This window comes from Vicia villosa, linkage group LG7, assembly GCF_029867415.1.
Source record: "Vicia villosa cultivar HV-30 ecotype Madison, WI linkage group LG7, Vvil1.0, whole genome shotgun sequence".
Lineage (NCBI taxonomy): Eukaryota > Viridiplantae > Streptophyta > Magnoliopsida > Fabales > Fabaceae > Vicia > Vicia villosa.
This window is the reverse complement of record NC_081186.1, coordinates 85,292,938-85,437,116: the sequence shown is the minus strand read 5'-3', so window position 1 is coordinate 85,437,116 and position 144,179 is coordinate 85,292,938. Positions and strand designations below refer to the sequence as shown.

At 34.4% G+C, this 144,179-nt stretch overlaps 14 protein-coding genes and 1 pseudogene across 18 annotated transcripts in view; 7 read left to right on the top strand and 8 right to left on the bottom strand.

Annotated features, from left to right (window-relative positions):
* The window catches only part of LOC131617671 (uncharacterized), a 1,170-nt gene extending 1,091 nt beyond the window's left edge, over nucleotides 1-79 (bottom strand). Inside the window, exon 1 of the mRNA XM_058888931.1 lies at nucleotides 1-79. This exon is cut by the window's left edge and continues 71 nt beyond it. Within this exon, the coding sequence (XP_058744914.1) occupies nucleotides 1-26 (26 nt within the window). The 5' untranslated portion in view covers nucleotides 27-79.
* A 6,446-nt stretch (nucleotides 80-6,525) lies between these two features.
* On the top strand, nucleotides 6,526-8,953 carry LOC131619571 (protein FAR1-RELATED SEQUENCE 5-like). Its single transcript, XM_058890659.1, has 4 exons — nucleotides 6,526-7,374; nucleotides 7,436-8,398; nucleotides 8,485-8,565; nucleotides 8,660-8,953. The coding sequence occupies exons 1-4, from the start codon at nucleotides 6,526-6,528 to the stop codon at nucleotides 8,951-8,953; spliced, it is 2,187 nt and encodes a 728-aa protein (XP_058746642.1).
* A 15,045-nt stretch (nucleotides 8,954-23,998) lies between these two features.
* On the top strand, nucleotides 23,999-24,784 carry LOC131619570 (uncharacterized). The gene is made up of 3 exons (XM_058890657.1): nucleotides 23,999-24,039; nucleotides 24,137-24,335; nucleotides 24,435-24,784. The coding sequence occupies exons 1-3, from the start codon at nucleotides 23,999-24,001 to the stop codon at nucleotides 24,675-24,677; spliced, it is 483 nt and encodes a 160-aa protein (XP_058746640.1). The 3' UTR covers nucleotides 24,678-24,784.
* A 13,719-nt stretch (nucleotides 24,785-38,503) lies between these two features.
* LOC131617670 (glycine-rich protein 23-like) lies at nucleotides 38,504-39,388 on the bottom strand. Its single transcript, XM_058888930.1, has 2 exons — nucleotides 39,230-39,388; nucleotides 38,504-39,155 (listed from the first exon to the last, which is right to left on the bottom strand). Exons 1-2 carry the CDS (start codon nucleotides 39,324-39,326, stop codon nucleotides 38,698-38,700), a joined length of 555 nt encoding a protein of 184 aa, XP_058744913.1. The 5' UTR covers nucleotides 39,327-39,388; the 3' UTR covers nucleotides 38,504-38,697.
* Nucleotides 39,389-59,932: 20,544 nt separating this feature from the next.
* On the top strand, nucleotides 59,933-60,743 carry LOC131619569 (uncharacterized). Its single transcript, XM_058890656.1, has 3 exons — nucleotides 59,933-60,243; nucleotides 60,334-60,454; nucleotides 60,570-60,743. The coding sequence occupies exons 1-3, from the start codon at nucleotides 59,933-59,935 to the stop codon at nucleotides 60,741-60,743; spliced, it is 606 nt and encodes a 201-aa protein (XP_058746639.1).
* Nucleotides 60,744-60,753: 10 nt separating this feature from the next.
* LOC131617669 (uncharacterized) lies at nucleotides 60,754-61,851 on the top strand. The gene is made up of 3 exons (XM_058888929.1): nucleotides 60,754-60,860; nucleotides 60,938-61,039; nucleotides 61,256-61,851. The coding sequence occupies exons 1-3, from the start codon at nucleotides 60,786-60,788 to the stop codon at nucleotides 61,766-61,768; spliced, it is 690 nt and encodes a 229-aa protein (XP_058744912.1). The 5' UTR covers nucleotides 60,754-60,785; the 3' UTR covers nucleotides 61,769-61,851.
* Nucleotides 61,852-62,927: 1,076 nt separating this feature from the next.
* Nucleotides 62,928-63,686, bottom strand: LOC131617668 (uncharacterized). The gene is made up of 2 exons (XM_058888928.1): nucleotides 63,548-63,686; nucleotides 62,928-63,462 (listed from the first exon to the last, which is right to left on the bottom strand). Exons 1-2 carry the CDS (start codon nucleotides 63,627-63,629, stop codon nucleotides 63,185-63,187), a joined length of 360 nt encoding a protein of 119 aa, XP_058744911.1. The 5' UTR covers nucleotides 63,630-63,686; the 3' UTR covers nucleotides 62,928-63,184.
* Nucleotides 63,687-69,095: 5,409 nt separating this feature from the next.
* LOC131619568 (uncharacterized) lies at nucleotides 69,096-70,028 on the bottom strand. Its single transcript, XM_058890655.1, has one exon. The coding sequence runs from the start codon at nucleotides 70,026-70,028 to the stop codon at nucleotides 69,096-69,098; it is 933 nt and encodes a 310-aa protein (XP_058746638.1).
* A 991-nt stretch (nucleotides 70,029-71,019) lies between these two features.
* Nucleotides 71,020-71,961, bottom strand: LOC131619566 (uncharacterized). Its single transcript, XM_058890654.1, has one exon. The coding sequence runs from the start codon at nucleotides 71,959-71,961 to the stop codon at nucleotides 71,020-71,022; it is 942 nt and encodes a 313-aa protein (XP_058746637.1).
* Nucleotides 71,962-72,759: 798 nt separating this feature from the next.
* On the bottom strand, nucleotides 72,760-76,465 carry LOC131621054 (WEB family protein At2g40480-like). 3 transcript variants are annotated; one of them, XM_058892260.1, is made up of 2 exons: nucleotides 76,010-76,465; nucleotides 72,760-74,646 (listed from the first exon to the last, which is right to left on the bottom strand). In XM_058892260.1, the coding sequence occupies exons 1-2, from the start codon at nucleotides 76,211-76,213 to the stop codon at nucleotides 73,276-73,278; spliced, it is 1,575 nt and encodes a 524-aa protein (XP_058748243.1). In that variant the 5' UTR covers nucleotides 76,214-76,465; the 3' UTR covers nucleotides 72,760-73,275. The 3 variants fall into 3 exon arrangements, with proteins under 3 accessions (XP_058748243.1, XP_058748246.1, XP_058748245.1); XM_058892263.1 differs by having other exon boundaries at nucleotides 72,761-74,657; nucleotides 76,010-76,464; XM_058892262.1 differs by having other exon boundaries at nucleotides 72,762-74,643; nucleotides 76,010-76,464.
* A 6,591-nt stretch (nucleotides 76,466-83,056) lies between these two features.
* LOC131617667 (carbon catabolite repressor protein 4 homolog 2-like) lies at nucleotides 83,057-86,156 on the bottom strand. Of its 3 annotated transcripts, none has more exons than XM_058888926.1 (6): nucleotides 85,937-86,156; nucleotides 85,758-85,808; nucleotides 84,927-85,274; nucleotides 84,314-84,765; nucleotides 83,707-83,790; nucleotides 83,057-83,625 (listed from the first exon to the last, which is right to left on the bottom strand). In XM_058888926.1, the coding sequence occupies exons 4-6, from the start codon at nucleotides 84,623-84,625 to the stop codon at nucleotides 83,515-83,517; spliced, it is 507 nt and encodes a 168-aa protein (XP_058744909.1). In that variant the 5' UTR covers nucleotides 84,626-84,765; nucleotides 84,927-85,274; nucleotides 85,758-85,808; nucleotides 85,937-86,156; the 3' UTR covers nucleotides 83,057-83,514. The 3 variants fall into 3 exon arrangements, with proteins under 3 accessions (XP_058744909.1, XP_058744910.1, XP_058744908.1); XM_058888927.1 differs by having other exon boundaries at nucleotides 84,986-85,274; XM_058888925.1 differs by having other exon boundaries at nucleotides 84,314-85,274.
* Nucleotides 86,157-90,555: 4,399 nt separating this feature from the next.
* Nucleotides 90,556-91,704, bottom strand: LOC131619565 (uncharacterized). Its single transcript, XM_058890653.1, has one exon. It carries the CDS (start codon nucleotides 91,702-91,704, stop codon nucleotides 90,556-90,558), a length of 1,149 nt encoding a protein of 382 aa, XP_058746636.1.
* Nucleotides 91,705-106,836: 15,132 nt separating this feature from the next.
* On the top strand, nucleotides 106,837-107,388 carry LOC131619564 (uncharacterized). The gene has a single exon (XM_058890652.1). It carries the CDS (start codon nucleotides 106,837-106,839, stop codon nucleotides 107,386-107,388), a length of 552 nt encoding a protein of 183 aa, XP_058746635.1.
* A 12,920-nt stretch (nucleotides 107,389-120,308) lies between these two features.
* Nucleotides 120,309-121,440, top strand: LOC131617666 (LOB domain-containing protein 15-like). The gene is made up of 3 exons (XM_058888924.1): nucleotides 120,309-120,453; nucleotides 120,541-120,781; nucleotides 120,920-121,440. The coding sequence occupies exons 1-3, from the start codon at nucleotides 120,440-120,442 to the stop codon at nucleotides 121,259-121,261; spliced, it is 597 nt and encodes a 198-aa protein (XP_058744907.1). The 5' UTR covers nucleotides 120,309-120,439; the 3' UTR covers nucleotides 121,262-121,440.
* Nucleotides 121,441-136,503: 15,063 nt separating this feature from the next.
* LOC131621052 (probable leucine-rich repeat receptor-like serine/threonine-protein kinase At3g14840) lies at nucleotides 136,504-144,061 on the top strand (annotated as a pseudogene).
* Nucleotides 144,062-144,179: the final 118 nt, after the last annotated feature.

Below are 144,179 nucleotides of genomic sequence, written 5' to 3'. Positions count from 1 at the left end.
GCAAAAATAAAAGACTTTATCTTCATCTCTTTGATCTTTTACAAGTTTAGTTGATGTTGAATGTAAATGCAATTAACCACTATTTATAGATCATGAGACTTGTTAAGTTTAAGAAGCACAAAAAGACCATGATTACTTAATGTATTGTGTAGTAACAATTTGGCTCATCGAGAGAATAATGGACTATGAAGAACTATTGAGTGGTAAATTGAGACATGTTTGTTAAATCGGCTCATCGTAGTAAGCAAAAATTTTATATAACTTGCAAGGTGCTTGTAGTTTTTCACAAGTCACTTTGTTTTAAAGTATGTTTTTAAAAAATCAACACAAAATTTAATTTGAATATTATTAATTAAAATTTTAAAAAGACCGTACAATTTTAAAATAATATGCATGTTGGATTTAAATTAATTATGGTTTTTACAATAATTATAGTTGTGTTATCTCTTTCATTTAAATAAAAATTCAAATTAAAAAAAAATAAACAAATGTATTTAATTCCAAATATTATTAGTAAATAGATACAATGTTCTTTTAAACTTTTAAGATATTACTTCATCTATTAAATTTAACTCTTCATAGTTATGTTATCATTTCAAATGATGAGGTAAAAGAGGAAATTAGGCATCATTTTGCTGAGAGATTCAAGGAAGACAGGGCTGCTAGGCCAAATCTGGATAAGCTGGTTTTTCATCCTCTTTCTGCTGAGGATAGTTCTGGTTTGGAGGTGCTATTCACTCGTGAAGAAGTAAAAGAAGTTATTTTTGAGAGTGAGGGGGATAGAAGTCCTGGACCGGATGGATTCAACATAGCATTTATTAAGAAGTGTTGGAATATAGTTGGGGACGATATTGTTGATTTCATTTTGGAATTTCATTCCTGTGCAAAGCTTCCCAAGGCTGTATCTTCGTCTTTCATCGCATTGATACCAAAGGTGGATAACCCACAGGAAATTGTGGATTTTCGACCTATTTGTCTCATTGGGTGTTTGTACAAAATCATTTCGAAACTGTTGGCGGCAAGGCTGCGTAGGGTGATAGGCAAGATTATTTCTTGTAACCAAACGGCGTTTATACCGGGGAGGCAAATCCTAGACGGGGTATTGGTCACTAATGAATTACTAGACTATGCAAGGAGGGAAAAGAAGAAATGTTTCTTATTCAAAGTCGATTTTGCTCAAGCCTACGACTGCGTGGATTGGAAATACCTTAGAGGATTGCTTCGGAAAATTGGCTTTGGGCCTAAGTGGATGCGTTGGATGGATGCAAGTGTGTTTCAGAGTTACTCTTCAGTTTTGGTGAATGGTAGCCCGACGGCGGAGTTTGTTGTATCAAGGGGTTTGCGTCAAGGGGATCCGCTATCCCCATACTTATTTGCGATTGCAGCGGAAGGCTTAACCAGAATTATGAACCAAGCGGTGGAGAAATTGGTATTCAAAGAATTTTGTGTGGGGAATTCCGTGGGTTATAGCTTGTTACAGTTCGCGGATGACACGATCATTGTGGGCGAGGCATCATGGCAGAACCTATGGAGTTTGAAGGTGGTATTGCGTGGTTTTGAAATGGTATCTGGATTGAGAATTAATATGGCAAAAAGTAAAGTGTATGGAGTTGGCATTGATGAAGGTTTCTTGGTGACTGCTGCACAGTTCCTGAGTTGTAGTGTGGACAGTATTCCATTCAAATTTTTGGGACTGACTGTTGGTGGAAATCATAGGCGCCTGAGTTTTTGGAATCCGTTAATTGCGTCGCTTAAGGCTAGGCTGTCAGTGTGGAAAGGGCGATTATTGTCCATGGGGGGAGAATAGCTTTAATCAATGCTGTCATCTCTAATATTCCCATTTACCAACTTTCGTTTTTCAAGATTCCGTCAAAAATAGCATACTTAATCACTTGCATCCAAAGGGATTTTCTGTGGAATGGTTCGATAGAGAAACACGGTTTGTCGTTGTTGAGTTGGGAAACAATTTGTAGACCAAAGGAGGATGGGGGGCTCGGAATTAAGGATGTCACGCGGCTAAATAAAGCCCTTATGCTCAAGTGGATATGGAGGTGTTTTGTGGATGAGGAAGCGGTATGGCAGAATATTATAAATTTGAGATACGGGGACATCGTAACTCAGTTTGTGGCTGGGGAGGGAGGCAGAAGCAAAGCCAAACATTCACTGTGGTGGCGTGACTTGCGGAAGCTGAATGATGTTCTTTTTCCAGAAAATCATGTTTTTTCGGATTTGTTAAATTGGAGGTTGGGGAATGGAACAAGAATTCTGTTTTGGCATTCTAAATGGCTTGGAGCAGAGAAGCTGTGTGCTAGTTTTCCAGGATTATTTGAGGCGGCGGTGGTGAAGAATGTGACTGTTAGCATGTGTGGTGAATGGGACGCCATCGGTTGGAAGTGGTCGTTAGATCTCATTGCGGGGCAGATTAATACAGGGCTCTTGGCCGAAGCTGCTGAACTGGAAGAGGTACTGCGGGGATGTTCGCCAGTTGCTACGAATTCAGATCGCGTGGTTTGGCCGTTTGATCCCGGTAATCAATTTTCGGTCAAATCATGTTATGCAAAACTGGAACAGGGGCGGGGTGGCTCTGCTATTTCTATGCAACTAAAAGAGGCTCTAGGTTTTAATTGGAAAACTAAAGTTCCACATAAAGTGCAAGTCTTAGGGTGGAAATTATTTCATGAGCGAATGCCGACGCGGGATTTACTGCTAATGAGGGGTATTATTGTGGACTTGGCTAACTGCAGGTGTGCCTTTTGCAATGATGAAATTGAGTCATGCAATCATATTTTCATACATTGTGCATTTGCTAGAGCAGTATGGAAGGTCATTTTTTCCTGGCTAGACTTAAAGGTGAATGACATTGAGATTCAAGTAGGGGATGTGTGTTGTAGTTTCTTCATAAATTTCCATAATGTCCTACTACGTAAGGCTACTCGTCACCGAGAAGGTATGATTTGGTTGACAGCGGTATGGTGCCTTTGGAATTCCCGTAACGGGATTATTTTCAAAAATGAAGTGGGAGATGTAGATGAGGTGGTTTTCAAAATCAAGATGTATTCTTGGTGGTGGCTCCAAATAGATACCAATAGACTACATTGTAATTTCTATGAATGGTGTAAATACCCGTTGGATTTTTTGTAATATTGGCGGTATAGGCTGAGATGGTGAAGCGGTGATTTTTGTACATCGGGTTAGAGTACCCATAGTACTCTGAAATGAAATATATCAAAAAAAAAACAAGAAGTTATGTAAAGTGATAAGAAAAATAATTCATCACCGTCTCCGAAGTCACTCCTTTTAGACAAGTGTCACCAACACAAAAAAAACAATATAATTTTTTGTGATGGATAAAAAAGTTATCCCCTTTTCATAATCTTACTTTTAACGCATGGAAAAACTAATATTAGCTAGAATTGCCTTCCTAGAGTTAATGAGTTTGATTTTTGAAATGGAGAAAAGGTAAACTATTATTAATTACAATGCCTATAATGGCCCTCAGTTAAAGATTAAATTAAATGTGTTGATAACATGAGTATTAGGAACAGTTAAAATGTGATTTATTTTTAATTATAACTGAACCATCCCTATGATGACCCTCAAGTAAAGCATCCTCGGAAGTGGATTCCGATGTACTTTGTATATGACTATATTGATAGCATTGATTTGTTATTTCCTTGATTTCAATGGTATTTAGACCTTGAAAGATTTATAGGTATTGGTGAATTGGAGCATACTCGATCAAAGCCCAAATGCAGAATGATATGCTCCTCTACGTTGGAGCTGGATATGGTGAAGTAAAGAGGAAATGCGAGGAGGATCTCTTCCATTTTTGTGAGGACATGAAGAAGTTTATTTAAGATCATAGGTCGACCGAGACATATCTTCAAAAGAAGATCTAGTTTCAACATGAAGAAAAGAATCGGTTGCATGTTTTACTAGATATATGTGTTGACAAAAAGAAAATAGTAGACACAACTCTTTTAGACTTGGAGAAGAGTTCCTTTCTCTTCTTCTTGAGAAGGATATTTTAAAGAGGAATTCTGATCAACAAGATTTGAGGGGCCAAAAGAGAAATTTTCTTTGTTGGCCTTGGATAACATGGAATTGAGGAGAATCCATCTAGAAGCTTATCTACTGTTGGACAAGAGGCTCCAAGCACAAGAGAGGGTTGAATTGTGGTATTTAACATTTACGATTAATTTAATGGTTTATTACTTAGGATGAAAATGGTGTTAAAATCTCAAGATCGGAGATAAAAGTAGAGGAAAGTAAAATAGTGAATAATACAAGTTAAAGAGATATGAGTTAGAAATATGGCAACAAAGAATTATTCAGGTTCGGTTGAACGTGGGCCTAGTCATATCCACAAGAAATGTTTATGATTTCACTTAATATTGAGCTTTTACAAGTTACTTTCACAAACCTTTATTACAATGGAATGAAGAGATTTTAAGCTGGCTTATCCCCCAAATCAAAAGAGAGTTTATTTCCACAGGATTAATGCAAAAAATCAAAGTGATTTCAGAGACTGATCTCAATAATCATACAGACTTTTCCAGACTGAGTTTTATAGCTAAACAGAAATTTTACAAGTGGTTAACTTGGAGAACCAAAATTAAACTTTCAAGAGTATCACACAGTTAAAAATAAAACCAATGACACGACATCAGTACAACACTTTTTTCATATGCAATTTTCACTCCCAAAGTATAAAGTCAGCTTTGGTGAAGGAAAATATTTAGAGAAAGGGAATGTGAGTTATATTAAAAATAATTAGGAAAAATTTAAATTTGTGTGTGATATGGAGTGAGGAGAGATCTCCATTTTATATGGGAACAATTGTCTCACAACAGACACAATCCATGGACTGAATTAATGGCCTAATCAATTAGGCTAATCGATTAGGTGCATTTAATAATCGATTATTGATGCTCAAAATAAAAAATTTATATACAAAGCTATTATTAATCATTAAGAGACTACCATAATTGATTATGGACTTGATTAGACATTGTTTAATTTTGATTGATTAGAGTATGATCTAATCTTATTTGAATGTCATCTACACCTCTTCATAAATGAATGACATTCTCATTCTCAGTTTATTAAAATAATCTAACATATTGTAATTCACTAAAATATCTCTTCACATTTCTTTATCTTTAAACATTTTCTTAACGTTGAGGAGAAATATATTATTTTCTTTTATTCTTTCTACAATGTTAAAAATAGAACTTCGAAATCTTATTTTGACTAAAAATGAGTTTAAGGTAAAATGATTAAATTTAAACATGCTTGTTAAATTTAAGGGAAATTCTATGGTGCAGTCGCCAATTTGACTTCAGTGGTGAAGTCACTGCCTGACCAATCAGAATTAAGCCCTAAGCCCTAATAGTGCCACAGTGGACTGAAGCATTAAATGACCCTTATTAACACTTACTGTGGTAATTTTATAGTTTGTATATTGCAACTTAGTCCCTAACATATTAATATTGTTTTTAAAATGTAATGTTTATAGACAAAATCAATTAAATTAAAACAAATTAATCAACTCATCTCCATCTCCCTCACTTCATCATCGTGAACAGAAATTGAAAATAAAAATTCTTCATCCATCATCTCATCTTGGCATTTTTTCCCAACTACAAACTCAACGCAACAGTTATCGTCTCATCTTGGCATTTTTTCCAAACACTGCAAACTCAACACAACAGTAATCGTCTCATTCACAGGTTCGTCAAACGTAACAGGACCACAAATCTGTTTGTGTTCGTATTGAGCACGCTGCTGCAAAGGTAAATGAGAAAATGGTTGTTATATTTGTTTGAATAGTTAAGATTTATTGATTTCAAATTGGGAATTAGGGTTTAGGATTGGGAATTAGGGTTTATGATTGAATTTGTTTTATTTACATGCGATTTATATTTGATGATTACGAAATTTCAACTTTGGTGGCTACCTTTGAATCAGGTCGATTGATTTAATAACATAATAAGGAATTGTGATTGATGCTTGAAATTGTTTTCTGTACATGGGTTTCCTATTTGATGATTTGGAAATTTCAATTATGTTAAGTACCTTTGATTTGAATAGGAAATTAGGTACTGTGATTTATGTTGATTTTTGGTGTGTTAACAAATGTGTTAATTCAGGTTTACCATGGAAAACACCGACCATTATGATTCGTACGACTATCGATGCCGTGACAGTGGTACATCTGATTCTGAATCCGACAATGGTCGGGATGACAGTAATTCGGTGTCCAGTGCGTACCAAGGTTCAAGTGATGGTGATGGCGATGGCGATGGTGATAGTCACGATGAAAAATTTGTTGAATTTGATGCAGTTGTAGGTGATAGAACAGTGAAAATTAATGCCCTTACTGCTGATGAAATTCGTGCTATGGAATTCGGTACAGTTAAAGAAGCTAATGTGTTTTAGTTCAAGTATGCTAAATGTAAAGGGTTTGCCATTAGGAAAAGTGATGTTAGGACAAGATCGACTGAGGGTGGACAAACAATTATAATGAAGCAGTTTGTATGCAATAAACGCGGTCTAAGAGATACAAAACACTTAAGGAGGCTTGATAGAAAAAGAGAACACAGACCTACGACCCGCACTAATTGTCCTGCTAGGCTTCGTGTGCATTACAACCCCCAGAAGGATAGTTATGTAGTGTCATGTTTTGAAGAGGCTCACAACCATGAATTAACACCATCTAGGTTTGTCCACTTACACCCCATTTATCGTGAGATTACTGTAGCAGATAGAGCTCAGATTGACGGTCTACAGTCAAATGGAATTAGAACTTGTCATATAATGGGGTACATGGTTGCTCAGAAGGGTGGACACGATCGTGTTGGGTTTACAAAGAAGGATCTGTACAATTATTTTGATAGTAAAATGCGTGCTAATATTAAAGATGGTGACGTTGCCGCTGCTATAAATTATCTAACTGTGAAGTCATCTACTGATCCCATGTTATATGGTAAATATGCCGTAGGCATGGATGGACGAATGAAGTCTCTTTTTTGGGCTGATAGAAGCAGTAGATCTGACTATTTTTGTTTTGGCGATGTGATTGCGTTCGACACGACTTACAAGAAGAACAAATACAACTACCCATTGGTTATATTTTCAGGGTGTAACCACCACTCTCAGACAGTTATTTTTGGTGTTGCGTTGGTGTCAGATGAAACGACAGAGACGTATAAGTGGTTGTTGGAGTGTTTTTTAGAGTGCATGGAAAATAAATACCCAGAAGCAGTTGTAACAGACGGAGATGGGGCGATGAGGGAATCTATAAAACAGGTGTTTCCGGATGCGACACATCGTTTATGCGCTTGGCATTTGAACAAGAATGCGTCTGAGAATGTAAATAACTCGGAATTTTTGATAAGATTTTCAAAAAGCCATGTACTCTAATTTTACAAAGGATCAATTTGAAGAGTTTTGGTCAAAAACAATTAAAGAAAACGGACTTGAAGGAAATCCTTGGGTTGCAAAAACGTACGAGAACAGGTCACTATGGGCAACTGCATATCTACGTGAGAAGTTTTTTGGACGTATAAGAACTACGTCTCAATGTGAAGCCGTCAATGCAGTCATCAAGAGTTATGTCAGGAAGAAAGGCTGCATTTTTGAATTTATGCACAATTTTGATCAGGCTATGAGATCTTATAGAAACAATGAATTGATTGCCGATTATAAATCAAAGTTTTCAGAACCTGTGATGACTACTCAACTGCGTGCCCTTGAGAGCCATGCTGCGAAAGTTTATACTATGGAGATTTTCAAGGAAGTCAAAGATGAAATAGTGAAGGCTGGATCATTGATTGTTAAGGAAAAGTTAATTCGCAACGGATTTAAGACTTATCGATTTACAAAATATTGTTGTGATAACTATGACGTAGAGGTTGTGTATGATGGTGAAACACTTCAATGTGAGTGTAGGTTATGGGATTCTCATGGGATTCCATGTTCTCATATGTTTGGTGTCATGAAGGAAGAACATGTTAGTCTCATTCCCACCGGTTTGATTTTGTCGAGATGGACGAAGGATGCAAAAATTCAATACTTGAACATGAATTGTAATGGTTCTGATGATTCTAATATGATTGAGCTAGCTCGGTTTGGTGCATATTCTTCTGCATTTACTGCCTTTTGCAATGAAGCTTCAAAAAGGGAAGGTGTTTATGGGGAAATAATGGGTGACATTCTGAAGTTACACAAAAAGTATTGCAGTACGGACGATCCTATTTTGGCATCGAACTCAGCTGTAGGTGATCCAAATATTGTGAATAGCAAAGGTGCTCCAAAGAAAAAAAAGAATGACATAAAAGCTATTAGGCGATGTTCTAAATGCAACAGTAGAACTCATAATGCAAGGAGTTTTTCGGTAATTTCAAAAGCTATATTCTGTTCGTTTGAGTCAATCTGTTGCTCTTTTGATAAACATAGTAGTTTCTGTTGTATAATTTGCAGGTTGCGGAAAACGCGCCATCTGAACAAAATGTTGGTATGACGTCGCGGCCAGTAACTGATTCATTCAGCCAAGTTGTGAAGGTATTATGTTTTTTTTAATACAAGCTCTGATATGTTGTATTAATTATAACGTGTTATTATTTGTATCAAAAGAATAATTTGTTTGTTAAAACAGAACAAGAATGGAAAAAGAGGTCGCATTGGTGGAAGTAGTGTGCAAAATAAATGTACAGAACCACCGAACTCTCGTGGCGCGAATGTGACAGCGACTTCTCGCGCGGAAGTTGGAAGCACAAGCATACCCATGCCTGCAATGTATGGATTGCAACCCGTGTTGCCAGCGGTACAACCGATGTTGCATCCAATGCATTTACAACCGTTAATCCCACTATATCCAACGACAGTTGCGGAAAATTCGGGTTCGTGTTTCGGTAGGCCACAACGACTGATGAACAATGGTGGTACTTGAACGAGCAAAGAAGTAGCTGTAATTTGACCAGGCATGAATTTGGAGGTGATTTTTAGTGGTATGTGTTGCACCCCAAAATTTGCCCACATAATTTATTTCTAACTGGCCTAGGTCTTGCATTCATCTACATCATTCCACTATGTGGTCACCTAACACTTTGCATTCATTCTTCAAATAAACATCTGAAGCATGGGATCTAGCGTTTCACAATGTTCTGGGTTTTATATTGCATTGATAAACAAAGATTTTCAGTTATCATGGGTCAAGGTGTTCTGTATGCTAGGGATTGTCAGATAAATTTTAAAGGTTGGGCCTTATGATCATCAGAGATTTTTGTTAAGAAATTGGGTTTATTCATCATTTGAGTGGTGTTATTCATTGGGCTTCATGGATTAACTATCATTCATTATATGAGCTTGATTCATTTAGTCACTCGGGTATCCATTCATTCATTGTGGATTTTTATGCTAGAATTTGATATGAAACATAGTGGAATTTATGGATCATTTCGAGGTGAAGGACGTTTGTTACTATTAGTCAAAATCAACCATAAAAGAAGTACATAAAGAGGGAAAATGTTTGAAAACTCAAATGGTGGATCAAATATAGGATGGAAGGAAACGAAGTGTTATCTCATTCTACTTCCAAAAAGCCCTACACTTCATGGCCAAACCCAGTTACATGTTATCATCCTATCACGACATCAATACCACTAAACACCATGGAGATTACCATTCAATTCACCATCCAACCAATGTTCCGAAGCAGAACTGGAAATTCACATACACTTCATTATATTTCATAAATCATTCCATACAAAAACCAAAACTCATTCAAGATTACAAAATATTCAAGGGTCTCCATTCAATTACATCAAAACCATATCCGTTACAAAAAAAGCAAAACTACAAAAATTATACAAACCATTTCTTCACCCAAATAGTCCAGATTAAATGTTCATTACAAAACTTCAACAAAAAAAAGAGAACATAAACTAATCCCTAAACCTATTCCCGACTCTATTACTTCAAGCTTCCTTCACTTTGGAAAGTGATAAGCGCCGGCATTCTTCTGCTGCCCATGGTACTTACGAGCATGCATCCACCACTTGATTATATTGTTGCTTCTGATGGAGGAATGGCATCAATACTACCTGCTGCATATACTGCATCTAGACATAATTCCTCAGCAATACCAACAATATCCTGCATAATACATATACCACACGTCATTAGTTCACCATTCAGCCATAAGTAAACCTGCATTCAAACCTTCACAACAAAGAGGCCAAACAACACTGCACATTAAACTCAGCATTAACACATATTCTTTCTCAAAAAACTAACTCAATCTCAGCCCTCTATCCATATAACTGAATTTCAATCTAACAACCTATAACATTCAGTTGCAAACCTCTAACAGAATCATAACTGCCTCATAACTAACTTCCTATCAACCATCATAACAAACTCTAACAGAAAATTAACCACAAAACAAAATCAGTTACAACCTTCCTAACAGAATTCTAACTGAATCAAAACAGAAATATCAAAGTCAGAACTAACCTTTAGGTTCAAGCTTCTTCACTTCTATATAACAGCTTCATCATCACAGCTTCAAGGGGGATTCATTCACTCTTCAATCTTCAACACATACACTTCACACCATCTTCATCTCTCATCATCCTCATTCTCTGAATTCCCCTCTTCGACGAATCTTCTCCATTCTCTCTTCATTCTTCTCCCACCTTCAATCTTCTCTCAACTTCATTCTTCTCCCACCTTCAATCTTCTCTCAACTTCATCATCTTCATCACTCCTTCGATCCACAACCATTCAACAGAAAAAAAAACCAGAATCACCTTCATTCCTCTGCTTCATTCATCACCATCTTCACCTCTCACTCTGCAACATTCTTCATCATCGATATTCATCTTCCATTCTGCAGAGGAGCGACTCACAATCTTTAAGCATCTCAATCTTCCATCAATGCTTGATCCAATGCATACAACAACATTATCACATAGCAATATGCTTCGCATCCGCACCTCAAAAACTTCACTCTGAAAATCATCAGCATCGCCTCGCGAATCTACAACGGTCTTCAACAAACATCGCTACAATAAAAAATACAAAGAAGAAGAAGAAATCACAAGAAAATGAAGAGAGAAACGAATTCAAGATCGCCGGATGCATAATACCTGCCCGATTGAAATTCCTCTGGTTCTTGGCGCCATCGTCAAATTCGTCGGAGCGTATGTCCGGCAGGAAATTCGTGATCTCCTTCTGCTCGCCTAAATGCGGTTTATGAGCGCGTTTGTGTTTGATTAACGAATCCGAAAGGCGAGAGGGATTGAGGTGAGGAGAACTTGATCCGGAGAAGAGATTTGAGTCGAGTATCGAAACGGGAGTGAGAATAGATGACCAAACGAAGAGGGAGAGTGTGAGGCGGAGAACGGCCTTGAGTTCGCCGGAGAAGACGAGTTCTCCGTCCTCGCCGCCGTCTGAATTAAGGAAGGGAGCTCTGCTTGAGAAGCTGATGCGCCACACTTGGTAAACCTAAATCCCCTTCTATTTCTTTTTATTTATTTAATATTTTTTTTTACTGATAAAATTCTGAAAATAAAAACAAAGCTATGGGCCACGAAATTGCTGACTCCATCCCCCACTTGGCCCATTCCACACCTTTTTTTGGCATGAAGAAATTCTGAACAAAAAACGACCTTGGGCCCACCTTCTGGGCCCTGCGCCATTTATTCTGCTCACACACCTATATTCAGTTCACACTCCCCCTGATTCACATTTAATTGATAGTTTTTTAGGTTTTTACTTAGTTCATTTTACTACATTTTTTCAGATAATAAAAAGCATATAAAAATCATGGTTTTCTCATTAGATTTTTAGGTAATAACAACATTTAGAATCATAATTTTTGTTTGACTTTTAGGTAATAAAAAATGACATGGGAACAATAAATATTAGTTTTAGGATTAATAGATTTTTAGTTCAATTTTGACTTTTAATAGATTTCTCCTTCATGAAAAAACTCATAAAAATAGTAGTATTTTTTTAGTTTAATTTCGCACTAATTTTTGAATTGCTTTTATTTCTTTTGTGTCATTCCCATGTTATAATTGTTGTGTGATTTTGTTACTTGTTTTGGCCGTACTTTAGGCCTACTTTGTTAATACCATTTTAATGTTCCTTATAGAATTTAGTCATCATGTTATCATTAGGAATTAGACTTGTAGATAAGAATGACAATTAGATTAGAAAATAGGTTAGTTCCCTTTTGTTCATTCTTTTTTCTTTTTCAACATTAAAAAACTTAATAAATACTGATAAGGATCATACCGTTTTTCTTTTTGTAGTAGGAAAGAAATGATTGGGGCGTAGGCCCCGATGTATGTTCTTTCCTACTTAGCGGAAGAGAAATGATTGAGGCGTAGGCCTCGGTGTATTTCTTAACCGCTATTTAGAGAAACGATTGTGGCGTAGGCCTCGATGTGCATTCTCTAAATATTCAAAAACAAAACTCTTTTTTCTTGGTGTGATCTAAGTCGCAAAGTAAATCTCCCTTAAAAAAAATACTCAACCAGAAAACATTCAAAATGCTTAATAAAAGGCTTTGACTTAAAACAGAGTAAGGAAGCGATGCGAAGCCCTGTAGAGGGTCTTCGTCATCGTGGAATTACAATAAAAGACACAAACCAAACTCTTGCTTTTCTTTTGCCTTGTTAGGCACCTAAGAATATGTTGAATCCACTCCATAATTAGGCGTATAAGTCTCCAAAGGTCGAGCATCGTGGAGTGCGACTTTAACCCCTGTTCAACTAAAAAACACAAAACAAATGGAAACTATGGAGCCGAACTACGGTCGCTCTGATTCCTGGTAAGGGATACGTAGGCATTGGGTCGCGGGGCCTAAGCGAGCACACTTGTAAATAATTCCTTCTTTTCCCCGTATTTCTTTTGCATTCATTCGCATTTAGGTTTAGACATTAGACACCCTTTAGATAGAAACAAGCGTAGGTGGATACCATCGAGTACGATGGGCGTGAGGGGTGCTAGCACCTTCCCCTTGCGTAACCGACTCCCGTGCCCTGTTCTCTGGTCGAAAGACCTTGTTCTTGTTCTGAGTTAGGTTTCTGATATTCCTTTCCCGCGATGGGATGAATATATTAGTGGCGACTCTGATTCCATTTTTCGCGGTAGCGCCAGCTGGCGACTCTGCTGGGGACATAATAGACCTGTGCTGGTCCATTCTTAGCGAGTCGATCCTAGCCTTTGTTTGTTTCTTTTCTTTGGGTGCTTCTTTGTTTATTTCCTATGTGCTGTATCATTTGTATATATATGTTTGCATATCATGTTTATTTTCTGCTTGCATATCATATTTACTTTCTCGCATTCTGGACTATATTATGGGTCCCCGTGGAGGCCACATATTTTCTCTGTTTGCAGGTTGGGTGGGATGTTCTATGAGGTAAAAGGCCCAATACCCAGGCCAGAGTTGACACATAGGATACCTAGGATAGAGTGGATAGTCATGACGCCGATGAGATGTCAGGTCTTGTCTAGTGCGATCATGAGACCCACGCCCAGTCGAGGTCCAAATGGGGTATCATTGTTGGCATGTAGATGCAACAATGGTGGTACCTCAGGAGGACTGATAACGCTGGTTGCCATTTTGACCTACCCTGACCTAGATTCACCTGTGAGTGGGGAGGGATATACATGACAGGTACCGTTGGTGACTATTCAGTTCTGTTGGTGACTATTGGTTCTCCTGGTATTCAAAAAGGTGTTAGACCTTTGATCTCATGACATTTGACCTACATCAGTTATTCAGAGGATTGTACAGTGGTTACTAAGATTATATGGACCTTGATCTCATGTTTTTGCATTGCATAACATCATTGCTTTATCCACTTCATTTGTGGGGGATCCTAAAGTCTGTTTCCAAAAAAAAAAAGGAAAGGAAACCAGAAAAAGAATAAAGGAAAAAAAAGAAAAGATACTATATGCAACAACAACAAAAAAGAGAATAAAAAAGAAATAAAAGTGTGAAAAGGCTTTAGGATCCCTTAGAGATGAAACATGCATTCATACTATCATGCATTTCATATTTCTCTCAGAAGCTTATGGGGGCCCTTTCTACACAGATTTTGACTTCAGCAACAAATTGACTTCTCACCGCTACGTGCTCGAAATTTAATGATGGAACAAATTCGTGAGGACTTAACTCAGATGAGGACAGAAATGGGGATTAACCTGAATCATTGTATGGAGGCTATTCAAGCCCTTGCTTTTAGACACGAAGAGTTGAGACAGGTTCTTCAGAGGCCGGATGTAAATGTTAATCTCAACACAGGAGAAGGCCTTGTGAATCAGAATGTTAGAAATACTGTTGAGATTCCAATTCCTGTTAAGGAGACTTCGCATCATGAGAATAATTCAGAATTTGAAGCCTTCAGGTTCCCGATCAACGAATTTGACAAAAGGTTCCACCTCCTGGATGAAAGGTTGAAAGCCATGGAAGGTCGTGACTCTGTTGATTTAGACGCTGTTGGTTTGTGCCTAGTGCCTGGTATCAAGATCCCTGCTAAGTTCAAAGTCCCCAACTTCGAGAAGTACAAGGGTATCACGTGTCCGATAGCTCATGTCAAGGCATTTTGCAATAAAATGGCTCCTTATGCTGAGAATGACAAGTTATTAATGCATTTCTTTCAAGATAGCCTCAGTGGTACATCTCTTGAGTGGTACAATCAACTCGAAAGAACTGATGTCCGAACTTGGAAAGAACTAGCAGAAGCCTTTGTCAAGCGTTACAAGCACAATAGTAACATGGCTCCGACCAGAAGGCAACTCCAAGCTTTGACTCAGAAAACTGACGAGTCGTTCAGAGAATATGCCCGAGGATGGAGAGAATTAGCTGCTAGAGTTCAACCTCCACTCTTAGAGAAAGAGCTCATGGATATGTTCAAAGATGTGATGGAAAGTCCATACTATCAATGTTTGGCTGCATGTAAAGCCTCTGATTTTGCAGAATTGGTACTCGTTGGAGAACGAATGGAGCATGGTATTAAGAACGGTAATGTCCAAATTTTTGGTACTCCTTCTGAATTCCATAAGCAAGTGAATGAAGAGACCAATGAAGTTTCTGATTATGAAGAGGAATCTCCTGATTATTCTCCCGAAATGTTAGAAGTTACTCCTGTTCAGGATGACCCACAAGTTTGTGCTGCAACTTTCAGTCAACCTCCCGCTCGGTTTGTTCAACCAAAACTTATCCCGAAAGATCAATCAGGTCAGTATGTGCCACAAAGGCGGAATTATCAACACAATCGTCACCCACAAGGTAGACAGAGGCATAGAAGGCCAAAAAGAGTGTATGATCCCATTCCTATGACAAATGATAAGCTGCTTTCTCACTTGATCAATCTTTCCTTGGTAGAACCAAAGCAACCAAAGCAACCGAAGCCTGTTCGTTTCCCGTATCATGAGGGATTTGACCCTGATGTTAGTTGTGGCTACCATGCTGGGGCACCTGGGCATTCGATAGAAGACTGTCAGCCATTCAAAGACAAGGTTCAAGACCTGATTGATTCCAAGGCTATCGCTTTCACACCTGAGGGCCAAATTTGAAGTTCTCCTTTGACTCAGTGGATCTTCTGAAGCAATAAGTCCATACGGAATCAAGTCTCCTCAACAATGGCATTCATTTAGTTCTCTATTGCATTTTCATTTGTAATCTTTCTTTGTTTGTTTAAGCATTGCTAGTATGTAAAAACTTGTTAATTTTTGAATGAAAACCATAATACATTGTTCATGTTCGTCTTGAAGTAATCCATTCGTTTTCACTCAAAAAAAAAAAGTGTTTTGGCATTACGATACCAACTTTTCTAATCGCTTGCTTAGGCAACGAGCAGAGGGAGAATGATGAAAAAAATGCAAAATCCCTAATCATGTGTTTTTGAATAAAACCCTACTGAGGATGTACAGGCATTGTTTCCAATCCCCAAACACCGGAGATATAAGGGAGATAGACCCTCGTCAACCCCTTTGAGCCTTGAAGTAGGAGTTTCTTTTCTGTTCAGAAAAAACCCTTAATTTTAATCCTGGGGCAGGGTAGTGTTCATTTAACTTGATCAAGTGTTCAAAACTCGCAAATGATATGCATCTGAGGATACAGCAATGGTTATGCTTCAGAAGGTTGAGGAAACTCAAAACTACAATGTTATCCTTCACCTATCAAGAGGTCAAAAGATGACGGTACCACAATGGTAATCCTTCATCAATCATGGAATGAGGCAGTCGTAATCACTTCCAACGAAACAAAGACAATGTGAGGTCACACGACTTGTTCAAAAAAAAAGAGCAAAAAAAAAAAAAAAAAGGCGAAAAAAAATGAAAAGAAAAGAAAAAAGGATGAAAGAAAAATAGCAATAAAAAGAAAAATGATGATGAAATGAAGCGAGAACAAAGTCGTGTGATAATGAATCAAAAGAATAAAAGGTGAGCGACTGCCATGTCCGAAAAAACCTCATTGATTCCTCAACCATCTTAAAATTCCTTGTGAGGGATGAGCACTCATGTTGAGTTAATTGAACTTAGGAGTGGAGAACATCATGAAGGGGGTGGGCACCAAATAATTTTGAGCCTAAAAATCCTTTGTTTCTGAAAACCGTGAACCCGGCCAAGTTACAACCCTTAAAAGTCCTAATTGAAGTAGGGTTTATTTCGGAAACGCACTCCGATGAGATAGCATTTAGCTGACTCCCAATGAAGCGTAACACATATATGTTGGTATCGTATGCTCGCTTTATCTTTCATTCACAAGAGGTTGCAACCTCATTTCGTAAAAAGTTTGTTTAAACTTCAAGACTAGCATAGGCTTTGAATTAGGATTGACATTCTTATAATTAACATTCTTTTGCATAAAAACATTTGCTTAAACATCAAGGAAATTTCCATGATGAGAATCCATGAAGTGCTTGATCGTGTCAAAGTAAAAGAAACTTGAGAACTCCGTAGAGTAAAAAGCAATCATTTCAGAGACTGATATCAAGGGGCACGATGCCTGAAGACTCCATTGAGCATAACCAGTTGATACTTTCTTTGATTGGTTACCCTGAGGAGAGAAGTCTGAATACTCTATTGAGCATGAGCAGTGGATACTCTCTTTGATTGATTACCCTGAAGGTTTTGAAAACTCTATTGAGTGTGGTAAAGTTACTTCCACGATTTGTGGGATCTTAAGGGAAGTAAAACTCAAGGATTTCGATAAGATGTACATAATCAGAAGTAGTCACGACGAGGAATCTCTCTCGTGAGTTCAGCCCATCTGGGGCAAGCAAATCAAGGTTTGACATCTCAAATTCGACCAATCAGGGTTAATCAAGTCGAGGAATCTCTCTCTTGATTTCAATCAATCTGAAGTAGTGACGTCGAGGAATCTCTCAAGCTCACTCAATCTGGGGCAGTTACTTCGAGATTCGACAAACCTCTTCAAGGATCCGTGAATCAAGAGAAAGAATATTTCAAACGCTTGAATATGCTGGGGGCAGAATTTTCTCAAGTAATTGTGGTGTAAGGATCCTTTCGAGGCAAATGTCTTCGTTAAATCATATATCTCCACAAGTCAGGAAGCCCGGGGCATACTCTTTTGGTCTGTATTAAAGAACCGTCATCACAAAGTTAAGAAGTATCATGATGCTCTTCCCCAGCAAGTTACTCTCTCCCCAAGCATAGGAGTTTATTTCTCCTAGAAAAATCTCTCCCCGAGCATAGGAGTTTATGTCTCCTGAGAATTCATTCTCCCTCCGAGGATAGGAGTTTATTCCTCCTAGGAGTGTTCCAATCATCCCAGAAAGGGTTCCTTATCCGAATTTCTAATCCCCACCATTGTGAGTTGAGGGAATCTCCTCAAGCTAAAAATTCTTCGAGCTATGGCACATGGTGAGAAGTCAAAATTTTCTTCAAGTCAACAATCAGAAGTGTATCCCGCAAGTCAAAGTCCAATGTTTATTGGCACCCCCACAGAATTCTTAACACTAAGGGGATTCTCCCTGGTGTTTACCTCTCCCGAGGTCAAAGATGAAATTCAATGGAATACTCCCCGAAGGGACCCCGATGATTTTGCTTCTCTATCACACTATTGCCTTTATTTGGCGCCTTGCATATAGTAATCATTGCATTCACATTGCATCTACAAAAATGCGTAGCATTTCCATGAAAATGGAGCATTACGCTAAAGAAAAATTCAAACATGCATCAATGCATAAGCCAGTTTGTGTACGCTCCAAGGGCACAATATAATATATCCCCAGAAGAAGTCTCATTTTCTCTCTCCAGTGTGGATTGAATACAAAGTCTTTCTTCATAAAGATCATTGTTTCATTGGTTATTTCCCATTTGCAGAGATCAATCATTTGGATAAACCATACTTTGTGTGTGGCAATTCAAGTGATTGTCACTTTTGTAGAATTACACCCGCCTTTGGCCTGAGGGATCCATGTAATTCTTATGCTTCGCAAGCGTCAATGTTTCCTTGCAAATACAGTGTTTGATAACATCTCCAATAAGAGTCTGGTCATTACTAGTCTTCTTGCAGTCAAGTCCAATGATTATTGGCATCCCTTTCAAGTCCCGTGGTTATGGGCATCCTTCGGTCAGGTCTAATATTGTTTAGTCCTCCCCGTTCAAGTCCGGTGGTTATCGGCATACCCCTTCAGATCTAATGAGATTCCAACCATCGAGTTGTGAGTCCCTTGTTTTCCGACCTCGAGTCGTGAGTTTCCGACCTTTTGTCGTGAAGATTCCAACCATCGAGTTGCGAGTCCTTTGTTTTCCGACCTCGAGTCGTGAGTTTCTGACTTTTCGTCATGGAGATTCCAACCGTCGAGTTGTGAGTCCTTTGTTTTCCGACCTCGAGTCGTGAGTTCCCGACCTTCGAGTCATCAGTTTTCCAACCCTTGTGTTGTGAGTCCTTTGTTTTCCGACCTCGAGTCGTGAGTTTCCGACCTTTTGTCGTGAAGATTCCAACCGTTGAGTTTGTGAGTCCTTTGTTGTCCAACCGTCGAGTTGTGAGTCCTTTTTTTTTCAACCGTTGATTTGAGAGTTCTGAGATTCCAACCGTTGAGTTGTGAGTTTTAGGTTTCCGACCTCGAGTCGTGAGTCTTTCAATCTTTGAGTTGTGGGTTCTAAGTTTTCGACTTTTAGTCGCGAGTGTCCTAACCTTCGAGTTGTGGACGTTTGTCGTATACTCCCCAAAAAAAATGTTCTGGCAAACTAATCTTTTGCACTTGTCCATTGCAAATAGGCATTACAAGGCTTCTTCTTCCCTTCGAGAAAATCCTACGGGAATATCATATTGTTACTTGCTGAAGCTTATTAAGTGGAGGCAGCAAAAAAAAGTGTCATCCATCTGTTACCCTGAGCGCAAATTTTCTGGTACTTTAGTATTTAATCTTCTTTTACCTCGAAAGTTCGAAAGGCTAACGCCAATCTCACCTTCAGGTTTAAGACGATTAAATAGGGGCAGCTGTTGCACCCCAAAATTTGCCCACATAATTTATTTCTAACTGGCCTAGGTCTTGCATTCATCTACATCATTCCACTATGTGGTCACCTAACACTTTGCATTCATTCTTCAAATAAACATCTGAAGCATGGGATCTAGCGTTTCACAATGTTCTGGGTTTTATATTGCATTGATAAACAAAGATTTTCAGTTATCATGGGTCAAGGTGTTCTGTATGCTAGGGATTGTCAGATAAATCTTAAAGGTTGGGCCTTATGATCATCAGAGATTTTTGTTAAGAAATTGGGTTTATTCATCATTTGAGTGGTGTTATTCATTGGGCTTCATGGATTAACTATCATTCATTATATGAGCTTGATTCATTTAGTCACTCGGGTATCCATTCATTCATTGTGGATTTTTATGCTAGAATTTGATATGAAACATAGTGGAATTTATGGATCATTTCGAGGTGAAGGACGTTTGTTACTATTAGTCAAAATCAACCATAAAAGAAGTACATAAAGAGGGAAAATGTTTGAAAACTCAAATGGTGGATCAAATATAGGATGGAAGGAAACGAAGTGTTATCTCATTCTACTTCCAAAAAGCCCTACACTTCATGGCCAAACCCAGTTACATGTTATCATCCTATCACGACATCAATACCACTAAACACCATGGAGATTACCATTCAATTCACCATCCAACCAATGTTCCGAAGCAGAACTGGAAATTCACATACACTTCATTATATTTCATAAATCATTCCATACAAAAACCAAAACTCATTCAAGATTACAAAATATTCAAGGGTCTCCATTCAATTACATCAAAACCATATCCGTTACAAAAAAAGCAAAACTACAAAAATTATACAAACCATTTCTTCACCCAAATAGTCCAGATTAAATGTTCATTACAAAACTTCAACAAAAAAAAGAGAACATAAACTAATCCCTAAACCTATTCCCGACTCTATTACTTCAAGCTTCCTTCACTTTGGAAAGTGATAAGCGCCGGCATTCTTCTGCTGCCCATGGTACTTACGAGCATGCATCCACCACTTGATTATATTGTTGCTTCTGATGGAGGAATGGCATCAATACTACCTGCTGCATATACTGCATCTAGACATAATTCCTCAGCACTACCAACAATATCCTGCATAATACATATACCACACGTCATTAGTTCACCATTCAGCCATAAGTAAACCTGCATTCAAACCTTCACAACAAAGAGGCCAAACAACACTGCACATTAAACTCAGCATTAACACATATTCTTTCTCAAAAAACTAACTCAATCTCAGCCCTCTATCCATATAACTGAATTTCAATCTAACAACCTATAACATTCAGTTGCAAACCTCTAACAGAATCATAACTGCCTCATAACTAACTTCCTATCAACCATCATAACAAACTCTAACAGAAAATTAACCACAAAACAAAATCAGTTACAACCTTCCTAACAGAATTCTAACTGAATCAAAACAGAAATATCAAAGTCAGAACTAACCTTTAGGTTCAAGCTTCTTCACTTCTATATAACAGCTTCATCATCACAGCTTCAAGGGGGATTCATTCACTCTTCAATCTTCAACACATACACTTCACACCATCTTCATCTCTCATCATCCTCATTCTCTGAATTCCCCTCTTCGACGAATCTTCTCCATTCTCTCTTCATTCTTCTCCCACCTTCAATCTTCTCTCAACTTCATTCTTCTCCCACCTTCAATCTTCTCTCAACTTCATCATCTTCATCACTCCTTCGATCCACAACCATTCAACAGAAAAAAAAACCAGAATCACCTTCATTCCTCTGCTTCATTCATCACCATCTTCACCTCTCACTCTGCAACATTCTTCATCATCGATATTCATCTTCCATTCTGCAGAGGAGCGACTCACAATCTTTAAGCATCTCAATCTTCCATCAATGCTTGATCCAATGCATACAACAACATTATCACATAGCAATATGCTTCGCATCCGCACCTCAAAAACTTCACTCTGAAAATCATCAGCATCGCCTCGCGAATCTACAACGGTCTTCAACAAACATCGCTACAATAAAAAATACAAAGAAGAAGAAGAAATCACAAGAAAATGAAGAGAGAAACGAATTCAAGATCGCCGGATGCATAATACCTGCCCGATTGAAATTCCTCTGGTTCTTGGCGCCATCGTCAAATTCGTCGGAGCGTATGTCCGGCAGGAAATTCGTGATCTCCTTCTGCTCGCCTAAATGCGGTTTATGAGCGCGTTTGTGTTTGATTAACGAATCCGAAAGGCGAGAGGGATTGAGGTGAGGAGAACTTGATCCGGAGAAGAGATTTGAGTCGAGTATCGAAACGGGAGTGAGAATAGATGACCAAACGAAGAGGGAGAGTGTGAGGCGGAGAACGGCCTTGAGTTCGCCGGAGAAGACGAGTTCTCCGTCCTCGCCGCCGTCTGAATTAAGGAAGGGAGCTCTGCTTGAGAAGCTGATGCGCCACACTTGGTAAACCTAAATCCCCTTCTATTTCTTTTTATTTATTTAATATTTTTTTTTTACTGATAAAATTCTGAAAATAAAAACAAAGCTATGGGCCACGAAATTGCTGACTCCATCCCCCACTTGGCCCATTCCACACCTTTTTTTGGCATGAAGAAATTCTGAACAAAAAACGACCTTGGGCCCACCTTCTGGGCCCTGCGCCATTTATTCTGCTCACACACCTATATTCAGTTCACACTCCCCCTGATTCACATTTAATTGATAGTTTTTTAGGTTTTTACTTAGTTCATTTTACTACATTTTTTCAGATAATAAAAAGCATATAAAAATCATGGTTTTCTCATTAGATTTTTAGGTAATAACAACATTTAGAATCATAATTTTTGTTTGACTTTTAGGTAATAAAAAATGACATGGGAACAATAAATATTAGTTTTAGGATTAATAGATTTTTAGTTCAATTTTGACTTTTAATAGATTTCTCCTTCATGAAAAAACTCATAAAAATAGTAGTATTTTTTTAGTTTAATTTCGCACTAATTTTTGAATTGCTTTTATTTCTTTTGTGTCATTCCCATGTTATAATTGTTGTGTGATTTTGTTACTTGTTTTGGCCGTACTTTAGGCCTACTTTGTTAATACCATTTTAATGTTCCTTATAGAATTTAGTCATCATGTTATCATTAGGAATTAGACTTGTAGATAAGAATGACAATTAGATTAGAAAATAGGTTAGTTCCCTTTTGTTCATTCTTTTTTCTTTTTCAACATTAAAAAACTTAATAAATACTGATAAGGATCATACCGTTTTTCTTTTTGTAGTAGGAAAGAAATGATTGGGGCGTAGGCCCCGATGTATGTTCTTTCCTACTTAGCGGAAGAGAAATGATTGAGGCGTAGGCCTCGGTGTATTTCTTAACCGCTATTTAGAGAAACGATTGTGGCGTAGGCCTCGATGTGCATTCTCTAAATATTCAAAAACAAAACTCTTTTTTCTTGGTGTGATCTAAGTCGCAAAGTAAATCTCCCTTAAAAAAAATACTCAACCAGAAAACATTCAAAATGCTTAATAAAAGGCTTTGACTTAAAACAGAGTAAGGAAGCGATGCGAAGCCCTGTAGAGGGTCTTCGTCATCGTGGAATTACAATAAAAGACACAAACCAAACTCTTGCTTTTCTTTTGCCTTGTTAGGCACCTAAGAATATGTTGAATCCACTCCATAATTAGGCGTATAAGTCTCCAAAGGTCGAGCATCGTGGAGTGCGACTTTAACCCCTGTTCAACTAAAAAACACAAAACAAATGGAAACTATGGAGCCGAACTACGGTCGCTCTGATTCCTGGTAAGGGATACGTAGGCATTGGGTCGCGGGGCCTAAGCGAGCACACTTGTAAATAATTCCTTCTTTTCCCCGTATTTCTTTTGCATTCATTCGCATTTAGGTTTAGACATTAGACACCCTTTAGATAGAAACAAGCGTAGGTGGATACCATCGAGTACGATGGGCGTGAGGGGTGCTAGCACCTTCCCCTTGCGTAACCGACTCCCGTGCCCTGTTCTCTGGTCGAAAGACCTTGTTCTTGTTCTGAGTTAGGTTTCTGATATTCCTTTCCCGCGATGGGATGAATATATTAGTGGCGACTCTGATTCCATTTTTCGCGGTAGCGACAGTATGACAAGGTTTAGGTTAGAATACATGCATCTATATAGGTTGTTTGTGTCCTAGCATATAGTTTGTAAGTTCAGTGGAGTCAAATCAACACTGATACAGTTAAATAGTTCTACTGTCAGTCACCTAATTCTATGAGTGCAGTAGTGGTTATATTACCATCATGCATTAATATTTTTTTTCACTTAAAGTTAATGCCATTGAATGAGGTTTAGGTTAGGTGTAACTATACCTATATATTTTTTCCAATATATATAGTAGTAGTACCACCAAGAGAGGAAAAAATAACATAAGGAAAAAAATCTTGTTTTAAAAGTGAATTGTTAAGTGTTATTACTCTTGAGAAATGTCCAGTGGTGAATCCCACTCAGTGACTTCAAGTGATACGTAATTATGTTTATCATTTGCTTACATATTTGCGTTTACGTATAATTTCATTGTTTGCTTTGTAATTTTAATAGTTGCATGTTTATTTTTTTTGAAGGATGGATGAACAATGGGCTGAGTATTTAGGTAATTACGTTTACGATGAGGTTGAACAGAATGTCGATCTCAGTGACATTGAAAGTGATGAAGGTGAAGATGAGATGGATGAAAATTTCGGTGATCCCGTGGTCGAAGAAAATGGCATTTCATTCAATTATCGTGTCACTGCTGCTTGTGTAAGAGGAAAGAATGTTTTCGTAAGTAATCTGGACCGGTTATTTTAATCGACATGTTGGTATGTTAGATACGCATGAATTGATAATGATTTTGTGCTATGAAACATATTTAAAATGCAGCACTTTCCATCTAATGTTGCTGCCAATTGGTTATTGCCGTTGCAAACTGAGATAGACATTGTCGATGTTCATACCGATGCTGTTTACCCATGTGTGTTGAAGACTGGTAGGAGGCCAGGGGAGAGATATCTTTGCTTAGGTTGGTATGAGTATGTTAAAGCAACTCGTCTGAGGGCTGGTGATGTTCTTGAGTGCACTGTGGCAGATCCTCCTACAAGAATGTTTGTTCGTTTTATGATGTAATACGAATAATTTTAGGCGTATAATTAAACTTGGTTGAAGATGGAAAGTAATTTTCTTTGATGTTTTGTTAAGTAGTTGGTATGTAGTTTGTTTTGATGTTGTCTGTTTTGGTGTTGAAATGAATCAAATGTTGAGTTTCATAATGTACTTTTGCAGTGTAATGAAGTATTGTATCTCTTGTGTATAATATTAAATTAAATCTTAGCATTTTGCATCATTCAGTTAGCAGTTTACTCACTACAAATATTTCATATGAGAAGTTTCTTTTTTCTATAAATGAATAATTTGTTTTCTGATAAATCAAGGCATTAGTAACAAAAGCATAAACAACAACAACAACAACAACCATAAATTAGGTCATTAGTAACAGAAACGTGAACAACAACAACCATAAATTAGGTCATTAGTAACAGAAACCTTAATCCGGAAAATACTTTGCATATTGTATCATGACTGATTAATTTATCTAATGACAATAATCCAAAAAAAAATAAAAACAAAGTCTTAAAAATCTTGGAGATTTTCCTTTCATTTTGCAGTTTCATCTCTATCTGCTCTCCTTTACTGTATTGAAGTTCTTTAATAATGCCATGCAAATCCTTCAAAAGCTTTGAGCAGTCGCAACAGACTGTCCCACTGTGTGCTGTTGCAAAACAACTATGTTAACATACCAGTAATTCATGATTTTTCATTTTTGCACCCCTTGAATTTTGAGCATTGCATGGATCCTTACTCCGTACAAATACTTTTTGATATAAAAAGTATATAAATCATGCAGATAAACAACAGAATGTGCTATGATTAATACAACCACAAAAAGGGCCCAATCTTAATAAACTGGGGCCAACCATAAAATTTCCCAGCAATAACAATCACTTACATTAAAACTTAACAAACACATACAAAATACCCAATATACTTCACTTCACAACTAACATTGTATCTGGAACATTATAAATAAAACTTAATAAACTTCCATAACTGTTTACAATATAAAATTATAATATCATAAATAGTAACTTTCAAAAAAACCATTGCAACTATGATCCTCCTCGGTGCCCCTATGGGGTTGCAGCCCTACGCTCAACATATACCAATATTTCCTCCACCGGTGGGTATCGGATGACAAAATGGAGTTTGTCACCGACCTTCAAATCAGCTTTCCTTACGTAATCAAACCACGCCCCACACAGATATGTCTCCTTCTTCTCTTCCCTCTTCTTTATCTCACAGTAGTATGGTTCACCCTTATCACAGTCAAGTAAAACAATGTTTGAAATTTGGCGGAGAAGGCAACTATCAATCACGTTTGCTGGAAATTGCTGCAAAGGTTTTCACCGAATGTCAGATTCTTTAAAATAAACAACTGACTTCTGCTGTTATAGGAAATCAAATAAAAACAAGACATACCATCACATTCTTGCGCATCTTCTTTGCATCAAACACTTCTCTAACCCAATACTCTTCATCCTGATTCACAATGATCGTAGTGTACACCCTGTACCAAAGCCAAAACATCATATAAACTTTGTTTAGAAACTTCCAACTCAACATCGAAGCAACTTATTTCAATATAATATACGTTCAAAATAGATTTACCTATTGCTGTTGGATGATATACTTGTGAATTCATAGTCGACGCTTTGAGCATCGGGGGCTTCCGAAGAACCTACAGCCTTACCCTTTAGTCTCCCGTTACCTCTGGCATCAACTTCGCGATGACCTCCTCTCTTGCGTTTGCCTTCCATGCCCTCATCGATCACCACACCTTGGGTCGGACGAATTAACCTATCTTTGCTCTGCCAAAGTTTATTCTTTCCTTTCTCCACGGAGAGCCTGTCGTTGATCGTAGACCTGGTAACCTCTTGCACACAACGTTGTCTGGAAACCCCCTCGCCAGCTACACCCTTTCCCTTCGCTTTTCCCGACACCTTACTATGTTTATTACTCCTACACATGGTCCAATCAAGTAAAGAAACGTTAGTATCATACTTGCTCCCTAATCATACAGGTTTTTATGGTAAAATACGTGTTCATATTCATAAAACACACTTCAGAGTTACCTCCTAGATGCAGATGATTGGAGAGAGGCTCTGTAAACAGATGCATGGTAGCTTTTTCTTGAATCGACACCAGTATTGACTGGAGCACTTTGAATGAGCTCCTTGGCAGGTTCCTTTAGTGGATCAAGTCTGTATTTTGCTCGAAGATTACACACTTCCACTTCCACGGAGAGCCTGTCGTTGATCGTAGAACTGGTAACCTCTTGCACACAGCGTTGTCTGGAACCACCCTCGCCAGCTTCACTCTTTCCCTTCGCTATTCCCGACACCTTACTATGTTTATTACTCCTACAAATGGTCCAATGAAGTAAAGAAACGTTATTATCTTACTTGCTCTCTAATCATACAGGTTTTTATGGTAAAATACATGTTCATATTCATAAAACACACTTCAGAGTTACCTCCTGGATGCAGCATTTTGGAGAGAGGCTCTGTAAACAGATGCATGGTAACTTTTTCTTGCATCAACACCAGTATTGACTGGAGCACTTTGAATGAGCTCCTTGGCAGGTTCCTTTGGTGGATCAAGTCCGTATTTTGCTCGAAGATTACACACTTCTACCAACTGTTTACAAAATTCTTCGTAGCTATAAAATTTCCTGATCTTTTTTTTCTGGAGCAATCGTTTTTTCAAATACAACTTATGACATAGGTACATCTGTTGAAGTTTCTTTTCGTCAAAATGTTGAAGATTGAGTTTATCAGCTCTGCAACATTATAACATGCAACACACATTGTTTATAAAATCCTGAAGATTGTATCAAAAACCCTAAAGTATGTAAAATCTATGATATTTAAATCAACAAATTTGCGTGGTATTCAATGGCATAGACAAACACAAATTACATAAACCGTAAATGTGTACCAAAAACCCTAAATTTTGTAAAATCTATAACATTTAAATCAACAAAATTGCGCTACATTGTATGGCATAAACAAACACATGTTACATGAATCCTAAAACCCTGTCGATTTGGATATCAGAAAAGCAGAGATGAATTAAAAACGAAGAGAACAGATACTAACCTATCTGAAGAAGACATGATGTTGTCTGAAATCGAGTGTTGTTGTTGGAGTGGATGTTACGCAAAGAACAACAGCTAAACGGTGAGAGAGAATGCAAAAGAAAGAGAGATTAAAAACCGAACAGTTTGCATGCAATGTTACCTTTACCAACTAATGATATACCAAATCTTCGGTCAGATGAAAAGTTGCAATGTTACGTTTACCAAGTAATGATATATCGAATCCTTTGTCATAGGCGTGATATGTTTTTTCAATATATTAAATACTTAAAATTAATCAAGATTATCATTTTCTTATTAAAAACAAACACAGGTATTCATTTTCCATTATCAGTTTTCTTTTCTTAAAAAAATAATAAATAAGTTAGATCATTGGTAACTTAAACATAAACCTAGAAATTAAAAACCATAGATTAGGTTATTGTTCCAGAAATTACATTAGATAAATTAATCAGACATTTTAAAATATGCAATGACAATAATAATCCAAGAAAATAAAAACAAAGTCTTAAAAATCTTGGACATTTTCCCTTCATTTTGCAGTTTCATCTCCATCTGCTCTCCTCTCCTGTCTCGAAGTTCTTTAACAATGCAATCCAAATCCTTCAAAAGCTCTGAGCAGCTGCAACATATTGACCCACTGTGTGTTGTTGCGTCGTGCGAATCCAGAATTACATTTCTTTCATCCATGGTTATTTTCCGATCATATGGAGGTCGACCATCAAGTTCATCATCCCAAATGAACAGACTACAACATCGCCATGCCTAAAAAACATCATAATTATCCATATTCACTAATAAATTAACCAAGTCCATTTTATAATACAGATTATAAAAGACGAAATCGTATAACATATTTTCCAATCAAACTCACCTCCACATTTGCACATTTCCAATATCTCCTTTTAGGGTTATTTCTTGAGTTGGATATAAACAACTTCATTGGTTTATTGCAACCACATTCAGGGATTTGGGGGATTTGGGACACTTCGGAGTTTGCAACATATGAAGATGACATGGTTTAATGGAAAAGGGATTTGGGATGAGAGGGTTTCAAAACGTAACATTCTCGAACTCCATTTAAAGTGGCCAACATTAAAGTGGTATAATAGGGTCCAGCGATGGATGTTGAGGGAGTATATAATCAGCCGTTGATATCTATTAGTGACAAAATGATCACAACCGTGCATGAGATCTATATTTTACCCAAATTGATCAAAGCCATCCACTTTATATTGAGAGAATTAGACCACATAAATAAATACAGTCTATTGAGAAGTTTTTAAGTACTATGGATTTGATGCTTTAATTGTAACTTTGATCCCCCGATTTTGTATTTTTTTCAATTTTAGTCCCCCTGTTTTTAAAACCACGATTTTGGTCCCCCTTTTTAGTTTTCTATTGAAAAAAAGTCAGGAATAGGGACTAATTTTACAGATGAACAGATGATGGTCAACTATGTGTTCACCATGTCAGGGATTCAACATATTATGGTCAACTGTGTGTTAACCATGTTACGGATGAACAGGTGATGGTCAACTGGGTGTTAACCATGTCAGGGAATCAACTGATGATGGTCAACTGTGTGTTAACCATGTTACAGATGAACTGATGATGGTCAATTAGGTGTTAACCATGTTAGGGATTCAACAGATGATGGTCCACTGTGTGTTAACCATGTTACAGATGAACTGATGATGGTCAATTAGGTGTTAACCATGTCAGGGATTCAACAGATGATGGTCAACTGTGTGTTAACCATGTTACAGATGAACTGATGATGGTCAATTAGGTGTTAACCATGTCAGGGATTCAACAGATGATGGTCAACTGTGTGTTAACCATGTCAGGGATTCAACAGATGATGGTCAACTGTGTGTTAACCATGTTACAGATGAACTGATGATGGTCAACTGGGTGTTAACCATGTCGGGGATTCAACAGATGATGGTCGACTGGGTGTTAACCATGTCAGGGATTCAACAGATGATGGTCAACTGTGTGTTAACCATGTCAGGGATTCAACAAATGATGGTCAACTGTGTGTTAACCAGGTCAGGGATTCAACAGATGATGGTCAACTGTGTGTTAACAATGTTACAGATGAACTGATGATGGTCGACTGTGTGTTAACCATGTTACAGATGAACAGATGATGGTCGACTGGGTGTTAACCATGTCGGGGATTCAACAGATGATGGTCGACTGGGTGTTAACCATGTCAGGGATTCAACAGATGATGGTCAACTGTGTGTTAACCATGTTACAGATGAACAGATGATGGTCAACTGGGTGTTAACCATGTTACAGATGAACTGATGATGGTCAACTGTGCGTTAATCATGTTACAGATGAACAGATGATGGTCAACTGTGTGTTAACCATGTTACAGATGAATAGATGATGGTCAACTGTGTGTTAACCATGTCAGGGATTCAACAGATGATGGTCAACTGTATGTTAACCATGTTACAGATGAACAGATGATGGTCAACTGTGTGTTAACCATGTTACAGATGAACAGATGATGGTCAACTGTGTGTTAACCATGTTACAGATGAACAGATGATGGTAAACTGTGTGTTAACCATGTCAGGGATTCAACAGATGATGGTCAACTATGTGTTAACCATGTTACAGATGAACAGATGATGGTCAACTGTGTGTTAACCATGTCAGGGATTCAACAGATGATGGTCATCTGTGTGTTAACCATGTTACAGATGAACTGATGATGGTCAACTGGGTGTTAACCATGTCGGGGATTCAACAGATGATGGTCGAATGGGTGTTAACCATGTCCGGGATTCAACAGATGATGGTCAATTGTGTGTTAGCCATGTTACAGATGAACTGATGATGGTCAACTATGTGTTAACCATGTTACAGATGAACTGATGATGGTCAACTGTGTGTTAATCATGTTACAGATTAACAGATGATGGTCAACTGTGTGTTAACCATGTCAGGGATTCAACAGATGATGATCAACTGTGTGTTAACCATGTTACAGATGAACAGATGATGGTCAACTGTGTGTTAACCATGTCAGGGATTCAATAGATGATGGTCAACTGTGTGTTAACCATGTTACAGATGAACTGATGATGGTCAACTGGGTGTTAACCATGTCGGGGATTCAACAGATGATGGTCAACTGTGTGTTAACCATGTCGGGGATTCAACAGATGATGGTCAACTGTGTGTTAACCATGTCAGGGATTCAACAGATGATGGTCAACTGTGTGTTAACCATGTTACAGATGAACAGATGATGGTCAACTGTGTGTTAACCATGTTACAGATGAACAGATGATGGTCAACTGTGTGTTAACCATGTTACAGATGAACAGATGTTCGTTAACTGTGTATTAATCATGTTACAGATGAACAGATGATGGTCAACTGTGTGTTAACCATGTTACAGATGAACAGTTGATGGTCAACTGTGTGTTAACCATGTCAGGGATTCAACAGATGACGGTCAACTGTGTGTTAACCATGTTACAGATGAACAGATGATGGTCAACTGTGTGTTAACCATGTCGGGGATTCAACAGATGATGGTCAACTGTGTGTTAACCATGTTACAGATGAACTGATGATGGTCAACTGGGTGTTAACCATGTCGGGGATTCAACAGATGATGGTCGAATGGGTGTTAACCATGTCCGGGATTCAACAGATGATGGTCAATTGTGTGTTAGCCATGTTACAGATGAACTGATGATGGTCAACTATGTGTTAACCATGTTACAGATGAACTGATGATGGTCAACTGTGTGTTAATCATGTTACAGATTAACAGATGATGGTCAACTGTGTGTTAACCATGTCAGGGATTCAACAGATGATGATCAACTGTGTGTTAACCATGTTACAGATGAACAGATGATGGTCAACTGTGTGTTAACCATGTCAGGGATTCAATAGATGATGGTCAACTGTGTGTTAACCATGTTACAGATGAACTGATGATGGTCAACTGAGTGTTAACCATGTCGGGGATTCAACAGATGATGGTCAACTGTGTGTTAACCATGTCGGGGATTCAACAGATGATGGTCAACTGTGTGTTAACCATGTCAGGGATTCAACAGATGATGGTCAACTGTGTGTTAACCATGTTACAGATGAACAGATGATGGTCAATTGTGTGTTAACCATGTTACAGATGAACAGATGATGGTCAACTGTGTGTTAACCATGTTACAGATGAACAGATGTTCGTTAACTGTGTATTAATCATGTTACAGATGAACAGATGATGGTCAACTGTGTGTTAACCATGTTACAGATGAACAGATGATGGTCAACTGTGTGTTAACCATGTCAGGGATTCAACAGATGACGGTCAACTGTGTGTTAACCATGTTACAGATGAACTGATGATGGTCAACTGGGTGTTAACCATGTCGGGGATTCAACAGATGATGGTCAACTGTGTGTTAACCATGTTACAGATAAAGAGATGATGGTCAACTGTGTGTTAACCATGTCAGGGATTCAACAGATGATGGTCAACTGTGTGTTAACCATGTTACAGATGAACAGATGATGGTCAACTGTGTGTTAACCATGTCAGGGATTCAACAGATGATGGTCAACTGTGTGTTAACCAGGTCAGGGATTCAACAGATGATGGTCAACTGTGTGTTAACCATGTTACAGATGAACAGATGATAGTCAACTGTGTTATAACCATGTTACAGATGAACAGATGATGGTCAACTGTGTGTTAACCATGTTACAGATGAACAGATGATGGTCAACTATGTGTTAATCATGTTACAGATGAACAGATGATGGTCAACTGTGTGTTAACCATGTTACAGATGAACAGATGATGGTCAACTGTGTGTTAACCATGTCAGGGATTCAACAGATGATGGTCAACTGTGTGTTAACCATGTTACAGATGAACTGATGATGGTCAACTGGGTGTTAACCATGTCGGGGATTCAACAGATGATGGTCAACTGTGTGTTAACCATGTTACAGATGAATAGATGATGGTCAACTGTGTGTTAACCATGTCAGGGATTCAACAGATGATGGTCAACTGTGTGTTAACCATGTTACAGATGAACAGATGATGGTCAACTGTGTGTTAACCATGTCAGGGATTCAACAGATGATGGTCAACTGTGTGTTAACCATGGTACAGATGAACTGATGATGGTCAACTGGGTGTTAACCATGTCGGGGATTCAATAGATGATGGTCAACTGTGTATTAACCATGTCAGGGATTCAACAGATGAGCGTCAACTATGTGTTAACCATGTTACAGATGAACAGATGATGGTCAACTGTGTGTTAACCATGTTACAGGTGAACAGATGATGGTCAACTGTGTGTTAACCATGTTACAGATGAGTAGATGATGGTCAACTGTGTGTTAACCATGTCAGGGATTCAACAGATGATGGTTGATATATAGTTATTATTATTATTATTATTATTATTATTTAACAGATACATAAAAAATCAATAGATTCATTCACGTGTGTATTAGTTTGGAAAGAGTTTTTACAAAGAGGCAGTACCATTCAGATCACTTGGGAAAAGCAAGGTTTTCACTTTTTTCTTTAGTACGAAACGAACCTTTGGTCATATTAGTCGAAAATGTCAAGCCTCAACCGGAAAGTTGAAGATGACAGGTAAACACCGACGTTTTTGTTCATGTTCAGTTTTGTAGGTTCCTATTTTGTGTATGGGCATTATATTTCGTCTTGCATGTTATTATGTGGGTACCGATTTTTGGGTTTTATTGTCTGGTTTAGATGCATGCTTGTTTTTGTTTTTTGTAGGATAATGTTATAAATCGACAGTCATCTAAATGTTCTGAATACGTGTAGGTGCCGATCGAAGAATCCTGTCTTCCCGTTTGATGCAAAGATCAAAGAACTTTACTTTGAGTATCTTGAAGCTGCGGAGGAATATGAGGAAAGTACCGGCAAGAAGGTTAAGTTGTCATCATTTGAAGATTTTTGTCATGATGTTGATCCTTTGTGTTTGGAGAGTTTGAAGGATGGTGGGGATGATGAAGTGATTGTGAAGCAAGAAGTATCTGTTACTGTCCCTGAAATAGTTAGGGTTGATACATCTGTCATTCCTGATCAGTGTGAAGACTTGGTATCAGAATGTGTAAAAGGGTGAACATTTAATTTATTGTGTTTGAGTATAAAAGACATTGTTGTGTGACAGATGCTTAACAGAAATGGTATTTTAATATTGTTAGTTTTGTATTTTGGGATGTTTTTCTGATGTTATATATTGTTCTTGTGTTTGCAGTTGTTCAAAGTCTTTAGTTGGGGAGTCAAGTATTGCTGGTGTCGGGGTAGATGGTATTGATGGAACTGCAAATAAATTGGAAAATGCGTAAGTATGATTTTTAAATTCATGTAGTAATATGTTTTCTAAACACAGTATGTAATGTTGAATAGTACTTTGCAGTGATTATAGCTCAGATGAGTCTTATGATGGGCTGTTTGAAAGGCTGACCCGGGTTCAGATGAGTCTTTAGTTTACTGAATTAGTTTTAGAGTCGATTGTGTGTGTTATAGTTTTTGCATGTTATTTTTTATAGTTTGTAATATTTTGATCAAATCATGTATTGGTGATTAAAAGTGGTTTATGTTATCAGCAACTTATCGAAGATGGAGGTTGCACCAACATGTTATATGTTTGTGATTTGTTTTTTTTTAAAGTTTTTGTTTTATGTTCATTGAATCATTATTTGAGGCGAATGTGTGTGTAGTTTGTTTTTGTATGTTGCTTTTATAGTTTGTAGAATTTTGATAAAATGTGGTATTTTCCTGTAAAAGGGTTTTCTTTTGGCAGGAACACTTCTAAGATGGAGGTTGAATCAACATGGGATAGGTTGAATAGGGAGAAATTGGTCAACAACTTGTTAGACAACCGGGAGGTTAAGAATCTATGGCAGAAAAGTCATGCAGGGAAGAATGCTGGGCGGGAGGTCGTTGTCACTGGGGAAAGTAGTGGATGTCAGTCTGAAATGATGATCGGTGATGAAACTAAGAGGGATGGGAAAGGTAAAGCAGTGTTGAAGGAAGGTTATGTGAAGGGTGTGGTTCAAGTAGGGCGTAGAAGAAGTGATCGAATATGTAGTAAAACGAAGGGCAAAGATGCAGCGGGAGAAACAACGATTGATGGGGGAGTTGGTGTCAGTTTGGGTGCAAGAGCTGGGTTTGAAATGAGGCCGTCAGAACGTGCGAATAAAAAGAGAAAGAGTTGCAGGATTGTAGAACCCGTTCAAACGAAGGATGTTGATGGACACAGGTACTTTTCGTGGTGTAAGGTTATAGAATGTGCTAAGGTAGCTGGGAGAAATGTTCTTGTAAGTATATTAAGTTAATTAGTGAATGAACAATATAGGCGTTTTAATTATAAAAATATACGCATTGATTGTTGGATATTTTTGTTGTTTTTATTTTGACAGTTGTAATTATAGTTTGTGGCGTTTTATGTTTTATGTGCAGCAATTCCCGCAAAAAGTTATCCGCGGTTGCTAGGACAAGCATTATACGCGTGTTTTGTTCAGGGATTCAGATTTGAAAAAGGTCTTCAAATGTGAACTCCATTATGCTAAGAGGAAGTATTTTGTTGAGAGGTTCATTTACGATGGGTGGTCTGATTTTGTGAAGGAATGCCGCATTCAGGATGGTGATCGTCTTAGATTTGTAATGTGTGACAAACCAAGCCCGGCTATTACATCTGGAACACAATTGGTTGCTGTGTCAGTCGTCAATAGATCAAGAGTTTGATGATTGTGTTTTTATTTAAGTCAAAGACATGAATGTATATCAAAGTATCAGTTGTATTTGTGTGTGTGAACATGTTAAAAACAGTTTCTCTTGACAATGAGTGTTTTTGTTTTTATGTTATTTTGTGTAATATAAATGTTTTTATGTTATATGATGCTTTTGTTTTAAATTATGGTATTAAGTATGTCAGTGTTGTTATTTTGAGGTGTGATTCACAATAGTCATTGTAGTTGGGTGTTATGTTTTGAATATACAGTTATAAGTAAACATTTAAGGATTGGTTTAAAAATATAAAATAAATCAACATAATATTTTTCAAATAAAGTGTTTGTGGCTGAAATTATTTTCATTAATATCAGGCTACTTATATATTGTTGAAGATTTCCTTGTCAACTACATTTGTAGTTATTGATTTGAACTTTGCATGTTCATCATGAATTTTTTTTTATTGTAAAGGCTAAAGAAATATATTAATAATAACACAACATAAGACATGCCACGATCCTGTTACAAGTTTACATACTGGTACATATAAAAGCCAACAAAGGCTTAACACTCAACTTCTAGCTCCACCCAAACAAGAGTAATTTTACCACCAGAATAAAAATCAGATAGTTTAAATCACACCACCCAACTTTGTTATTATCAACCTTGTTCCATTACATAAGCCTTCATACTGGTTGATGTTTCTCATGACCATAATTGGTGTCCCAACCTTTAGTTTTATATGATGGTTAGGTAATCCTGATGTTTGCAGTGAACTGAGAAATTTTGGGGTGAGGATGTCAACCAATGTTACATCGTGGAATTCCGACTTATCAACAGAATTTGCGCTGAAATAATCACGCACGTCTCCTGTATTGGGAATTTAAATAGTTAGTTCAAATGAATATAAAAATTGAATCATGTATACCTGCCATTAAATCAAGAATATGATTTAGATATTTTGTCAACAACCTCCAATGTAGAAGCAAGAATTGCTCGTAAATTCCGGATATGTAGAATTAACTATTGCTACGATTGGGACCTTAAATTCTGTAATCAACAGGTCTGGTGGAATATCAATATATGTAACACCATTGTTTGTTTCGGATACTTTGCCTTCTCCAATGTTTTTTATCATTTTCTGTTTTATCATTTTCTAATTTCATGGCATACAGAGGATTTCAATTAGATGATTAGGATTATGAAAATAAATGTATTACTGAAACTTTAATTAAATGAGCTTACCACAGAAGGTTTCCTATTTAAGAGTCTTAGCATTGTAGGAGCAGGAGTACTTTTAGGGTCAGCCACTGTTATGTCATAAATGGCAGGAACGAATGAGCACATATGTCTTACAGTCGAAACAAACCCCTGAAAGCAAGAAAAGAGTTAATATTTCATAGCAAGTTTTAGGCAATTATATTTTTGGTTTTCGATATATGTTTTGAATGGTTAACTCATGCTGTAATAATGTTTATATTATGGATAATTTATTCTTCTTTACATTCAGATTGACAAATATGTCTTGTAAGGCAATAATTCGAGGCTTAACTATTTAACAGAAGCAAAGATCAATAAAGCCAACAAAGGGCATAATGCTTAACCACCATAGGGCAGAATCCACGTAATTCTTAACCATCTATGACAGAAGCAGCATGCTTAACCATCATAAACAGAAGCTCACCACAAAGCCAATAAGGCTAATAAAACCTGCATCAAACAGGGTAACAAATAACAAAAAAATCAACAGCCCAATGGAGGAGCATATCCATTTAAATGTGTCCTCAAACCATAAGATAAACATATGTATCAGATATGTGAAATCTTATTTAACTATCTCAAAATTCAATTCAAATGCAAATTCAGAATTCATGCATGCATATGATAAAATACAATCCCTAATCCACAACTACACAATTTCTGGATAATTCAATTCCATTTCAGAATTCATTAATTACATAAATACAAATCTAATCCACAATCACATAGAATTGGAAAATATACATATTGGATCGATATGAACCTGTCAAAGGAGGCTACAACATGGAATCATTGTGCTTTGTACCATAGACGATCTGCTGAAAAAATAACCAGATCTGAATTACACGCAAATTTACTCTGAAAGCTCAACATCAAACATGAACACGGTTAAAAAATAGGTGGGAGTGTCCCATTCTTCACCTTGAGCAGCTTCATCTTTCGTCCATATTTATCGATCTCATTGTCTTCACCAACCTTGAGAATATGATTTCGTTGGCGCCGAAGAGGTCGAAGTCATGTTCATCTGTTCGCAGAGAGAGTAAACAAAAATCGAAAGTGGAAGAAGATAGAAGAACATATGATTTGAAGAATTACGGAGTATGTCCAATTTGGGAGCAGGTTGCAGAAGAAGAACAGATGGATGGAATTTAGGGATTTAGGGTTTTGAAGGGAAGTTGGGAGAAGGGTGAAGGATGAAGAAGAAGAAGAACGATAATATGAGTTTAAAAAAAATTGTAATCTAATAAAAGTTAATTTTAATTTGTAAGATATTATTAAATGAATGGGGACTTATATGCAATAATCAAAAGTTTTTTTTAAAAATGGGTCCCACAGTAAAGTTATTTTACCATAGAGCTGATGTGGCTTAGTTTAACTTAGAATTAATTAGGGTTGATTAGGGCTTTAATTCTATTGGTCAATTGCAGTGACTTCACCACTGAAGTCAAATTGATGACTGCACCATAGAATCCCCCTAAATTTAATTTGAACAAGTATGACATTCATGTTTAAAATCTTCACAATAACTTTTTGCTCTAAAAAATTTAAATCCAAATATGGTGTATGAAGCATCTCAAATATGAATCAAGGAATCAACCATATCATGTGTATTGAGCAATTGATAGATTGAATTAAGTATCCTCTTTGAAGAGTATGAGTTGAGTGTATTGAACCTTCATTATAAAATCTAGTTTCACAAAATAATTAGAAATGAAACTATGGTACTTTGAATATATTAAAATGGGATAATAAAAGTGATACAATCTAAGGATGTTGGTGAAAGAAAATAAAACTTAAGGAAAAGATGTTCATCCTATTAAAGCCTAAGCATGAAGTAAGATAGAGTTCATGCTTTTGTTATACTTGCTTCTTGAAATACAATACACACATTCATGCATTTAGTTTTTATGGTCCCAAAGTCCTGCAAATCCTTCACTTTCTCCCTCTTCTTCTCCTCCAAATCCTCTATTTTCTCCTCCTCTCCAACTTACTTCATTTCTTCTTCCTCCTTGTCCTCCATATGCACTATTTTCTCCTCCTCTCCAACCTATTTCATTTCCTCTTTCTCTTTGTCCTCCAAACCCGAACGCGCTACTTTCTCCTCCTCCACTCCAAGCTACTTCATTTCCTAGTTCACTTTGTCCTCCAAGTCCATTGTTTTCACCTCCTCCTTGAGCTCCTCCGATATTTATCGAGCCTTTAAAATCTCCGCTTTCTATAGAACCTCCCCAACCACCTCCATTTATCCAAAATCCCAAACCATTATCATTATGCCCTTTTACCATATCTCCACTTCCTCCTATGCCTCGATCCTCATTTACTCCAAGTTTGGTTTTGGAATTTTCAAATGTACCAACTGCGAATAAAACAAACACGATTATTAAATAGTTAAAATTTTAAAAAATGTGCAAACAAATAATATTTATGTACTTTGTTTTCCGTCATCTTTTGATGGTTCAGTTGCTACAACAGATATGAAAATTAGTGCATAGAGAAAGAACACGAAAATGAAAGACTTGATATTCATCTTTGATCTACTGCAAATTTAATTGATATGAAATATAAATGTAGTTAACAACTATTTATAGATCATGAGATTTGTTAAATTTAAGAAGCACAAAAAAGATCATGAGTTCATAGTATATTGTGTAGTAAGAAATTTGGCTCATTGTGATAATAATGGGCCATCAACAACTATTGAGTGGTAAATTGGGACATGCTTATCAAATGAGGTAAGTAAAAAATATATATAATGTGTGTGTCTTGTAGTTTATCCATGAATGAAAGGATTGGCCAAATTTACAATTCCATTCACCAACACCCCAAGTCATTCACCGACATCTCATCTAGGTTTGATAAAGCCACTTCCACTCTACCCCACAACTGAAGAGGTCATGTTTCAAATTTTCGGTTAATATACATACACAATATAGTTTGTACCTTAATAACCTTTTCATATAACTATAGTGTGGCCGGTGCGATACATGAGTGAGTTATATGTAAAGAATAGTATACAAGTTACCTAACTCCAAATATTTCTATTGAATAGTTAAACATGACCCAATCCAGATCTAAAAGAACAGCCCCTAGCAATTTTTTAATTTTCAACACAACAAAAATTATTGAATAATAGATAACCAATTAAATTGAATTACATATAATTTGGTTTAGAATTTTAAATGATTAGTAAAATAATGAAGTAAAGTCTTGATGTGGTGGATTTGTGCTTCCGATGCAATGTAAAAAAGGTGACATCTAAGGTTAGTATTCGAACACCAAAGCCATTGAGAGAATAAGGATAAATTTAAGAGTAAAATTGAATTTGAATTGTTGAACAACGCGTTTTTCTCATTATATAAAGAGCAGTTAAAACCATCTGTGTAAAGGGAGACACATTGTGTAAGTAGCCATTAGATCTAATGAAATAGTGATCGACGCGTCTCAATTTTGAAATTTCCTGTTCTTTGAGGAATGGAGTCACTTGCTCCATGCTCTTTATCTCCTAATGGTTCCATTGCGCATGTCGCTTTGGATCTTGCGTGCAGCTCAAAAGAGTTTCCCCAAAGCCCTTATCTCTACTTTGTAGGACGAGAGTTTTCTGTGTATACCCCTAAGCTGCCTAAATGGCAGGAGAAGACGAAGAACCACTACTAGAAAAGACACCTAACGTATAACATGTTATTACATCGGTCATTAAGCCAACCGAAGTAAGGGCTCTTATTCGGGCGTCTGCAATTTTTTTTATTAAAAGACATTTCACTACGATCCATATTAGCAATTGTAGTGATATGTTTAGGCATACAGGCTTCGAATCCTAGCACCAACAATTTTTCTCTTTTTTAGTTTCAAAATGGGCGTGTCACTTATAATATAATATTTATATTAAAACCAAATTACCTTTCACCACGGTCCATATAAGCAACCGTTGTTAAATGTACATACATGTTATCACGGTCTTTTATATTAACCGTGATGAAAAGTATAACATATATTTAAGTTAAAGTTTCATCATTCAAGACAGAACGTAGTCGTCTCTCTTAAAATGAAACCCTAACTCTCTCGCATGCCTCATCCTAACTCCATGAACGGTTGCATATCACTTCTTCATAAAATTCCAATATATCTTAATCATGTCTTTTTTATCAAGACAATGTGTTACACGAAACTCATTTCTTTCACTTCCTCGTCACATTTCATGTACATGAGACGTTCCCACATTTTATGTTGTTGCTGATTTTGTTTTGGATGTATATGTTGTATGTTGTGTAAGGTATGTTGTTGTTGATTTTGTTTTTGTTTATATATGTTATATGTTGTTGATGATTTTTTTTTTGCTTTTATATGTTGTATGTTGTAGTTAATGTATGTTGTTATTGATAAAAGTTATATGTTGTTAATAATGAAAGTTGTATGTTGTATCTTGTTTAAGGTATATTATTGATGATTTCGTTTGTTGATATATGTTGTATGTTGTTTAAAACATATATCAAAAAAATGCAGGCGTTGGGAATCAAACCCAAGACCATAACCTTTTACTACAATTGTTTAAAACAATCGCATATGTTACGCGCTACAACCTTTTTATCACGGCTAGTTGTCCGTAGTTGTAAAGAGGACACATGCAACCACAAGCTACCTTGCCATTGATCACCATTCGTGGCTGAATCTTTCTACCAACTGTGATTATATATGTATTTCGTAGAAGTGAACCTTGATGGGACATCACTTTATTTGGAAACAGGTGCATTAAATATTTTTTTTAGTAATGGATAATGCTTTGTAGGAAATTTTTTACATGTGTTCCTATAATAGTCTGTAATGATATTTCTTTAAGCTTAGGACACTCAAGTTCCTCGAAAAACTCACCAGGAGATCCATATAATGGATCATATGATCCCCTGAGACTCAAAATCATATAAAGAGTTCCAGGAGTATTATTCTTTCCCCTTTTTTCCATTTGTGAACTAAGAAAGCTCTTCTTCTTTTGTATCATCAACTTCTCATTTACTTGCGAGCTCTTTTGCCTTGATTTTTTATTAGACTTTGTTTCGTTCTGGAACCAGAAACAAGAAGATGAACGACAATGATGATTATGGGTGTCTGCGATGCGGTTTGGGCGGTTTTGACGTAAAAAGTCGTCCGAACCGCAAGAGAAAAAAGTGTGCGGTTCGATTTGGTTCAGTTGGCTTTTAGAAATAAAATCAAACCAAACCAATGTGGTTTTAGTTGGTTCGGTTAATTCGGTTTTTATAAAAAAAAATATTTAGTCATACATATTCATATAGATGACAACATAGATTTGTATTTATTCATTTATGTGTTATCAGATAACAACAAAATTTATTATATTTTAATAACTTTTTCGTTTAATATACAAAAATAAAATTAGAGAAAAGTGAAATAAAAAGCGTAATATAGTAGCATAAAAAAATATCAAAAATATTATAATGAAATAGAATAACTGAGGAGATGAAAGATTAGAGAAGATGAAAAAGAAAGAGCATAAGAGGGGGTAGATCAGACAAGAAGAAGTGCATTAAAAATGTAATTGAAAGAGAGAACAATAGAATAAAAATAAGAAGATGAAAATGAAATAACATAAGAGATGAGAGACTAGAGAAGATGACGTGAGAGGTACATGGAAAGGAAGATGAGTAGAAGCCGTGATACCGTTAGAAGATATTTCTGAAGACTTAAAATAAAAAACTTAAGTGTGAGGAAGAAAAAATCATTTGTAATCCTAAGGCTACGGCATAATCGATTTGAGTTCAGGTTGGATGTGGGTTAAGTGAAGTTTGGGTTGTAACATAATGTGGATTAATTTGGCTTGGTTCGGTTTGTAAAATATAAACCATAAACCAAACCGAACCGTGCAGTTTTTAAAAAAATGGCCCAAACAAATCTGAACCAAATGCGGATTTTGTAGTTTCGGGTTGGTTTACGGTTTTCTATTAGGCCGGTTCGATTTTGAACACCCTTAGTGATTACGGATTTTGACTTTCGATGCGGTGGAGTGGAGGGGCCTGCAAGGTTAACACTCAAACGCTCAAGTCAATATATGAAGAAGAACAATGAAATGATATTTTTATTTGAAATTTGTTACCTCAATTTGGCGGCTACTCTATATATAAATAGGGGAAAATAACGAGTTAGTTATTTGCTTGTCGTCATTTGAGGATAATGTATTTGCAGTTGAGATCTCTTGGGATCATAAGGATGCGACCTTTAGATACTGAAAAGATTCTAGAAGAAGTGGGACTTTTCAATGGTGGTTGGCTCGGGTAGGTCTGGTCGGCCCAGAGAGATACATGGTTGATCTTATCGGTCCAGAACAAGTTTAACTCTGACATCTCGTACGGTGGTACATGTGACATATAAGCAATGAACTAATTAACTTTCTTTAAGGTAAGATCTATATATTTCTTAAAGTGGTTTTGTTCTCTTGACAACTCCTTCAATAAAATATTAAGAACTTGTTCAAGCAAGTGTCGTAGTTAATCTAAACTATGTCTCTTATGTTGCGTGTAAGGGGTTGGTAGATCAGTTTCTCATCTGTTTATGACATGTGATATGATGACATCTTTAATTTGTAGAATAATAACTTTAAGGGATTGGGTATGTTTTTTGTTATTTTTTAAAATCATGCGTCTTTTTACAAGTTGGTTTTTCTCGGTTAGTGGAATGTCTAAGATTAGAGGTAGGGTCACCATAATTTGACATTTGATGAGATTTATTTGGAAATTCAAAAATGATGTTGTTTTTACAAATATGTCTCCAAGTGAAGGATGTGGAAGAAAATAGTATTTTTATGAATTAAAAATTGTATTTTGGTAGGTCTGCGGTCAACTTATGTTCTTTCTTTATTTGACTAAAAATACTTTATATATTTCTGAGTCAATAGCGCTTTTAGAGTATCTGATCTTGTTCATGCGGCATAGTGTTCTTGATGTCTTCCTTTGAGAATTCTGTTTTTAATATTTGTTTCTTTAAGCTAAGAATTAACATGTTTTCTTTTGATTTGATGTATAGTGTTATTGGGAAGAGATCACGCCCCACATTAGATGAAGATAAAGTCTTAAAAGAGTTTATATAGAGTGACACTCCTCACATTACAAGTTAATTTTATAATTATAAGTTAGGTTAAACTTTAATATAGTATCATAGTCTATCGATTAGAGCTTGGATCGTCCATCATTTAAATTCATGTACCAAGTCCAAAAGAGTGTTAGGTGTGAGAGGGTGTACTAGAAAGATCTTAAATCACACATTAGTTTGAGATAGAGCTTTAAAAGAGTTTATGTAAAATTGACACTACTCATTTTATAAATCAATTTTGTAAAGATCAGTCAAGTTAAACTCTTATAGTACTACCGATCTGTGTTGTTTTTACCTATTATCATTTTTGGGTTTTACTTTTATATGTTTTGTTGTTGTTTTAAGCGGTTTTTGGTTGGAATATCTTGTATCGATTGGTTGTGTCAATCCTTTCTATTCAGTACTTTAGTTGCCCTTTCTTTTATATATATTTTTTACGTCAGCAAAAAAGCTATAAATTATTATTTAATATCAATATGTACTTTGAATGACTTGAAACGGTTTGATGATTGCATCCTATCAACTTAAAATGCGTATGTATTTTTTTTTAATTGGCATATACCTTTTGAATCCCTTGATTTATTGTTAACCGTAAACAAATACGTCATAAGTTAATGTCGTTTTGATGTTCCTCAACAAATACAAGATATAGAGATGTGAAATTGCAACTCACATTTCTCTTTCTTTTGATCTCTTCCCAATTTTAATTTCTACAACTATAATGATTTATTCTACTATTTAGTAAGAATGGTGTAAAAGTGGAATAATAAACTTGAGTGTAAAAATAGCATTTAGAGTGTATTTGAATTAAACGTTTTAATGAGAAAAAATAATTTTTTTTATAAAATTTTAAATAATTTGACTAAAATTTATTGTTTAGATAAAAAAAATATGGAGAATGGTTTAAATGATGTAAATTTATGAAGTATTTTATTTAAGTTAAATTCAAAGAATTTCAAATGACACCAAAAAATAAAGAATTTGAAATTGATCTTTCACTACTATATATATAATGTAAATGTTAAATTGTTTATTAATAATTTTTTAAATTTTGTAAGATGGTCCTCATATTTTATGAAAATTATAAATTTATCTTCAAAATTGCAAATAAATTCCTAATAATTTTTAAACTTTATAAATTGGTCCTTCAAATTTTCAAAAATTGCAAATTTGTCACTAGATTTCATATTTTAATTTTGGCCCAAAAATATAAATTTATGAAAATGACACCAAAAATCTAATAATGAATCAGTTTAATATTCCATCAAAATAAAAGAATTTAAAAAATGAGGGAATTTCAATTGAACCATTTAAATTGTTCAAAATTTTAAATTTTTTTAAAAATTTCAATTACCACACCCAAACACAATCCTATATTCTTTAAAATACAATATTTTTTTTTAAAAAAAAAAATTGGAATTTAAATATTCACTAAACGTGGTGCTTAGCGAGGAATCAAGTAATATATGTTCTTCAATTGATATATTACTCAGATTTTTTTGTATTTCTAATTATACTATACAGTTGAAGATATTCATTTTCATTTTCTAGTAATTTAATAGCTATTGAGTTATAATTTTTTTTAAGCAAGTTGTATTAATATAGAACGAAAGTTTTAGAAACTCGGTTACAAAGAGGTGATAAAAGCCAAAAAGAAAATTACACACTAAATGGAACCTATATTAAGTAAAACAAAAGGTTCTTGCTAAACTCATATAAGTTATAATTGGGATGTGTAATTTTCCCGATAAACGACCACATCCAAATAAGCACTTTACAACTCCAAACTTTTTTTTTCTTTTTTGATATAAGATATCACACTAGGGGTGCAACCTTTACAACAAAAACTCTATAAAGCGTTCAAGCAATTTAATGGTAACTTGTACCAATCATAGAAGCTAATTCTAAAAGTAAAAGTATGTACGACTACTTAACCATCTCTAAAAAAAGAACAAAATGTTGGAGATAACGGCATCAAAACTAAATCACGAGAGTTGCAAGGAGAGTTGTAAAAATAATTTTATTCCTACTCAACCTAAGGCTCCAAACAATGGTCATTCCTATTGAGTTATATGATAACATGACAAAACTAATAATTAAAATTAAAATTTCCAGCTGAACTGGAACATAATAATATAATATAAAACGGTATATTTATCACCCAAAATAGGATAATATAAGTGATACAATATAAAGATATCGGTAAAAAAAACATGCTAATAATCTAAGCTAAAGATGTTCAATGTATTATAGATTTAGCATATAAGTAAAATGAAATATGTGCTTTTTTTACACTACTTAGATATAGTACACAATTGCATGCATGCTTCTAATTTTCATGGTTCTTCGTTAGGATCTCCTTCGGACTCTCCGCCTTCTCCTTCATATCCTTCTCTATTTTCTTCACTAGGTTCTTCGTTTTCTCCTCCTTTTGAACCTCCTTCTTCTCCTTCTCCGCTTTCTTCTCGAGGTCCTCCCCAAGTTCCCGAACCTACCCAATCGACACCATCACCATGTTCTCTTCCATGGCCTTTGATTGCATCAGCTGTAAATTAAACAAACAAAAATGTTTATCGAATATAATAAAGAAGAAAGCATTGGTTTTTCCATTTATGTGTATATGTTTTTTCTCACATTTGGATGACCTTGTTGCCACAACTGAAATAAGAATTGTTGCTAAAAGAAAGAACATGAAGATAAAATATTTAGTTTTCATTCTTGATCTTTTGAGAATTTTATGGTTATCAAGTATAATTTTATTTAGTAGCTATTTATAGTGATATCATCGGACACGATAAGTATAGATACAATAAGCTTCTAACTTTGGAAGAAACCAAGAGCCAACAGAAAAAATATAATTTATTTTATATACAGAGTAATATTTATTATTTACACAAAGTAAATATATTAGACTAAAGTAAAATTTGGATGATACCCACGATCATTGACAAGGCACTTCTACCCACGATCATGTGGGATATGCATTTTTATACTTATGGTCTTTTTATTTTTTATCAATACACCTTTGTGAGAGACACATCACGTACTCACCCAAAACCTGTATGGATTCTCCCACTTATAAATGCTCGTCTCCACATTCCTAACCAATGTGGTACTTCCCCTCAATACTCACACTTGTAATTCTTTTCAACACATTCAATCCAAGAGCTGGGCTATCTTCATCAATATATCTTCATTATTTTTTCGTTCCAAAAGAGCATTATTCACTTAAGAAACTTAAAAGCATAATCTCCTTCCCAAATATGATAAGATAACATGAGAAAGTCTAAAAGCATGAATAACCAGTTACGAATGAAGTTAATATTGATGTTAGAAAATTTCTTTATCAACCCCCATGTCTTCTTGGTCACCTCTGGTGAAAAACCCAAACTACCCCTAACTTCGGAAATGCATTTCTGATGCAAGAAAAAGGTGTTTTCGGAGATGCATCTCCGAAAGCGCCTTTTTTTTTGAAAAAATTGTCTTATTTCGGAAGTTCATTTCCGAAATGCTGTTTTCGGAAATGAACTTCCGAAATAATGCGCGTTTTGCAGATTAAGCAAAACAGCCCCCCTCCCCCTAATCATTTACCCTAATCATCATCAAACACTTCCAAACTCAAACTCTCTTCAAAAAATCTGCAAAAACAAGTGTGAAGTAGCCGCCAAACTCTTCTTCCAAACTCAACCAAACTCATCATCAAACACTAATTGGTAAGTTCTACATTGTTTTTTCAAGTTTTAGATCTATTTGAATAAACTCTAATAGGGTGTTTAGAAACTGAAAAAATCACATTAAGATAGGTTAGTACTGATATTAGGATGTTTAGTAGGCATAAAAGTAGTTTTGGTTTAGGTTTTTTGGGTCTGCCATTGGAGGCTATATTGAAGGTCTGCGCAGGGGTGTTTCGGAAGTTCATTTTCGAAAACACCTCCATCCCAGTTTTTGGAAATGAACTTCCGAATTGTATCAGAAGTTCTTTTTTTTTGTTTTTTCATTTGTCTCGCATATTAATCGATTTCGATTGTTTACAGGAACATGTCAGGCAACCAACCAGCATGCATCAGACAGGGTAGGGAGACCCAGACTGCGTCAGCTAGACACGAGCGAGCGGCGGCGCAGCTGGCGTCGACACAGGGACGGGGGCGGGGCCGAGGACGACGTGTGCGAGTACCCGAGGACGTGGGAGAGGGTACATCAGCTTCAGGGTCTAGGAGTAGGCTGGCTCGGGTATCTTCGTCCCGCCAGCGAGAGGAGGAGGATGAGGAGGAGGAGGAGGAGATGCCAGTGCCATACCACGAGCCGGAGGGGGTACCGGATGTTGACCTTCCAGCCGGGGAGGAGGATGAGGAGGGGGACAGCTATCCGGGAGGGCCTTTTGACACTTCCGTGCTGATTCACTACCACGATCACGTCGCTCGGCGGATCTGGGAGGGAGAGGTATTTTTTTAATTTAACCGTTTATTTGTCACCATTTTTTATAATTTTACCGTTTATTTGTTGCTTATTTAATATATGTCGCTTATTTGTTTTTTTTTTGTAACAGGAGAGAGAGCCATTGAAATTGGTGAACCACGCCAGGAAGATTTTTAGTCTGTTTAAACCAGCAGCTCAGTGGTTTAACGACCATGTGCGAGGTTCAGGGCTTAGCGGGCTCTGCATGACCGGGTACACCACCATCAGCACCGGCATGCAGGGGGCATTTGTGGAGCGCTGGCACAAGGAGACGTCTTCTTTCCACTTGCCGGTGGGGGAGATGACGATCACCTTGCATGACGTGCACCACTCCCGAATCCAGAGGGTCGAGGCCAGTCAGTGGATGGCGCTCTATTTGGGCATGGAGCCCGAAGTTGCTGACTTCGAGTGCATCACGACTTCTGGGCCTCATATCCGATTCACCACACTGAGCCGCTATTTCGAGCACCACCTGGACGCGGCGGCCGATGCCGAGCAGGCGGGTGACGACCTATTCACACAGTACCACCGCGGCTGCGCTCTCCGGTGCTGGTACATGCATGTGGTAGGCGCTGCTTGCTTTGTGGACAAGAGTGCAAGGTACGTCGACGTGACCTACCTCCGCTATTTCATGGACCTGGATACCGTTCACCAGTGGAACTGGGGGTCAGCTACTCTGGCATATCTCTACCAGAAGCTGAATGAGGCCTCCAACTGGAGGATGAGGCAGTTGGTCGGGTCCTGCACACTGCTTACGGTACGTTTAATTTTAATACATTATCGTATTTATTTATTTATTTATGTTTCGTATTTATTTTTAATACGTTATTGTGTTTCTGTTTCAGAGCTGGATCATCTCCTACTTCTCCCGCATCCACGGCTTTCACATCGATCCTGCATACGTGGACGCCATGCCCAGGGCCGCCAGATACGCTCTCCAGAGGGGGAACGATGCGGTGGGACCATACCATTTGTACTTGGACCGCACGATGCACGACGACGTCACCTGGAGGCCGTTCAGCGACTACGCTCAGATTGTCCCCTTTGATGGCATTGCTCTATATTCTGGCTGGCTGGCATGCGGGACCGGCATCATGGTCCGGTATCTCCCTGAGCGGTGCATGCGTCAGTTCGGATTCGTGCAGCGGATACCCAGGTCACCGTTTGAGGCTGCTCCCGACACAGTGACCCGAGTGCAGCTCACTGCCATATGGAAGGACTGGCAGCATCATGTGGTACCGCAGGAGTATCGTCTCACTCGGGTCACACAGGACTGGCACAGTGAGGAGGGATATGTCACTTGGTTCTACCTGGTGTCACATCCTCTGCTGAGACCCGACGTTCCCGGTGCTCCTAGGCCAGCACACGAGGAGATCCTGGAGAACCAGCAGGCCGAGGATGACCACGCCATTGATCTCATGTCGATCTGCCAGCGGATAGAGATGCTTGGGCGGGACGCGTTGGATCGAGGTGTCGTTCAGCAGGGCGGTCCAGAGGCAGTCGCCGTGATGGAGATGATCGTCACTGATGCGGGCCGTGCGGCGGCATACAGGCGGCAGAGGAGGTCCCAGGGAGAGAGGGTTAGGCACACCCAGTAGTGGTCGGGTTTATTTATTTTTTGTTTTCGGATTGTATCTTCAGCACATTATTATTATTATTTGGATTTGGTTGAGCTTGTATATATTTCTTTTTTTTATCATATTAGTATTTTCACCTTTATATGTCGTTTATTTTATTTCCCGGTTTCCTTTAATTAAAAATACGAGACTGTTTCCAAAAACATAAAAAAAAAACCAGTTTCTGCATAATTCGGAATTGCATTTCCGAAACCCCTCAAAATCTGAACAAAGGTGTTTTCGGAAATGCATCTCCGAAGACACCCCCCATGAGGTGTTTTCGGAGATGCACTTCCGAATTGTGGAAAATTTTTTTAAAAAAAAAGCGCTTCGGAAGTTCATTTCCGAAGCAGGGGTATTTTGGGCTTTTCGCTAGGGGTGACCCCCATAGGGAGGTGGCTAAAGAAATTTTCTTGATGTTATCTCTTAAGGTCCCAATTATGTAACTAGCCAACCGTTAGTGATTTTTAAGAGTTTTCCTTCACTTCTAACCATTTAGCCATACCAGAAGAAGAATGTTTGATACATTATACTTTTTAGTTTTTTTTATACTCCATATCGTGGTAAACTTATTTACATCCTGCTAGTAGGACATCCCACCTTGATCTTTCTTCAACGTGAGATTATTGTTCACATATGGCCTCACCACACGCCCACACTTAAGAATAGAGACCCCGACATTCGATTTCCATATAGGTAAATCCATACATTATTGGAAAATAAAGCCACTTGACATTTTACTTTGAAACTTCTAAACTAGACATCATAAAGATTATATTCGAGTTTTTTTTCAAAATTTCTCTTAAGTTGATATCCGGTGAGCTTTTCAGGTAAGTATTTAACATAGAATGAGATAAGATCTTTGGACTCTCTTTTACCGACCACAATAGAAAGTAAAATAGAGAAAGCAGATAACCAACTTCAACACAAGAGAGGCAAGAATGCATGCATGAATAAAGGGAATAAAATAAATTAAGATGATATAGTTTAAAGATATGCGCTCCCTATATATTTGAAAAAGGAGAAAAACTTAGTATATGGTACTAGGGATTTCACACTTCAAAATAATGGACCAATATCCATTACATAGATTTATGAATAAAAATGAGACATGATCGTGATGAAAAGGAGACTGATGCAGAAATGAAAACCCTTTACTCATGGATTTTAATCACATGATGATGTAGGTGTTTGTTGAATGCATGGAGGCGTTTCACAAATGCATGAAGATGAAATTCAGTATGCTTAATGCATGTTAGAGAGGATGCAAATTAGATGCAAGTGATTGAGGAAGGTGTATTAATACAAGAAATTGTTGATTTTATGATGGATTTATGCCAAGGGTAAAACCCCTCATAAAATAAATGTCGTAGCCAGGGTTTAAACTCCTCAAAATGCAAGAAATTGAAAAAATAACTTTACGAGGGGTAACTCCTCGTAAAATTTAAGGCGATAAAGTTTTTAATTTCAATTGTGCTTTATGAGGGGTTACACCTAACTGAATTAATGGTGCATAGAATTTTTCTTAGAAAGGGAATGGTGAGACTAAGAAAGCGAATGGTTCAGAGTTGCAGTGGGATTCGACGTGACATGTTACCCTAGCAGAATTTGACCGTTGCATATTGTGAGGCGTTACCCTTGGTACAATATTAGCATTTATAGATTCCCACATTAAAATCCATTGTCTTTTCATATTTTCTTTTCCCATTTTCCCCTCTCTGCGTTTTCCTCTCCCATTTTATTCATTCATACTGTCATTCCAAATATCCATTTCAAATTTCTTCATAAACACTACTATGGAAAACACCTATAGTTATGGTTGTGAAATCCCTATAATCACGGTTGAGCGTCTATGGCAACTTAGTGTGTAGTTGTAAGTAGGCTATATACAACCACGGTCTATTGGCCATGGTAATAAATTGAAAAAATGCGCTACATATAACCATGGTTGTCATAAATACCCGTGGTAAAAGGTTAGTCAACATATTTCATTTTTGCCACATGTTTTCCCTGACTACATTGATAACTTTCATCATAATATATAATATTAAATAATTTTAGCACAACAACAACAAAAACAATAATAATAATAATAATAATAATAATAATAATAATAATAATAATAATAATAATAATAATAATAATAATAATAATAATAATAATAATAATAATAATAATAATAATAAGAAGAAGAAGAAGAAGAAGAAGAAGAAGAAGAAGAAGAAGAAGAAGAAGAAGAAGAAGAAGAAGAAGAAGAAGAAGAAGAAGAAGAAGAAGAAGAAGAAGAAGAAGAAGAAGAAGAAGAAGAAGAAGAAGAAGAAGAAGAAGAAGAAGAAGAACAACAACAACAACAACAACAACAACAACAACAACAACAACAACAACATCAACAAAAACAAAAACAAAAACAAAAATAGCAACAACACCAAAATAAATAAATAGATTCGTTAAACAAGAACATTTTAACGGACACAACAATAACAACAACAACAACAACAATTAATGTTGCAAAGTTGAATCCATGTTTTTCATGCCTCATTTAGCTTGGAGAAGAGATGATGGAGTCTGAAAATTCATTAATGGAAGAAATGTTTTTGAGTTTCGTTTATGGAAGAAATTATGTTTTCAACTTTGGTTTAGTGGAGGAATAATGTTTCGTAATTGGAAGAAGTTTGGAGGCAGAATATGAAGTTTGTCTAAGTACGTCTAGGGAAAAAGTGAAAGAACTAAGAGTGTTAAATATCTTTAAAATAAAATGAAGGTGTCACTTTTCACAACGGTTGGAATTCCAACCGTGATGAAAAGTGGCTTAAAAATAAGTAAAAAATAAAAAATGTTGGTACTAGAATTTGAACTCATGACCTGATGCCATTTATCACTATAGTTGAAATTCTAACTGTGGTTAAAAATGACGTCTTCCTATTTTTCATCATGGTTGTTATTAAGGACTGTAGTAAAAAGTCTTTTAATAAAAAAAATGCAGATGCCTAAATATCACATATTACTTCAGTTGATTGAATAGACGTGATAATAATATGTTACGAAAGGTATATTTTATAGTAGTGAAAACTAATCCTTCACTGCTTCATTTCAACACGATTTTAAAATTTGGCTCAACCAAAATCTTCATTTCAGAAGTTTCAACTCAACACTGATGTAATCAATAATAAGGTATGTTTTGAAATTTAATGTTATTTATATATTTTGAGTTGTGGTGCGTTGTGCACCAATACTTGCACCAGGATTATTTACAAAATTAAGATGTTCTCGTGGAGGTGGCTCCAAATACATTCAAACTGTTTAAACTATCATTTCTATAAGTGGTATAAACTTCCCTTAAATTATGAAAATTTCTTTGCCAACCTCCCAACCTTCTAGTTAACCTCTGGTGAAAAACCCAAACTACCCCTGACTTCGGACATGAACTTCCGAACTGCATAAAAAAGGTGTTTTCGGAAGTTCATCTCCGAAAGCGCCTTTTTTTTAAAAAAAATTGTCTCATTTCGGAAGTTCATTTCCGAAAACAGCATTTCGAAAATGAACTTCCGAAACAATGCGCGTTCTGCAGATTAAGCAGAACACTCCCCCTCCCCCATTCATTTATCCTAATCCAACATCAAACAACACCAAAGGCGAAATTTTGTTAAAAGACTTCCAAGGCAACATCAAAGGCTCCAACAAGCTTCCTATACTACATTAAAAAGCACTCCAACCTCTTCAATCGGTAAGCATTATGAGTTTTAGATCTATGCTTAAAATTGATATTAGGGTGTTTACAAATAGGAAAATATGTATTAGGTTAGGTTGGTACTAGTATTTAGGATGTTTAGAATGTGTAGACATAGGTTTAAAGTTTGATTTTGGGGTCTGCCATTGTAGGTTGCAGAAAAGCTCTGCGCAGGAGTGTTTCGGAAGTTCATTTCCGAAAACACCTCCATCCCAGTTTCGGAAATGAACTTCCGAACTGTATCAGAAGTGCATTTTTTTTTTGTTTTTTCATTTGTCTCGCATATTAATCGATTTCGATTGTTTACAGGAACATGTCAGGCAACCAACCAGCACGCATTAGACAGGGCAGGGAGTCCCAGACTGCGTCGGCTAGACGCGAGCGGGCGGCGGCGCAGCTGGCGTCGACACGCGGGCGGGGCCGGGGACGCCGTGTGCACGTTCCACAGGACTTGGTGGAGAGTTCATCTGCTTCAGGCTCTAGGAGTAGGCTGGCTCGGGTATCTTCTTCCCGCCAGCGAGAGGAGGAGAATGAGGATGAGGAGGAGGAGGAGGTCATACCGGATGTTGACCCTCCAATCGGGGAGGAGGAGGAGCAGGAGGAGCAGGAGGTGGATAGCTATCCGGGAGGGCCTTTTGACACTTCCCTGCTGATTCACTACCAGGATCACGTCGCTCGGCGGATCTGGGAGGGAGAGGTATTTTTTTTAACTTAGCCGTTTATTTGTCACCATTTTTTATAATTTTACCGTTTATTTCTCCCTTATTTGTTTTTTTTTGTAACAGGAGAGAGAGCCATTGAAAATGGTGAACCACTCCAGGAAGATTTTCTGTCTGTTTAAACCAGCAGCTTAGTGGTTTAACGACCATGTGCGAGGTTCAGGGCTTTGCGGGCTCTGCATGACCGGGTACACCACCATCAGCACCGGCATGCAGGGGGCATTTGTGGAGCGCTGGCACAAGGAGACGTCTTCTTTCCACTTGCCGGTGGGGGAGTTGACGATCACCTTGCATGACGTCCAGTGTCTTCTCCACCTGCCTATTAGGGGGCCGCTGTTGGACCACTCCAGGATCCAGAGGGTCGAGGCCATTGAGTGGATGATGCACTATTTGGGCCTGCCGCACGAGGTTGCTCACCTGGAGTGCGTCTCGACTTCTGGGCCTCATGTCCGGTTCAACACACTGAGCCTCTATTTTGAGTTCCACCTGGACGCGGCAATCGAGGCCGAGCAGGAGGGTAACGACCTATTCAGGGAGTACCACCGCGGCTGCGCTCTCCGGTGCTGGTACATGCATGTGGTAGGCGCTGCATGCTTTGTGGACAAGAGTGCCAGGTACGTCGACGTGGCCTACCTCCGCTATTTCATGGACCTGGATACCGTTCACCAGTGGAACTGGGGGTCAGCTACTCTGGCATATCTCTACCAGAAGCTGAATGAGGCCTCCAACTGGAGGACGAGGCAGTTGGTCGGATCCTGCACACTGCTTACGGTACGTTTTATTTTAATACATTATCATATTTATTTATTTATATATGTTTCGTATTTAATTTTAATACATTATCTTGTTTCTGTTTCAGAGCTGGATCATCTCCTACTTCTCCCGCATCCACGGCTTTCACATAGATCCTGCGTACGTGGACGCCATGCCCAGGGCCGCCAGATACGCTCTCCAGAAGGGGAACGATGCGGTGGGACCATATCGTCTGTACTTGGACCGCACGATGCACGACGACGTCACCTGGAGGCCGTTCGTCGACTACGCTCAAATTGTCCCCTTTGACGGCATTGCTCTATATTCAGGCTGGTTGGCATGCGGGACCGGCATCATGGGCCGGTATCTCCCAGAGCGGTGCATGCGTCAGTTCGGATTCGTGCAGCGGATACCCAGGTCACCGTTTCAGGCTGCTCCCGACACTGTGACCCGAGTGCAGCTCACTGCCATATGGGAGCATTGGGAGGATCATGTGGTACCGCTGGAGTACCGTCTCACTCGGGTCACCCAGGACTGGCACAGTGAGGAGGGATACGTCACATGGTTCTACCGGGTGTCACATCCTCTTCTGAGACCCGACATTCCCGGCGCTCCTAGGCCAGCACACGAGGAGATCCTGGAGAACCAGCAGGCCGAGGATGATCACGCCATTGATCTCATGCCGATCTGCCAGCGGATATCGATGCTTGGGCGGGACGCGTTGGATCGAGGTATCGTTGATCAGGGCGGTCCAGAGGCAGTCGCCGTGATGGAGATGATCGTCACTGATGCGGGCAGTGCGGCGGGGTACAGGAGGCAGAGGAGGGCCCAGGGTGAGAGGGTTAGGCATACCCAGTAGTGGTCGGGTTTATTTATTTTTTGATTTCGGATTGTATATTCCGCACAGTATTATTATTATTTTCGGATTGTATATATTATTTTCATCGGATTAGTATTTTTTTTTTTGTTTATTTATCATATTAGTATTTTCAGTTTATCTATTGCTTATTTTATTTGGCGTTTGCGTTTAATTAAAATGCGAGACTGTTATGAAAAAACATAAAAAAAAAAACACAGTTTCTGCCTAATTCGGAAGTTCATTTCCGAAGACACCCCCCATGAGGTGTTTTCGGAAGTTCATCTCCGAAGGCACCCCCCATGGGGTGTTTTCGGAGATGCACTTCCGAATTAAGGAAAATTTTTAAAATAAAAAAGCGCTTCGGAAGTTCATTTCCGAAGCAGGGGTATTTTGGGATTTTCGCTGGGGGTGACCCCCATAGGGAGGTGGCCAAAAAAAAACCTAAATTATCTTTAATTCTTTAATGTGTAGGTTTCTCTCTCATTAGTCTTGTGTTTTTACTTTCTTTTTTTTTTTATTTGAGTTTGAGTATCCCTAATACTCAGATTTTGAATACACTACAAAAAAACTCCTCCCCAGCGACATAGGTAGCGACGTGGTTAACACGTGGGTAGTTGCGACGTGTTTCCCACGTCACAACAAACTTTTATAATTAAAAAATCAATCCAACGTTATAATCAGACGTGTCAGAGGTTGCTTTTTTTAAAAAAATGTTGCGACATGTGAAACACGTCGCTAATAAAAAGTAAAAAATAAAAAAATACAAACTTTAACGTTGTAGTTGGTGGGAGATTTGAAATTTTTTGAATTTTAGTAGTGACGTTACTCCCACGTCGCAACGTATTACTTGGGAATATAACTCTGTCACTTTTACAGATGTGTCATTATTATTATGACCGTTTAAGTGTAGCGACGTGGGAACCACCTAGCAAAGTAGCGACGTGGTCATCACGTCGCTGATGTCCTTATATATTTTTTCACAAAACCAAAACCCTTGCGTTCCAGATTCAGAAACAGAAACAGAAAGCAAAAGCCTTCCTCCCCTTTCTTCTTCCTCCACTCCACGCATCTCCCCTTTCTTCCTCCCTCCATTGCTCCAACTCCCCCTCCCCTTTTCTTCCCCATTGTTGTCTTAACTCTCTCTCAAATATCAATCAAAGGTAACTAATTTTATTTTTTATTTGTATAATTTTATTTTTTTAGAACTTTTAAATTTCTGAATTTAATTTAGAGTTTTTTTTGAAGGATTGAAGTTTGAAGATTGAAGAATTGTGAAGAAGAGGTACTACAAGAGTGAAGGAGATTTGAAGAAGAGGTATTTTAGTAATTTTTTATATTTTATTTTTATTGTGATATACTGAAATAAATTTATTTTGTATATTTGTGAATTTATATGTGTGGAATAAATCTGTGAATAAATTTATATGTGTGGAATAAATTTATTTTGTATATTTGTGAATTTATACTGAAATAAATTTTATTTCACAATATCTAAGTTTAATATACATATATATATATATATATATATATATATATATATATATATATATATATATATATATATATATATATATATATATATATATATATATATATATATATATATATATATATATATATATATATATATATATATTCTGTTTTTTATAACTAAATAAATTTATTTGGTCTAAGTTTAATAAATTAAATTTGTATATATTCTGTTTTTTGTCTAAATATATTCTAAGTTTATATATTTTAAGTTTAATTTTTATATATACGAAAATGTATAAATATATAAATAAAAAACAGAATTATGAAAATTATGAAAATATTTTTAAAACAGAATTATTTTTGCATATATAGAAATTAAATTTTTTATGTTTATAATAAAAAGATAATATATTTATATTATGAATTATGAAAATAAAATATTAAAAAGAGAATATTTTTATACATATAAGTTATAAATGTTTTATGTTTATATAAAATAAGTTATTTTTTTGAAAAATAGAAATATAAACAAACTACAATTAAAAGTATATAGAAAATATTTTTAAAACAGAATTATTTTTGCATATATAGAAATTAAATTTTTTATGTTTATAATAAAAAGATAATATATTTATATTATAATGAAAATAAAATATTAAAAAGAGAATATTTTTATACATATAAGTTTTGAATTTTTTATGTTTATATAAAATAAGTTATTTTTTGAAAAATAGAAATATAAACAAACTACAATTAAAAGTACATCATTGTTGTATATATTTGATAAAAATAGTTTTATTAAAAAAAATCTAATAGACTATGTTTTATATGTAATATATATTATTGTTTTTTAAAATAGAAATTATTACTAAAAATAAGATACATATTAATCTTAATGAATGTATAGAAGTTATGTTTGAAAAATATTATTAATATTTAAAAATTAAAAAATAAAATATTATAAATTTACATTTTGTATATAATATTTATTATATATTTAATAAAAAAATTATATTTATTATCTTTATGAACTATGGTGTTACATGAGTAGTACTTTTTAATAGATAATATTTATTTATCTGGTACATGTTTAATAGTTGAATCAAAAATAATATTTTTAATAATAGTAAATATTTATTAGTAGTATTTTTATTAAATAATATTTTTAATATATGTAGTTAATAAAAAAGTAATTTTATGGTTAACATAGGTTCAATATAACATGTGTAGTTAAAAATATTAGTAGTATTGTTATTAAATAATATTTTTAAGAATAGTAAATATTAACTAGTATACGTCTAAGAATAATATTAACTTGATTAATATTACTAACTCAAAATGACAATGATTGTATAAATGTGCAGTATGGAATATTATCGGTATTATCGTAGTTGGATGTACGATAGAACATTTCCAGGAAGAATGGGACTTAAACCCAATTTTATAGTAGGAGTTGAAGGGTTTATCAGTTGGGCGTTTGCTCAGGAATTATGTCGAAGCGAAGGAGGAGTTAGGTGTCCCTGTCTTAAATGTGAATGTAGACCAATAATTAGTGACCCACAGGAAATAACAGCTCATTTGCATAGAAGGGGTTTCATAGCAAATTATTGGGTTTGGACGTTTAACGGTGAAGAAATGCCTAGTAACGTACCAGAGACTAGCAACTCTCATGCTTCAAGTAGTCGGCCGCCTGTGGAATATGAGGAAAACTTTAATTTGATTGGTGACATGGTTGAGGATGCTTTTGGTGTGAACGTGACTTATGATGAGCCTGAAGATTTTGGTGGGGAAGAGATGTCGAATGAGGAAGCGCAGAAATTTTATCAGTTGTTGAATGAGATGAATACGCCGTTGTTTGATGGATCGTCTGACTCAAAGTTATCAATGTGTGTGAGATTGTTGGCCGCCAAGGCAAATTGGAATGTTCCTGATAAGTGTTTGGAATTCTTCGTAAAGATGATGTTGGACTCAACTGCAATGAAAGACAACTTGCCTACAACATTTTATGAAGCAAAGAAGTTGGTGTCGAAGTTGGGCTTAAGAGTAAGAAAGATTGATTGTTGCATTAATGGCTGTATGTTGTTCTACGACAATGAGTTTGGTACTCAAGATGGGTTGTTGGAGGAATGTAAGTTTTGTATGAGTCCAAGATATAAAGTTCCAAGTAGAGCCGTTAACACTAATCAAGACCGTGTAGCAGTAAAGTCCATGTTTTATCTTCCGATAATACCAAGGTTAAAAAGAATGTTTGCTTCAATGCACAGTGCAAGTCAAATGACATGGCATCACACAAATAACACAAGTCCAGGCACTATGCGGCATCCATCTGATGGCGAGGCATGGAAGCACTTTGATCGGATGCATCCTGATTTTGCCGCAGAACCTAGAAATGTCAGGTTGGGATTATGCTCTGATGGATTTTCATATCCCATCCTGATGACTTCATCCTTCCAGCAGACGGGAGGGTCCAGCAGTACACGTCCGACACAGGCTGGACGATCTCCTAGTCCACGCCCCACACAGGCTGGACAATCTCCCCGTCCACGTCCCACACAGGCTGGACGATCTCCTAGTCCACGCCCCACACAGGTTGGAGGCTCACGCACCCCACATCCCACACATGTACCAGCACGTGAGGTTGATGAGGCAGTTGATGAGATAGATGGAGCTGATCTTCGTGGGAGGGATGATCCTGATGAGATTCATGTGATTGACGGCAGATTTTGGATTCAGCCCGAAGGAAGCAAGTAAGTTTCCTATTTAAAAACTTTTATAGTATGTATACTTTTTCATTTTTTTAATAAATTTATATCTAACATTTTCATTTTTTGTTTCAGTTTTACGCCGAGTCGGACAGCTGCTAGGGTTGTTAGCTATATAATTCAGCAGATGTATAAATCAGCTTTTAAGAGCTATGGGGACGTCAAAAATAAAGATGAATGGTTTAGAATGTTTAAGGTATTGTTATTTATATATGTTATGCATTTAATTTATTGTTTTAGTTATAGTTATTTAAATAAAATTCTCATTATAATTACTTAACATTTTATTTTAATGTCATACATTATTGCAGGAGAAATGTGTGTGGGACCCTTTGAGTGAAAAAAGTGTTCAGAAAGTTTTCAACACCAGATGCTCTAAAAGAATGTCTGATATGCTGCGGAGAGTAAGGGAGAATCATGAGCTTCATGGCATCCGTCCTAACTGGATAGGCGAGGAGGTTTTTCATGATCTTGTTACATATTAAAGGAGTCCAGAATTCCGGGCTAAATCAGAAACTTTTAAGAAGATGAGGGCATCTGAAAAGGGCGGTTGTGTCAACACAGTTGGAAGTATTAGCACCGCCGAGCATGCCCGACGATTGGTAAAAATTTTAAATTTTTTAAGTTACCTCTTTATTCATAATATATTTTACTAATTATTTTTAATTATATTATTTAGGCTAAGGAGTTGGGGAGAAAACCATTGATGCCTGAGCTGATTTCGAGGACCCGGACAAGGAGATCGGGAGGTTTTGTCGACGAGCGCACGAAGTTGTATCTTGTAAGTGAAATTTACGTTGTTTATTTTTTTTAAATTAATACAAAATTTGTGACGTGAATTTCATGTGGCAATTGATAAATTGCCACATTAAAATCATGTGGCAAATCATAAGTTGTGGCGTGAAAATCACGTGGCAACTTTTTAATATATTTTAATTGACTAATTAAATATGCATTTAAATATTTAACTTACATTTTTTATTGAATATCTGTGCAGGAAGATTATGATAGGCGACTTGCCATTTTTCTGGAAAATAATCCTCAATTCATGCCAGCAGAGGGGGAGCCGCTAAATGCGGATGTTGATCACTATATCTGGTGTGAGGTTATTAAAGAAAAAGGACCTAATGGTTGCTTTTTTGGTGCTGGAAATTTGGCGGCCAGCTATAGACGTGGTGACCGCAATCTGTTTCAAAGACTTCAGGATGGAGAGGGTGGATCGCGTCAACCAAATCTGACACAGGAACAAACTGAATTAGTAAGGCAATTGGCGAGACGCGAAAGTGAGGCCCAGATCGAGATGATGCGGAAGAAGCAGGCTGATATGGAGGAGCAGCATGCGCGACAGATGGAGGGCATTATGAAGAAGCAAGCTGAGATGGAGGAGCAGATGAGACGGTTTATGCAAGGAGGTGGAAATTACAGTAATGCTCCTCCTCAAGAGCCGGAGGATGACGGGGTGGCTGATGATTTTAATCCGGATAATTATTTTCCGGATGATGCGTCTTGAAAACATTTTGTATTTTATTTATTTTTAATTTATTTTTATGTAAAATATTCTACATTTTAATTCATTACAGTATTAGTTTTAAATTTTTAGTTTTAATTAATTGAATTTATTATATAATGTTTATTATATGAATTTATTTTATACAAATTTATTATATAAATTAGTTTTTATAGATTTTAATATATAAATTTTATTTTATAGGTTTTATTATATAAATTTTATTTTATAAATTTTATTATATAAATTTTATTATATAAATTTTATTATATATATTTTATTATATATATTTTATTATATATATTTTATTATATATTAATTAATTATAAAAAATATATAAAACAAAACAAATCTAGCGTGAATAAATTTTAAAAAAAAAAGCATTTAATGTAGCGATGTGGTAATCACGTCGCTACATTGGTCAGCAAACACACTGTCCCACACCTGCCACGCCTGTTGTGTGTGCAGATGGATGTTCCCCATGTTTCCTTGTTGCGACGTGGGAGTCACGTCGCTACTTTCTGACGTGGTCTCCACGTCGCTACAAGTTGCCACTTTGTCTCCTGCGACGTAGTGGCCCACGTCGCTACTTTTTTGTTGCCACGTGATATTTCATGTTGCGACGTGTTTCCCACGTCGCTGCAGAGCATATTTTTTGTAATGATACAAAGATTGCTTATAAAAAAAATCTTTAGCAAACAATATGTGACAGTGTTTTGCGATAGATTTTTTAGCATAGTGAAGGATTTAACTCCAGCAAACTTTTTTTTTCCCTTGTAATGCATGAAAAGAAAACCAGATAAAATGCATGGATAAAAAAAGCATGGAAGCAAGCCTAGAAAGAAGGGAGAGCTTCTCTCTCTACTTAGTGATTCCCATAGTATTCATTATACTCAGTTTTTATTTATTTCTTTATTTAACATTAAGAAAAGTGTTTGAACACATCCGTCATTATTTTTTGTGAATTCTTATCTACCAAATTCAAAAAGTTTGATAAAGTTATCTTCAATGTAAAATGTCTTGGAAACAACCAAAAAATATACTATTTAATAATTAATTAAATAAGATAAAATAAAATGGTGCAATGTGATTGGTGGAATGTACACTATCCAACTTTTTGAGGTGGGTAGAGAAGTTGTGCCCTTCTTTTTTTAGTAACTTAAATGCTAGAGTTATATAACATAAACAATGATGTTTTTTATCCATTTAAATGTGATAATACTACGTTCTGAAGTAATATATAGTCCATGATTTTATCATACTTCTTAGAATATAAATTCTCTGTTTCTTATTATATGAAAAAGTTTGTTTTTAAAAACATTCAACATCAATGTATTCAAAATTAAACTTTTTCTTACAATAAAGAACAAAGAGAGTAGAACACAAATGCATACATATGTCTAGTTTTCATGGATACTCTTAACGGTCTCCATTTTCAAAGCCTCCGCCATCTTCTTCAGGTCCTTCATTTCCTCCTCCCCAACTGGATCCTTCGTTTTCTTCTCCTCCTCCCCATCCAGGTCCTTCATTTTCTGCTCCTTCCCAACCAGAACCGTTGTTTTCTCTTTCTCCACCTTCTTCTTTGGGTCCTCCCCAACCTCCCCATGTTCCTGAACCAACCCAATCTATATCATCACTATGCGCTCTTCCCAAGCCTTTGTTCCTATCTATCCAAACGTTTGTTTTGGATTCTTCAGCTACAAATCAAACAAGCATGTTTATAAGTAAAATTAAGAAAGAAAATAAATGTGCCTAAAATTTAACAATATATGTTGTTCTCACATTTGAATGGCCTTATTGCCATAACAGAAATGAGAAATATTGCACATAGAAAGAACATGAAGATAAAAGGCTTGAATTTCATCCTTGGTCTTCTAAAAGTTTAATTGTAGTCAAGTATGAATTCAGTAACTATTTATAGTTATCATGGCTAAAGATATAAGTATAACAAGAACCAAAATAGTCCAATTAGAGAGTATATATATATATATAATTCCTTCAAATTTGTATTCAAGAGAAATTCAAGATATACTAATGAATTTTTTTTTAACTAATTGATTTGTGAAAGAGCATTTTTCAGATTAATATATAAGTAAAAAATGAATTTATTTTTTAAAAAATATATTATAATTGTTATATTAAAATCTTTTTAAATTTTTATCCAAAAAGTATTCAAAATAAATTTAGAATTTAATTATTGCATATCTGAACATAAAATATTAGATATTGTATAAGAAAACTATATGTATCCAAAATAAGTGATGATTTGATGAGAAGAGAGGGATAAATAAAATGAAAATAAAAAATGTATCAACTTAAAAATGTCATGCTTCTTTTTAAGTCAAAAATCTTTCTGTAAAATTTATTAAATATGTATTTCTTTTTTATCAAATAAACCCGTGAAAGGCCTTCTTTTAATTGATCAATAACAAAACATTAGGCTCTGTTTGGTAAAACTAGCTGATAGCTGGTAGCTGATGACTTTTAGCTGGTAGCTGGTAGCTGATGACTTTTAGCTGGTAACTGGTAGCTGATAGCTGGTAGCTGATAAGTTAATTTGAGTGTTTGGTAAATTAGCTGTTAGTTATACTAGCTGATAAATACAAAATGACATAAAAGGACATTCTTAATTGAGAAATTGATAGTCTTATTATATTATTGTATTATATAATTAAATTAATTTTTATAAAATAAAAATTCATATATTAACAAACACATGCAAAAAAAATTAATATATATTAAAATTAAAAATAACATCAAAATATATCGAACAATTATATATAAAATTTTAAATGAACTTATATAATAAAATTTATATATAAATTTAATGAAATATATAAAATATCATCATTACGATTTTAAATTCAATTATACTAATTTAAAATAATAATCTCTTAATGTTTCACAAATTTAATTTTAATGTTGTTAAAAAATATTAAATATAGCATTTTTTTTGTTAATCGACACGAATATAATTATACAACGCAAAAACTGTTTTAAATATATATATATATATATATATAGGGTAAAATTGTATTTTTGTTAAAATAATAGGGGTATAAATGAAATAAAAAGTCATAAGCTAAAAGCTAAAAGCTCAAAAGCTACTTTAAATAGCTTTTGAGAAAAAAGTTAAAAGCTAGTAAAAAAGCTACAAGCTAAAAGCTAAATGACAGTTACCAAACTGAGATTTTTTGTTAATATGAGCTGAAAAGCTAAAAGCTAAAAGCTAAAAGCTCTTTTTTTAGTGTTACCAAACAGACTCTTAGTCTCGTATATTTTTAAATCAAATCGATATATTGTATTTAAATTTGATCAATGATAAATACTTACCTTATATATAATTTATTAGTGAAAACTTTTATGGTACATCAAACAATTGAAAACAAACTTAAAAATACAAAATAATAATAATAATAATAATAATAATAAGGGTATTGAAAACAAACTTAAAAAAACAAAATAATAATAATAATAATAATAATAATAATAATAATAATAATAATAATAATAATAATAATAATAATAATAATAATAATAATAATAATAATAATGAAATTGAAAACAAACTTAAAAAAACAAAGTAATAATAAAAACATTGTTAATCTATTTTTTTAATAATTAATAAATATAAATGAATATTGTCGTCAAATATTAAAACTCTTGAACCACGAATTTAGAGTGGTTTAACTAACTAATACATATCTTATACAAGAAAACTTAATAAATTAAAAAGATATATATATTTTGAAATACATTTTAAAGACGTTACTTTAAAATTTGTTTTATGCCTCTAAACGGGTTGGGTCGGCCCTGTATAAAAGACATATCAATGAGAAAGATAAATGTAATTGCCACTATATATTTGGACAATCATATTCTATCACGGGTGAAAGTCTTTTATAAAAACGGTAGAGAAGAAAAATATTTGATTACATATAATAATAACTCAGAAAAAATAATTATGGTATTTAATAGACTCTTCATTTAATATTTTAAGGATCAAGTTTATGTTTTCTCATTTGTTGTATTTTTTTTTTTCAGAGTTTTAACTTATAAAAGATAAGTGGGAATTTTCATTTTCGAGGCCTTTAATTTATCAAAGAACGAAAGGAACAGCCAAATTTCCAATTTCATGTGTCAACGCTACTGTCATACTCCAATGTCTCATCTTGCTTTGATAAACCACTTCCAAACTATAGTCAAATGACCTTTGATGTGATCATCAGTTTTACCTTATCAAGGATGTCTCTAGCCCTATCTATTGTCTATTACCATTCTTAGTCGTTAGTTGGTGAAAGCCGTTGTTTAGTTAATATCATTAATGAAGGAAACTTCAATTTACTAAATAGTTATTTGGAGGTAACCCTCCATGCTTTGCTTTCTAGAAGAATTATTGCCCCTTAGGCCGTAGAGTTTGAGATAATAATGGGTTTGTAATGTTTTTAGATGTTTTTAGTCACACTTACACTACACTAATGTATTCAACGAGTATATAGTCTTGACCGATAAGTTTTGGTTGAAGGGAAGTCGGTATAAATACAAGAGATAAAATATATAAATAAATCCTTGCGAATAGTGCACACTATTTGAGTGTTCAAACGGATTGGTCACGAGGAAAGCATGAACGACAATGTCTCTAATTAATTCACATGAGTAGCATCTGCAATAACTAATTTCTCCGCCTATAACTATAGTGTTACTTGTGAATTAACATAAGTCTCAAAACAACACAAATTCAGAGTCCTAGTATCACTAAGATTTTCATCATTCATGAATAAGTAATTGTCACTTTAATATAAGGAATTATTTATAAACCTTCTTACATAGTAGATTTTGATACTTTGTGTTTCTCTAATTAGTGATAGTGCGTCATAAGAATATACTGGTGAATCATAGATAAATCTTATTTATTTATTTAATCTATCATGTATTTGTCTTTATGTGTGTGATTCTGATTGTTTATTTAATATTATAAACAGAGAGCGTTTTCTAGCACCACATTATTGTCAGGTGATGAGAATGTTATGTGATATGATATAACCTTTATGTGATAATAATAATTGTGTTTATAATTATCATTTCTCTTATATTTATATTGAACATAGTACATAATTTGTGTCACCCTTGTATAGTTCAGATTCAAATTCTTTGCTACTCAAGTATATTTAGGCTCAGTTTGGTAAGACAAGTTATTGAGTTTCTAGCTTATAACTTTTAGCTTATAAGCTCATATGAGAATTTAAATCTGTTTGGTAATGGTCATTTTATCACGAGCTTATAGCTTATTTTACTAACATATAGTTTATTTTCTAGATGTTATTTCAAATAGCGTTTTAACTTATATCTTATAGCTTATCATTTTTTCTTTCACTCTTACCCTTATTATTTTAACAAAAACTCATTTTTATCCTTTATAATTTATTTTAATCTAATGAAATAATTATGTATTAAATATTTTTTATGTCATTTTATATTTTTAAGTTAGTTTAACTGTTAATTTTACCAAACACTTCAATTAGATTATCAAGTCTCGGTCTCAATCATCGGCCATAGGTTATAAGCTATCTGTCATCAGCCATCAACAATAAGCTATAAGCTATCAGCTATCTTGTTAGTCAACCGTTATTTTTTACCAAACAGTCTTAGTAATAATAAATAAGTCTAATATCTCATTTTAACTTATTTCAGCATTGTCATGCATGTTTACAATCATACTCGATCTAGGGGTTTGCAGATATTGTTGGTCCAACGCAAAGAAAATATAGAATAATTGAATGAAGTATTGTATTGATCAAAAAAGCAATGTATCATACAAGTTTTAGGAGTCCCAAATTAGGCATAACAAAAACCAATAAATGATAACTACCTTAATTAACTCTTTAATTAATGTCAATTATCTTTTTACTAATTACCCCAAATATCTAAATTAAATTTAAGTGCCTTAATAAGGTAACTAGGGTTACAAGAATGGTAACTTGAATTACAAGAAAATTGAAATCATCCCTTAATCAAAGTTATTTAGAGAGCACATCAATCTCTTTTTTATGCCTTTAAAAAGTTTCAATCTTGACTATTTCAGTGAATAAATTTGCCAATTTATATTCAGTTGAGCTATGAACCACCTTCAACACTTTCTTTTTTACTTCTTCCCTAAAAAATAAACTTTGCTTCAATGTGCTTACCTTTTCCGTGCAACATATGGTTTTTTGCCAAATCTATTGCAGATTTGTGATCTAAGAACATGATCATAGGTTTTTTTACTTTTATTTCAAGTTTCATTTGTTGACTTCTCTCCAATATCATTAAAAAGAGCAACTTTTAGTTTAGGTTTGTCGAGATAAAGACTAGAAATTTCAAGAATATCAGCTCCATCAAATAGATCTCATTTATCTCCATAAATATCCCACATTTTTGTTGCTCCTTCAGTATAAACCTTACTCTTTCTTCGAGAGAAGATGCAGATTTGTATGAACAAAAACTAAATCCTTAGCCCTCTATGGATTGAGTCTATTTCTTTTCAATGAGTGAATAAATCCACATGTGCTCCAATTTCTCTCCACAGAAGATGAGGAACTTGAGTGTGAAAGAAGTTTCAATACAATAGATTGATTTTTCTTTCAATTTTTTATTTATAAATAGAATAAATAACCTAATATTTACCCAATAAAAAAAAACCCAAATTATATTATTGAAAAAAATTCAAAAAGTTGGATACATGGTACCAAATGTGTACAGGTTGGTGTACCAACTTAAAAATAAAATTAAAAAAATTGATACGGCTTCGGTGCGTACCGTACGCGTACCGGTACCCGGTGCATACCATACGTGTACCAGTACTTTACCTAAAATGGAGTACCGGTGTTTCACATGTTAGACCATCTACAATGGTTTCAACACTCAACACTCACTTTTTCAACTCCCAACACTCCACATCATTTTCTCTTTCTTCCACCTAATAACTCAACACCCATTCAACTTTTACCCTCTCCAATGGTTTTTCACTCAACACCCTACCCCACCACTTTTTATTTTCATATTCTTATTTAAATTTTATTTTTATTTTTATGATTACATAAAATTACAATTATCGATTAAAATTAAATTAAAATAATAAATACTTAATAATTTATTTTTTAATTTGTTGTAATAAAAACAAAATTTATTTAAATAATTGGATACGATACGAATCATCTTAAATTAATTTAAAATACACCACACAATTAACGTAATTAGTACGTTACAAATAATTTAAAATGCAATACAACACACAAGTAACGTAATTAGTACGATACAAATAATTTAAAATGCAATACAACACACAGATAATTCAATCACGGAACATTCCAAACTTTGTCCATATGTGCTTCACTAGATCGGCTTGCAATTCTTGATGAACATTTGGATCACGGAACTCTGATCTAGCACGCACATGATTTGCAAAAGCGGGTAACACCTCGGTCGAGTATGGTTGTGGTGCACTAGATCCACTTTCCCCGGATTGCTCAAAATCGGTCCAACGTTGAGAATATGAATCTCGTTCATCCTCAACAATCATATTATGTAATATGATGCATGTCCTCATGATGATACCCAAATCAGCTATGTCCCACAAGCGAGCTGGTTCACGGATGATTTTAAATCGAGCTTGGAGCACTCCAAATGCACGTTCGATGTCCTTCCAACATCCCTCCTGAAATTTTGCAAATAATTTATCGGGTTCACTTTGAGGAAGTCTAATCGATTTGACGAAAGTTGGATAAGAAGGATAGATACCATCAGCTAGATAGTATGCCATATTATATGGACGTTGATTCACAAAGAAATTCACACTTGGAGCATTACCCTGTTCCACGTCATCAAACACTGGTGACCGGTCTAGAACGTTTATATCGTTCAACGTTCCCGGACATCCAAAAAAGGCATGCCAGATCCATAGGTCATGAGATGCAACTGCTTTAAGAATAACTGTGGTGGTTCCCTTATCCCCTCTAGTAAATTGTCCTTCCCATGCTTTAGGACAATTTTTCCACTCCCAGTGCATGTAGTCAATACTCCCAATCATCCCTGGGAACCCCCGCATTTCACTAACATGCAGTATTCTTTGCAGGTCATCTTGGGTTGGTGCTCTCAGATACACTTGCTCGTACAAGCGTATGATTCCTTTACAGAATCTACGTAAGCACTTCAATGCTGTAGTACCTCCTATTTTGATGTACTCATCGACCGCATCTGCTGCCACACCATATGCTAACATTCGCATTGCTGTGGTACATTTTGCTAAGGGTGATATACCTTCTTTATTGGCTGCATCAACTCGCTGGGTGAAGTAGTTATCACTACTTGAAAGGTCCCCAACGATTCGAAGGAAAACATTTTTTTCATCCGGTACCGACGACGAAACATTGCATCGTCATATGTAGGCTCATTGGCAAAGTAGTTGTCAATTAGTCTTTGGTTTGCCGCTACATGATCTCTATCGAGATATTTTCTACTACAAGGTGCATTATCTTCCGATATTTTGTTTCTACGCTCTCTAAATCGATTGACTATATAATTTTCTTCAATTTCACGATTTTGATTGTAGGCTGCGATATCAAAATGATATTGTGATGGATCCATTTTTTTGTGATATTGGAGGTAGATTGGATGGGATTTGGGATATTGGTACATAAATGGATGTATGAGTCCCTATATATAAATGGATGTGGGTGGTGGACCACTGACGGATTCGAAATAATTTATTGTATAGAGTTAATTATCAGATAAGGAATAGATTCGAATTGGGTGGTGGACCACTGACGGATTCGAAATAATTTATTGTATAGAGTTAATTATCAGATAAGGAATAGATTTGAATTGGGTGGTGGACCACTGACGGATTCGAAATAATTTATTGTATAGAGTTAATTATCAGATAAGGAATAGATTCGAATTGGGTTGTGGACCACTGACAGATTCGAAATAATTTATTGTATAGAGTTAATTATCAGATAAGGGATAGATTCGACAATAATTAAAGCAAACACTACACTGACATATTGAAACAACAATAATTAAAGCAAACACTACACTGGCATATTGAAACAACAATAATTAAAGCAAACACTACACTGACATATTGAAACAACAATAATTAAAGCAAACACTACACTGGCATATTGAAACAACAATAATTAAAGCAAACACTACACTAGCATATTGAAACAACAATAATTAAAGCAAACACTACACTGACAAATACTTCATTGAAATTAATTATCAAACAGTTCTGCCTCCAACTTTTTCAACAGCTGGTTCTTCCGATCATCTAGATGCTCTTCGGAAGTTAGCTTTAGATACATCTTCATTTTCTTGGTTTTAGTCTTTTCCAAGGCTATATTGTTAGCCTGCTGTTGCATCAAGGCTATGTTGTCCAATCGTTCAAGCTCTTTCGTCTTGAATTCTTTGTATTCAGCCCATTCTTTGTCCACCACCTCCGAGGCATATTCCTTGCTTTTCTTTTTACCCTTTTTTTTAGCTGCCTCCCTTCCTATAGGACGAGCACTGGATTCTACAGTGTTTGAGCCACATGCATCACTCTCGCGAGATCTCTTAGATCCACTACTTCCTGAGCCAATATTTCCTCCTACTTGACTACCATAACGTGGTTGATCACGGAGAGCGTGCCATTCTTCCATTAAAGTGAATCTAACATTCTTCCCACATGCATATAATTCCTGCGCTTTTGCCAAAACATCATTCTCCGACCAACCACTTCCTTGCATACGCTTAGCGCCATCATAAGCGCCAATCCATTTACCCAACACTTTGTTCATATAATTAAAACGGTTTCGGCATGCAGGTCCATCACGCAGAGGATCGAATGAGCAATGCTCATTACAATACTCAGCAATTTTACCCCAATATGTTTCACCTTTCTGGTTTCTCCCGACAACACTGCTTGTTCCAAATTTAATCCACCCACTAATTAGCACCAAATTTTGTTCAATGTTCCATGCTGGTTGCTGAGTTTTCCTGCTCTTAGGAGTTGAATCCTCTGAATTTGGACCGACTTCATTAGAAACTATCATGCCACCAATAGTTAGTTGTGTTGAAAACTCGGGAAATTCAGGTACACCACCACTTGGAAAATTTGCATTCGCCATTGTCACATAACCATTAAACGGGGGTGTTTGAGATGGATTTCTCGGCATAGATCCATAATATGGTTGAAAGTTTGGAACAGAGGATGACTGGTTGAAATTTGGTGGAAAACCAAAATTAGGTATGTTTTGAGGATGTTGGTTGGAAAATTGATTTGGATTTTGATAATAGTTGGGATTTTGATAATTGTTGGGATTTTGAAAATTGTTGGGATTTTGGTTAAATGGAAAATTAGCAGAATTTTGAGTGTTAAAATGATTATTGGGATCCATTTCACTAAAAAAAGACACTTAACTTCAAAATAAACACTAATAGAAAGATAATAATAAGATTAAGATAGTGAAAAAGTTGGTTTTTTTTCTGTGTCCAAATCAAATGAACCAAGTCTCTATTTATAGAGAAAAAAATCATGAATTTTGGTAAAAAAATAATTTGCAACGAAATAATTGAGTCCAAAGTATTAAATGGATAAAAATCTGGTCAGCCAATCACAAACAGCCAAGTGGCATTAATTATCCCTTTTCTCTTTCTCTCTCCGCGTGGGATAAAGCCCGCTCTCACTGCCAGAGAGTGGCTCACACACGCCTGCTTTGGGCCAATCATGCGCTGCCAAGTCAGCCTCTGCGTCAGTTTACTTGGTGTTGAGTTTTCTCAACATCTCTCTCCTCCAACACACACTCAACACTACTTTACACACACCATTGCACATGATTTTCTCATGTTGACTTCAATTAAACCCACCATTGCACATGGTCTTACAATTCAACAACTATAACCCGTCAATCATCTAAAAGCTTTAACCAAACTTCATAAAATAGTAGCAAAGGAAAGTTCTACAAGAAGGAGAGGCTTTCTGTAATGCCATAGTTTATAATATATTAATTTTTCTTCTCTCTTCATAATATCAAAACTTTTTATTCAATTGCTTCACAATACAAGTGCAAATTCAATCACTAAGAATCCATATGTTAAAAAGTAAAGAACAGTTTAAAAAATCAAGTGAAACTCCTATGTTTCAAGCTAGCATACACAACAAGATGTTTATTGTTTCCACTCCAAAAACAGGAAAATCTGCACCAAAATAGTGCCTGTGTCTTTATAATTTCACCAAACTTTGAACAATGAATTTGTAGTCACATAATCTCTTCATTAAACTCATTCTTAAGTCTTAAACAGGCAAAAATCCAAACTTGCACTTGAATTCCCAATACATAGTACCTTGGTAGGATCAACAGAACTTAAGAAATCAAACACCGACACAAACCTATGCACATACCAACCATAAAATCTCACATAACATAAGAACCAATACAGAATCACAAAACATTGATGCACGAGCTGTTGCATAAGCATTAGGATTAAATTCATGTCTTCTTATTATTCCGCTTTCCCAAGGGGAATGATAGTCGCATGAATCCAAACTTCTTCCTATGTACTACGGACTGCTTTTGATCATCCTCACCATTCTCATGTTCAGTTGGAAGAGTTTGGTTTTCCCTCAACGCTTGAAGCATTTGACTCAATGCTACCTTTGTTTCCGCATGCTTTTCCATCTCCTTTGTTGTAGAATATTCGTCGGGAACTTGCTTCCTGTTCAGTAGATCTCTCATTGAAACCGAGGATCTTAAGGTTGGCTTCAAAGCTTGGCAATTTTCAACTCGATTGAACTTGTTTCGTTTAATCGAGCTATGCTTAGCCCCACCCTTTAGATCGTTTTCATGAATCCATCTCCTTAGAGCCTCTTCAGCAGCCTGTTGCTTTCTGCTTGCAGTGTCAATACCGTTTATAGCTTCTGCTAAAATTTCTCTGCTGTGTAGAACTTCTGCGGTTGCTTCCTCTAGTTTTTTCAGAATAGTTAGTTTAGAAGCTGTTGCTGCATCAATTTGGAATGTGGAGTGTGTTACTTTCTTCAAGATAGATTCTTCAGGTATATGAAATTTGTGATGCTCTCGAGTAGAAAACTGCGATGATATATTGTTAGCACAAGATAGAGCCTTGAATTCAGCAAGAGCAACAGCTTCGGCTGCCATTGCGGCTTCTTCCATCTTTTTAGCTGCAAACCATCTCATCTCAGCAAAATTGTTCTCTCCATACTCAAGCCCTTGCTTTGAAACTTCAACTGGTCTTGTTTCAACCGTTCCATTGTTCAGTTCAACATCAACTTTTAGATCCCTTGCTACATTTTGCGGAGTGTGAAAAGTAAAATCCGTTTCTACAGGATCTACCTGTGGCTTTGACCTTGCTTCTTTTTCGGCCACATTTTGAGCGGAGATAGCTGCAAACTTTGATTGTAGATTCTCCCGTGTCCTCTCGAGAAAAAGTCTCTCTTTCTTCATCTTCTTATTCAAAGTTTCGACAGACGATTGTATCACCCCGAGGTCGTTGATAGTTTTACCAAGGTTCATTTTAGCTTGTTTTAACTCGGTTAAGAGCATATCAGGCGGTGAAGTACGGCAGGGTCTTGGACTTTGCAATATCTGTTCTTGATGTTTGACAATACTTGCAGATTTTTTAACAAAAGCTTCAATACTTTCGCATGAACTTACATCTCGAGTAGCAGAACATTTGAGTGCTTCAGATTGTAGCTGCTGCTTTAATTTCTCCAGAATCGTTTTGGCAGATCCGAGTTCTTCAAGCACGTCAAGTGTTTCGAGTTCTTTCATTATCAAATCCTTTTCCAACTTTGCCGCTTGCTCCTCTATTTTCTTTATGTCGAAGTCTTCAATACTGTTCTGCTAATAACAATCTTCAAACATCAGAGAGTGAATTACAAAGGGGGGACTTCATTTCATAAGATTTCATTTCATAGTGAGTGATGATTTGACTCAGAAGCATGAACATGACTAACAATATATGATATAAGAGATAAACAAAACTGTTTATTATTTATATTTACTTGAGAATCAAGTAATAGAAAAGTGTAGGATCAGAGACAAAATTGGTGGTTTACTCTTTCCAGGCTCCAGCTCATATGCATTTCCTCTTCTTCTAGCTTAATGTTCAAGTTCAGTTCCCAAAATTGGTGATTTATGGGTTTGTAATAAATAACAGCATCAAATTAACTGCTATGCACACTAACTGTGTAAAGTTTTAATAACAACAACAACCAAACTTTATCCCACTAAATAGGGTCGGTTATATGGATCAATTTACGCCATAATGTTCTATCCTGAACTATACTTCTATCCAAATCGTTAAACTCAAGATCTTACTTAATAACTTCTCTTGCAGTTTTTCTAGGTTTTTCTCTACCTCTAACTGTTTAACTTATCTCCATCTGATCTACGCTTCTTACCACAAAATCTACGTGTTTTCTCTTTACCTGATTAAACCACCTAAGTATGTGTAACAACATTCAACACAACCATATAATCAAATCACACAATATTGACATTTTGTTATGGTAATTCATAAAATTTCTCTGCAAACATCTACATGACGAGATATGATCGGATACATGCAGTGTTTTCAAATTGCACGATAGTAGCTCTATAGCATAGCAGATCTGGATGAAAGAATTCGCAACTCTCTATACAAAATGAAAGAATGTGTACCCTATGAAAACTACAACACTATCCTAGTTTCTCTATTAGGGAAATTGCGGCCTCCATTCAAGTTTCTGCTAGCTGATGGAGCAATAACAGTGTAAAAAATATATAATTTTGGTTTAATTTAAAATGAAAACTCAAAATCAGCATGTGAACCAAATAAGACTTATTTTTAAAATAGAAAAACTCAACAGTACTCAGGGTTTTAAATTGCAGTCCACAACCACATTTGAACTGCAATTTGCAGCCATAATATTGCTGATGCGGTTTCCTCCGCAGCCGCATCGAATTGCAATTGCATTGTGATTAAAATTCATGCTGTGTATTTCAAACAGGTTCCGATCAAATTTTACACTGCAACAATTGTAATGAGCGTCGCAACAATTCCAATGACCGCAATTGAAAAAAAACTGAATAACAACAATTCCAATGACCGCAATTGAAAAAAAAACTGAATAACAACAATTTTCCACTCTATAATAGTCTACACTAATCTTAACAAACAACACTTACAGAAACTTCAAAAGTAAAAAGAGAAGTGAAAACTTACATAAGCTTCACCAAGCCTGTAAAGCGGCAACCAAGGCCCGCTTCCACCAAACCGTGTAACCGCTTCTTTAACAGACTCAAACGGCAATGAAGTATCCACTTCAGCTCTCGAACTTATCCTTCTTATTCCATTCCCCGACCCGGTTTCATCCACCTCTGATTCCAACGAATCTTCCATCATCATCATCTTCTCCACAACACTCATACAAACATCTACAACTAAAGTTGCACGAACATTTGATCATTACTGCTACCATTTATTTAAGTACAGAGTGTGTGTGAGAGTGTGATGATTGATTCGCGGGGCCGAGTTACGAACTCGGTTGGAAAAGGGGAGAGCGAGTTAGAGAGTCGGGTCCATGCAAAAGGGGAAAGGGGAAAAACGGAAGCGGAAAGCGGTTGCGAAGGGAAATGGATGTTTTGCTTTTTGTGGTTGTTGTTTGGTGGGTGGAAGGAAAAGTTGAAAAAATTGTTGGGATGTTATGGGATGAAGCCAATAGGAGTTGGACACGTCAGTGGGTTTAGAGGAAGTGAAGGTGAGGTTTCTTGTCGTGTCTGTGTGATTGGCTGGATAACTGAATTTGGAGCGCGATTTGCGGCTTAGGAAATTCTATTGTTCTTTTTACTTTTCGTGTGTGGAAACGATTACATTGAGATACCTAGTACATTTTTCTATTTGTATTTGATAAGATTTTTGTTTATGGATTTTTTATTAGTGAATAATCGGAGTGTTCAAATGTTTATGGTAGCAAACAAGACCGATGAAAGCTGAGCATGTTAGTTTTCTAACTAATTATCAACTAATCTGTATAACACTTGAATCGAATCGAGATGCTAAGCATGTCATTGCAATAGTTTTTATTGCACACTTTTGCTATTGTTACTTGGATTATGGTGTTTGGAGGTCTATAGTGAAGAACTCTTCTTAGCATTCGTTTGATTTGCTAAAGAAATAAAGGATTACACAACTCTAATCCTTTTAATATTTATTCTCTATTTATAAATGGTATTGTCGTAAATTTTACTTTATTTTATTAGTTTTGTCCATTGTTCATCAAACATCTTATAAAATAAAAAAAATATACAATATTTTCATAAGTTTGTATTGTACTGTTAAGTTCAATACTTATCTTTTTATAAATCAAATACACTCTAATAATTTGAGCTTATTAGAGTCTTTCGATCATTTTGCTTACATTACGATCATTTTGGTTACATGACAATCATTATTGTCTTCTTAATAATTTAAAAGAGTATTATGTGAAAAATAACAAGAATTTGAGCTTAACTTCATTCATAGTGATGAAAGTGTTAGGTAGGAATAGAAATGAAAAAGTGTTTAAAAGTGTTTTTGTTTAGAATTTAGTAATTTTGAAAGTGCTCAAGATTAAGTCAAGATTCGATGAATTTGACAGTTTTAAATGTTCTACTAGAATAAAAGAGACGTTCATATTTAGATATGTATTTGCTTTAGCATTTTGGCTTTAAGTGTTTAGTGTGTCTTGACTGTTTAACATCGTAAAAATTCTTGAAATAGTAAAAAATTCAACGGATTTTTTGTGTTTTATTATTGAAGACTGGACTAAGCGCAAAACGATGACGAACGAGCTAAACAAGTGTGAACCTGATGAATAATCACTCTCACACACTTTCTCTCACACACACTCTCACTTTCTCTTTCACTCTCTCTCTTTCTCACTCTCTCTATATATTCAACTATAAATTTGCATGATTTAGGTTCTATTACTTTCTAAAATCACATGTTAATAGGTTTTTTTTATCTACTTAGTGATTTATTATGGTAAATATGATATTTCTTCTTCTTTCAAAATAATAAAATTATTAAGAAACAAATATCACAGGAAAATGGATTTTCAAAAGAAATCATGTTTTACACAAACACTAAAGAACCAAAATTGATTTGGGTACTAAAAGATCAATCGTTTTTGGAAATTTCTTTACGGATCCTCCAGCTGTGAAAACCCCTGCTGAAAACCCAAAAATACCCTTCGGAGATGCATCTCCGAAAAAATTAGGATTTTAGTTAATTCGGAGATCTATCTCCGAAAACACAAAAAAAAATTGGAATTTTGATTAATTCGGATATGTATATCCGAAAACCCCTCATAAAATGGTCAGAGGTTTTTTCGGATATGCATATCCGAATTAATCAAAATTCAAAAAAATTAAAAATTTTGAGATATTGATTAATTTAGATATCATAAAATTGATATAATTTATAAGTTACGAATAATAATAATAATAATGATAATTATACAGTGGATATTTCTATTCTAATTTCAATTATAAATTAAAAAATAAATATAAAAAATATCACTCATAAATGTAAAAATAAATATAAAAAATTAAAAATCTTCATATTGATACATAAATATATAAGATATATATTTGTCCTTCATACATAAAAAAATTAAAGTATATTTAACTCAAATTAATAAAGAAACGCAATAAAAATTATCTTTTATTTGTATATATGAATAAAAAATATAAAATAAATATATCCCATAAACATATAAAAATAAACATAATATACTTGGAAGTTATAAACATTTGTAAATTGACGTTGATAAAAAAAACTATAGTTATATTGACTTTTACTCGTATTCAATTATATAAAATTATAGTATTTTGTTGAATTTAATTACTTATTGAATGTAAGTAGTTATTTTCATGACATTACCCATCATATATCATTTGTGGATACAATCACTAATATGATTTTTAAGTATCTCTTAGTGAATTCCTATACACTAAGAAAAATATTTCTAAATTTTATTTAGTGAATAAATTATATTATTTAATTTTATATAATTCAAAATTTACTTATGAAATATATTAAAAATATTTTTCATTTATATAAGTTAGTAAAATAGCTTTTAACTCTAAAATTGTTTTAAAAATTTTGTTTATAAAATGAATTTTTTTAACTATAAATTGTTTTTGAAAATTAGTTTATGAAATAATTTTTTATGTATCATAAAAAATAAAATAAATAGTAAATAAATATCTTTATTATTATAATTATTAATTTTATATATAAAAATAAAGTGTTGATTTAAATATTTATTAAACTAATATTATTATTATATCTTGATTATAATAATATATATTTAATAATATATTTTAATTAATACAAGTAATTAGACTATTAATTGTATTGATTATTTTAGTTTTTTAATTATTATTGAGTTTTTTCGGATATACATATTCGAAAAATTCCAAGATCAAAAATTAGAATATTTCGGATATGGATCTCCCAAAAAGGGGTGATTTCGGAAGTGTATGTCCGAAATCAACTTTTTTTCAAAAAAAAGGTGTTTTCGGAAGTGCATATCCGAAATCACCTTTTTTTTTCATAAACAGGTGACTTTGAATATGCATTTCCGAAATATAAGGGTATTCTGAGAAATTCGTCGCGGATGACCAAAAAGGATAGGAGATTTATAAAGAAATTTCCTAATTTTTATTGTCTTGAACTCATAATAAAATTTCAATAATGGTTGTTCAAAGCACATGACAGTAGGGGTGGCAAACGGACATGTCCGTCTCGTTTAGGCCCGCCCTGCAAAAGCCCGCGAAAAAATGGGGCGGGTGGACATATTTGATTGTGCGGGTCTAAAACCTTGCCCCGTCCGACAAAAAAGTGAGGGAGGGAAGGGGAAAGCCCGCGGGCATTGAACCTTTTAGGCCTAAAAATAGTAAAATTGTTTGAAAAAACTAATGTCCGCAAAAGCCCGCAAAAAAACGGGGCGGGGTGGACACATTAAAGAGAGTGGGGCTAAAACCTTATCCCGCCCCGCGTAAAAATGCTGGCAAAATAGGCTTTCCCCGTGGGCCGGACCCGTTTTGTCACCCTTACAGGACAAAAACAACAACTCTCATTTTACTCCTAAAAGTAGAAATTATGTATCTTTTGATGAGAATAACAAAAGTAAATCTGTATGTTCTAATACTATTATAAAGAATCATAATCCTACCTTTGAAGATGTTTTGTTTGTTAATGGTTTAAAACACAATTTACTATTTTTTTTTGACCGAAAAACACAATTTACTAATTTTAAGTGAATTGTGGGAGAAAGGTAATGAGTTAGTGTTTGATTCTTCTATATGCAATGACATAAAATATGAAAACAAACAAACCATTTTAACTTGTAAAAAATAGAAATACCTATATTGTCAATAAAAATAAATGACCTTAAAGTAATGTATGTTTACTTCTTAGTATATATATCTTGAATCTTGACTAGGGTATATGAGAATAGTTCATATTCACATGAATCATATAAATTGATTTGCATGAAATTAGTAATTGATTTATCAATATTGTGTTTTAAAAAAATATATATGTTTTGTGATGTATGTCAAAAGGTAAACAAGTAAAGGTCGTTTTTAAATCAATAAATATAATTTCTATTAAGAGTTTTTATAGTTTTTATGGACCCATCTAAAACCATGAGTTTTGATGGCAATTATTATGCACTAGTAATTGTTGGTGACTTTTCTCTCTTATATTTGAAATTTTTTTATTTCTCTAACTAATGAAATTTTGATTACCTTTCTAAAGTTATTCAAAAATAAAAAATCTTAACATTTCATTCATTTGAAATTTGAAGTGGTCATTGAGGTGAACTTGCAAATAAAGATTTAGAAGAAAAAAATTCAATGGTATCAAGCAATTTTTTTTTCACCACGAATTCTAAAATAAAATGGAGTAGTAGAAAGAAAAAATGTATTTCTTAAAGACCCAACAAGGACGATACTCAATGAAACAAATATTCTTAGATATTTTTACGCTTACGGAGTAAGCATTGGATGCTATGTTATGAACAAAGCTTTGATAAGACCTATTTTAAAACTTACGCCCTATAAAATTTATAAGAGGAAGAGGAAGAAGCTGAATATTTATCTTTTTATGTATTAAAATGTAAATATTTTGTCCTAAATAACGGGAAGGATAATCTCGATAAATTTGATGGTGTTTTTTTGCGGAACCAAAAATGGAGAGGATTGTGAAAACTATGGTGGAGTGAAGTTTCTTGAAAACTATAGCGATGATGCATTATGGATCGAAGGTTGCGATTCCGGTGCTTCCTGAACTAGAGATGTTGATCTTGATATAATGTCGTTAATTGATGTCGATCTTTAATCAACATTTGTTATCTCTAATATGGTAGATCTAAGAGATATCTGCATGGTTAGCACTATAATATTCAAATTAGTTTAGGGTTCAAAATAATAATAGTAAACATAAAAATTAGAGATTATGTCCTTAAAATTTTTTTACAAAAATATTTATACTTTAAACCTAACGAAATAAGTTGGATAATGGCCCTCATGTTATTAGGCTTTTGACTCATACGTAACGGTGGATCACTAAAGATTGAATATTTTCCATAAAATTTAACTTCTACATCTTTTTACTTAGATGGTGCACATAGAAAAAGTATAATACAATAGTTTAGGAGCCATGTACAGTAGAAACTCTTTAAATTAATAATGTCAGGACCTGAGAAATTTATTAATTTAGAGAGTTATTAATTTATCGATAAATTAATAATTATTAATTTAAAAAGTTTTTAAGTAATTATACTGTACATACCAAACAAAAAACCAAATTAGTTTATGCCTCTTAGAATTACGTTGCAGCGAACCTTAGAACTCAACGTAAATTAGTAACTACTGTGTTCATATGCATTGAAAATCACTAATGACTTTTGAAGTACAGTAAATATAAACAAGAGGAACAAATGTGTTCAATGTATTCTTAAAGGAAAACAGACAACTATTGAATCATAATTCAATAGAGTGTAATGTATTTTTTTTCAGTTTCTATGAATTATTAATTTATGATTTTTTTGGGACCGAAAATTATAAAGGGATCTTTCGAAAAATTATTATCTTATTATTTTATCGAGTTTTTTGATTATTTACATTGGCCCAAGTCGGGAGTCGGGACTAGACAAATTTATTATTTAGTTTATTAATTTATCGAATATTAATATAAAGAGTTTCTACTTTTACGTAGTAAACTAGTAACTAACCCGTGCGTGTGCACGGGTTCTGGTATGTGACGTGCATTTGTTTCAAATATATATTTTTTAATAGAAAAATGTCTGGTACCCGTTAAAAAATAATAATTGAATGTATAGAAATATGTCTGGTACCCGTGAAAAAATAATAATTGAATCTATAGAAAAGTGCCTGATACCCGTGAAAAAGTAATAATTGAATGTATAGAAAAGTGTTTGGTACCCGTGAACAAATAATAATTGAATGTATAGAAAAATGTCTGGTACCCGTGAAAAAAAATAATTGAATGTATAGAAAAATGTTGGTACCCGTGAAAAAATAATAATCGAATGTATAGAAAAATGTCTGGTATCCGTAAAAAAAATTAATTGAATGTATAGAAAAATGTCTGGTACCCGTAAAAACATTTAAATAATAAATTTTTTTATACAATATTTTGATCAATAATTTCATGTCCCGTTAATAATCAATATTTTGATCAATAACTTCATGTTCCTGTGTACAAAAATATTAGTAAAATATAATCTTATTTTTTAATCACATTTTATACACTAAAACTAACTTAAAAAATATTATTAATTTTATTTTAGAAGCATAAATTTTCTTATATATTATTTTCTTTTTAAAATTTAAAATTCTAAAAAATATTTATTAAAAATGGTCTCTTATAAAATCGTTTACTTAAATGAGATTGTTAGCTGAGTTTATTCTGTCACAAAAACTATTGGCCTTAAAATCAGTTACTACCAAACTCATTAAATGAATATTATAATAGTGAAAGATAATTTTTTTTTTAAAAACAATCAAATTGATCAAATTAATTGATATTTATTATCTTTTTTGGCTCATATAGAATTGTCCAATCACACTTAATATTTGTACAATCTTTCTATATATTATCTTTTTTCTTTAAAGCTTAGTTTTAAAAAAATTACCAAAATAAATTATTAATTTTAAAAAAAATACCTATGTTTAAAATAAGACCAAAATTATTTTACATCAATAATACATATTTTAATTTTTGTATCTTAAAATAAAAAATAATTTAAAAATTAAAAAATTAGAAACATTAATAATTTAAAAACAACTCATTTATTAAAAGATGTACACCTACCTACATTTACACATTGAAGAAGTATTTTTCTACTATCACTTAATCGAAACCATCTAAACTGTAGTAATATTTGAGAGGAGCGAGCCCTAATAAGTTTGGAAGCTCTATTGTCCTTTATAAGAGCACACAATTCCTTTCTATTATTACATTTTTCAAATGTCCTATAATTATGGTCAGCATCTTCATGGAAAGTGAACCCTTCCAATTAATATAGTATATATATCTTCCTGTGAACAAAAATAATTGTGTTCTACACTACTACTACCATAAATTTATAGACTCCAATTAATATATTATATATATCTTCCTGTGAACAAAAATAATTGTGTTCTACACTACTACTACCATAAATTTACAAAGTCTATAGCAAACAGAACACATATGTTCCAACAAAGATAACATAAAAACTCAAGTTCTTCATTAAAATTTCCTGTTTTTTTATTAAACTCAACCTGCAAGCGAACAAACAATAATTATATGTTGGTACATACTTAAAGGTACTAACTGTCGCACACATAAAAGCAAACTCCAACCTCGTATTTCTTCACATGTGAGAATCTGTCTCTACGGAAAAATGTTGCGCAACCATCAATTGTATTTATGTTGCCATTATACACCTGTGAGTGTGAATCCGCCATAAACACGTTTAAATAAAAAAGTTTGAAAATTTTAAATTTTTAAAACCATAAGAAATCAGGATAATGTAACAACCTCATTTGTTTTTTTCTTATAAGATGCAATCATACCATCATGAAGAACTGAGTTAGGTTAAAGAGTAAGAAACAGATTATGTCGCAAAATGGCTAAACCTAAGGTAAACTTCCCCATCCCACCGCCGCCCCAAAAGAAATACACCCTTTTAAACGCAAAGAAATGAAGCCAAGGTTTATATAAGTTCATTAACAACTGATGCAAATTTGATTTTGAAAGGAAAAATAAATAGGACAGGCTACAAAGTATCAGTGGCGACATTAATAGAGATTCTGCAATCCAGAAAATCTCCTGGGGAACAAAGAAGCGTCGGCATTTTTTATTCAATATCAATCCAAAAATATCTTAAAGATAAGTAGAATACCAGCATATTAATAAAATTAAGCTTCTATCAACAACCAAAACCAAGGTTAAAAAACAATTACATACCTCTTGGAGACAAATAATATTGGCACAGTAACCAACTATTTCTCGTAACAAATTTTGTCTGCGATACGGCCAGGAAAGAGCCCACGAAGGGCAGTAATTGTATAGATCATTTGAGGCATATGAATCAGACAATATGTTGTATGATAAAACAGTAAAAGTTCCCGATGAAGTTATACGCCCCTCCAAATTCCCCATCCCGTCAACAGGTATCCGCTGGCGCGGGATAGGTGAGGGAGCAGGAATGACCATTTTCATTTTCATTAACTGCACTTGCAGCACGGTCATGTAACGCTCGGTGGTGCTGCCATGCATCTGAGAAACACTTTGGAGAGCAATGATAACTTTTGGAAACAGGTATTTTACCCTTAAGACAACCTAGGCACTGCAGTGTGGCCTGCTCGGATGGATGTACACTACAAACAGCAACCTTTTTATCATTCTGTACCCGATACCTGCCAGAGAGAAGATTGTCAAATAGGAGATGCGAAAAAATTAAACTTTCAAATCAGATCAACAGGTACTTAGGATCAAAGTGGTATTTAAATTAATAAAAATAATAGCAAGCAATTATTTAAGTAACTTTATGCACTAATTAAATTTCTAGCATTATAACCAAGTGGTTGGGCTCGAATGATTAATGAGCTTCAGTTAAGGACGAATTGTTTGGGAGACCTCGAGTTTGAATTCTGCCACTATCAATCTGTTACAATGGCGGCATATTGATATCATCCAAAATAGCTCTAAGATTGATCCAAAACTAATGCCATTTAGCATTCAACATGAAGATTTCCTTGCATTACCATGATTCAAAGGTGTTAGTGCAGATTATGATATGGATATGCACCAGAAATATGAACTTGTACCTACATCATTTCATCAGACCAAAACATAACAACACTAAGACTAAACGATATCACCTGCCTCCATGAATAATTTGTAGTTGATTAAACCGTACTCGCCACTACAAAACCAGAAAATTTTGGTGAAGTTCAAAACAATAACAGAGTAGAAACGAAAACAACTTCATTTGGAGAATCTAAAACAGAAAAGCTAAGAAAGTGATTGGTTTGGAACTTTCATCAAACACTTTGCAGGTTACCTGTTTAAACTCGAATATGCCACAAAACTAAAACAAATCATTTCCAAACATGAACATACCACAAATTCCATTATACATATACACCATTAAACACCGTTAAACAACAAAATACTTACACGAAGAGGAAGAAACCCTAAAGTATAATTTCACAGTAAAAAACCCTAAAATCTGCGCATATAAATAAAGTTTCAAAAAACCTACACATATAAACAACATCGCAAGAAAAAAAAGAGAAATTTAAACCAAAACTCTTACAGATGCTTAACCGTCCTTGAGATAAAATCTCCAAACAGTTTAAAACAATTAGACCCAGATCTAAAATATAAAAAGTGAAGCTTTTCTTACCAAACTGCCGCAAATCTCCCCCTTTTTTTGCTTGAGCCAACACCATTAAACCTGAAATAATAAAAAAAAAACTAAATCTAAATCTAAATCACTAAATCACCAAATCTAAGAAGAAGATCTGTTATGTAAAATCAAATATTTGTGAGTAATAACAAAGGTTGACGACGAAGAACAAATACCGTCGAAATCCGCTTTGTTCGAAAGTAGAAACCATCAAATCAAAATTGTCGAAAACAGTTTGAAGAAGAAGCAGAACGATAGGATGGATGATGAGAGAAAAATGAGGCAAATTTTGTGATTAAGGGAATTAGGGTTTGTTGTAGAAAGAGAGATGAAGAAAGAGAAGAGAGAGATAACAAAGATGCAGAGAGAGATAGAAAAGAGAAATGAGATGGTGGAAGTTGTTTGTTGTAGCATAGAATAGAAAGAGTAGGTATTCAAAGAATTGCAAAGAACACATCCACGTGGCAAGCCATATAACCAAAGGGGCATTCTGGTCCTTTCCAGAACATCTAACTTTCTTATATTGTAGATAATAATACAATTTAAAATTGAGAGAAAATTACACTCGCCTTCTATCAAGTCATAACCTTTTTTTCTAACTTTAAAATAGACAGTGACATCTCACATATGTACAAAAACCGTTGTTGAAATTATATATACATACAATTATTTTAACTGTCACGAAAAAAAATTGTTGATAAATGTTAATTTTCTTATAATGTGTTAATGAAAAGTAATATATTTATCTATTTGATGATAAATTTAAGAGAAATTGTTGTTTATTTTATAACTATAGAAGGTGATTTAAAATATTAAAATTAAATAATTTAATTATGACACGAATCAATTCAAATATGAAAAAAAATTTCCTAGTCTGAAATAAATAGATAAAGACTAAAAAAAGATTAATATATCTGTAAAATATTTCATATGATTAGTATTAAAACCCACATTAATACTTATCAAAATTATTTGCATCTTTACAACAGGAATAAAGTATAATCTCATTAAATGCAGTGGATATATAAATCAGATTAAAAAGATAATAAGTCGAATGTAGTGTACAAAATTCAAATCAAATGTATTTAATTTTATATTTATTTATTTATTCATATCATTTGAGATATAATACAACTAATTTTCTTATGTAAACAAAATTATAATAACTATTTGATAATTGATACTTGTGCTAGTTGCATGGGTTTGTCGTAGATATGGTTGTTATACTAAGTGTTTGTAAAATATAGAACAAATAGTATTTTTATTAATTAAATAAATATTATATTATATTTAATTAATATAATTAAATTAAGCAATATAAATAGTAGAGGTCGTGTTTTTTTTTTTTTGGAATAAAAGGACTTTATTAGATTCCAAAAATCAGGGATTACAAAGCGATCCAAAGATCCAGCTATCAAATGGACAAAACAAAAATCAAAAAGGATGGAGATTTAAAACACCATGTATTTAACAATATGGCCTTTTAAATCTTTGCAACCCCAGCTTCTATATACTATGTTGTTCTTAATTTGCTCCACAGTCTTGTCTCGTTGAGTATCGTTGCCAAAGCAAGCATTATTTCTAAAAATCCAGACACCATATATGGTTTCAATGATAGCAAGTCTAAACAGTTTGGCACGCCACCCTTTCCCTTTGCCTTGCCTCTGGATCCATGGAAATTCATCATTCCATCCTTTTGAAATATGAGGGATGTTTAACCAAGTCAAGACTTCATCCCACATGCCTTTTAAAATACTGCACTCAAAAAATAAGTGATGAATAGTCTCTTCTTTGCCACAGAAACAACATCCACTTTCAGTCAACATGCCAAGTCTCACCAATCTACTTTTTGTAGGAATTCTGCCATGACAAACTAGCCAAAAAACCAGCAAGGCACGAGGAGTGGCAGGATTATAAAGCATAAGCTGGCTCCAAGGGATCGAGGGTGAATCCTGTAGAGCTTTGTAAACATCAGTGCAGCAGTATTTACGATCTGAATTCATGCGCTCCCAAAGATCTCCATGGTGTTGTAAAAATTCCCTTTGATTCAAAATATTTCGCATAATCCAAGAGTGGCTTGGTTTGCTCAGCAAGTCCAAGATAGGGGTTCTCTTAAGATAATATGAATTTATCCACTTAACCCATAAGCTATCAGCTTTATTGCACAAATTCCATAAGAGCTTCAGCATGGTACAAACATTCCATATGGACAGGTTTATGATACCAAGACCACCTTGTTTGAGTGGCTTACAACCCTCCGACCAAGCAACAGGGCTTTTACGGGAAATCTCTTCTTTTCCAGTCCACAGAAATGATCTACAAATCGAGTCTATCTTCCTAATGACAGATTCCGTCAGAGGGAAACAAAGCATCCAGAAGTTAGTCATAGCAAAGGTTATGCTTTTTATAAGCACTAGCCTACCTGCATAGCTAAGAAGCTTGGAGGACCAATGATGGATTCTAGCAACGATCTTGTCAATAAGAACCATATAGTGGCTGACAGATAACTTTTTACTGGTCAGAGGCACTCCTAGATAGCGAAATGGGAGAGTTCCTTCTTGGAATAGGGACCTGCTCAGGATCTCTGATTTAACCTCAGCAGACACGGATCCAAAATAAATTTTACTCTTTTATCTATTCACCTTCATCCCAGTAGAACTCAAAAAGCTATAGAACTCCTTTAGCAGCAAGGAAACAGAATTCAGATCACCCCTAGAAAAAAATAGCACATCATCAGCAAACATGAGATTAGTTAGATTAATTTTGGAGCATTTGGAATGGTGCTTGAATCCAGAGTTGAGTTGTAAATGACATAGCTTTCGCTGAAGATAGTCCATAAGCAAGGCAAATAAGTAAGGAGATATTGGATCTCCTTGCCTTATGCCCCTTTTAGCAAGAAGAAGATCCGTGAGGTTACCATTGATGCTAAATCTATAAGACACAGTGGTGAGGGTGGCAAGGATCCAGTTTATGAATTTACAAGGAATCCCCATTTCCAGCATAATGGTTTCAAGAGCATACCAATCAATCATATCGTAGGCTTTTTGCAGGTCAACTTGAATCATGCACTTTGGAGGACCCCCACTTCGAGTGTAGCCTTTAATTAACTCGTAAGCTAACAAGATGTGACTATGTATTTGCTGCCCTGGAATGAAGGCAGCTTGATTGGAGCTGACCAGACTAGGCATAATAGGGCTGAGCCTAGCTGTGAGAATTCGAGAGATAACTTTGTAGAAAGTGGTACACACAGATATGGGCCTATAATCTTTAATATTCTTTGCAGCCTGACTTTTAGGGATAAGGGTGACCAGGGTGCAGTTGAAAGCCTTGTATAATTTGCCTCTGTCAAAGAATTCCTGTATGGCATTCAACATATTAGATTTTATGATGTCCCAAGCACTTTTGAAAAATTTTGCATTATACCCATCAAGCCCAGGAGCAGATTGATCATCAATGCCAATAAGAGCTTTATAGACTTCAGCTTCAGTGATAGGCGCAAGCAAATTGTCTCTTTGATTTCTATTTAATTGGCTACCTTTCCTCATGACCTCAATATCAATATGGTCAAGCATCGGCTCTTTTTTCCCCATGAGATTTCCATAGTAATCAAGGACCTCCTTTTCAATATCAGCTTGAGAAGAAATGGTAGAACCATCCTCTCTAGTCAACACTGTGAGAGCTTTTGATGTTTGTCTGGCTTTAATTGTGGCATGGAAGAAAGCAGAGTTAGCATCTCCTGTTTGTAACCATTTAAGCTTGGCCCTTTGTCTAAAGGTTGACACTTCAATCTCATTCCATTTAATGAGATCATCTGTGCATCTCTTCACCTCCTGAATTAAACAAACATTCAATCTGTCAGAGTTAAGGTTTTGCTGAGCAACATGCAATTTATTTCTAGCCTTGGTCATATTCTGTCTAGCAAGCACCAACGGTTTATTGAGCCTATATAAAACAGGCTGAAGCCTTTTCAATTTATGCCACAACACATAGCTAGGCCCCCCATTTATAGGCTCCATCCAACTATTCTTAACTGCATTCAAATAGCCATCAGAGGTAGTGATACAATTAAGGAATCTAAATCTCTTATGGAGCTTTACTGGTTCATTCTGGTTTGTAAGGCAGAGCAAAGAGTGGTCCGAGACATTAGGTGGGAGAATCTTTAGAGTAGTATTCAGGTTACCTTGAAACCAATCAGTATTAGCCAGAACTTTGTCAATTCTAGAGTAAATAGGATCCACAGTGTGCTTGTTAAACCATGTGTAATGGTCCCCAGAACTATCCATTTCAGACAGATCCTTTATGTCCATAAAATTCTGCAGATCCCTCACCTCTGCTTCAGTCACAATATGGCCCCCAATACGATCCTTCCCTTTCAGCACATTGTTGAAATCCCCGATGAGACACCAAGGACCTTGAGTGGTAAGGTTCTCCAAGTCTTTCCAAAGAATCCTTCGCTGTTCCAGTTTATTTTGGCCATAGATAGCTGTTAACCAAAATCTAAAAGAGCCAGACACATCATATGCACCACAATGAATCAATTGGCTTGTAGAAGTGACCACTTTGATATCAACCTTATTAGGGTTCCACTGAATCCACAATCTACCATTGGTATGAGAAGAATAGTTATCTATGTAATTGTCCCCCAGATTCAATTTATTTCTAATAGCACTAGCTTGACCAGATTTAACACGAGTTTCAATAAGAATGTTAATATCTGCCTGAAGCTCTAGGAGACGGGAGCTAATCTCCCTGAGCTTACCAGGCTTATTTAACCCCCTAAGATTCCAAGAAACAATCATAAGCCAGACTCTTGGAGCACTTGCAGATCCTGCAAAATCTGCAAGGCATCAAAGCCGTTTTCACAAGAGATTCGAGTCGGAGGAGTGCTCACCATAGGTATTTTTCCTCTATCAATGCCACTTTTGTTGACTGCAATCCATTCATCAGGCTGAACTGGTTGAGTACCATCATCCTTTACACCCTTTTTAATAATAAGCTCTGCAGATGGTTTCTGAGGAGACTGCTCAAGTATAGGATTCTCGGGGGTTTTTACCTTTGGCTTCCACTGTGCTACTTTGGTTTTTGGCTTGTCACAATTGTGACCTGGTCTTTGGCATCGAACACAGTAAATGGGTTTCCATTCATACTCTACACTCTGCTGCATCTTCATTCCTTCATTATCGCATATTGTAATCTCATTAGGCAGATCTCTGGTGATGTCCATTTCAACCAAAATCCGAGCATACGAGATCCTCAGTCTATTTGCAGTACATTCATCAGTGACTAGAGGGGTTCCCAGAACACTCCCTATTTTATTCAAACTCATTTCTCCCCATAGGTATAGAGGAAGCTGGGGAAGCTTCACCCATAGAGGAATGGTTCTGAGAAAGTCATCCTTAAGCTTAAACTCAGGGCTCCATTCTTTGAGCAGTAGCGGCATATTACGAATCGTGTAAGGTCCTCTCATCATTACTTCATCTCTATCAGTAAAGGATCTGAATCGTAGCAGGAAATATCCTTCTTTGTGGTAGTACATGTCTGGTACTTGGACGAAATTCCATTGCTTTGTCATGTAGGTTTTCACTGAGTTCATGCTTAGGTCACCACCCATAACATACATGATAAGAGATGAGGCCCAGAAATCTAGTTCCGATGCAACATCCTCAGGCGCTATTTCAACTTCAACCACTCCATTTGCCATTTTCAGGGCTATGTATCTCATAGATCTACCTTTTGCTGGGTTTCTGTTGTCGTTAAGCACATCTACCCAGAGTTTCCTTTCTTCATTGACAACCGGTTTTGCAGTTGGTTGCACAGTCGTAGGGGTCTTGTCAGTCTTCACTGGAGAGCTTTCTTTCTCAGGCGAGGTCACGATGCCACTAGCAGAGGCAGTGGATTCAGGTGGCGGCGGAGGAACCGCTTTTTTCGGTCTCCCTCGTCCCATCTTTTTGAATTGTAGAGGTCGTGTTTTTAATTAAACGAATAATCATTTTCAATATAATTGAATAGAGTGATTAGCATCATCAATGATTAGTTTCGAATACATTATCATATTGATAATATTAATTTTTATTTTTTATTTTGGCAATTTATAGCAAAATTGAATTCATGATTTAATTATTTGTCTAATTATTTTTTATGGATTAGTTGCAAATACTTGTATGTGTTTTTTTAATATTTTTAGAAATTTCTTTTTGTTTTTTCTTTTTTATTTATCAATAATAAATATGTCTTGTATATATTTCAAGTAACAATAATAAATATGTGTTAAGAATTTTTTTATATCTATTATTAACTACTATTTATCTTGTATTTTTTATATTAATTAGAAATTTTTATTTCGATTTTTTATATGTTTTCGTTATAATTTATAATATTTTTTACATTTGTCATGACAAATATTTGTCTTATATTATTTTAATGTATTTATGATTAATAACTGTGCCATCTACTTTTTAGAATTATTGATTACAAATATTTTTCACGTCTTTTTTATATTAATTAATGAGAATTTTTTATTTGGTAATTATTTTAATGGATCGAGCACAATCAAATAATATTTGTGTAAATTGATATTATAATTTGCAAATTAATTAATGAATTTTTTGAACAAAATTAAAAAAAAAACTCAAATTAAATATTTTTTATATTACTAAAATCAATTTATACAAATAATAAAACAAAAGAACAATGTTAAAAAATAAAATAAAAATATTTGAAAATATAAAAATAAAATAATAAAAAAGTATTATATCATTATCATTAGTTTGGCTGCATTTAAATCGAGCTGGTGTCCTGTAGGGTGGGGGGCGAATAATAATACCTGAGTTTAAGATTATGCAACACGTGTATTAAATATCAAATCAGCTAACACTATCTGTCTATCAATGTATGGCTGGAACTGGCAGTAGTACTCTCATGAAAAAGCTGAAGAGCTCTTTTCTGATTATACAGCTCATTCCATTCCACGAGGTTCTGACCAAGCAAGTGTACATCCACAGTTTTGATGTTAGAGAACAGCTTTTATTTATATTTGATGTTATTTATCAACCTAGAAGAACACTCGTACACATAATTAATTTTAGTAGAATTAAATTTAGTGAAATTAATTTTAAAAGAATTGTGTTTAGTGGAAATAATTTATGTTTAAATATATTTATTAAATGATTTATGTTTAAATATATCTATGTAAAAGTGAACAATAAATTTTTAATGTAAAAATTATTTAGAAACAATTTTAAAGATAAATACTACAAAGTTTAGTTTTAAATAATATTAATTATGAAGACAAAATCAATTCTCCTTTAACAAAATCAAACATAATAAATTCATTGAAAAATTAATTTTGCATTCTAAAAATGCTTTTATCCCTTCTATTGAAACGAGACATACACTCAGGGTGTGTTTAGATTGACGGTGAACATAATTGATTTTAGCAGAATTGAGTTTGATAGATTTTTTTTTTAAATAAACCAAAATATAATAATAAAAGGAAAGAAGATTACAAAAACACAAGAGGGGGACCAAGCCAAGACCTCTTAGGAGCAAATCCTAATTCTAGGGGTATCCGACTTGTCTAACAAGTAATCGGAGAAAATATTAGAATGAACAAAATTAAACCAAGAGAAGCTTTTGCTAGCAAAACCGATATTCGCCAAGATGTCCGCACAAAAATTGGCCTCTCTAAAAATGTGAGAAATCAAAAACTCAATTTTTAGAGTATACGCCCAACACGTAAGCCAACGAGACTTGAGAACCCAAGGCACAAGATGAACGTTTGCAAAAGCCTTCACAACCAACTTACAGTCCGTTTCAATCCACAGTCTAGACCAATTTTCATGGATAGCTTTCTCAATTGCAATAATAACCGCCATGAACTCGGCAACCACCGGCGAGCCCGGACCAATAAACGCAGCAAAACTAACGATATGATTGGCCTCATCGTCTCTAAAAATACCTCCGCAGGCAGCAAACAAAGGACAGTCCGAAGCAACGCCATCGGTGTTACACTTGACCCAACCACGAGAAGGCGGACACCACAAAACTTCCAAACAATTCAAAGGAATCCTGGGGCTAATAGCAATGTCAAAAGCCTTGAGCAAAGAGAAGCTTTGAATGGAGTTATTAGCTTTTCTTTTGGTTAAGAACCCAACTAAATTAGCCTTCGCCGCAATACTGGAAGCACAAGTTTTCTAGTGTGTGGTTTGATTGTCAAACCTTCTCTTGTTTCTAGCCTGCCATATGAGATAAAAAGTGAAATTCAAGGAAGCTTTAACCACAGCCAGGGCTTGAGGATTCCACGGATTGCCCAAGACAAATAAACAATCCTCAAAGCTCCTAATGTCCTCCTGTAAATTGAACTTCGCACTCAGCCAATGCCATAGACTCCTAGCAAAGATACAGTCAAAGAACAAATGCTTTGAGGTTTCCACCTCACTGTTACATAGAGAGCAGCAGGAGGGGAAGGAGAAGCCACACCGAGCTAAGTTTTTGTCTGTTGAAATACGGTGGTGCATAATCTTCCAAGTAGTGATAGAGTGCGCTGGGGCAGTGTCAGCATCCCAAGGCAGGAGGGACCATATGCTCGAGTTTGAAGAACTATGGTGAGTGGAATAGACATGCTTGATAGAGAGCAAACCTCCTTCAATATTCTTCCAAGCCAAGAAATCATCAACAGGCAGGTCAGAGACAGTAAAGTTGGAAATAAATGGTAATAAGCCTGGCAGCGCATGGAGGATATTATCATGAAGGCCTCAGGCTTGATTCTTCCACATCTCATGAATGTTCTTGTTAAGGTAAGGATGGAACCTAAGAGGAATTTTGAATTTATCAACAAGAATCTCTCCTGCCCAATTGTCCCTCCAAAAATTGATAGTCATCCCATTGCCAATTATCCAGGAGCAGTTATTCATCACTAAGTCATACTCTCCTTTTAAACCTTTCCATAGAGATGATTTGATGGAGTAATTGATAAGCTTGCCCTTCTTTTTAACTCTAGGCATAAGAAGACGAGACCAGGTTTGGTTTTGTTTCACTAAATTCTAGCAAAGGTGAATGTTAGCTGCATAGTTATACTTCTTCAAGGAGATGATGCCCAGACCACCATCAGCAATATGCGAGCAACACTTATTCCAGGCCACAGTAACCAGCCTTTTCTTTTCAAAATTTCCACTCCATATAAAGTTCCTCATGCTTCTCTCTATGATGGAGATGATACTGGCTGGCAGGTTATACACACTGACACAGTGGATTAACATGCTATGGATTACAGATTTCACCAGCATCAGTCTTCCAGCCATGGACAACATAGATGTCTTCCAAGAAGCCAGCTTAAGATTGATATTACCTGCAAGGAAAGCAAAGTAATTAGCTTTAGGTTTACCAACAAATATAGGCACACCAAGGTAAATAAATGGAGGACATCCAATAGTGAAGCCAATGATAGTAGCCAGATTGGAATGCCGATCGTGTGACATCCCTCCAGCATAAATGATAGACTTGCTTGGATTACAGATTTGTCCAGAGCAAGAGGCATATTCCTGCAGGAGATTAGAGATAGCAGTGATAGATTTAACATCCCCCTACAAAATATCATAATATCATCAGCAAAGAAAGTGTGAGAGGGAACTCTGCAGTTTCTAGTAGCTTGGATCAGATTGATTTTGTTCAATTGCACTAGCTCACTAATCCCTCTACTGAGAACATCCTCAGCCAGGAAAAAGAGAAGGGGAGATAAGGGATCTTCCTGCCTCACACCATTAGAACACTTGAAAAAACCTACCTGTCTGCCATTAAATCCAATAGAGATATTGGCAGAGTTAAGAATAGAGGTGATCCAAGAGTAGAAAGTAGAGCTAAAGCCAAAAGCAGTGAGAGTCTTAATAAGGAAGTGCCAATTTAGGGAGTCAAAAGCTTTGGCAATGTCAATTTTGAGGGCAACATTACCACTAAAACATTTGTTGCCAAGCAGATTAATGGCCTCAGAAGTAAGAAGGATACCATCCTTGATGTTCCTACCTGCTATGAAACCTTTTTGCTCAGGAGAAATTAATAAAGGAAGAATAATGGATAACCTATCAGCAATGATTTTGGAGATGATTTTGTATTTGAAGTTGGCTATAGAAATTGGTCTAAAGTGCCCAATACTATTAGCCTCCTTGGTCTTGGGTAACAAAACAAGATTACTAGAATTATAATTGGGAAGAAGCCAACCTGTGGAGAAGAATTGTTGAACAGCATTGATAACATCATTATTAACAATAGTCCAATACTTAACAAAGAAAAAAGCATTAAAACCATCTGGGCCAGGAGCTGAATCAATGTTGAGGTTCAGCACAACATTATGAATTTCCTCTGGGCTAGGCAAACACAAGAGTCTTTCATTCATTTGATCATTAATCAGGTTAGGCACAACTCTATGAATCAAATCATTATCATTCACAACAAAACCATAATTGAACAGGCTGTTAAAATGCTTATCAATGTGATTCTTAAGAACCAAATTATCAGATTCTAATTTGTCATCAACCATAGGGGAGGTGATCCTTTTAGTTTTTCTTTTAATCTTATCATACATATGGAAGAAGTTAGTGTTTCTATCACCTTGCAAATGCCAATTTAAACAAGATTTTTCTCTCCAAAGCTCCTCTTCTATGTATAAAGCTTTTTCCAACTCAAGTTGGGCGTTAGCTTCCTTATCCTGCAAAAGATCAGTGTAACCACTATTCTGAATAACAGACTGAATGTCCTTCAGATTCTTGTCAGCTAAGCTAACAACATCCTGGACATTCCCAAAGGTGGTCTTGTTCCAAACCTTAAGACTAGATTTAAGGGCTTTAAGCTTAGAATCCAGAATGAACATGGGACAACCAGAGACTCTTTCTTTCCAAACCTCCCTAATGAGTCTTTCACAGTCCTCATGAGAGGTCCAAATTTTAAGGAATTTAAATTGACTTTTGAAAACTAAGGGATCAAGCCTAATAGAAACCAAAATGGGATAATGATCCGATTTAGCCTTAACTAAGGTGTGACACTCAACAGAATTACAAACATTTATCATAGACAGGTTGCAAATAGACCTATCCAGCCTTTTTTCGGTTCTCTGCCTACCCTTTCTCCCATTACACCAAGTGAGGGAGTTACCAAGCGTAGGTAAATGGATATGGCTATTAGAATCAGACCAATTAAGGAACTCTTCCATGGGGATACGGGCCAGTTGATGACTGCCTCTATATTCAGAAGCACTCACAATAGCATTAAAGTCACCCACAAATGTCCAAGGAACATTCTTGGGAAGATTATTTAAAGAACTCCAAAGAGCCCTTCTGAGAATATAACTAGTGGAGGCATATATAACAGAAAAACCTAAAGTTGTGTTGTGAGAGTCAATGGTGAAGTCTATGTGTTGGTCATCAATGAAAACAATAGAAGGATCAAGATGATTTTTGCAGAAACACCAAATATTAGGTAAAAGGTTAATCCTTTTATTAACAACAAAATCTTAAAGCCTAAATTGTCAAACCAACCATGATGGAAGTTCTCAATCCGCATCCAAGGCTCAGCCAGAAACACGAAATCCAGAGAATTATTGAGAAGCATCTTTTTCAGGGCAAGCCTAAAGGCTTTATTAGCAATACCTCTTATGTTCCAAAAGAGGCAATTCATAAGGAGAGTTTGTTGGGACTAGACCTTGGCCTAGTGTTACTTAAAGTTAAAGCTTTTTTATTCCTCCTTTTTTTTGTTGAACACAAGTTGGAAGTCTTTATCCTGAAAGAGATCCACTCCATTGTCATCCTCCCTCTCCTGGTCTGCCATATTGTCCCAAGCATCAGACAAAAAGTTTGTAACTTGAGCTTTATGCCTAGGGTCAATTTGAGTCTCAGGGACAAACTCTACTAATTGCGTAGCATCCATGTATTCACTATCGGATTTACCATCATCAACCTGAGTAGGAATGAGTCTGTTGTTTCCAGCCACACCTGGGCCAAGCCCAACTTGAGGTTCACTAAGAGAATTAGAATGTTCCCTAGAACTTACATTCTGATTCTCTAGAAGAGGAGGAACCACAGTCTCACACCCTCCAGGCTTTTCCACAGCAGAGGTTTCTTTAGGAACGAACACCTGTTTGCCAGATTTATTTCTGTTTTCAACTTCCTTTCCTTGATCTTTTGGCAGATCTTTTCGTTTACATTTCTCAACTGAATGACCAATGCAAGAGCAGAAATTGCAGAACTCCGGAAGCTTCTCATACTCAACATCCACAAAGAAGGCAAAGCCAACTCTCTCTACAAGAACCTTGTAGGTCAAATCCTTCATCATGTCCAGATCCACAAGAACACGAACAAAGTGATCGAACGGTCTTTCAAAGGCAGATTTGTTTGATGCAGAGTCGATGCAGATAAGTGTTCCAATACTGCTAGCAATGGTTATCCAATATTCTTGCGAAAGCCCGTGAATCCTTATCCAAACTTGAGCAGAGGTTTGTTTGAGGGTTGCTGGCGTGAAGTCTTTGGACCAGGGGAAAAGCTTAAGGATACCTTGAGGCAAGTTCCAGGCATCCACAGATCTCACCCTTTGAACATCTTCCAAGGAAGAAAAGGCAAACTCAAAGAATCCCTTACCCATAGAAGTGACGCCCACTTATCAATAGAGGGCCAAAGAGCCGTGAGTTTAACAATACATTTTTTTTCATCTCTCTTTCTCATTTCTCTTCATTCCAAGCAGGAAAAGTTTAATCTCTCTTCAACTTCTCTATCTTCCATTTCTCTCTTCTCTATTTCACCCAACCCAAAACATACTATAAATCTAAAGAATTTGTATTTGGGTCGATACAATTCTTCCTCTTACATTGATAGCATGTTTGTATTGACTTTTAGAAGATTCAGAATCAATTCTAGAGGTGTAGAATGGATTCTGAATGATTTTGAGATGTTTGTTTTATGAAAATAGAATTGATTATGCTTTTAGAATTGATTCTACTAGAAGTTATAATTTGTAGTTTCTACCACCAAAATTGATTTTAGATGATTTTTACATTGAAATTTATTGTTCAACTCACTTTTACATCATTGTATTCAAACATAAATCAATTCTACTAAACTCAATGCTATCAATGTAAGAGGAAGACTTGTATCGACCCAAATACAAATTCTTTAGATTTATAGTATGTTTTGGATTGGGTGAAATAGAGAAGAGAGAAATGGAAGATAGAGAAGTTGAAGAGAGATTAAACTTTTCCTGCTTGGATGGAATGAAGAGAAATGAGAAAGAGAGATGAAAAAAATGTAGAACTCATGTGTTTTCAATTTTCTTCCATATAATTTATCAACTGCACTTTCTCAAAATTGGCTGCCATATTGGAAAAAAAGCTCCCCAAAGATTGTTGAAGAATCTTGACAGTTGAAGGTTTATTTTGATGCCATGCACAAACATTGATTTCTAGTATTAATTAATTGCTTTAAAATGTTTATAATTTCAAAGCATGGTAGGGAATAATTTAGCAATTTGTAACCTAAATAATTATGTAAATTAAATTAAATAATTTAGTAGCCTAAATAATATAATATAATTAATCAAATAAATAAAAAAATTAATTATATAACATAAATTAATTATGATAAAAAAAATTATTTGAACACTTATCTCTCTTCAAGTTCTCTTCTCTTTTTTTTATACCAAACACTAAATTAAATTTATTCTATTTCTCTCATATTTCTCTTTTTACAATCTCTTTTTTATTTTTTCTCTCTTTTCACTTTTTTCTCTATGCCAAACATAGTCTTACACGTACTTACAACTCACAAAAGTAGATTATAAAATAATTACTTCATCAACATTGACATAACAATATTTCATTTTATTTTTTATAGTTTGTGTTGTGCAAAAAAAAAAAATTTTGTATTTGTGATCAAGGAAGTCTTACTCTAAATTTAACTTTTTATAAATTCATTTTTTAATTTTTTTAATATTTAATTTTGTCATTATATTTACTATTTCTATTTAATGTTTTATTATTATTTTATTAGTTTTTATTTTATTTCAATAGTATAGAAAATAATGAACGTCGAAGAGGTATGTTCAAAAATATATATTAAATATGAGAGTTGTTAAAAAGTCTTAGAAAAATTGAGAAATATGAAGTTTAGAATGTAAAGTGATATTGAAATTACTACAAATAATATATTTTATAATAAATTTTTTATTTTTAAGTCAAAAAAATTCGAGGTGTAAACTATAAACACGTAACATTTTAAAAGTAAAAAGAAATTACATATTTTCTTGGTTAAGTTGGCAATTGAAAGAAAAGATTATAATCAATGCTTTCGAACAATTGTGGGAAAAGGTTTTAATCAACCCTCCTTTGAATCTCAACAATATCATTTTAGCGCATTTTATTTTTTCAATTTTTTATTTATGTCATATTCTTTTTGTTCTTCTAGCAACCGAGGGGAAAAATGTGTGTGTGTTTATTTAACCAACGAATCTTTGTCATACATTTACAAAGTAACAACAATCAAGATATTGACAATTCTTCAATCCATATGAAACATCAGCGATCCTCATGAAACTCACACCAACAAATTTATTAGAACGTAAATTAACGGTTTATCTTGAAAACAGAGTGCAGAGTCTTGAAAGCAATGCATGTGATAGAAAAATGTCTCAAGCTTTGGTTCTTTAATGTATCATCTCTTGTAATTTCTAAAATTATTTTCTTTAATGGATGCTTGCTAAAATTCTTTGATTTTATAGATAAGAAGGCATTGATCTAACTTAGTAATGTTTATTGTTATGTTGTTGTCGTCGTCATCGTCGTTGTTAGAAATATCAAAACTTAACAAAAACAACAACTACATTCATGCTTTATCCTAAAAACATTAAACATTTTTTACAAGTATGTATTGAAGAAGACAACTTTTGCAATTAATATTACAAGAGAAGATGAACCAACTTTGACCAAAACGTTTATCCACTCTTGCAATCCATCTTGGAGAATTATTTTTTAGTGTTGATTTCACATCGATTGAAAACCAACCAAGAGAAAAAGTTATTTATTTCATCTCAATAGAAAAATAAAGCGAGAGAAAAGTGAGAACTTTCCATTATACTATTTGTTACATCACTCACACCAACCTAGGTGAAAACCTATTTTATACGAAATAAAAAACATGTTTCGTAGTAGTGTGAAAACTACAACCAAGCCATAATGGCTATTATGGTTGTAGTCCTTATAAGCCAAATCAACTCCTCATTATGCAAGAATTGTCCAAAATAATGGAAATTACGGTTACGACCTAATAACCATTATGAGTGTAACTCTCTGAGACCTTCCACCTAAAAAAAATCCTCGTATGCACGAAACATGGAAGGCTACGGTATGCCCATAGTGGCCCTTACGTCCATATATTCTTTCCTAACTCTGTTTTATTTTTGTCTTGTTATTTTGTTTTGTTTTTTCTATTATGACATTTTCACATTCTTAGTCATTATTATGTATTAAACTCAACTACTAGTGGTTATCGGGAAACAATTAGAATTGATTTACATTAATATAAATAAGCATAATTATATATTCTTTGTTTATAAAGAAGGAGTGAATCATTGGAAAATAGTTTTGTAAGAATTTTGTAACTAGAAAGATTCTCTGTTGCTCTTGTAATACTCTATTGTGTTTTCAGTACAAATTCTATTTTATTTTCTTTATTTGTTTTATTTTCCTTATTTGCTTTATTATTCTCTTATGTTCATTATGCATAAGATGATAATTTATGTATCAAATGCAAACCTCTTATAGTCTTAGGAATATGAGCACTTTCTAAATGAGACACCATGTGTAACCCGTAGTTTCAAATTCTATTATGTGAAATGAAAACGTTCTATATCTGACTTTTAAGTTTTTTTTACTAATCTACTATACAAACAATTAATAAGAGATTGACCAATCTGACTAATATGCTCTTCGTTAAAAAATACTTTACACATAAAAAAGGGCAATTCTGTAACTAACAAAATCACATACAACTTTTTCAACTTTTCAATAACTAAGCGCCAATTGTTGGTCTTTCATTGGTCCAACTTTTTAACTTTTCAATAACCAACTTTTTCTCCCCAACACACTTTTCTCTCTTACTTAAATTTCAAATTTCTTTCAAATTTTATTTTCCCACACTTTCTTACTTTCTTTTAATTATTTTCTATTTAATCACAAAAATTATTAATAATCTATTTTTTTAATTTTAATATAATTAAATATTTATTTATTTCACGGGTCAGTATCAATACAATATTTAATTTATTTTAATCGATCATTACACACTTTCTCTATCTTAATTAAAATTTCAAATTTCTCTCAAATTTTCTTCTCACACTTTCTTACTTTCACTTTAATTTTATCAACTCTAAAAAATAATTTATTTTTTAATTTTAATAAAATTAAAAATATTGTAATCTCATGGGTCACTATCAGCACAATACTTATTTTATTTTAATCAATCATTATTTTTATTAGAGAGATAATATCCTTATTTTTTAATTTTTTTCTTTCTTCATTTCATGATTCTTTTTTTAATGATTATTTAATACAATTAAATTCATATGATTATTGTTCATTTTATATTTGTATTTAAATATATTTTATATCGTATCAAATAAATTTTTTATTTCACGGGTCATTATCAACAAAATATCTATTTTATTTTAATCAACAATTACTATAAATTGAGAGATAATTTTTATATAATTATTTAATATAATTAAATTTATATGATATTTTTCATTTATAATTAAATTATTTATTTTAAATTTATACGTATCTAATTAAATTTCATACAATATTAAATAAATTTACCCGTGCGGAAGCACGGGTATCTTACTAGTGTCTCTATAAAAATAGAGACAATATCACATATTTGTCGAGTAATTGAAAAGTTGAGACTCATATATGATACAAAAAAGTTAGTAAATTAAACAAACACTTAAAAATAATTTTGATTTAATAGAGAAAATTTCTTACTTTACAAATATCTTTTTTAATGGGTCTTATCTTTGAACCAACCATGAAAACAGGTGGTTCAGTTATCTAAGATATGAATATGTACTCTCAAAGGAGATATATTTTACACTTTTTTAATTAAAATGTGTAAAAGCTGAAATTCTCATGATAAAGTAGAAATGATGCTTTACATGGTCTGTCTTAGATAAGAATCATAATCCTAGGGTTAATTTTTATAAAAATTTTAATCTCCAAAATAGCTAAACTACAATATTGATTCCGTTTATGCTAATAAAATAGAAAGAAAATAATCGGTAATCAGCTAGTTCTAGTGGAATGATATTTTACTTTGATATAAATTGTTCCTTTGTGGCCTATTAAGTTTTTGGCACTATTACCATGGACTATTTTATGATATTGATATTTCTCTTTAACATTTTTTAGGCTAAAAAATACTTATGTTGTCTAATTACCTAATTTTTTTCATTTTTGTTTAAATGTGAAGAATCTGCAATCTTGGGGACCTTGTTCAACTTATAACTAAGATATGAAATATATGTTCATAGGAAACATAGAGAATAATTGATGGCAAAAAATTGTACCTTAAAAGACTTTGCCTCCCCCAACAATATAGATTCACATCCAGTATTGTGTGTTACCGTGAATGTTAGTGAAACACATGCTCTGTTACTTAAGTGGTACATCTACTCATAGACTCATCTAGCACTGACTAATCCTTAATAGAAATTCTCCCTACGAGCTTATAGTGATTCCGACTGGACCAACGATCCAAATGATAGGCGATCCATATCTGGTACATGTATCTACCTTGGGCCAAATCTCGTTGCTTGGAGTTTAAAGAAGCGATCTCTAGTTGCACGTTTTAGCACTGAAGTAGAGTACAAGGCTCTTGCTCATACAACTTCTAAATTGTTGTGGATTGAATCATTACTTTATGAACTCAAAGTCAACTATATATCTACAACCCACGTTGTTATGTGACAATCTTAGTACCATAATATTGTCACATAATCCTATGTTACATGCTCACACGAAGCATATTGAGCTAGATATCCACTTTGTTCGAGAACGAGTTATACCACAACGTTTGTAGATTCAACATGTATTGGTTCATGCATAAATAGTTGACATCCTCACAAAACCTCTTCCAACTAATTTCTTCTCAAGTTTTCATGACAAGCTCAAAGTTGCTTCTTTCAAACCACCGTGAGCTTGAGGGGTGTATTAGAGTATTAAACTAGAGTTAGTTGAGAGAGTTGGTTGAGATAGCTAAAATTTAGTTAAGTTAGTTATAGAGTGTAACTAACATTGTGCATGTAACTAACATTGTGTATATAAGGACATGGATGAGTTCACCATGTTATGATGATGATAAAATAGAAACAGCATAGCAAGAGAATCTTGCATCGTTCAATCTTTCACTCACTCTCATTTTCTCAATCTTCCACCTTCATCTAAACTTCATCTACATCACGAGATTATCTTAATCAAACAACTTAAATTATATGAAAAGGATAACTTTCAGCTTAACCAATGATCTTGAGTCCGAACTCAGTCTTGAAAATGCAATAGTGTTAAATCTTTTGATAAAAAGTTTTACTGTCCATTGTGGTTCTCTCCAACTCAAAAAATTAATTTATACACTTGTGAACATAGGATGTCTAAGTTATAAAAATAAACGAGGTTGAAATGATTTTTTATTTATCTTAAAAATAATTTTTAATTAAATTTCAAAACCATTAAAATAAGGTTTATGAATTATGTTTGTGTTTTATCGCTAACATATCACCACAATTGATTATTGGACATTACTTCAACCACCACTATGACCACCAACTTTAACTTTAATGGGGACCACGTGGACCACCATTATGACAATTAGCAATCACCATTCTGATCATCATCAACGACAACTCTAAACATTGCCAACACCTAGTTTGACAACTATCGATCATCTTTGCAAACACCATCGATCACCACTCCATTTATCTCTGATTATCGATTTGACCATCACTGGCTACCATTATGACTGACAACCACTCTGATCACTTCTAGTCACAAGTTTAACGATCATGTCAACCACTAATTTAACCATTGCTGATCATCGCTGATCACTACGCGATCCACCTTCGATCACAATTCCTACCAGCACTAACTAAAATTGATAATCACTCCATCTATCGTTAGTCCCTATTGATCACCACTCCATCCACCCGTGATCACTAATCTAATCATCGTTGACCATCGATAACTACCACCTTGACCAACGTCCACCATCATTCTAATCATTGTCGGTCACCACTTCATCCAACTTCAATTGTCAATATGTCTACTATCCACACTTTAACCATGATCATCACCAACCATCACTCTAACGACCACTTATCATCACTCAAACATTTATCAATTCACAGTCACTCATTTCAATCATTTTTAAAGTTACTACTAAATAAATACTTTATATATTTGTAATAATTTATTTATATATTAAAATTAATTTTTGTTTTAAAATATTTCAAAACTCCAAACTAAAATAGTTTTTGTTTTTATAAAAAAAAATCAAAACATAAAATCACCATAAATGAAACCAAATATGAACACATTTCAGACTACATACTTTTTTCACATGAAATCAATTAAACATGTCTACAAATTTCTCCTTCTCATTAATGGAACAATGGGCCACAAAGCTCTTTCATTTATTACACACTTTTGCCCCATAACCAAATTCTTTTTTCCCTCAACTGTTTTTTGTCACCAATGCTTTAATATCATTGGCACTATATCAAGGAACAAGAACCAAATTAGTGGAGTTCATTTTTCCTTTTGTAACAAAAAAGTAGAGCTAACTTTAACCATTTGATTATTTTGTCCTTAGGTTACCAAAACAAATAGAACCAAACTCTAAAACTAGTGTCTCAGCTAAGTCCCATAATCAATGGTCCAGATTATGCCAAAAATTTGTAGACAGCTACTCAAGAGAGCCATCAATTTTATAGCTTGATCACCAACCATATACACCAAGCATTAAATTTGAGCACAATGAAATTGGTGGCTCGGAAACAATCCCTATCAATGTATTAAATTCAACAAACAACCTATTTCTTGGTTTAGTCTATGATATAATTAATTCCAATATCAAGAAGCCCACTAAAGTTTAAAAAAAAAAAGGAAAGATAATTATAATATTTTTACTAAATTATTTGTATCAAATATTAATATATTCACTATTACAATAAATTAAATATAACAAGAAATATAAAGTGAAAGATATTAACCTGACAAGTACTTTTAATTAGATGGTTTAAGCGAAAATAAATAATAATTAAATTAAAATATTCATTTTATTTTTAAATATTATTTCATAAATAGATTATCCATTCTGTAACCGTAAAATTATAAAAGAAAAAAATTACTTCACACCATATAAGAAAAGTAGTTTTTAAAATTAATATATTTTAAATTAAATAAATTTAAATTAAACAAAGAATATTTTAAAATAATAATACTAATCTTCTAAATACAATTTAAATGATAACAGCAAAAATATTTGATACCGAATCATTATTTCATAAAATTATTAATTTATAAATATCAATATTTTATTTATATTAATATAATAAATATAAATAAATGTTGTTATTAAGGATTAAATTTTAAACAACAAATTTACATAAATTTAACATAATTACTAGTACTTCCTATCAATTGATGTATCTCAATGATATCTGATTTCTTAATATTTACTGTGAGTCAATTTCCTTTCTCCACTAATCTCTTAAAAAAAAACCACTCAAGTTATCTTTTTTAAATTATAATTTATTGTTTACAAAATATATAAAAATAAAGTTTCACAAGAGTGTCCTACATACTACTCAGTAATTAATTAAAGAAGTGTTCCATTTATTATATCTATACATCTTTTATCATTTTTTTGTCCCAAACACATGAAGCCATAAAACAATTGTCATGAGTTAGAACCATAAACAAACAAAAGAGTGTATCCTCAAATCAATTGCATATTTTACATCATAGCTTCAAACAAGAAAACCCAAAATCCAAAAAATGATCAATGATAGTATCAATCATCTCTCACTTGAAAACTCTTTTAGAATAAAGCAAGATGATAGATTCTTGTCAAGGCTAAAATCTAAGGAAGCTTCAAGTGCCAACACTTCATCAAGAATCTTGTATTATGGAGAAACATCAATTGCAATTCCCTTTGTTTGGGAGGCACAACCTGGTACTCCTAAACACCCTTTGTCTCAAATCTCTATACTTCCCCTTACACCCCCACCTTCATTTTATTCCAAAAAATCCAATACTAACAAAAAAAGAAAATCAAAAATCAATGTTTTTTCATGCATTTTGCCAAGGTTAGTTGGTTCAAGGAAGACTTCTCTTCCTCATGCATCATCAACATCGTCGTCATCATCGTCTTCATCTTCATCGTCGTACTCGTATTCGATGAGAGACAACAATCATGGAAGCTTTTCTTCCTCATATTCATCTACAATTGTTAGCTCATTTTTGAAAGATAAGGGTTCAAATAGAGTTAGAGGATGTTATCCTATTGGGAAAATAAAGAATGCTATTGTAAGTCATGGAGCAGGGTAATTTATGAAGGTAATTAATTTCTTTATTAGAGATTAATTTTCTACATGTTGTACTAGTAATTTTTAAATGTGGTTGTTTGGTTTGTGATTCTGTTTATTTAAATGTATTGAACATATTTGTTTTATATGTCATTATCAAGATTAAATATGTAAATGCTTTAAATTAGAACCCTTCTAGGTATTATGATATGTGTCTTTTTCTTATTATCAATTCAACGAAATTACGAAATTGTAACAATTATTAAAAACTCACATACATTTACATTCAATCGAAAGATATATAGTTGGAATTCTAATGATCCTAGCATTCAACTTTCAATTTTTTTACTAGTTGAGCTATGATTTGTGGTTTATGCTATTGTTTTACACAAATCACAACCCTTAAAAGCAGAATTTGTTGAAAGGTTGATTAACATAATACTCATTTCGTCTTATAATGAATGATCTATTTAGAATAAAATAATGCCTCAAAATAAATGATTCATTTCAATTTTCAATATACTTTTTCAATTCTACCTTTTAATTAATAATTTTTTTTATCATTCCCACACATGATAAAAGGTATTATAGTATAAACAATATTTTCTCTTACTTGTACACACTTTCTTTAATACTATGTGTGAAATGGTCAATTAAGTTAATCATTATGGGACGGAGAAAGTAAGATGTATGTCTATAGGATAAATTATTGAAACAGTAGATAGAAGTACACAAGTTAATGGGTAAGCTCAAATCAGTGTCAGATCAAAGTAATCCAAACTAGCTTATTGTTCAAATTGAAGGGAAAATTCTATCGGATTGCGGTAAGATTTGAGATGTTGTACGAGATAAAATATTGGGCGGTTAAGAATCAACACGAGAATAAAATATGTGTTGCAGAGATGTGGATGTTGAGTTGAATGTGTAGTAAAACTAAATATGATAGGATTAGAAATGAAAAATATTAGAGAGAATGTTGGGGTAACACCTATTGTAGAGAAGATGGTGGAAAATGGATTTGGGTGGTTTAGACATGTAAATAGAAAACCTGTATATTATGTGATAAAGAGAGTAAATCAATTGAAGAAAAATCAAACAAGTAATAGAAGAGGAAGACCTAAAATACTATAAAAGAAATTATTAAGAAAAATATCAAGATTAATGATTTTGATAGAAACATGATCATGAATAAAATATTATGGCGAAAATTGATCATGTAGTAGACTTCATTTTTGTAGGATAAAACTTGGTTGTTGTTGTTTTTAATATATTATCCCTAGAAAAAAAGATTTGAATAGCAATATCCTTTCAATGTGATAAACAAAATTTGTATTATTGTTGTCCATATTAAGTGCCTCATAACCCAAACGAAATGTCTAGCACATACATCTTATTACTGCATAATTTTTTTTAGAAAATGTCATTGAAAACAACTTTTGACATTTGATGCGTGCATGGGAGGAGTTAGAAATTTAGACCAGATGTAGAAACTATTTAACTTATGTTCCGCGCAAGAACATCAAATAATTAATGATGGAGTGAAATAAGACTCAAGTGCGGTGGAACGAGCTTGCAGTATGGCAGAGTGGAATGAATCTACAAGGTTAACACTTCAATGCCTAAGTCAGTAAATCAATAAAAAGTAGCATGAGCGTGAGAAAGAGAATAATACATGGATTAGGGTGTGTGAAGATCTTTATATATGGAAGACAGATATAACTGTCCAAAATGAATTGGCTTGGAATACAGTGGACCCTTCAATTAAATATGACAACGTCATTCATCCGAGGGCAATGATCGTGTGCTAGCCTTATAATTTATCTTCATATTTAATATATTTTTGTGAGATTATCTTATATAAAATAAGTATTATTGATAAAAAATCCTTGGAAGCAATTGAAGAAAGAAAATATTATGGAAGAGTATCAAGGAAATGCCCTGAGTGATTCTAATTCAAGCATTACAAAAGGAGCAGTTTTTAAACTAATGAAAAAGGCATAATTTCATCAAAGAAAATATGATCGTTACTTAACCAAAGTGGGAGTTTTGTAATATTACTAAAAGCATGAGTATCAGAATTTAGTAAGACAGTATCAAGGCCCAAGACTAGAGTATCAATTTTTTTCAAGATGGTAATTTTGTAAATATGCTCATTATAAGTTTCACTAAATTCGAAAATTTGTAATCAGAGTAGATAATATGGTACCATTGAATCTTAGAGTATCTAGAAACCTATAAATACCTCTCTCATTTCTCTTCAAAGCATCAACTTTCATTAAAGAGAATATCAAAAGAGCTAAGACATTTTTACTAAAATTAGGTTCTTAGAATCAATATTATTCTAAGGATTCTAGTCATAAATTCAAACTCAAACAAATTAACCTTTGTTGAGAAAATAAAAACCAAATACTCTTCCTAACATCATTTTATACTTCAAGGCAATTAGGTTCTTGATTATTTGTACAAGTTGTTTAAAGTGTTGCAATTTATCTTGTAAGCATGGTGTGGCTAAAGAGAATACAACTTGGTGTAAAGAAAAAGGATCAAACATCGGTTTAAGCATTAATTGGAAAATATCACGAAGTGTGGGGACTAGAATAACACAATTTAGTGAATTAGGATAAATCTTTGTGTGTTCTTTCTTAAACTTTTTTTTCTTTTAAGCTTACTTATTTATACACAATTCACACACTACAAACACTTTAATCATTGATTATATTCATAGTTTATTTGTTTCACCAATTAAAATCAAAATTTTAAAGGGGTTACTATTCAACCTCCATTTTATTGACATTTCTATCTACTTCAACAATAACATCAATTTAATAGCAATTTTTATTAAAGCACTATTAAGAATTTGATACAAAAACCTTTAATAGTTCTTTTATCTTGGGAGCTATTATAGGAGTTACGTTGTTATCTTGTTTTTCTTTAAAACCTTATTATCGGGTACCAATAAAAAGAGATATTAATAATAACTATTTTTATTAAACGTTATTTGTACTTGCTAATATTATAAATGCATGAGAACCCCTAGTGATTAAGGGCTATCAGAGGATTTAAAGTTGTTGTGAGATTGAGAGATAGCTCGTGTGACGCGAGAAGTCTCATATATCTTTGCATTTTCCTGTATTCCCCACTTGTCTATCACGATACTAATGCTCGTATAATCTCCTTGGTTTGGATCCAAGTCTTCCTAGGATGTAGCAACCACTTCGAAAATGGGTAATTGGATCCTTGAAATCTAGGTAGTGTAGTTAAATTCCATGACCTCATGTGTAATGTTTCTTAACCCAATACATGTTTCACGCACGATCATGCGTTATGGACTAATGAACTAAGGATACTGGGTTGTATCTCGGGAAGGGGCGCCACATCCGAAAGAGGGGAGCTCAAACTAATAAATGGGCAACTTTGGAAAGAGAAATGGGCGAGGCATATGCCTTTGCCCTGCCTTCCGTGATCTCTTCCAATTATACCACTACACAGTCCCTCAAGCATGAGGGCTCATAGAGGCTGGAGTGTTTTTAACCCCTTACTCATCTTTGGGCTTTCCACAAGAGCCTAGTTGAAGCTTTATTCTTACCTTCTGTTCTCAAAGCTTTAAATGAACCTTTTGGACGAGGTTTAGTTAAGCCTTCCTAAAGAGACTTAGTTGAGTCCTCTAGGTGATACTTCAAAGGCAAGGCATTGTATTTGTGATGTTGGCGCTAGGATATGTTCCCAAGTGCGAGAGATGCAATCCATGCGTGAGCTGTAGGATTTTAAACATAAATCAATTGAGAAAAATTAAACATCAGTCAACTAAGAGATTGATGCATCAATTGGTCAAAGCGTGCTTTGCATTAAAATGCAATTGATGATGAAATGATTTTATCTAATCAAGCATTACATCCAACCCCTTTATATTTTCATCACTTTCCATGGCCTCTTGAAAACACTCAGGTTCACCCTCATTAGTCAAGGTCACATACTCATCATATTATACCTTATAGAAGATTGTCTTTGTCTATTAGACCTCCTAATTTGAACTTGAGATGATTTTGGAGCTTCATCAATATTCTCATCATGTGACATATCTTATCATCATATGACATATCATTCTCCTCTTCATCATCATTAGTTGCAATATTTACCTCATCTCTAAGTTGTTGATCATCAACATAATCATGTGAGTCACCATTCTAATAATAAAAACAGTAATATTCAAATTATGAATAGGTAACCGAACTGGATCAATATTAGACAAACTAATATCTTTCTTGGGTGTAGTTTTCTTAATCTTATCAATATCTTCAATGGTTTGGTCTTCCATGAACACCACATCGTGGCATCCGATAAGCTTCTTCCCTAAAAGGTCATACATTATGTAACCAAACTAATCTTATTCATAACCGATGAAGATGCATTATTTTGACTTTGCGTCCAACTTGGATCTTTCATCCTTTAGAATATGCACAAATGCCTTACAAACAAAAACTCTCAAATGATCATACTTGACATTCTTTCCAAACAAAAATTTGTCTAGAACTTCACTATTCAAAACAACACTAGGAGTGAGATTAAGAATATGTGTGCGTTGTTGTGTAAAGTGCCTCATGGTAATTGTACCCATACTCAATGGGTACCCACAAAAATTACCCACAACGGGTAAGGTAAAAACTTGCAAAAAGGGAAATGGGCACGGGTAATTACCCATTAAAATATGTGGGTATGGGTGCGGGTACGGGTACCTTAGTATCCACCCTGCCCCATACGCACACAAAGTATATTTTAGTTGATATACTCATATAAAAAAAATTGTGTCTATATTTTTAAAGAAATACATCAAAATTAAACTATTACACATTTTTAATATAAGTGTTCTTTTATTTCACAGTTAAATAGTAAAGCCTTTGAATTTTTTGTTAATTTTGTTTAAAAAAAATAAAATGATATGATATTTTTCAATTGGTAGATTTATTTTAACTAGAAATGGGGGTAAAGGAACTCAGGTACCCACAGGGCATGGGTACGAGTATTTAGTTTGATGCCCATGTGGGTAGGGGCTCGGATACGGGGATTTTTTTCAAACTGCAGGTATGGGGACGGATAATATAGTATCCTACCTATTGCCATCCCTATGCCTCACTCCAACAATGATTGGGCAGCTTAGTTTTAGATAACTTACACCTCACCCTCTTAATTAGTGTTTGATTCATATTCTTTGTTTAACCATTCAAATGAGGAGTTTTTGGAGGTGTCTTTTCATGTGCAATACAATGCTTCTTGGAATAGGCAACAAATGGTCCACAATGCTCACCACCATCGTCAGAACAGACACATTTCAGATTCTCACTTGTCTACCTCATAACCAATGCATGTAATTCTTTGAACTTCTCCAACACTTGGTTATTTATCTTCAAGGCATAAACCTATAGTTTCTTGGAGCAATCATCAATAAAGGTAACAAAATAAAGTGCACCACTAAAGGATTTTACCTTTAATGGACCACAAACATCAGAGTGTACAAATTGAAGCAACTTTGACTTCCTAGAGGGAGGACGACTCTTTAAAGATACTCTAGTCTGTTTACCAGTCATGCAATGAAAACACTTCTCTAAATCTGCATTCTTTAATCCTAGAAGAATGTCCGTTTTGTCCAAAATATTAAGCCCCTTTTCAATAAAATAACTAAGTCTTTTGTGCCACAAATATGCATATATGTTGATAGAATTCATATTATCCCTAACAACCAAAGATTTTGTCCAATACAATTTAGAAAGTTTATACCCTCTATCCATAACCAAGTTATCTTTGTCGAGTTTCCATTTTCTAGAACCAAAGTGATTGTCATAACCACTATCATCAATCATATGCACAAAGATTAAATTAAAGCATACATCTGAAGCATGTTTGAAACCTCTAAGAAACAATTGTATTCCCATGGTGGTTTGCATAAAAACATCACCAACAACAATTACCTTAGATACACCATCATTATCCATCTTTAACACTCTAAAGTCACCAAAAGTATAAGATGTGAAGAACTTCTTGGTTGATGTTACATGCAATGTAGCACCAATGTCAACTATCAACATGCTCTCATCTAATACAAGATTAGAAGACTCATGATCACAAAGAATACAAGATCATCACTAGTAGCAATAGTAACATTCTCATCATCATGATCTTCATGACCTCTTTATTTAGACTTACTCCTCTTGCTTTTGTTATTCATTTTTCACTGATAGCAATACTTTTGTATGTGTCCTTTTTATGACAATAATGACACTTAATATTCATGTTTCTCGTCTTGTATTTGGTTCTATTATTCTCTCTACCACCTTTCATTTCTTTTTTCTGACTTCTCCCCCTATTTTTATTGACAAGTACCTCAGATTGAGATAAAGAACCTTATGTGTCTTCCTTCTTATCTCCTTATTAAGAATACCACCTTAACTATTTCTTAAGAAATAACACCTCCGGGAGCACAACTTGTGATAGAAATTAGAAAAATCTCACAAGACTTTATTAAAGATAGAAACAGAAATAGTCATAAAATTTTATCCTCAAATTTGATACTCATTTCTTACATCAGATCAATGAGCCCTTGAAATTCACTGAAGTGACCTAAAATAAAAGTCTCACCCATATACTCAAAATTTATGAAGTTATTTAACAAGAGAAGTTTATTATTCCCTAATTTAGAGGAATACCAGGACTCTATCTCCCCACCCACAATTTTTTGCATGTGTCTTATTAGCTATGAAGCATATACACCTCTAGAAGTAGGCGTGTCGCGGTGTCTGACACGCGTCAGCGTTTGACACTTATATGACACCCATACGACACATGTCTGAAAAGTCATACAAATGTTGCAAAAGTTAAACAAGTGTCCCAAAAAATAGTCTTTTTCCTTTGCTTCGACAATTTTTGAAATGAACTTTGACACTCGTATTACACTAATACAATACTTGTTGAATAATTTAGCCAAGTATTTCATAAAAAATGTTTATTTCTTTGCTTAAAACACCTTATACATTTTATAAAACAATTATCACGCACATCTGAAATCTAAAAGGTTATTAAAGTGATGTTATCAATGAAAGATTAAAGACATGAACTTTTATTAGAATATTTTTCAAATTTTTAATTATAGATGGGTGATAAGTGCAAATTGTAGCTATTTTTGCATATACTTTTTAGTGCACTTATCGACTTTTTGTTGTTAATTTCGGTTGAATAAACCCAAATTTTATGTAAATACGTTTAGTTTGTGTATACTTGTGTTTTTGAATCATTTATGTATCATTTGATAGTTTTCTATTCATTTTGTAGGTATTGAGGCGTATTTGGAGCATGAGCAATAAAATGTCAAAAATACGGCTTCAAACGCGCGATTTTGAGCAACTGAAGCAACTAATCAATGAATAAGGCTCACAATCAAAGAATGAAAAATCATCAATTTGGTTGATATTATGTCATTGTTAGATAGGAAATTGAATAAGCTTTCCAACTCTTCGAACCGGGCGCAAATCGGAGTTACGGTTCTCAAGTTATGGCCAAAACAATGATGTTGCTACTGGTGTCGTTCGCCCGGCAGAAGACAGACTCGCCCAGCGAATTTGGCAGAACAGAAGTGCGTTAAAAGGGGCAAAAACACATTTTTTTAGGTTCTGGATTTGGGGTATTTTTTGGTAGAGAGAGGCTTAGAAACATCAAATGGGGTTGCATCTTGATGATCGGAGGTCGAATTTCTCATCGATTGGTGTTGACAAACCAAGAAATGTTTTGTTCCTCTTCTTCTCTTCTCTTTGTATACTCTATTTTTTTGGGTATGTTTGTATATTTACTTTGAACATATGTATATGTATTGATCATGGTGTTGTATAATATATGCTTTACAACTCAATTTTGTGCTTTCCTTGATCTTTTTGCATTTATGTTTGGATTTGTGTTGTTGTAGAGATAAACCTCACAAATCTTGATTAGGGAAGGAAATATATTAGTTTCTAGATTCTAGAGATAAACTTAGAGCTAATAATCATGTGGGTATCGAAGCTTAATGCTTCCGTGTTGTTTGAGTCGGTTGAGAGATCGTCGACAAGAGTAATACGGTTGTTCTCTCAGCTCAGTGTTGTAGAGATGGACGCTGTTGTGAGCGATATGTGATGATTTTGATGAGTATTGTATGTTGAGTGCGACTTATCAATATGTTTAAGTTTGTTTTGAGTAGTGTAAATTCATGCTTGATAGTTTCTCCTCTCCAAAGAATGTATTCTTTCTTGTTCATATGTTCCCACATTTATTTTTCACCAATTCAATCCAAACTCATAACTTTGGAAACTGTTGAACGGCAGTTCGATATCACTAATCTATGTGAACACGATAATTTCCCAAATAAATACTTCCAAAACTTTTGTTGCTTGCCGCTTTACCGCTTCAACAATGGGTAAATAAAGGTCAAATACTATAAAATATTTTTCACATTATTAATCATAGATGGGTAAATAAATGTCAAATACTATCATATATGTAGCGGTGTCGGTGTCATAGGTTCTTAAAATTATTGGTATCGGAGTGTCTGTGTCGTGTCGCGTCATCGTGTCCGTGTTGGAGTAAGTGCTTCATAGCTCATTAGCAATATGATTATAAATATTATCTTCTATATATTGTTGAATAAAACTATATTCTTATAGATGTTCAAACTCTCATTCTTCATCAGACACAAAACTGGATTTCCCGATCTAAAAATCGGTAAATGCGATTTCTTCACAAATAATAAGTCTTTCGCCTTGTCCTTATTCAAATTGTAAGTAGAACCATTCAACAATACCATCTTCGTATTATTATTTGACTCCATTATTCAAACAAGTAAAATAGCCCTTAACTAAGAGTTCTAATGTCACTCTGATAGGAGATTAACGCACAATCGAATAACTAAAGACACAAGATAACACCAATATTTTTACGTGAAAACTCTCAATTTGAGAGTAAAAAACCACGAGTCAGTCAGACTAACGAAATAGCTCCACTATAATCAAATAAATGTATAAGAGAGAGTCTCAAAGTGATTCACAAACCAGTGCAAAGAACAACAAAACCACAAAACAAATTAGCTTACATTTAAGAAACAAGAAGCTGAAAATATCTAAATATGCAACTTCAGAGTGAAGCCAATATCTCCAAACTCGGAGTTTGTTTTGAATATCCCAACAATCAAAAAGTAGAAACAGGTGTTGCCAATATGCTCTCCTAAAATGAGCTCGATCCAACGGTTAACAAATTTAGAATTGCTGATTTATTGTGAATGGTTGAAGAAAAATGAAAAATCGATTTCTCTCTTATTTGAGTTTTTCTTCACATATGAAGAGAATTCAAATCTAACAAATTCTCCCTTTCTTCCCTGCTCAAAACTATACCCATTGTTAGAAGATGAGAAAAATAAAATAATTTCTACACACAGAAAAATACTCCTCCAAAAGAAACAAAACAAAATAAAAATACAATTCACCAATTTAGTGTGATTAACACTCATTAATAAAAATACATGTAGTTATTTACAATGAAAGAATAATAACCTCATTGATTCATCCACAAGACTAGAGGTTAAAAAACTCAAATTAAATTTTATTTTTTTTTAAATTTTTATACTAATATTTATCTTTTTTTTTTCTTTCCACTACTCATATGTAGGACTTGAATATATTCATTTCTTTTTTCCTCCAACTAGTCAATATAAAATTTGGATGAATACAAGCTTTGTCACAACACTCTCGTTGTCTTTTTCTTAAAAGAATTGTTGAATTTCTTATGCTGATTCAGATTTCAATTGTTAGTACTTGCAACAGAAATTTAATTTTAAATAAATAATATAAAATAAATTTCTCACATATTAAATTATGAAGTTAAATGAATACAATCTAAAATTTCAAGAACCAAATTCAATATTTTTCTTTTGGTCAAAACATTTACTCTTGAATATATTTTCTAAATTAACACAAACATTTTCTAACGTAGTATTAAACTAGGATAAAGTTAACATCTGTCCTAAGGGCACATGTTAAAAAATATAAAAATAAAAAATTTGTATTGAAAAATATAATAAATATATTAATTATTAAATTTTAATTAAAATAATATACAATTTTCAAGAATTTTTTTCACATTTAACTCTTAACATATACGTTTAAGGTACATGTTAGTATTACCCTTAAACTAATTATAATCGTATTTAGCCTTAGGTTGAAATTCAATGTATAGATTCATAGGCCTTAAGATACGGGTCAAGTCAAACAATAACAGATGGTATCATTTTCTTGGAGTTTAAGCATTCATACCTTTCACTGTTTTCAATACCAATCACCCCTGCAAATACACTCTTCCTCTCTATCACTTTTCTATCTCTTTCACCACCCACTTTGACAAAACACTCCTCAAAATCCTAACCCAAAAACAAAGAAATATAGTCATTGGTAAAATATTCTTTTCATTTACGTAATTCAATTCAATTCAATTCCTAAGTCGGTCACACATGATTTCAAGCTAGAATGCTTCTGGATTTTATGTTATCAATAAAATGGTAAGCATTTGAAGGGAGAGCTTTCATACTATGTTGAAGTATGTGCAGCTGCAAAGAAAAATAATGTCACTAGTGTGATAAATAATTGCTTGAGGGAATATATTTTCAGGGGAGGTGACATATTTTATTAAAGATATAGTCTTGCTAACTAGTGCCCTAAAGATAAAGGTTAAACATTTCTACTAAAGAAAATATTTTATAGAAATTTTAATATTTTAATTTTCAAGACATTAAATATGCAGATTACCAAGATAAAACATTTCCCTTAAAAGATATATATATATGATGAAAATACTTACATAAAAAATGTTGAGAATAGATACAAATGTTATGTTTATAGAAAGCTTATTTAACTAGTTTTATGACTATCTAAAAGAGCTTTAAATAACTAGTTGAATCTCAATTATAAACTAAGGTTAAATGTATGAAGTTTTCTTAAACATGACTTATTTTTAGAATATATAAGTAAAAAAGGCCTTCCAATTTTATAGACTAACTATACTTGTGCTAAGTACTCCCTCCGGCCTGAATTATAAACAAATATTCTCTTTTAAGATTTATTGAGTAATGAATGTATCTGGTCTACATAAAAGACCAAATACATTCATTATTTAATTAATTTAAAAAGAGAATATGTGCTTATAATAAAGGCTAGCGGGAGTACCATAAAAGATACTTGTCTCCAATGAGATGTTTAAGAGGGTTTTTAAGTTATGATATGTGAAAAAGTGAATGTCTTCTCTAACCGTATGACTGAGGTATTTATAGATTAGGTTCCTTGGCTCAATTGTTGTTAAAAGGACTGATTTATGTGCCTATATGGTTGACCATATATCCCTTGGCCTTAATTGGCCTTAATTAGATCGTTGGAGCAATTGGAACCAATCATCCCCTTTAATTGGAAGTGTAGTTAACCCACTAGATAAGTGATAATTTTAGTTATCTCCCTAATATGTGGTTTGACATGTTCACCTGTAATCCATGCATGACTGAGTCACATTGAGCCAAACCGGGCGAGATCACGTGATCTCCGCATGATCCCGTCCTTTCGTGTCTAAGCTCTTTCGACATCATTTCAAAACTAGATGATTTATGGGACGACTTCTTTGAGACCCATTCGAAGTTATTCCGATTCACAGTCCCTCAAGTAGGAGGATTGGAAGAGAGGTGTGATTAAGATAAGACATATTGATTCACAGTCCCACATGCACGAGGCCTAAAAAGGGAGACTCCCTTAAGTACGATGCATGAAAGGGAGATTATCTCATCTATGAGGCCTATAAGGGCGAATGGTTTGCTCGCATTAGCTAGCAAGGCATTATGCTCTATGATATTGAGGTCACGACTGAGAAAGGTGAGGCAATTAAGTTCTTGGGACAAGGGTTGCATTTAACATAGTGAATTGATGAAATTACCTTGGGAAGTACTGAACAATATACATTATCAATCTATTTACATGGTCGCAATGAGATTCGTTGATGTTCTGCCCCAATTACAGTGTTTGAGACTCTATTGCCTAAGTGATGATGACCCTACCCAGCCTAGGGGCAAATCAAACCCCTTGAATATGTGGGCCGCAATTTTTCTCTTCCATCGTTTCCTTATGCATTTTGTCTTATATAGTTTTATTTGAACTTAACGTTTTCTCACATTTACAAAAAAAAAAAAAACTCCCCACGACTAAACAAGACCAATTATGTTTAACCAAGACAAATTCTAAAAGTAACTCCCCAAGAAAAAAATTAATTTAAATAGATGAGTGAAGTTCAAAACACATGCAAAAGAACAAATTGAACCGAAAAGTTATGCTCCAACTTTGTCAATCCATGTTTAGGGGCTATTATTTTGGATTGAACTGACGTTCAATCCATTAAAGCCTAATAGAAAGACAACCCAAAAGAACAAAGATGCCTTGCAAGACAAGACACGTCGTTGGATCTAGGAGGCTCTTAATCTATAAACATTTGTCATTTGAGACAAAGTGTCCCCAAGAGAAAGTTCTAGAGACTCAACCCTTAAAATTCTATTATATATGGTTAAATATGGTTGCCGAATTTAATTTAAAACTATGAGGAGACTATCCATGTCTTCACTAAGAAGCAAGAACCACATGCATGCGCCAATGGAATCACAAAGTCAAACACATTTAAGAACTCACACGTGAACAAGTAGACCTAAATTTGTACAAACAGAAATATAATTTCATAATTCTTGAAATCCTCGAATTCAAATTCAACCACTAGCTAGCATTGAACATGTACTTCTTATATTTCTTTCTATTTTATACAAAGTGACACCAATATTTTCTATATATTTCTTCTACATTACATATAGCTGGAGTGTTGATTTTCCTTTACAACCTTAACTTTTAAGCACACCAAACCAAATTAATTCCCACATTTTCTTCATTTCTTCTATACCCTTTTGAACTCTCCATCACTTCAATCTCTATCTAAATTCTCTCCATAAATTAATTCCTAATTTTTCATACTCCATAGAGCATGCCTGAATGTCCAGAGAAAGGTAAGGAAACTCTTCCAAAGTATCTTGTTTTTGTACCTTAAGATAAAATGCTACTCAATTTGGTATTGAATTTCATGCTTAATATAGGGGGAGATTTTTTGATGAGATAGGAAAGAAGAAAGAAGGAGATGATACTTCTCAAAAGGGAAGAATGTTAGGTTCTTCTGGAACCCTAAATACAGCTACTCCTTGTGCTGCATGTAAGCTTTTGAGAAGAAGGTGTGCACAAGAATGTCCTTTTTCTCCATATTTTTCTCCTCATGAGCCTCAGAAGTTTGCTTCTGTTCATAAAGTCTTTGGTGCCAGCAATGTCTCAAAGCTGTTATTGGTATATACAAATAAAACCCTAACTCATTATTACTACAAATTATTCAGCAATGTATCAATTGATTGCAAAATAGGGTAATTAATTTTGTATATATGAAAAAAAATTGTAAAATTTATGGTATATGGTGATGTGTTATAGGAGGTACCAGAGAATCAAAGAGCAGATGCAGCAAATAGTTTAGTTTATGAAGCAAATGTAAGACTAAGAGATCCAGTTTATGGATGCATGGGTGCAATTTCATCTTTGCAACAACAAGTTCAGTTATTACTTGGTGAACTTAATGCAATAAGGGAAGAAATACATAGATATAAACTCATGGAAGCTAACATGCTTCCTTCTTCAGAAGATGTGTCAATTGCTAGTACTATGCCAACTTCATCAACACTGCCTATGCTTCCTTCTTCTATTTACTCAGAACAAGAGAATCATCCTTCCAATTATAGATCAATTTCAAGTGATCATATATCTTATTTTGATTAAATTTGCATTCAAAATAACAAAAATAGTTTTTTTTTTATTGATGATTTGAGAAAAGGAGATTATTATTTAGTCATGGCATGTGCGCTTTGGTTTTGTATTTAGGGCTTTATTGTTACCCAAAATTTTCCCAAAAAATATGATTGGGAAGTTGTTAATTAGTACTTCTATAATTACTTACATGGTGAAATTAATTCAACTTGCTCGTATTGGAAACTGCTCTTTCATCTTGATTGCTTTAGAAAAGTGGTATATTGCTGGTGTAGTCAAAACCTAATTAAATATAACTTTTAATCTTTTGATTAGCAAGATTTTTCACTATACTATCATTTAGATGTTTTCGAATTCTAGAAATTATAATCGGTGCATGTGAGAGAGGCTAGAGTGGACTACTTCAATATTAAAGCTATTTGTAAAGTATGCAAGAAGCCAGCAACATGTTATATAAAAACCAATATACACATTGATTTTCTATATTTCTCCCTCTCTCTTGTTTTTTGTTACAAATATTTCTCTTTTTTTCTTTTTCTTTTCTTTCTTCTCTATTTCTTTTCACAATAAAACATACCGCAACACATTTTTTTAAGCAAACAAAATTTCATTAAAAAGAGTATAAGAAATCCTTTAATTATATATATATATATATATATATATATATATATATATATATATATATATATATATATATATATATATATATATATATATATATATATATATAGCATATCAAGTGAGAGTATTTTAGACCATTTACAATGGGGGTGTTGAAAAAATTATTCAATAGTTGAATGTCTACAATGGTTTGTTGAATGAGGTGTTTAATGTGATGTGGATTAATTGGTGTTGAAAAGATTCAACATGTTGAATGAGAAAAAAGTGGGGCCACATGCAACACTTTACACAATTTTATTGGTTGTTGTGATTATTTAGATTTTATTTTCTTTTAATCATTTAAAATTAATTATTTCATAGTAAATAAATTTTTTATTTATTTTTATTTTTATCAAAATTCATTATTTTTTTTCCTCTATAAATAGAGACTTGGTTCATTTGATTTGGACTCATAAAAAAAAATTCACTTTTAATTGATAATAGATATTAATATATAATCATAAAAACAAAACTTTAAAAGAAAATAAGAATATGATGTGGGGTAGGGTGTTGAATTTTATTAAACAAAACCATTGTAGTGAAAAAAAATTGAATAGGTGTTGAATTATTAGGTGGAAGAGAGAGAAGATGATGTGGAAGATAAAAAGTGAAAAAGTAGGGTGTTTAATAATGTAACCATAGTACATAGTCTTATAATGAGAGATGAGAGGAATAAATATCAATCATTGGATTCATCAAGAGAGAGAACTGGTTATAATGGACTTTTTAATCTTGTTCATCATACATCTTAGAATGTCTCAATGTAGTATGGATGGATTTCCAAATTTTATAGAATTTGTACGGTCGCGACGGAACTCGGAAAGTCATCCATAATGTCAAAAACAACCACAAATCTAAGCTGGACATTACAGTTTAGCTCAAAATCTTAAGAATAACAGCTATATATTTACACTACTATAAAAAGAATATTTTATTATGGTTTGGAGAAGGATTTCACCATCACATATGGTGATCCGTGGTAACGAAAGGTGGTAGTATGTGCCCTCTTTACTTCCACAAATTGGTAGCCATGGTAAAAGCACAGTAGCACGTAACATATCATTACGGTTGTCGAAATCAACCGTAGTAAAAGGTGAAAAACAGGGGTTCGATACCCAGTACCAACATTTTGAGGGATTTTTTTTAACATTTCACCACAGTTATACGTTTCAACCTTAGTTAAAGACTTATGGTACACTTGAGTTTTTCTTAACTTATATGGAATGCTTATTTCACCATCTGCTCACTAAACATATAATCTTTCAATCTGAATTAGAAATTAATAATATGTATGACAAATTGAGTTATATTAGAAGAACCAGTTACACTAATCAATATTTTTTGAGCTTTCTACAACCTATTATTCGTATCTAATTTTTTAGCAGTTATAATTTGGTTCAATGCTTCCAATTCTTCAACCAACACTTTATTTTTATACTAGTTCATTCTACAAAGTATTAATAACTTTGCAGAATGAGTGATAGCAAGATAGTAAATTTGATCTACTGTCGCACACAGATCAAAATCGAGTAATTTATAAAAACGGTAGTTTAGCGGTAATGACAACTCGAATATCGTTCTCACAAGGATTCTTGTATTGTTATTAACCGATAGAAACTATTATGAGGGGGTTTATGATTTCAGAATCAATTTATAAAACAGATTAAGTGATTAAAATAAGTGATTAAATAAATAAGTTAATCTACTGTTTTCGGGTTCCTGCTAATCACTGATTTGTACCTTACCAACTCCGTAAGCGGCTTCAATCTCTATTCGATTTCAATATCAACTGACAAGCGCAAACCGATATAGAATAGATTGAATTCCTATTTTCCGAATTAAGCAAACGGGTTAAGCCCTCCTGAATTAAGCAAACACGAATTACAAACGCGATTTAACGACTAAGTGACGCAAATAGCGATTAAAGATTAGGAATACAATCATACGAATTTAATCAACACATTCCATGAAACAACAGATTAAGTAAATGTAATTTCCTAAAATAGAATTGAAAGAGAAACGAAATTAAATTGGTAAATTAAAAACCTCAAAGCGTTGGAACGCGATTACAGTAGATCAACTCAGGGAATTAGTTCTCCATAGCCACTCGTACAAGCTTCGAAATTTCGTGAATAGTGTAATATGATAGAATTAACAGTACGGCCAGACCTAGTTACTAGAGAGAATCAGCCAAAATCGTTTATGACCCAACTGGGTCAAATTACAAAACCCAGGCCCACTACTAACGACCCAAAACTGAAAATAAACTAGTGCTGCAGCTTCAAACGCAAATATGGAAAATATAGGCTCCGAATCTGACTTCGACTCCAACATGAAAGTTGTAGCTCTCTCTCTCTCTTATCTTTCCGGCGATTATTAGAACGCCTCAATCAGATTCCTTGAACTCCAGTTACGATCGTTTTTGTAAAAGCTGCTGAAGTTGAAAATTAAGTACGAAAATCAATTAAAGGAAAAAACAAAGTGAAATATAAAAACATAATAAAACATAAGAATAACCAAAATAAAGTAAAGAAATGCCTAAGTAAAAGTATAGGAGTATGTGCATCAAGATGCACTGATCAATAGTTAGACCCAAAAGACTTATGAGAAAACCAACTTGAATGAATGGTTATGTTCTTGAATATTAATTATATTTTATGATTTTTTGCAATTGTTTTTCAATTCCTTCAAGTGGGACTTGGTTCATTAGTCTAGATCCATTAAGTTTGACCTATTATTTAAAGTGTAAGGACGACATTGATGAATATTCAGAATTTTTATTTAATTTGTCTTTTATTTTTATTTGCTCTCAAGTCTAATGGTGAAACCCTAGTTTGGGTAGTAGCTGCAGAATCCACCTATTATTGGTGCTTTCATCTTCTTCCTCAATGTCTCCCAAAATCACAAATTCCACCCCTAAAGACCTTGACGGTTCTCTTCAAGTCACAAACCAGCATCTTAAAGCACTCATCACCAGCAACCAAAACCTTGAAACAACCATGGAGTCTAACAATCATATTTATATGCAATTAGATCAGCTAGAAAACAACAACCGGAAACTTTCACTGCAACTAGGTCAGTTGGATAGCAGTATGGATGACCGCATGAAAGCCAACTTTGCAGATCTCACATCCCTCATGACCCAATAGTTTGCTGCCATGGCAGCTTCCAACTCACAAAATAGAACTACAACATGTATAACATCTTCACCCTTAAACCCCACTAGTTTTGAAAATGTGGTAATCAACACCTCTTTGCCAATAATGGATACACCCTTACCCATTTCCCTCCCCCACACAAGGGAAAACCTAATCACTTTTCAAATACTCATTCCACCACCACCACCACTCTCTTTTGCCTAATCACAATCCACTTTGCACTCTGCTCACTCAGTTTTTTACAGCTGCCCCAATAACCCCATTTCCACCATGCTACACCCAACCACATCTCATATTTCCCTCTTTTCTACAAAATTACATTATTCCACAACCATTATTTTGAACCCCCAAAATTGAACTAGCTAGGGGTTTTTGATGGTACTGGTGCTTTTCAAGCAGAACAATTTTTTGCTTTTTATAATATTCCTTATGAAAACTGACTTCCCATGGTTGTATTTTATATGAAAGGGGAAAAATAAGTATGTTAATAATTTATAAGTCATGTTTTGGATGAATATCCGGGACGTTACAAACTTCTCATGGCTATATTTTATATGAAAGGGGATGTTTTTGGATGATATAAGTGGATTTTCAAAACCATGAGTTTACTGTTTGTCAAACATTTTCTAGGGCTCCTGAATTACGTTTTGGTCCATTAACCTATGAAAACCACCAAGCCCAACTATTTAGACTAAGATAACATGGTTTTGTTTCAGAATACCAAGCCAATTTTGAAAAATTGGAAAATAGAGTCATAGGCTTACCACCAAATGCAATATTGAATTACTTTATACCGGGTTTAATGCCATAAATTCAAAATGAATTAGCTATACAATGTCCTTACTCTATTTCACAAGTTGTGGGATTGGCCAAACTCATTGAGGTTAAGCTAAAAGGTTCAAAATTTAAATTTACCAGACCCCGAACTCTAAACCAGAACCCCCCAATTCCCAAAAACCTTATCCAAAACTAACATACACTAGCCCAAACACTCAAACACCACCTAAACCTCTAGCCACACCTAATCCCAACACAGGGGCCCAAGTCATTTACCTATGCGACGTATTACTCCAACCCAAAGAGAAGAACGTATACCTCGATCTTCCCTAGGTTTTGAGGATAAGTTTGACGTTTATTTCTCTATTGAATATTCTGCAATTTCGGAGCTTTGTCTCTCCATGATGTGGTTGGCTTGGGAACGACACAATGTTTCCCTTCATAGATGTGTTATATAGGCTTTCTTCAAGACGAAGCAATCTTTCTTCTATTGCTTGTGAGTTATGTTGCTGAATGATGTTACATATAATATCCAGTAAATCGTTAGCACATTGTACTATGAGATTAACTTACAACAATTGGAAACCAGGCAATGCTTTAGGTCGTGAGGCTCGTGGTTCTACCATCGATATGAGCGGGGGTATCAGAGTAGATCCTTTGATCTGAGGAGGCTGGAGTAGATCTGGATGCAACTGAGTTTCTATGAAAATTTATCTAAAACTCGTTGAGGAGGTGTTTGAGTTCCCGCAACTAGAGCTACGGCAACTGCAGAAACTGCTTCACGTGCGGAGGTAGAACAAGTATCTTTAGATCTATCCATCGTTGGAGGGTTTGGAAGTTATGAAAATCAAAGTTCATATGTTACTTTATAATAGGCCGAGAATAGTGGATATGATAAGTTGAGGAGGCTTCAAATCGTTGGATTGAAGAGAGAACTTGTAATCATGGATATGGGGGAACCAAAATTCAATGCCCAAAAATGATGTCACTATTCTATTACAGAATCAATATTGATCGGAGAATCGATGGTTGTGGTGGACAATGGTGGACCTGAGCCTCAAATATAGAGGAAGAGGGACTGACCTGTAAGGTTAACACCCTAATGATTAAGTCACTAGGTGAATGAGAAGAGTGAATAAAATTTGAATTTAAAATTGTGTCCCTGAGATCCTTCACTCGTGTCCTTTATATAATGAAGCGATTATAACAACCTGCTATTTCTAGACATGGGGTGTCGGGAGCAGTTGGATGTATCTTGACCCTAGATCTTCTATACTCTTCCGTAGGTAGGGATGGGAAATGGGCATGCCCGTCCCGCAAAAGCCTGCAAAAAAAAAAAAAAACGGGCGGGACAAACTTTGTTGAGGGCGCAAACATAAAATCTTGCCCTGTCCTGCATAAAAATGAGTGTGGAGCCAGGAGGGTCCGCAAACATTGTGCCATTTAAGCCTAAAATTTACTAATTTTCTTGTTAATGCCCGCACCGCAAAAGCCCATAAAAAACAGGGCGGAACATAATGAACATAATAGAAGGTGCGGGCATAAAACCTTAACCCTCCCTGTAAAAAATGCGGACAAAACGGGCATGCCCGACGGATCGGTCCCGTTTTACCACGCCTTATGAGTAATTTTGATCGAATCGTTGCTCCCTTTGAATCGTCGGCCGATGCCCTTTCTCAGCGCCCCAAAACACCATCCACCATTTAAAATAGAATATGAGCATTAAAATAATATTTTCCTTTTTTAACCCTAAAATAATAAAGCATTTGATTTTTATTTTGTAATATAAGATAGATTGAGAATTTATTTTAAACAAATGGTTATTAAAAAAAACTCTTCTTCAAACTCAGTTTCCATTTGAAAAAAAACAAACTCGTTTTCCCTCTTCCCGCGGAGTTCATTTGAGAATACCTCTTCCCTCATTTTTAACAAAAAGAAAAGTAAAATGTCCATCTCTTCACTCTCACGAACCACTCTCTACATCGCGAATCCCTCTTGTAGTACTGACTATAAAACAAGATTTTCGGTTTCATCAAACTGAGAAAGAACAGGTTGAGCCTTGAGGTACGGTATTTTTAGTTCTGAGTGAACTATGAACATGCGATTTTATAGCAGGTCGTTGGAGCAGATTCAGAATTTTACTTGTGAGATATTGGATCGAACTCTAGTATTGTCGAAGGGTAGCTTCTTGGTTCGACAGTTCGACAGAGTTAAGCATGAAGTCGAAGGATTGTTCACATGCTGGTGTCGAAGTGTGCATGCTGTAGTCGAAGATGGGTCTAGCATGCAGATGTCGAAGATGCTAGAGGTGTTAGCATGTTAAATTAGGTTTTAGTGTTTAAATCCTAATTTGTTAAGTTAGCTTGTTTATTAAGTTGGCTTGTGTAATGGGCCTTGCTGAAAAAGCCCATTAGTTAGTATGTTAGGTTTTATTATAAATAGCATACTAGTCTCTCATCATTGCTAAGCTGCAAATCCTAATTTAGGGTGAGAGAGGTTATTTGTTATTCTTGTAAACTTGTAATCTTGTTTTAAGAGAAAGTAAAAGAATAACGGTTATAACCAATTATTGTGTTCTTCTTCTCCCCTATAATTCCCTATTATACTTTGTTATTGGTATCGTTTTTTACAACAAATTGGTGCGGTGAGCGTGGAGAAGATGCCTTCAACAAAGTATGAGATTGAAAAGTTCACCGGAGTGAATGATTTCGGTCTGTGGCGCTTGAAGATGAAAGCCCTACTGGTTCAGCAGGGTTGTTTGGAAGCGTTGAAGGGAGAGGCAGCCATGAATGCTGCATTAACGGCAGCGGAGAAGACAACTATGATCGAGAAAGCACACAGCGCAATTCTGTTGAGCCTTGGTGATAAGGTTCTCCGGCAGGTATCAAAGGAGACGACGGCATCAGGGTTATGGGTGAAACTTGAAAGTTTGTATATGACCAAATCGCTGGTAAATCGACTCTACCTGAAGCAAGCTTTGTATTCATTCAAGATGATTGAAGACAAAGTATTGGCTGAGCAGTTGGATATGTTCAACAAGCTGATTCTTGATCTTGAAAATATTGATGTGAAGATCGATGATGAAGATCAAGCGCTGTTACTATTGTGTTCTTTGCCTCGATCACATGCTCACTTCAAAGAAACTCTCTTGTATGGAAGGGAGTCCCTGACGTTTGAAGAAGTTCAATCAGCCTTGTACTCTAAGGACTTGAATGAACGAAAGGAGCATAAACCTTCGACTGTTGGCGAAGGTTTGGCCGTTAAAGGAAAACTCTTACGAAAGGATGGTAAGTTCGACAAGAAGAAAGGCAAAAGCCAGTCGAAGACTTATAGTGGCGAAGCATCTGGCATTCGATGCTACCATTGTAAGAAGGAGGGTCACACAAGAAAGGTGTGCCCTGAACGCTTGAAATATCATGGAGGTAAGGATAATGGCAACGCTGCCATTGTTCAAGATGATTTCGAATCATCTGATGTTCTTGTGGTTTCAAGCAGTGACTCTAAGAAGGAGTGGATTATGGATTCAGGTTGCACTTGGCACATGACTCCAAACAAAGACTTGTTCGAGGAATTATGTGATCAAGATGGTGGATCAGTATTGCTGGGAAACAACAAGGCTTGCAAGATTGCAGGTGTTGGATCTGTGAGATTCAAGCTCCATGATGAGTCAATAAGGTTGTTGACTGAAGTCAGGTATGTTCCTGATTTGAAGAGAAATCTGCTTTCTCTTGGTGAATTCGACAAGAAAGGATATGTTTTCCAAGGAGAGAAAAGTATCCTAAGAGTCATGAAGGGTTCGAAGGAAGTCTTGAGAGGCGTGAAGAAACAAGGCTTGTATACCCTTGAGGCTGAAGTTGTAAGTGGTTCGACAAATGTTGCATCCACGAAACCTTTGTCGAAAACAGAAATCTGGCACATGAGATTGGGCCATGTCAGTGAAAGGGGTCTGGTCGAATTAGGGAAACAAAATCTGCTTGGTGGAGACAAAGTCGAAAAGCTGAAGTTTTGTGAACCCTGTGTACTTGGAAAATCTTGCAGAGTGAAGTTCAACAAAGGCAAACAAAGAACACATGGATCCCTTGATTACATCCATGCTGATCTTTGGGGGCCTGCAAGGTGTCCATCACATTCAGGAGCAAGGTATTTTCTATCCATAGTAGATGATTATTCCAGAAAATTATGGGTATTCATCCAGAAGACTAAGGATGAAACTTTTGAGAATTTCAAAAGTTGGAAGACTCTGGTTGAAAATCAGACCGGCAGAAAGGTCAAGAGGTTGAGAACCGACAATGGCCTTGAATTTTGCAATGAGGCATTCGACAGTTTTTGTGCTGCCTCTGGTATTGCAAGGCATAGAACTACTGCAGGTACTCCACAGCAAAATGGTTTGGCTGAAAGGTTTAATCGAACTATTTTGGAGAGAGTCAGATGCATGTTGACTAGTGCGGGGTTAACAAAGGTGTTCTGGGCTGAGGCTGTTTCGACAGCAACATATCTGATAAACAGATGTCCTTCGACAGCGTTAGATATGAAGACACCTGAAGAAGTTTGGTCGGGACATCCACCAGATCTCGACAAACTGAGAGTATTTGGCTGCGTAGCCTATGCTCACATTAGGCAAGACAAGGTCGAACCTAGAGCTCTGAAATGCATGTTCATGGGATACCCTGAAGGAGTCAAAGCTTATAGGCTATGGTGCCTAGAGCCAGTTCACAGGAGGTGTATCACCAGTCGAGATGTAGTTTTCAATGAAGTTGAAATGGCTTTTAAGAAAACTGATTATGTTGGTCGAAGTACAGAAACATCTGACGAAGAGCTGGAACAGGTAGAGATTCCTGTTGAGGTGGAGCATGTTGATGCTGAATTGCATATCCCAGATGAAGTCGAAGAAGAAGCAGAAGATGCTGAAGTTGAGGAAACTGACGATGACTACCTATTGTCGAGAGATAGGTCGAGAAGAGTCATCAAGCCACCTCAGAGACTTGGATATGCAGATCTTATAGCTTATGCCTTAATCTCTGCAAGTGAGGTTCTAGACGAAGAACCTAGAGACTATAAGGAAGTTATGAGGAGTCGAAATAAGACTGAATGGCTGAAGGCCATGGATGATGAGATGAAATCTCTTCATGATAATCATACTTGGGAACTGATCAAGAAACCTGTTGGGGCAAGGTTAGTCAGCTGTAAATGGATTTTCAAAGTTAAGGAAGGAATTGAAGGAGTGACGTCGAAAAGATACAAGGCAAGGTTAGTTGCAAGGGGTTTCACTCAGAAAGAAGGTGTCGACTTCAATGATGTGTTTTCTCCTGTTGTGAAGCATAGGTCCATTCGAATGTTGCTTGCCATGGTGGCACAGTTCGATCTTGAACTGGAACAGATGGATGTGAAGACTGCGTTCTTGTATGGTGATCTAGATGAAACGATCCTGATGAGGCAACCTGAAGGGTATGTCGAAAAGGGGAAGGAAGATTATGTGTGCAAGTTAAAGAGATCTTTGTATGGTCTGAAACAATCTCCTCGACAGTGGAATAGGATATTCGACAAGTTCATGGCACGCATAAGTTTCATTAGAAGTCAGTTCGACCACTGCGTTTACTTCAGATTCCGACCTGGTAATTCATTTGTTATTTTGTTGCTTTATGTGGATGATATTCTCATAGCAAGCAACAGTGTCGAAGATGTGATGAGGGTGAAGGCTGAACTCAATAAGGAGTTCGATATGAAGGATCTGGGAGCTGCTTCCAGGATTCTTGGAATTGACATTCGAAGAGATAGAAAGAAGTCGAAGTTATGCCTATCTCAAGAGGCATATCTACGGAAGATTCTTGAAAAGTTTGGTATGTCGAATTCGAAGCCAGTTGTGACTCCAACAAACCCTCAATTCAAGCTGAGTATTGATCAGTGTCCCAGTACTGATGTCGAAAGAGCCTATATGAATAGCATCCCATATGCTAATATAGTCGGTTCTTTGATGTATGCTATGGTCTGTACTAGACCCGACATAGCATACGCAGTAAGTCTTGTAAGCAGGTACATGGCGAATCCTGGAAAGGCTCACTGGCAAGCATTGAAGTGGATTATAAGGTACATAAATGGGTCTCTGAATAGAGTCCTAATTTATGGTGGAACCTTGGGTGAAGATAGTAAAGCAGTAATAGAAGGATATGTCGACTCTGATTATGCAGGTTGTATGGATTCCAGAAAATCTATTTCTGGATATGTTTTCACTATGTTTGGCACTGCAATTAGTTGGAAAGCAACACTTCAGAAGGTTGTTGCTCTATCAACCACTGAAGCGGAGTATATTGCCCTAACTGAAGCTGTGAAAGAAGCATTGTGGCTTGAAGGTTTTGCGAATGAGCTGAAACTTCAAGGTCGAGGTATCACTGTTAAATGTGATAGTCAAAGTGCAATACACCTGTCGAAAAATTCAGCCTATCATGAGCGAACTAAGCACATTGATGTGAGGCTGCATTTCGTCAGAGGAGTAATCGAGCGTGGAGAAGTCCAAATGCTGAAGGTTTCGACTGAAGACAATGCTGCTGATATGATCACCAAGACATTGCCGAGTTGCAAGTTTTTCCACTGTATGCAGTTGATAAAGCTGCATGAAGAAAGCTAGTTTGTTCCCTTGATGTTGTAGAGTTAGATCCAAGGTGGAGATTTGTGAGATATTGGATCGAACTCTAGTATTGTCGAAGGGTAGCTTCTTGGTTCGACAGTTCGACAGAGTTAAGCATGAAGTCGAAGGATTGTTCACATGCTGGTGTCGAAGTGTGCATGCTGTAGTCGAAGATGGGTCTAGCATGCAGATGTCGAATATGCTAGAGGTGTTAGCATGTTAAATTAGGTTTTAGTGTTTAAACCCTAATTTGTTAAGTTAGCTTGTTTATTAAGTTGGCTTGTGTAATGGGCCTTGCTGAAAAAGCCCATTAGTTAGTATGTTAGGTTTTATTATAAATAGCATACTAGTCTCTCATCATTGCTAAGCTGCAAATCCTAATTTAGGGTGAGAGAGGTTATTTGTTATTCTTGTAAACTTGTAATCTTGTTTTAAGAGAAAGTAAAAGAATAACGGTTATAACCAATTATTGTGTTCTTCTTCTCCCCTATAATTCCCTATTATACTTTGTTATTGGTATCGTTTTTTACAACATTACTCTACAATCCACAAAACCCTAGAAATTTGGGGATTTATCACAAAGTTCATCTTCAAGGCTTGCCTGTACAATCACAACAAATTCTATTACAAAGGTTTGTTATTATCTATTCTAATGAGTTTAATTATAAAGATTCTGGTATAGTTGTGGGTAGTTACTAGTAACATCCCTACAAACTTCTATCTTTCAAATCAAATTATTAGATTGCAAAATCCTTCTAATATTAAAATGGCATGTTAAGTTTCAACTTTATTAGCTTTGAAACTATTTGATAATGCATTTGATTCTTTTAAATTTTTGCACTGTCAATTAATCAAATCCATTCGATTCATTTAAATTTTTGACTTGTTGTATCTAACTTAAAAGTCATATAAACGATGATAAAAAATTCTACACGAACAAAGCATCAAAATTATTCTCTTGTTTGATACATTTTCTATTGCTATTAAACATGAACTAGACAAATGCATTTGCAGTGCTCCCATACTAAAATTATAGTTCTCTTTGAGGGATAATGTTTTTTTTGGTAATGTGGCAATCAACTTTTATATGTTTAGTCCTCTCATGAGAAAACGGATTTGAAGAAAGATCTAATGCTGATTGATTATTACACATAAGTTCTTTTGGACCTAGTTCACAATATTTTAACGATTTTAACAACCATAGGAGTTCCCAAGAAATATTGGCCATAACATGATACTTTGCTTTTGTAGTTGACCTTGCAACAATTTTCTTTTTACTTTCTTATGAGATTAAGTTTCCTCAAAACCAAACACAAAAGCCTAAAATAGGCCTTCTATCATTCACACTACCTCACCCAATCTGCATTTGAATATCCAACAATATTGGTAGTATTATTAGAAAGTGAGAGAAGATGAAGAATTCATCATTTAGAATTCTCTAGAGTAGAGAGTAAGAGAGAAATTCTGTTATGATTGGATATAAATGATAGTTCTGTTACAAATTAATAGTTGACAACTATTTATAGTGGCTTCTAATCTAATTAATATGAGTTAGTTGCAACCATGTTGACTTAGCATGGGGTTTGTTATATCAAGCTACCAATTATGCTGACTTAGCATAAGATTGTTACAAGATAATGTATAACTCAATCTTTTTTGTTAACCAAAACTGTTACTCATTTAGTTAACGCAGAGACTGCATTGATACTACAATTACTTGAATATCTCCCTTTCATTCTCAGGAGGATTAGTCTATGACAGAGAACCTTTATCCACCTCTCTAAGTTTGTCCCTCTAAGAGAAAAGGAATTTTTGTTTTTAGGTTAGCATACTGATCAGTTGCAAGAATGTGTTCAACAATTAGAGTTCTGTTGATCACTTTGTCTCAGAAAAAATATGTACAATTCTATTTGTTTAATCTTGGCATGCAACACTAGGTTGTGGGACAGAGCCACAATGCTCAAATTTTCTCAAAATAGAATAGGAGTAGTGTAGGGAACTTTGAGCTCATGGAGTAGAGACTAATGCCATAAAACTTCTGTTGCAGTATTGGCCAGACTTCTATATTCAATTTCAGTGCTGGATCTGACCACTAGAATCTATTTCTTGTACCACCCTCACCTAAGTTATAGCCAAGATAGATGCATGACCTCGACGTGGAATTCCGGCCATCAGGATCAACTCTCTAGTCAGCATCAGAAAATGCATTAATGGTCTATGATTTGGACAATGGAGCAGGGTTTAGAAGGAGACCATGATGTATGGTGTCTCTGAGATATCTTAGAATCCATTGGACAGCAGCCCAATGACTTTCAAGAGGTTGAAATAAGAATTAGCAGTCTTATTGACTGAGAAACTAATATCTTTTATGGTTATGATGGCATATTTGAGAGCTCCAACAATGGACCTGTAGTAGGTTGGATCATTGAGATAACCAAATCCAAGTTTAGATAACTTTAGATTAGCTGCCATAGGTGTAGGTAACCCCTTAGCTTTATGCGAAGAAATGATTAATGTTATTTTTCTTATTACACCCTTAAATATTTAGAATTCTTTTTTCTTTCAATTCTTTAAATTTATCTTTTCCATGTCATTAATGAAGAATAATTTTGTAAAACCCTTCATAATTTATTTTTTCTAAACAACAATGACACTATATTTCTCAATACGTGTGAAAAGTCTAAAACGAATTATAATAAAAAACGGAGGAAGTATATTTGGTTTGTGACACTATATTTTGTTGTGGAGTGTGTGAACTAGACTCATTTATGATACCACGAGAAGCTAAAAAGGACTTGAAAGACGTGAAAAAGTTTACAATTTCTTTGGCATTGTCGCTTTGAAAAATTCAAATTGTTTTTCTAAATTGAGTTTTTATCTTTGAACAAAGTGTTCGAGATGCACCAAATAATTACGAATAATCCTTCAATACCCACAAATCACAATATCGTTGGAAGGTTAGATTTTTGTTCTTAGTAGACACATGACATATAAACGGTGTGTAGTTCGAAGTATCAATATGCGAGCGAGACTTGTTTTTCCAACTCACCCCCTCTGCGTCCAATAGAATTAGGTTTGATGCACATTATTGACATCCAATAATTGCAAATCATGTAGCAAAGAAAGAATCATTGGGACATGAACGTAACCTGAGCTAGAGCCCGTGACTTTGCTTGTGACCAAAAAACCTGAGAACCGTGGCTTTTTATCTTTTCCTAGATATTATTGATGAAACAAGAAAACAAATTCAACGATGGATCTTCTATATCTACACAAGCACCCATATGGTGGGTCCTTATTTAGCAGTTATGTCAAGTAATGGCCGTGTTACACCACAGTAATTTCATCATCATTAAATTCATCTTTCTCTCATCACATAATCTTTTACGGGGACAACTTCTCTACCCATCACAAAAAGTTGGGTAGTGTACCTCCAACCAATCACATGATTCCATCTCATTTAGCACATTTAATTATTTATTAAAATGCTACAAATGTTTGTTCTTTTCAAAGCATTTTACAAAGGAGGTAATCTTACCCAACTTTTTGAGATGGGTAGATAAGAATTCACCTTTTTTACATTTCCACTCTGTAGGAGCAAACCTTTATATATATATATATATATATATATATATATATATATATATATATATATATATATATATATATATATATATATTGACTGAAGACTTTTAAGATGCTGCTGCTATTAGGCTCTGCTCATTGGTGTTATGTATATTATATTATTAGTTTTGATTAAGAACCGGGTGCTATACTGCCATTGACTATTGGTTTGATTATGGTCGTAAAGTTAATATATTTTATTTTTTTATATATATTAGAATATTATACAACTAGGTATCATTCATAAGAAACGTGTGGTAGATAGAGTTATAGTCACAACTGTCATCACCAACTGGTTTTATTGTACTGTATACACTGTACACGTTCTACATACACACAATACAACCGCGACAAAGGAGTATTTGAAGGTGTCGGTGCCGATATTTTTATTTACAGTTTTTATGATAAAGAACAATTTATGGTCAATTAACACTGAGACAGCCGTAATTAGTATCACAACACTTGTACGAACGAAATTGCGAAAGTCTTTGCGCAACCGTATACCTGTACTTAAAACATTGCATATAAGTATGAAATGGTCTTCAACAAGCTACATTAAAAACTGATCTCTATCCAAGTATTACTATATTCTGAGATTCCATGTATATAATTGCACAATTGGGCAACAAGTCCACAGTTGACTGTCTTAATCAATACAGAAGCACATTTTGTTTATTAACCAAAGTTTTTGATAGGTCAATAATACTATACTATAAAGCCGACCCTAAACTTATTTGAAGTTTCTCTTCATTTCTCATCAGCAAACAAGTTCTTTACAATTTCTCACCTTTCATATTCATATATCTATATGATATATCTCTAGCTGTTTTTTTTCTGCTACTGAATTTGAAGCTTTATATTTTGTCATCATATCAAGTATTCAACAAGCATGAATAAAAGTTTTCTTAGTTTCTTCTTTCTTTGGCTCTTTGCAATCTTTTTCTTCGCCACCTTAGTTTTTGGAGCCACTCTGCCAAAAGATGAAGGTTATTTTTCTCACTCAGATACATATTATCAATATATTATATAGTTTATGTAGATATCTAAAATTGTTTTTGGTTTTGCAGTGGATGCTCTTAGAGATATTGCTAAGACACTTGGAAAGAAGAATTGGGATTTCGATGTAGATCCATGTAGTGGACAAAAAAATTGGACTTCTTCTGTTCAAGTAAATGGGAGTGAAAATGCTGTCACATGCAATTGTACCTATGTCAATGCCTCTGTTTGTCATGTGACTAACATGTAAATCTCTTTACCCTTCTCTGTTTTAATATATTACTAAAAAAAATATATTCAATTGCCCTTAAAAGTTATAGAGATAACTAAAATGAAATTAGTTTTTAGAATTTTTTTGGTGGATTTTTAACTTTAATAGTGTATCTAATGCTTAGTGGTGAGATCAAAAACTTACTCTTATTTTTTTATGCTAAATTAGGAAAGCTTATAATTATGATAAAAGAATTAGTAATTTAAGGGTAGTATCTTTTTTTTTAATAGGAAAAAAACTCTTGCTTTCAATATTTCAAAAACTCATGTGTTAAAGAAAAAAAATACTCTAAAATCTTGAAAAAATTAGCAATGAAACATATGTGTAACTGTATAAGTACAATAGCTCTTGTAAATAAAAATCTGAAACATATAAGAAAAAAATGTAGTCCTCATTTTCATTCATATACCATTATAGGTAGTAAAATGGACCGGACAGATAGACATACCCGTTTTGTCCGCAACTTTTGGTGTAATGGACAATGTTTTAAGCCCACATTCTCTACTATGTCTGTTCCCTTCGTTTTTTTGCAGACTCTGTTCCCCATCCTTCCCATTATTTTAGCGGGAGGAGTCAATATTTTCTGCCGACCCCTCTAATATGCTCGCCCAACTCCATTTTTTTGTGGCGGGTATGCCAATTGGCACCCCTAATAAGTTACTAAAATAGACTATTTGGTGAAGTATTCTTGTGTTTTATTAAAAGAATTGTTAATGCAATAATTGTTCACATGTTGGTTTCGTCAACTTTGTAGTGCTGCTTTCATGCTGTTTTATGAAAACGTACGCTATCTGTTCTTTATTTTGGACTTTTTTTGCATCTACTTTTTTTGTCTGTTTTTATATTGTACTTTTTGCAACTTGTATATACATTGGTCTATTCTCCCACTTGCATGAGTAGATAGATATGATAATAAATTGTAAAATTAAATAATTATGAAGGATAATATATTGTGTTTAAATGATTATTATTAATTTAATCAACTTACTAATAAATGTATGAATGTACGTGTAGACTTTTGAAAAGTCAAAATCTCCCTGGCACTCTTCCATCAGAATTGGTCAGGCTGCCTTATCTTCAAGAATTGTAAGTTTCATTTATTCAATTATTACTTGTACATATTTATGTATTTTTATTTTATTTTTTACCTGACATATAAAAAAAAAACATTCTGATATTAATTTATTTTTCTCTCCACCTATTACAGTGATGTTTCCCGCAATTATTTAAACGGTACCATTCCTAAAGAATGGGGCTCCACGAATCTGATTAAAATGTATGATTTCTCTGTTATTTCATTTTTTTAATTTATTTTTTAAGACTTTATAATTAATTTCTTTTAATAATTTGATGTAATAAAGAAGCTAATGACATTGACAACATGTTTCTTAATCATTACAGCTCCCTCCTTGGAAATCGATTAAGTGGTTCAATACCAACAGCTATAACAAACATATCCACTCTACAAAGTTTGTGAGTTTCTAATCAATACAATTTTTCTATTTATGTTTTTAACTAAATTTTGTAGGTATTTTAACATGATTTTAACAGGGTGTTGGAATCCAATCAATTTTCTGGAAATCTTCCATCCGGGCTCGACAAACTTACACAAATTCAAAGATTGTAAGCACTTTATTTTATTACATTTTCATTTACTCGGTCACGAAATTTGTTACTAAATCTACTATAAAGAGATTAGGGACAAACATCATTTTTTCGGTGTATAATTTTTGTTGCTGTTAATTATATTTAGGTTACTCTCTTCCAACAATTTCGATGGAGAATTACCTGCTACATTGGCCAATCTCACCACATTACAAGACGTGTAAGAATCATATTTTTATTGAACTATTAAGTAATGACTAAATTATAGAACATTGGTTTTGAACATATAGTAACTTTTCTTTGTTTCATACACAATTTTACTATGTATAGTCGACTCGGAGACAATCAGTTCACCGGGAAGATACCTGATTTTATTCAAAACTGGACAAGTCTCAAAAAACTGTAACAACTTTCTTTTCTCTTTCTATTTTATTTTATCTACTTTAACTGTTTTTCATCAATTGCTTGAGTTTAACTTGTCTCTTTTTTGATCTGCTTTGATTTTGCAGAGTGATTGAAGGAAGTGGATTAAGTGGGCCAATTCCTTCTGGAATTTCAGTTTTGGAAAAATTAACTGACTTGTATGTATGATATTTTATATATATATTTTTTGGTAATGATAATTTATATTTTTAATTATATAGTAAACAATGTTTCAAAATTAAGTTTCTTATTTGACTAATTAGTTGTGAATTTAATGTGAAAATAATGCAGGAGAATCAGTGATTTAGATGGAATTGAACATTCATCTTTTCCAGATCTTCGTAACATGACATTGAAAACTTTGTGAGTTGATTCATGATTGCACTCACTCTTTCAGAAATAGATAGCATAAAAAAAAAGGTACTCATAGTACATTGTTTATCTATCTTTCTTTATTCACAGGATTCTAAGGAATTGCAACATCAATGGAACACTACCTCAGTATCTTGGATCAATGACTAGTCTAAAAAACTTGTAATCCCATACTTTCTCAATTTTGTTTCATTTCAATTCATGTTAAATTCTCTTTTGTCATTCTCTTATGCGGTTTTTAAACTCGTCGTTGGTTTGGTTTCGCTTTCAGAGATCTCAGCTTTAACAAATTGAGTGGACCGATTCCAAGTAACTATGACCCCCTAAGAAAAGTTGATTACATGTAAGAATAGCTCTTATCCCACAAGTGCTACTACTAGTATTAAGTCCTTAATGAATATTAAATTCTATATATTGAATTATTTACATTATTTTTTATGCAGATATTTAACTGGAAACCTTCTCACTGGACCAGTCCCTTCATGGACACAGAAAGCTGACAACCTGTGAGTTTTCTTTGAAATGCTAAATATATACTTTATGTTCCTTTGGATTTGGAGTTCCTAAATGTTTCTGGTCTGGTCGAACTTAAGTCTACGCCACTGTGCTACAAGATACTGTCCGTTTTGGGTGCGAGAGCCCTCACAGTTTTGTCCTTTAGAAAAGACGCTCCGTTGAGGTGTATGAGTGTTGTATATAAACTATCTTTAGCGTCGATTCTCAAGTAGCGTCGAAACAGTTTCATAATTTATCTTTATTTGACTTATTATAAAATTCTGACTCAAATTTTATAACTTGTATATAGAGATATTTCATACAATGACTTCAGCCAAAGCCAAGGGACTCAGACATGTCAAGATGGAAATGTGTAAGAATTCTCGGCTTTATATGCATTTTTTTTCGAAATTTAGAAGCTATTTGATTCACAACCATTTCATATGTATCACAGGAACTTGTTTTCTAGTACTTCGACTCGCAATGACTCGTAAGTTTTCTGTTATACATGCTACATTATTTTTTCATTATCTATGACCTTTTCATTTTCTTCTTAGGAATCTTGAATTGATTATTTGAGATTATGCTAACTTATTTTGTCTTCTGTCATTATCATAGAGGAAAGGTTTCTTGTTTGACAAGCTTTGTCTGTCCTAAAAGTAAGTTTCTTTGCGGTGAAATTCCTGTCGATTACTAAGATTTCACTTTTGTTTCAACATTTTCAACTTTATTTTGTTTTCTCACTTTACTTTGCTTGTGCCAGCGTCATATGCTCTTCATATAAACTGTGGTGGAAAGCCGGGTAACAGTCAATGGAAGCTCATACGATGATGATGGCGATGCAGCAGGACCAGCAAGATTCCACCAGAGTGGAACAAAAAATTGGGCATTTAGCACAACTGGAAACTTCATGGATAATGACGCTGGAGACTATTATACATGGTCGAATAAATCTGCACTTTCTATGGCCAATGCTGAACTATTCACGACTGCACGGGTTTCTCCCACATCTTTGACTTATTATGGATTTTGCCTTGGAAATGGAAACTACACAGTTAATCTACATTTTGCCGAAATCATGTTTACCGATGATCAAACATATAACAGTCTAGGAAGACGTTTATTCGATATCTATATTCAGGTACATGGCTATTAGTACTTTGGAGAATCGTTTATATTTAGGCTTGTTATCATTGCGAAGTATTAACATTTGAGTTGAAATGTTATAGGGAAATCTAGTACAAAAGGACTTTAATATTGCAAAAAAAGCCGGAGGAATTGGTAAAGCAGTAACAATACCATTCACTGCTGTTGTGGCTAATAGTACTTTGGAGATTCGCTTATATTGGGCTGGAAAAGGGACTACTAGTATACCGTTTAGATCAGTATATGGTCCTCTTATATCCGCTATATCTGTTGAATCCGGTAAGTTATACTTCCGAAGTTCATAATTTCATAATATTCATAGTTTAAATTTGCAGTTGCGTCCGCAATTGAAGTTATACTGCAAACATTTATATTGCGGCCGCAATTACTGTTGTAGACTGTAGTTTAAAACCATCTCGATATTGTGATCTGATAAAATATTGTTTAATAATCTTGCAGATTTTCCACATCCTTCTGAAAATGGAAGCAGCAGCATATCTACAGGAGCTGTGATTGGAATTGTGGCTGCAGTAGCAATTGTTATCATTCTCTTAGTTTGTATACTTCGTTGGAAAGGCTGTTTTGGAAAGAAAAACTCTTTAGAAAAAGGTAATCAAAAGGATAAATCATAAACTTTTCATGTGCCAAGACACTTGCAACTTTATAATAGAGTTATTTTAGTATTAAGATGCATCTGATTTTTATTTTGCATCAATTAACAGAGGTAAAGGGTTTAGATCTACAAATGAGTTTATTTAACGTAAGACAAGTCAAAGGAGCAACAAATAACTTCGATATTTCCAATAAGATTGGAGAAGGAGGGTTTGGTCCAGTATACAAGGTATTAACAAATTATAATTTTTCCTATTGTTTAGTAAAAATTCTTAAATTACATATAACATTTTTCAAAATTCAGGGACGTCTGTCAGACGGAACATTGATAGCAGTCAAGCAACTTTCTTCTAAATCAAAGCAAGGAAATCGTGAGTTTTTAAACGAAATTGGGATGATTTCGGCTTTGCAGCACCCTAATCTTGTTAAACTCTATGGATGTTGTGTGGAGGGAGATCAGTTAATGCTGATATATGAATATTTGGAAAATAATAGTCTTGCTCGTGCTTTATTCGGTAATTTTTCTACATGGCCAACTTTGATTGTCATTTATATTCCACATTTTTCTAAATTATGACTAAATGGTACCATTTTTTTAATATCTATATCCTTCACAAATAAAGGGACTCAAGAACAGCAAATAAGATTGGATTGGCCAACAAGATACAAGATTTGTGTTGGTATTGCTAGAGGTTTAGCATATCTACATGAAGAATCAAGATTGAAAGTTGTTCACAGAGACATTAAAGCAACTAATGTGTTGCTTGATAAAGATCTGAATCCAAAGATATCCGATTTTGGTTTGGCCAAGCTTGATGAAGAAGAGAACACTCACATTAGCACTCGAATAGCAGGGACATAGTAAGTTCTATATTTAAATTTATTTAATCAACAAATAGTATTCATACTTACACAAGCATGACTTAGTCTTTGAAACATTAGCACCTATTAATTACTTTGCTCATAGTGCAAGCTATTGAAAAAAAAATGGATTTGTGTTTATTTCAAAAGTTTCATGTTGCTAATATATATATATATTTTAATTTTACAGTGGATATATGGCTCCAGAATATGCTATGCATGGTTATCTGACCGACAAAGCAGATGTCTATAGTTTTGGAATTGTTGCCTTAGAAATCTTACATGGTAGTAACAATACCACTCTTCGACAAAAACAAGAAGCTTTCCATCTTCTTGATTGGGTAAGTATCTTGTCGTTGTGTTTGTATCATGCCAATTGTATTTAGGAATCATTACCAATATAGTCAAACACGAGATCTTAAGTAGAATCAATTTGCTTGTGAAAGATCTTAAAACTTGAATCGTTAGCACAATACATTTTTTTAATAATCTTGCTTCAAAAAGCTCGATCTTGACCACACCAGCGAAAAAAACGATCTTCCTTTGATCATAGCACTGTCACGCATGCTTAGCGTGTAAGATCTTACTACTATCTTACGATCTAGCACTCGATCTTGACTATACTAATCGATTTTTTATTTTATACTATTCTATTTACCAGGCACATGTCTTGAAAGAAGAAGGTAATCTACTAGAGCTAGTTGATAAAAGATTGGGTTCAAATTTCAAGAAAGAAGAAGCAATATTGATGATAAATGTGGCCCTCTTATGCACCAATGTGACTTCATCACTCAGGCCAGCAATGTCCTCAGTGGTAAGCATGCTAGAAGGTAGAATTGAAATCCAAGAACTGGTTTTAGATTCAAGTGAGGTATTGGACGAGAAGAAAATGGAAGCAATGCGAAAACATTATCAGGATCATAGCATATCCATGGAAGGGCCATGGACTGCTACAACTTCTTCTTCAGTAGCCACTGATCTTTATCCTGTACAACTAGATAGTTCTTACTTGGAGAAAAGAGTTTGAAGACTATGGAGATAAAATTGTCTTTAGTTTTATCAATTATTTTGCATGAGTTGGTTTCTACATTTTTTCCTCTTCTTTATTCCTTTTAAACTTGATTGTAAATTGTAATAATACCACTATGATTTGTTTTTGCTCTTGGAATGTAATAATTTTTATTTTGAAATTTGGGAGTAACTTGTGACAAGTAAATTTAAAAATGGGATTTTATAAAAGCTTGTGTAAATACATGTATTCAAATACATGTATTCAATGCATTAAAAATGTATTAGAAATTGAAATAT

What these genes read in the sequence shown, in the direction of transcription:
- LOC131619571 (XM_058890659.1), top strand. Translation starts at nt 6,526, where the DNA reads ATGAAGCAGTTTGTATGCAATAAACGCGGTCTAAGAGATACAAAACAC. An exon ending in ACAAGAATGCGTCTGAGAAT is followed by an intron (nt 7,375 to 7,435) that starts GTAAATAACTCG and finishes AATTTTACAAAG; the next exon opens with GATCAATTTGAAGAGTTTTG. An exon ending in CATTCAGCCAAGTTGTGAAG is followed by an intron (nt 8,566 to 8,659) that starts GTATTATGTTTT and finishes TTGTTAAAACAG; the next exon opens with AACAAGAATGGAAAAAGAGG.
- LOC131619570 (XM_058890657.1), top strand. Translation starts at nt 23,999, where the DNA reads ATGTCCAGTGGTGAATCCCACTCAGTGACTTCAAGTGATAC. An exon ending in TCAGTGACTTCAAGTGATAC is followed by an intron (nt 24,040 to 24,136) that starts GTAATTATGTTT and finishes TTTTTTTTGAAG; the next exon opens with GATGGATGAACAATGGGCTG. An exon ending in TAAGAGGAAAGAATGTTTTC is followed by an intron (nt 24,336 to 24,434) that starts GTAAGTAATCTG and finishes TTTAAAATGCAG; the next exon opens with CACTTTCCATCTAATGTTGC.
- LOC131617670 (XM_058888930.1), bottom strand. Translation starts at nt 39,326, where the DNA reads ATGAATATCAAGTCTTTCATTTTCGTGTTCTTTCTCTATGCACTAATT. An exon ending in AAAAGATGACGGAAAACAAA is followed by an intron (nt 39,156 to 39,229) that starts GTACATAAATAT and finishes TTTTATTCGCAG; the next exon opens with TTGGTACATTTGAAAATTCC.
- LOC131619569 (XM_058890656.1), top strand. Translation starts at nt 59,933, where the DNA reads ATGACTTCATCCTTCCAGCAGACGGGAGGGTCCAGCAGTACACGTCCG. An exon ending in ATTCAGCCCGAAGGAAGCAA is followed by an intron (nt 60,244 to 60,333) that starts GTAAGTTTCCTA and finishes TTTTTGTTTCAG; the next exon opens with TTTTACGCCGAGTCGGACAG. An exon ending in AATGGTTTAGAATGTTTAAG is followed by an intron (nt 60,455 to 60,569) that starts GTATTGTTATTT and finishes ACATTATTGCAG; the next exon opens with GAGAAATGTGTGTGGGACCC.
- LOC131617669 (XM_058888929.1), top strand. Translation starts at nt 60,786, where the DNA reads ATGAGGGCATCTGAAAAGGGCGGTTGTGTCAACACAGTTGGAAGTATT. An exon ending in CCGAGCATGCCCGACGATTG is followed by an intron (nt 60,861 to 60,937) that starts GTAAAAATTTTA and finishes TATATTATTTAG; the next exon opens with GCTAAGGAGTTGGGGAGAAA. An exon ending in AGCGCACGAAGTTGTATCTT is followed by an intron (nt 61,040 to 61,255) that starts GTAAGTGAAATT and finishes ATATCTGTGCAG; the next exon opens with GAAGATTATGATAGGCGACT.
- LOC131617668 (XM_058888928.1), bottom strand. Translation starts at nt 63,629, where the DNA reads ATGAAATTCAAGCCTTTTATCTTCATGTTCTTTCTATGTGCAATATTT. An exon ending in GGCAATAAGGCCATTCAAAT is followed by an intron (nt 63,463 to 63,547) that starts GTGAGAACAACA and finishes TTTGATTTGTAG; the next exon opens with CTGAAGAATCCAAAACAAAC.
- LOC131619568 (XM_058890655.1), bottom strand. Translation starts at nt 70,028, where the DNA reads ATGCGAATGTTAGCATATGGTGTGGCAGCAGATGCGGTCGATGAGTAC.
- LOC131619566 (XM_058890654.1), bottom strand. Translation starts at nt 71,961, where the DNA reads ATGCCGAGAAATCCATCTCAAACACCCCCGTTTAATGGTTATGTGACA.
- LOC131621054 (XM_058892260.1), bottom strand. Translation starts at nt 76,213, where the DNA reads ATGAGTGTTGTGGAGAAGATGATGATGATGGAAGATTCGTTGGAATCA. An exon ending in ACAGGCTTGGTGAAGCTTAT is followed by an intron (nt 74,647 to 76,009) that starts GTAAGTTTTCAC and finishes GATTGTTATTAG; the next exon opens with CAGAACAGTATTGAAGACTT.
- LOC131617667 (XM_058888925.1), bottom strand. Translation starts at nt 84,625, where the DNA reads ATGCATGGCAGCACCACCGAGCGTTACATGACCGTGCTGCAAGTGCAG. An exon ending in ATATTATTTGTCTCCAAGAG is followed by an intron (nt 83,791 to 84,313) that starts GTATGTAATTGT and finishes TCACACTCACAG; the next exon opens with GTGTATAATGGCAACATAAA. An exon ending in CACATGTGAAGAAATACGAG is followed by an intron (nt 83,626 to 83,706) that starts GTTGGAGTTTGC and finishes GTTCGCTTGCAG; the next exon opens with GTTGAGTTTAATAAAAAAAC.
- LOC131619565 (XM_058890653.1), bottom strand. Translation starts at nt 91,704, where the DNA reads ATGGGACGAGGGAGACCGAAAAAAGCGGTTCCTCCGCCGCCACCTGAA.
- LOC131619564 (XM_058890652.1), top strand. Translation starts at nt 106,837, where the DNA reads ATGATCAATGATAGTATCAATCATCTCTCACTTGAAAACTCTTTTAGA.
- LOC131617666 (XM_058888924.1), top strand. An exon ending in ATGTCTCAAAGCTGTTATTG is followed by an intron (nt 120,782 to 120,919) that starts GTATATACAAAT and finishes GATGTGTTATAG; the next exon opens with GAGGTACCAGAGAATCAAAG.